This window comes from Peromyscus eremicus, chromosome X (assembly GCF_949786415.1).
Source record: "Peromyscus eremicus chromosome X, PerEre_H2_v1, whole genome shotgun sequence".
In the NCBI taxonomy this organism is placed as follows: Eukaryota; Metazoa; Chordata; class Mammalia; order Rodentia; family Cricetidae; genus Peromyscus; species Peromyscus eremicus.
In genome coordinates this window covers 115,071,048-115,215,226 of record NC_081439.1, presented here as the reverse complement: position 1 = coordinate 115,215,226, position 144,179 = coordinate 115,071,048, and the positions used below count along the sequence as shown (strand labels likewise).

The 144,179-nt window shown below is 41.4% G+C and overlaps 2 protein-coding genes across 3 annotated transcripts; one reads left to right on the top strand and one right to left on the bottom strand.

Annotated features, from left to right (window-relative positions):
- Positions 1-50,791: 50,791 nt before the first annotated feature.
- On the bottom strand, positions 50,792-111,184 carry Slc9a6 (solute carrier family 9 member A6). 2 transcript variants are annotated; one of them, XM_059250078.1, is made up of 17 exons: positions 110,854-111,184; positions 99,519-99,718; positions 96,799-96,876; positions 96,397-96,473; positions 95,981-96,093; positions 90,582-90,687; positions 82,777-82,918; positions 80,242-80,347; positions 79,886-79,974; positions 76,656-76,769; positions 70,081-70,192; positions 68,458-68,611; positions 63,857-63,946; positions 62,738-62,768; positions 59,411-59,490; positions 56,177-56,282; positions 50,792-53,410 (listed from the first exon to the last, which is right to left on the bottom strand). In XM_059250078.1, exons 1-17 carry the CDS (start codon positions 111,179-111,181, stop codon positions 53,138-53,140), a joined length of 2,199 nt encoding a protein of 732 aa, XP_059106061.1. In that variant the 5' UTR covers positions 111,182-111,184; the 3' UTR covers positions 50,792-53,137. The 2 variants fall into 2 exon arrangements, with proteins under 2 accessions (XP_059106061.1, XP_059106060.1); XM_059250077.1 differs by lacking the exon at positions 63,857-63,946.
- An 11,681-nt stretch (positions 111,185-122,865) lies between these two features.
- Mmgt1 (membrane magnesium transporter 1) lies at positions 122,866-134,864 on the top strand. Its single transcript, XM_059251167.1, has 4 exons — positions 122,866-123,230; positions 125,434-125,486; positions 129,388-129,491; positions 131,231-134,864. Exons 1-4 carry the CDS (start codon positions 123,152-123,154, stop codon positions 131,388-131,390), a joined length of 396 nt encoding a protein of 131 aa, XP_059107150.1. The 5' UTR covers positions 122,866-123,151; the 3' UTR covers positions 131,391-134,864.
- The last annotated feature ends 9,315 nt before the right edge of the window (positions 134,865-144,179 follow it).

Below are 144,179 nucleotides of genomic sequence, written 5' to 3'. Positions count from 1 at the left end.
AAGAGCACATACATGTTGTGCACTGTGCACGGTGGTAGAAGCAAACCCTGAACTTTGCAAGTCTACCATCTCAGGTTTTTAATATGATCACTTCATCCATGGCTACTGTACATGGAGGAAAGGGAGAACAAGTCACTGAACCATCAGCAGTGGAAGGAGAAAACCAACTTCTGCAAGTTGTCCTCTGACTTCCATTCATAAACCGTGACACGTGCACGCACATATACAACATATGCAATAAATACAATATTTCAGTGTGACAGAGGGCTGGAAAAGTGGATCAGCAAGTGAAAGCACTCACCACACAAGCCTGATGACACAAGTTCAATCCCCAGACAACACTTAAAGGTAGAAGGAGAGAACCAACTCCCTGAAGCTGTCCTTTGATCTCCACACATGTGCCATGGCATGTGTGAACTCACGCATACACACACACCATATACTCACATGATAAAAATAAATAAAACTTTAACAACATGGGGGAAAATAATATTCAATCCAGAATTCTATTACAATTTCCAATTACAAGACTAACCAAATATGAGGCTAGACATCATTTTAGAAATGCAAGGGACTCAGTGACTTTTAAAATCTTTATTTATATTAAACCAACCTACTTTTATGGAGTATAGAAACAAAGAAGAATCATTTTCCCAATGAGTCTGACTATCCAAACAGTAGCAACATCCTCTGCTTGGTAAGCTAAGATGCTAGTGGCCTTGCCAGAGTAGAAATCTGTGTGCCATCCCACGTGCAATTCCTGATAATCCCATTTTTCTTGCCTGATGGCATTGCAAATTGTCATTGAAATCGACCAGAATATGGGACAGTTTTGGTTTTGTTGCTTGGTTAGGAATTTCTTCATTCTTAAAGTCTCGTGAGAAGACATGGCAAGGAATGGAAGGCATGTAAATGCTAATGAAGAGCAAAGGGGAGGGGGCCCAAGTCTCCTTCTTAGAGGCTACTGGACTAACACAAGAACAGGGAGGAAATGGGAGTCAAGAAAGTGGATCCAATATACTCACTGGAACAGGGTTCAACTCCCAGTGGCCAGCCCCATAACGAAAATGGAGTCCTTCCCCAACCCCATCTGGGGAAACTGGGCAGTGAGCATGATCGGGTACATTATGCAAAATTCCCAAATAATCAATAAAATATCATGTTGGATAGAAAGAAAGAAACTGGATCCCGTCTGAGTGGTGTGGGGAAGGTTCAGAGTGGCAGCTGCATTGCCTGGCTTGGAGAACAAGCAGGCAAGATTAGCATAAAAGCTGGCTGGCTCTGCAAAGGTAATGCTTGAGAAAAAGACGGGGGCTTGCTGGAATATCTAATAGTACAGACAAGTTGTGAAGGAGTTCAGATGTGTGGGTGAGAGACAAGGGAAAAGAAAATAAGACAAAAGATGATTAGTGAATGTGGGACAATACATTATAAGCCAAAAAAAAAAAAAAAAGAATCATTAAATGACTTCCATCCACAATGCATGATACTCACATAGTTGTAACAGAGCAAATGTTTGTATTCTTTCAAAACACAGTGGGGAAAAAAAAAGGCAGTGCAACTAACTAGAATAAGATTCTTAGATTTTCATCTGGCTAATGCTTTTCTAGCATAACAAGAAACTGATAGATGATATCTGAAATGGATGAGTGTAGAAATACCAAGAAAACCCCACTGTAAAGGAATGTGGGCTTAACTAGAAAAAACAGCTAAAAATATTTCAGTGGCTGCTTCTATGGGGCAGAACTAGGGTGTGGTAAGGGTGGGCAGGAAGACTGACGATTTTCATTATATGAATTGTAATTCTGAGTCATTTTTGTGTTATTATATCCTACTGATACATAGCTTTAATTATTAAAAATTAACTCTAGACATACTGAAGACTCTGAACATGCTAACCTGGACAGGGTCAAGATTTAATTAAAGGATGGTGTCATAAACTTGACCGGAAATGAGGGACTGCCTGTGTCTAATTTGGCAAATAAATTCTATTGAATTTGTTCAACTCATTCTCAATTTTAAAAATTTCATATTTATGAAGACCTTTTTTCCATTAAGATTCTCTTTCAAATGTAATTACAGAGTAGGGACGTTGTTTTGTTCACTGCTATATCAACAGCATCTATCTGGGTATCTGTTGAGTGAATACATGAATATATCTTAACACATGTCCACAAAGCCAAACTGCATTCTTTCTGGTTCCTAAGGTGATACATATTTATAAAACGATTGCTTCCTTAGATGGCAAAAGAATAATAGTAACATCACTATTGTCTCTCCTTCTGTCCTCATGAAAAAAAGACAGAATGGGGAGACCTCGTTTTTCTTATGGAAAGCAGGCTTTATATGCCTCCAAAGCACAGATAAGATCTGTAGCACTGGTGTGCATAACCATTAGAAGGACAGTGGCTAGAGCTCAGTTTGCTTTGACAATTCCACTTTGTCTTCAGCAAAGAGACCAAATCAAATCCATAATTGCAAAAGCTGGATCTGAGTACTTTCATACAAGATGTTTTAATAGAATTTGGTGCAGAATCATAATTCTTAGTTGGAATTTGAGAGAGCAATAATTCAAGAGGCAAAGCGCCCACAAAGTAAACTATTAAGTTACACAGCTATCTATAAGAGGTGCCAGAGGATTTTACATCAATATATTAGGAAATAAGAACAAAAACTTGATTTCTTTCTAGCTGAAAACCAGCAGCCATATAATTTAGTCTGCGTGCTCACTGCCTGATTTTTCTTGGAACTCAGCAAGTCAAATTTTCCATACACGTTCAAGTGGTAAAGGACGTGAGCCAGGATAAGTTTAGGTTTTTGTTTTGTTTTTGCAATGCTGGGGATGGAAGCCAGGCCCTTGCATACCTAGGCAAATGTTGTGCCATTGAGCTACACCCATCCCATGGCTAAGCTTTTAATAAACCCAACCATTGAAACTGTTGGTAGAGTTCTTGCCTAGCATGCATGAAGGTCTGGGTTTGATTCCCAGCATGGCACAAATAAGATGGAGTGATACATTCCTGTTATCATAGTACCCAGAATGTGGAAGCAGGAGGATCAGGAGTTCAAGGTCATGCTCAGCTATAAAAGGACTTTAGGGCAAGCCTGGGCTACATGAAATCTTCTTCCCCTACCCCACCCCCAATTAAGTAGTGTTCACTCAGGAACAAGTGCAGGTAGCAAGCGTTTAGTCCTAAATGTAAAAGCTAAGCCAATGTTAAGACCTTTGCTGAGTACTGAGGATATGGAAATGATCCAGACAGACCCAGTCCTTGCACTCATAGAGCTTGTAGTCTGGTAAGAAGAGCCAGACCATAGCCAAGAATACAAAGAGCATTTGGAGTGGTGATTAGAGCTATGGGGATACATAAAGTGGCATATAAGAGTCACTCACTTGTGTGTATGGGGGCGGGTGCTATATAGTTACTGTATGTTTTTTATTGAAATAGCAACCTAGCCTAAGACGTTGGTTGTCTACTGAAGGAGACAATAAATGCAAGTAGACAAATAGAAAACTTCTATTTTAGGATAAGATTTTTTTTTTTAAAGAGAAAGAAAGAAAAGAAACAATGGGGTAGGAGAGACATCTCAGTGGTTACGAACACTGGTTGCTATTGTAGAGGACCTGAGCTCAATTCCCAGTACCCACATGGAAGCTTAAATTGCCTATAACTCTAATCCCAAGAGAAGAGATGTCTTCTTCTGGCCTCCAAGGGTGCTACATGCATTTGGTACATATATATACATTCAGGCAAAACATTCATACACACAAAATACATTTTAAAAAGAAACATAGGGAGGAGGGATTATAGGAGCAAGGAGGGTCAGGATCCTGATGGGAAAAACCACAGAGACAGCTGACCCAAGCTAGTGGGAGCTCATGGACTCTGGACTGAGAGCTGGGGAGCCTGCATGGGACCGAACTAGGCCCTCTGAATGTGGGTGACAGTTGTGTGACTTGATGTGTTTGTGGGTTCCCTGGCAATGGGACCAGGACTTATCCCGGGTACATGAACTGGCTTTTTAGACCCCATTCCCTATGGTGCGATGCCTTACTCAGCTGTGATGCAGGGGGGAGGGGCTTGGTCCGGCCCCAACTTGATATGCCAGCCTGTGTTGACTATCCAAGGGCGGCTTTACCCCCTATGAGGAGGGGATGGGGGTGGGATGAGGGGGAGGAGGGGGGAACAGGAGAAGGAGAGGGAAGGGGAACAGGGCTTGGTATGTAAAATGAAAAAAAAAATACGAAATTAAAATACAAAAAAAGGAAGGTAGGTCTTCTCTGTGAGGTGCCATTTCAGGTGAGGTTTCATGAGTGAAAAGGGACTGCCTGGCCAGTGCTAAGCAAAGAGTCTTCCAAGCAGTGGGAAGAAAAAGTTCTGAAGTCTCAGAAATGGGAAAAGAGAAGACATAAGGAGGCCAATGTGGCCTGTAGAAAGGAGGAGGAGTGAATGGGCAGGGAGGGCAATTGGGAAAGGAGGAGGGAGGAGAAATTGTGGTCCAGACATAATATATGAAAGAAGAATTTAAAAAAGAAAAAAGATCATATTTATATACCATAGGATTCATGTGTTCTAAATGTTCAATTTCATTTATCTTCTTAAAACATTTCACATAAAAACACCTCAAGAGGCTTTGTAATTGGAAGACAAAATTATTTTCTCTGCTTCAAACAAAGTGATGCAGGAGTTGGAGATGTAGCTCAGGGGAAACACACGTGAGGTATGAAATTCAGTCTCCAGGATCAAAGTCTGGAGGGAACAAATAGTGATTCGTGGGGCAATGACATGGTCTCCTATTGGAAAGCTCTACATTTGTTAGCATATTTCATCTAATTGGTAATCTTAAAGATCATATGAAGCCGGGCGGCAGTGGCACACGCCCTTAATCCCAGCACTCGGGAGGCAGAGGCAGGTGGATCTCTGTGAGTTCGAGGCCAGCCTGGTCAACAAAGTGAGTTCCAGGACAGGCTTCAAAGTCACACAGAGAAACTCTGTCTCAAAAAAAAAAAAAAAAAAAAAAAAAAAAAAAAAAAAACAAACAAAAAAAGATCATATTAATTCCATTTTATAAGATGGAGAGCCCAAGAATCAGGGAGGTTGAGTAATTTAGCTGGAGTCAGAAATTTAGCTAGAACTAGAGTTCAAAACTGGAATGTTACCCAACCCATACCCTACAATTGCTTAATATGGGTTGATTTTGCCTGTTTACAGATTGCTGCTTTGGTAATGTGTTCATCTCCCTCAGTTGAAGTCAGAAATGTGAAAGAAGTCCAGGAATCCAAACACTCTCATGGCCCTATTTCAGATTGCTAAACACAGATTAAGTGTAAGTAATACACTCCAGTGCTATAAATGAAGAAATGAGATGTTTGCTTTTTTGTTTTTAGAATAACATACGAAAAATTTTCTTCTCAAATCTTAAAAATGTCATCACATTGGTCCAGAGATCAGTTTCTCAGAACTTTGCTGATTATTGGTTAATGATATATGGCCAAACAGGAATATATAGATAATATCTCACTGGGAAAATGTGAAATATGCAGATATTATTGTAAAACATTGCTATTTCCTCTAAAGCATATTAACAGAAGGATAAGAAGTCCAAAAGATTTGTAAACGCATCCTCTTTGTTTATCCAAGAATTTTGAGCTCCTTGTAAAGCATCCTGCAGAGCCAAGCAAAGAGCTGAACACTCTGGAGTCTGTGGTCCTAGAACAGGACACTTCATGATCTCTCCAGACTATATATAGCGGAGCGTGAGAACTGGAGGGCTCTGGAGGCCCAAAGCTATCTATGTGAACAGTCCATGAACCAAGCACAGTGCTGAGATCATAGTTGATACTCAGTAATTAGAGTCTTAACCTGAATGCAATGGAGTGAGGGAACATGTTCGCATTTTACTTTTCAAAATTCATTTCCACAAGTTAAACAAACAAATCAATAAGCTGGGTGTGTTAGCACACACCTTTCATCCCAGCACTCGGGGGCAGGAGGATCTCTGAGTTCTACACCAGCAGCCTGCTCTACAAATCAAGTTCCAGGACAGCCAGGGCTATACCATGAAACTCTGTTTTGAAAAACCAAAAAGGAAAAAAGAATATGTAGGCAACTATCTTATAACCTAAGGATAAGCAAATCAACAAATTTCTTAGAGAAGATAAGGAAGTACTGACCATAAAATGGAAAAGTAATAAATGAAATGATCAAAATAAAAAAAAAAAATAGGCTAGGCATGATGGCACAAACTTTCTTTAATCCCAGCATCAGGAGGCAGTCAGACCTCTGTGAGTTCAATGCCAGCCAGAGCAACAGAGTGAATCCCTGTCTCAATACATTTTTTTAAAGTATTCCTCATCAAATTAAACCATTAAGAAAATGAACACTGAAAGCAAAGACTGGTAAAGTTATTCACAGTATATAACTAACAATAGTCTAAAGACAAAAACCTCAGTAAAAATGGTCAAAAGAAATACACAAAAGGATGATCCACATTATTAATCACCAGGGAAACACAAGATAAAACAGAAATGAAATGACATTTCATACCCCGTAGAATGGCTGGACTCAAAAAAGACTGTCAGCAGAAAATAATAGCAAAATAAAGAACAGCAAAACTGTGAAGCAATAGGAACCCTCACGCAGTATTGGTGGGATAATAAAATGCTTAACGACTTCAGGAAACTGTTCAATCTAGCCTTAAAAGTTCAACATTTATCTACCTAACAATTCCATTCCTAGTTATTTATCCAAGGTAAACCTTCAATGTATTTGTATTTGTATCTGCAAAGAAACTCATAGAAGAATATTAATTAGTCTTTGTCACACACTCAAAAGTAAGAGATGAGGGACTGAAATATACACATATCAACAGGAGAAATGGCAAATTGTGGTCAATTAATATGATGTGTTAATACTCAGAAGACAAAGGAAGCAACTGATGATACATGCAACAATCTGGATAGATCGTTGTAGCCCACATAGGCCTCTGAGTTGTGATTCCCCTGCCTCAGTCTCCCATGTACTCAGTTTCATGGGCATGTGTCATCAGGTAAAAGGTCAATGATGAATATCAAAAGCAGTGTTGAACAGAGAAAAGCAGCCAGTGTAATATATGATTCCATTTATATGAAGTTCAAGAATAGATAAAACTAACCTGTAGGATAGAAAAAAATCAAATGCCTTATTAGAAAGAGGGGTGACTGCCTCATAGAAAATATGGAAGAACTTTTTTGAGTAATAGGAATGCTTTCTGGCTTGACTGGGGTGTTGTTTATGCAAGGCTATATGAACAAACTATTAATTTTATTATGCATAAAATTAAATTTAATTAATTAAATATAATTTATTTTTGCAGTGCTGGAACTTGAACCCTGTACCTTACACATGCCAGATAATTGTTCTACATCCCTGATTTCTAAACTACAAATTAAATTAAAAAGGCCCCAAAGCCTGAAACAATGACAGAAAGACCTCTGCCTATTAGTCAGGAAAGCCCTAGAAACCCCAAAATGACAGAGGCTGTGTATCATTGCTCTTGGTTGCACCATACTAGACCCAACTGCTGAAGACACCATATACTTTGGTGGTAGCACATAGAGAAATCAATCTGGAACTGACCAGAAAACTGTCTTCCTGCTGGCTAGCTTTCATAGTGCTAGAAGGTGCTACACAGACCACTGGTGGAGAAAACTCACCCATGGTCTTACCCTGCATACTACAAAACTGACTAGCCAGGTAGGATGTGCCTACTAGTGCAACATTGGCATTAATTGTTATGGGGATAACCAATAGTTACCTGATTGAATTTGAGCTCTATTCCACTAGAAGAACATGATGCTCAAGCTATGCCCAGTATGGCACAAAGTCTCCTTCTCTTGCCTGTGGATCAAGATGTAGAACTCTCAGCTCCTTCTCCAGCATCCTGTCTGCCTGCACGCTGCCATATCCCGCCATGATGAAAATGTACTAAACCTCTGAAGCTATAAGCTAAGCCCCAATTAAATGTTTTCCTTTAGAAGAATTGCCATGGTCATGATGCCTCTTCACATCCATAGAAACCCTAACACACATACACACACACACACACACACACACACACACACACACACACACATCACGATCTCCAGCAATTTGTATGAATACTACTACTTAAATAATTAATGAGTTGCAAGCCAAGTTGTAAGCTGTAGGAAGACTATTCCACCAAGGAAAGTGAAGGCAAAGACCAAGATTGGCATGAGCGTGGCTCACACATGACAATTTAGTGAGCAAGGGAAAAGTGGTGGGAGGTAGAATAAAAAGCCATGGTAAGGAGCTTTGATTTTGAGGGTAAAAAAGAAGCCAGTGGAGGCAACCGCTTCCAACACACAGGATGATTTGATTTATATTGTAAAAGGACTGCTCTGTGGAGAATAAACTAGGCATTGGAGGAGGGAGGAGGGAGGAAGCAAAGTGGCCAGTGAGAATGGCTTGGCTTTCTCCCTCTAACTGCTTTCCTCTTCTACTGTAACATTCTCAGTCCTTCTCTGACCTCAAGACTGACTCCTGCAGACAGCACCTCCAAAGCTCATTGCTGACTGCGTTCTGGTCAAAGCCACTCAACATAGGAACCACAGGAGGTTCCAAGGCTGGGGCAGGAATGGGTGGGGCCTCATTACCACCACTCCTGAGTCTACTGCCTTCCCTCATCAAGCAGGTCCTGGTTATGATGGTCTTGTTTCAGTTCATTGTTCCTGGGGTCTCCTGGTCTTCTGCTTGTTTGGTTAGCCTGGCCAGCACCTTGGTTAATAGCTGAGCCATTAAGTACTCTTTGGCTAATCTCTTTCCAATGTGCTCTTTCCTGATAATACACTGAATGACTCAGGTGGTTGGTGCAGGCCAAAAAGTGATGATGGCTTGGACCACAGTGAGAGCACTGGAGGTAGTGAGAAGAGGGGACATTTGAGATACATTGCTGTGGGATGTTCTGTATGGCAAATGTGTTGCTAATTAGTCAATAAATAAATCACTGATTGGCCAGTGGCCAGGCAGGAAGTGTAGGCAGGACAAGGAGGAGAATAAAGCTGGGAAGTGGAAGGCTGAGTCAGAGAGACACTGCCAGCCGCCACGATGAGAAACAGCATGTGAAGATGCTGGTAAGCCACGAGCCATGTGGCAAGGTATAGATTTATAGAAATGGATTAATTTAAGCTATAAGAACAGTTAGCAAGAAGCCTGCCACAGCCATACAGTTTGTAAGCAATATAAGTCTCTGTGCTTACTTGGTTGGGTCTGAGCGGCTGTGGGGCTGGCGGGTGACAGAGATTTGTCCTGACTGTGGGCCAGGCAGGAAAACTCTAGCTACAATACATTATACTTTGGAGGTAGAAATCACAAGAAACCCTTCTAGTTTGGAGGTAGAAAATGAAGGGAAAAGGAATGGAGCCCATTCCCTGGGATTTGGTTAGAAGTGATTGGTGGTAATGTTCACCTACGCAGGAGAGCAAGGGAGATGTAGGCTTGTAGGGGTGATATGGGAGAAATCAAAAATGTATTGGCAAGGCAATTTTGTGTTGTTGATTAGACAGTTAAGTGAAAATGTCATATAGACATGTGACATGGCAGTCTGGAGACCAGTAGAGAAGTGTGGCTAGAGATGGAAACTTGAAAGCCATCAGTGAACCCTGCAACTTAACGCCACGGGGCAGGGTGAGATGGGATAGGCAGAAGGTGTAACTGTCCTGGAGTGAAGATATTCTACAGAGAAACACTTGTGTACCCCCTATTAAAATGGATCCTGATGAATTAGATTTCTATAGAAACCTGCTGAGGCCCTGGGGCCAGCCAAGGAAGGAACACGTCTCTCAGGAAGAGATTTCACACAGTTCTGACAATTGTAAGACAGACTGCGGACCAGGAGCAGAGACACTGACAATGATGGGTTATGCACAGACCCACATCTGACCAGGACTACCTAGTTAGACACCTCTCACCCTCTCTTCAAGCTGAAACGCCATGGCAGTACTTTGAAGATGTACTTTGGGTGTCACCAAACCTCTTTATTTGTTCCTCTTCCCAATGTGGTTATACTGGATAAATCAAATCTCCTTTCTCTGCTCTTCACTATTGTATGTCCCTTTAATTGGCTCATTAGGGATAGTTGGCTGAGCCAAGCTCGTTAGGGATGCTGGAACCCATGCTTATACCCTAAAATTCTGCTAACAAAAGAATGTCAGGAGACAACAGACATGCCAAAGAGGATGGGGGAAAGCCCACAAGACTTTAACCCTGCATCAATATCTACAGACAACTAAGGAATGTTCACAAGTGGGAAAAGTAGTCCTCTCCAGAGAAGAGCACACCAACTGGTTATCCAATACCAAATGGTCAGCCCTGAAAACATACATACGGGTAATGTCATACAGACTGAGCAGGTTATATTCATTCAGAAATATATGCATCTATCTATCTATCTATCTATCTATCTATCTATCTATCTATCTATCTATCTATATGCATATAACAACAATTAATGAAAAAAGAAAAAAGACATGACTTTGAAAGAGCAAGGAGAGGTATTTGGGAGGGTTTGGAGGGAGGGAAAGGAGAGGAGAAATGATATAAATTATAATCTCAAAAGTACGTTGGAAAATCCCCACTGTGTGAGAGACACGGGGCTACCTCCCACTGAGGAGAATGAAATGATCAGATATTCACCATCCTTCACCTGTAGAAGCCAGAAAAGGGCATGTGCTCTATGCTCAGCCAATCTAGGACTTTTGTTTAGGACTTGAAATCAGAATCCAATGTCGCAAAGAAGCAAAAACCAGTTCTGAATTTATCCTTGTCTTAGTTAGATTTTCACTCCTGTGAAGAGACACGATGACCATGGCAACTCTTAAAAGGAAACATTTAATAGGGGGGTCTTTCTTACAGTTTCAGAGGTTCAGTGCATTATCATCATGACAGGGAGCACGGCAGTGTGTAGGCAGATGTGGTGCTGAAGCTGAGAGTCCTACATTGTGTAGACAAAAAGAAGTCCTCAAAGCCAAGCCCCACAGTGACACACTTCCTTCAGCAAGGCCACACCTCCTAATAGTCCCACTCTCTTTGGGGACCATTTTCTTTCAAACCACCACAGTCCTTAGGGCATAGCACCTAGCAGTCACTGGCAGCAGCAACTACCATGGCCTTCACAGCCAGTATCCAAGCTAGCATCCCACCATGGCAGCAGAAAAACTCAAGCAATCTGTTCCTGGGGCATGAACTTGCCTGGGACTCTGGCCCCTGAATTTTCCCCCAGTCACAGGGCATTCATTTTCCAAACCTGGTTCACTGGCATTCCTGGAAACTCTAACTTCCTACCTCTGAGTTTGGTTTTTCCATAGATTCATCATAATTCGTTTCTGCTGATTGAAAAGAACAAGCCTGTTAACATAATCCCTTTACCTTGGGAGGCGTGCAACAAACACCTGCTGAATCAGTGGTCTGTCTGTTTCCAACTTGAAATTGCTCAGTACAAAATCCCACGCATTTCTACCCTGGCTGTCATGGTCTCATAACAAGAGCTCTCTTTCCTTAATTGGCAGATTTTCTTAGAATGTTGGAAGGGCGAGAAACAAGAGGTCAGCAGCTGAAGTAACTGTCATTTCAAATATAACAGGAATGAACACATTGACTCAAGGATGAAGTCAGTTCCCTCCTAAAAAGGCATCTGGGAGCGATTACTCATGGGGAGCGGTTCTTCTTTAGTGCCTCTGGTATTTAATGATGCTCGCTATATCAACTCACCCAACATTTCTCATGTTTTGAAGAGAGGGTATGGAAACCCACAATCTACTGGTGTTAAGATGTGTCTCCACAATAAAGCAAGGACACCTTCTATGCTTTACAAGTAGGATAAAATAGCCTGTATTTTACTCTTCAAAACTTTCTGAGGTAATTCAATTCCCCCACTCTCTGCCCTGGCTTTCAAATGAAAGTGAACTGTTGTCTTTGAAGAGACTTAAAGAAATTATTGAACAGCTGGGGGAAAAAAAGGAGAATGATCCTCCACTGTTTGATTCTACATTTTATTGACTTTTGAGCTGTGTAAGGGGCCATCTGCTGAGGACCCTGAAAATGAATCAACTTTCTATCTATACATGGGCCCAGATCCAAAGAGAAGGCCAGCTCCTCCTCGGCTGTGGTGGAAACCCAGCCCAGGAGGGGGTGGGGTCAGTTGGAGCCCTAGTTGACAAAAAAACAGAGAAGTCAACAAATGGAGAAATAAAGTAATTTTAAAAGGGTCCGTGTGGTAGTGGTTTGAATAAGAATGACCCTCATATGCTCATATATTTGAATGCTTGGTTCCTACTTGGGGGACTGTTGGCAAGGATTGGGAAGTGTGGCCTTGTTGGAGGGAATGTGTCACTGGGGGTGGGCTTTGAGGTTTCAGAAGCCCATGCCGAGCCAGCCTCTTTCTCTCTCTCTTGGCCTGTTGATCAGGATGTAGCTTTCATCTACTGCTCCAGCACCATGCATGCTGCCATGCTCCCCGCCATGACACTGACCAAACTTCTGAAACTGTAAGCAAGAGACTCATGCAGTCAGGATAGGGTTGGCAATGTAGCGACCTGGTAGAGTGTTTATCTAGCATGGTTATCCTTGGCTATAGTGAGTGAGTTCTACACCACCCTGGGATACATGAGACTTTATTTCAAAGGGTGGGGGGATCAATAGTTCTCAAGCCAAATCCTATCAGTTCCTCTTAACAACTCTTCATATCCATACCCCTCCCCTGATTCCCACTTAGTCTTGGCCAGGTCTTTTCCAACTCTCATATGGATATTCTCACCCAGGGATCTTGTTAAAATGTAGGCTCTGGTTGAGCAAGTGCATGTCAGTGCCTGACAGCAAGCACATTACACAAACTCCTGAGTACTCAACGGGCTTCTGGCATTGGCCTAAACTTTGGATGAGGAGGCTCTAGGCTGCCATAATGTTTCTTGCTTCAGTATTTCCAGCAGGTTTCTGGCTGGTCCTCTCGCCTCCAGGCTTTATCACATTTTCAGTTGGTTCTTCCCGGGGAAGAAAGAATGGATGAGTTACAAGCTAATCTTGACTCTATAACATTCCCCTCAACGTTTTTTCTACTTCATGTTCTTCATGACTTCTGACATCCTTCTACTGTGGCTTTAAAGGCCTCTATGGTCTTTCTCGGAGCTCACAGTCTTCGCCTAGCTCAGTCCTGCTGCCTCCACTGGGCCTGTTTCTCCTCGGTCCACCCAGTGAACAAATCAGACTTTGGGTGTTCTCTAGGCAGTCTTCTTTCCTCCCACAGCTTCTGCCATCTGCACAGAGGGAGTGATTCTTCCTCATGCATTCCCACTGTGGCTGGAAACAGCCCTACCATCACCATTTTGTTTCCATCATCATTCCACAGTGCTCCATGAGCTCTTTGGGTGCATATTTTCCTCCCTCCTTCCTACCTGCCTGCCTTTCTTCCTTTCTTCCTTCCTGCCTGCCTGCATTTCTTCCTTCCTTCCTTCCTTCCTTCCTTCCTTCCTTCCTTTCTTCCTTCCTCTAACCCTTCCTCCATCAAATTACTCTTGCCCTCTTACTCTTTCTTTTCTCTCTTCCTCTCTTTCTATAATTCCTCCCTTCCCCTTTCTTTATTATTTTCCCATCCTTCCTCTCTCTTCTCCTCTTATCTTCCTCCTCCTTTCCTTTCATTCTGTCATACCAAACTGTTTAAGATGTATTAATTCTCTCGTCTACAACACTATTTCATCTCCCTGAAATATCCTAATATATTTGTTTCCTTTCCTCCTTCCCTCTCTCCTTCCCTTTTTCTTTCTTCCTTTCATCTTTTCTATCTTGCTTGCTTTCTTTCCCTCTTCTTCCCTTCTATTTTGTCAAGTGAAAGAGTCACTTTACTTTGAATTCTGTGTATCTCTGTGTGGCCATGCACATATGAGTGCTGGTGCCAGATTCCCCTGGAGGTGGTTGTGAGTCACTTGCTGTGGATACTGGGAACCAAACAGTGGTCTTCTGCAAAGACAGTGTAATTTTAACCCCTAAGACTATCACCTTGGCCCCTTTTCTTTTTTAGACAATTTCATTATAGAATTATAGTAGGGCCATCAAAGCAGGCTTCCTTTTATAACCTCCTAAGCCTAGAAGCTCCTACTCATTTTTAAGAATTCAATTTAGCTGTTACTTGCTCCAAAAAGTTTTCATTAATAATTCTTACCTCCTTTCATCCCCCCCACCCCAACACAGATTAAGGTTCCCTAGCACACCCTGTACAAACTCATCATAGTACTATGACACTATATTGTGACTACTCAGCTAGACTGTTCACACATCCATCCACTCATTCACTCAAGAAGTATTTATTGAGCACTTTCTGTTCTGAGCAGCAGAGATAGAGCAGTTCATGAAAGAGACAAAAATCCCATCTTGATCTTGAAGTCTAATGGAGGAGACATATAACATACGTGCTAAATGGTGCCAAAGTCTGCAGGTAAAAATAAAGTAGAGCAAGGCTGTACAGGGCTTGGAGAGGCTGTGCTGCTCAATGGAGTGAGGAAACCCCTCTTGGGTAACATGATACTTTTGGGAAAGATCTGAGTGAATCAAGGGAACAAGTCACACAGGTCTACAAGTGTTCCACACAGAGGAAGCAAATATACCGGCCATGAAAATGTTGCATGGTGAGTGTCTGCAAGAAACAGCCTGGAAGCCAGAAAGGCTGCACTGGAGAGTGTGAGGAACAGAGCAGTGGGAGGTATTGCTGAGCTTTGGAGGATGACAATCACCATCACACATGAAGAACTTGGATAAGGAAAGGCAGGAGCTTTTGTGTGTATGTGTTCAACATACCTCATACAATAAAGTCCAGTACATATCAAAAGCTGGCATTTACTGCACTCTGCCAAGGGCCCATTATCTGTAATGTTCACAATAACCACAACAGGGGAAGTGTGAACCTGAGAGCACGCATAAAGGAAGTTGAGACTGAATGGCTTGCCTAAGGTCAGTCAGGGAGTGAGCCCCGCAGAGAGAGTAAGAGGTGTTTCTGATTGAAAAACTGGAGCGACAGCAGAAATGGCAGTTCAAAGACAGTCTTGAGAAATGCCAAAGCTTTTGGGGGCCTGAAATAAGATGTTCACTTATTTCAGTAGTGAAATAAAAAGGGCACAGCCCACAGCTTAAAAGCTAGAGGTACAAAACTGACAAAGAACCTACTGCTCAGACATGCTCAGCTGGACACGGACTGTCAGAAACACAAGATAGGAACGAGAAGTGGACATCGCTGCCATGACAAACGGGGTGGCTTAAAACCACACACATCTCTCCTGCTGTTTCTGGGGGCCGTGGTTTAACAGTGAAGCTTTCTAGGGGCAAGTCCTTCCTTACCTCCTCCAGCTTCTGTAACCTCTAGAAGTTCCTCATCTTGTGGCTGCATAACTCCAGTCTCTGCTCCATCTCCACGTGGCTTGCTTTTCTCTGTGTCCGCATCTTCTCCACTGTCCATACAAGGATATTATCATTATATGTGGAGAGCACCCAAGATGATAGAGAATATATTCATCCTGAGACCCTTAACTTCATTCCTTTTTGGCTGTTTTGTTTGAGCATATTTCCTACCCTCCTATCCTTAGCACCTCCCCCTCCCATTAGTCTCCTCTGCTGCCCTAGGCAGCTTTTTGTCTACTTTTATGCCATATATATATATATATATATACAATTCTATGCATCCATATAAAATCTAGAACCTACAAATAAAAGCATGCAATATTTGCTTTTCTGAGATGAGCCTGATTCACTTAATGTAATGATGTCTAGTTGTATCTATCTTCCTTTATTATGGCTGAAAAAATCCATCTTTAATATGTACTAATTTTGTCTTATCCATTTCTCTGTTGTTGGACACAAAGGTTGGTTTCGTTAGACCTTTCACTTAATTCTATCTGCAAAATTCCTGCTGTGGTTTGCATCAAATGTATGTCTTGATTTTGACATGGTGTCCATATTAAACATTGCTATTAGATATGGCTATGATGGTGTTTCTAGGTGAGATTAGCCTTTCAGTTAGTGGAGCAAATAAAGCAGGATTGCCTTATCTGTGGGGTCAACCCATGAGCAGAACAGCCAGGAACTGAATCGGCTTTGCACAAGCAGAGTTTCTTATCATTAGCCCTGCACCTGAATCCTTTCCCAGATTATCTAGGATAACCTCCCTTGCTTAAAGGAAACTGACTGTGAATTTTTTATCACAGCTTCAAAATACCTTTATGGAAATGACAAGATCAGTGTTTGATTGACTAACTGGGGACCATGCCTTAACAAAGGACACATAAAAGTGAGCACCACAGTTTAAGTAGCTGCAATAACTTGTTTTGTTTTGTTTTTGAGATAGAGTCTTATGTAGCTCAGGCTGACCTAGAACTCAATATGTAGCAGAGTGTAACCTTACACTTCTGATTTCCTAACCTCTACCTCCTTAGTGCCTAGGATTCCAGACATGTGCCACCCTGCCTGGTTTATATGGTGCTGAGAATTGATCCCAGGACTTTGTGGGTGCTGGGAACACTCTCTATCAACCCAGCCACATCACCAGCTCCATGACCAAAACTTTTGAAAGTGTTTGACAATATATGTTAAAGCAAGACACATATTCTCTATGAACCAGAAAGTATACTTTTAGCTTTATACTTAATATAAATCTCAAAAAGTCATTTAAAAGAATGTTCACTATGTTAGCTATATTAATCTCAAATTGGAAGCAACCAAATTTTCCATCATCAGAAGAACAGATAAGTAAATCATAATAGGTTTATTCAATAGACGATGAATACTTAGCAATGAAAATGAACAAGTGCTATATGCAACAATATGAATTAACAGCCATAGTGAGCTTTAAAAGCCATTCACAAAGAAATATTCTCTATATGATAAAACTTAAAGTTCCAAAACCAGCAAAAATAATTCTATAATGTTAGAAATCAGGATAATGGTTACCTTGGGGTGGGAGTTACTGACTATAGAAAGCATACCAGAGAGCCTTCTGGATGTGGTACTGTGGCAGTTCTTGATCTGAGTGGTGTACACAAACCCCTCTCTCTCTCTCTCTCTCTCTCTCTCTCTCTCTCTCTCTCTCTCTCTCTCTCTCTCTCTCTCTCTCTGTGTGTGTGTGTGTGTGTGTGTGTGTGTGTGTGTAATGGAACACTTAAGACTTTTGAACTTTATATTGTTCTAACAATAAATTTAAAAATACAATTTTAAAAGATTCAAAAAGGCACAAAGAATGAGTTGAAGCCAACAAGATGGTTTTAATGTCTAATAGCCTTAGAGCAGAGCCCGAGCAAGACCTGATTTGGCAGCATGGAGGCTGACTTGGGGGCTTTAGTCAACCACAAGTTTTGTGTGAGTCAGCCATAGCCATGGCAATGACAGCTGCTCATGTAATGCAAGCTGCTTTTGCAGAGGCAAAGTCTCTGTTGTATTTCATCTTGTTGGCTCTAGCCCATCATTCTAAAATCTGTTCCAATCTTGATTGTGTCGTGTAGGACAGAACAGCATTGTAGAAAGAACTAGGAAGATAAAATAAAGTCTTGGAACTGTCTTTATCATGAAGACAGTAATTTTTAATGCTGAACAAGAGTTCAACAAGTTGTTTGCTTTCAAACTAGATTTAGATTTAGAGGCTAGACGCAACACTTTCCAAAAGTTGTTGACAAATTTAAGAGGATCTTGGGGCCAAGAGTTAAGATGGTAATGAGAAAATTAACCCAGCCATATATGGAGAAGCTTGAGACCAAAGAGAGGGGGTGGAAGGACATGGAATGTGTTTTATTTGGAATATTAGAAAGGCTAGTTTATGGAAGGGGACATATTTATTCACTCCTGAGAGCAGAGCTACACCCACAGGTCAGTGTGATGTTAAGGCCAACTGGGGTGATATATTAAGAAACAAAATAGGCTTGGTGATGCAGGCTTATAATCTTACTACTAGGGAGACTGAGACAAAAAGATTACAAGTTTAGAGACCTGGATAGACTACAGAGTGGGTTTAAAGACAACCTGGGCAACTCAGTGAGACCCTGTCTAAAAATGAAAAAAGAATGGGCTGAACAGTAGAGCAGCTGTCTAGCATGTGCAGGCCATATATTCAATCCTCAGAATAGAAAAAAATGGAAGGGGAGGAAGGAAGAAAAGAAGGGAGGGAGAAACAGAGGGAGAGACAGGAAGTCCAAATGGCCAAGGTCCTGCAAAAAAAAAGAGTTGGGCCCCCATGGGAAGAGTTTAAGCAGCTGCTAGACAGCCAGAGAGTAGGAAGTGCTCTAAGGAACCTTGCTGGACAGTGCCTCTCTCAGATGACAAGTGATCAAGAATGGCACCAAGGAGAGGACAATGGGACCTAGACGACAAAATGCAAATATGCTGAGGCCAATTGTGGCAGCTCACGCCTTTAATATCAGCACTCAGGAGGCAGAGCCAGGGCTACCCAGTAAGACCCTGCCTCAAAAACCAAATGCTAAGATTTCTGTCATATTACTGTTATTCACGTGCTCTTAAATGTGGTCAGTGGGCATGTTTGTAAAATATTCTATACTGGGAATTTGCATCACTTGTGCACTTGGTGCCCAAAAAGGCAGAGGAGGGTATTGGATCTCTGAGAACTGGAGTTACAGATGGTTGTGAGCCACCATGTGGATGCTGGGAATTAAAAATCCAAGTCCCCTAGAAGAGCACTCAGCATCCTTATCCACTGAGATCTCTCTCCAGCCCCAGAAAAGTATTTCCTTTTTCTTTCTTTCTTTCTTTTTTTTTTTTGATGTTTTTTTTTTTGACAGTGTCTCTCTGTGTATCCCTGACTGGCCTGGAACTCACTATACAGACCAGGCCAGCCTTGAACTCACAGATCTTTTTGACTCTGCTTCCTGAGTGCTGAGATTAAAGATGTGTGCCACCATGCCTGGCCAGAAATGTCTTTCTTAAAAGCATCCTTTCAAGCATGGTCTTCTGGTCATTCCAACACTGAAGTCCAGCTACGTGGGGGGAAAAACTCATGGCAAATCATGATACTCAGAAAAGTCTGTGACTTTAATGATGTCTAACTTAGAAATGACATCCATCAAAACGATGATGCAGCAAGCATGTTTTGTTCAAACTGACCCTGTCCCAAATGACATGCTTGTTTTGTTCTGTGGCTACAACAAGCCTGTCACAACTATCTACAACTATTAAGTAGAAAAGGTCATTCAATACCTTCTCTTACTAAAGAAGAACACAACTCAAAGCAGACATATTGCATTTGCTGAAATAACAGCAAGAAGCTGCCGAAGCACAGGCTCCAGTCTGCTGCCAGGCAGCAGGGAGGTAATTCCAGTGATGATATGACATGACAAATTGTCTTTGCTGCACACAGTTTCCACTCTAGAAAATAATTCCTCTCCTCCTGCCATCACATGGTTCTTTCCCACTGAGTCATGCGTCAGCTCCCTTATCACTGGAGCCTGAAGGGGCCTGGGGGTCCTCTGTGGATGATGCACCAATTCTGCATGACTAGCAAAGAAATAAGCATCACTTGCTTTTTGGTAGCCTGGAAATTTGGAATGTCATTGTTTGTACCCCATATGTGTGCTTGAATTAAGAGCCCAGAGATGGCATTAGAGGAATCATGTTGTGGCAAAGGCCATTGTGAAGGGAGACAAGAGCAGCTATACTGTGACTCCAGTGTGAGTTTGATTTAGATATTTTCATATAATATATTTGCATTTTGTCCTCTAGGTCCCATTGTCCTCTCCTTGGTGCCATTCTTGATCACTTGTCATCTGAGAGAGGCACTGTCCAGCAAGGTTCCTTAGAGCACTTCCTACTCTGTGGCTGTCCAGCAGCTGCTTAAACTCTTCCCATGGGGGCTCAATTCTTTTTTTGCAGGACCTTGGTCATTTGGGCTCCCTGTCTCTCCCTCTGTTTCTTCCTCCCTTCTTTTCTTCCTTCCTCCCCTTCCATTTTTTTCTGGTACTTACCAGATGTGTGAGCATAGAACTGGTGAGACAAATCAGTGAGTCTTTACTCACTGGCCACCAAGCCTGGTGACCTGAGGTTGATCCCCAGGACCCGCACAGTGGGAAGAGAGAACTGCTTCTGGCTGGCTGCCTGCAGGCCTCCACAGCTGCTCACACCCCACATCGATGAATGAATGAATAAATAAATGTAACAGATATGTGAACTTGGGTGAGGTTCTCTCATCTGGGAGGATAAATAATAACATACATGCCTTTGTAGAGTTGTCCTAAAAACTAAGTTATATCATGCTAAGTGTCCACTCACCCAGTCTGTGCTTGCCAGTTGATACTTGGTATTCCAGTTCCATCACTTAACTAAAATTTCTTGAGTGCCCTTTTTTTTTTTTTTTTTGCCAAATTTACTTTCACCGTTAGAGGTGGAGTAAGAGTCAACAAGAGCACTTTACTGCTATATCCTAAATCTACTGATGACAAAATTGATAAGCAAAAAAAAAATAGGTAATTTGTCACAAGACAGCAATTGCTATGGAGAACTAAACACACAGGAAAATGAGGAGTATTGGTATGGGAGGGTGGTATTGATGGGACATCACCTAACATGGTGTCATGTCAGCAAAGCCTTGAAGGATGTAAAAGCAAGTCAGGGCAAGGAGCCAGGAGGCTATCTGGGGAAAACGTGTTTCAGGCACTGAGAACAGCAACTTAAGAAACTTGAAAGAAGCCAGAGGTGCTTAGAACAACAAGAAGGCAGATGTGGAATATTACAAATGGTTGGAAGAGAACAGGACATGAGGTGTGAGAAGCAAGTGCTGCGTGTATGGTATGTATTATGACAACATTATCACCACCTGCCTCAGACATCCAGACCATCACCCACTTCCAGACAGAAGATGAACTACAGAAGGGGCAAAGGAGAGAGCAGCAGGGGAATGGGAGCAACCAGATGAAGGTGTGGTATGGTGTCACCAGAGGTGCGGAGGCATGTTCACATACGGTATTTTGAACTGCGCATCAGTAGGATTTCCTGATTTGGTAAATGCTTCAATGAGAGGGGAGGAATTAAAGATGACTAAAGTTTTGCTGCTGGAGCAACTGTCATAATCTGAGGTGAAAACTACAGGAAAAGCAGAGTCTAGGAGATCAGCAGCTAGTTTTGAAAGATTACATTTAAGACATCTAGTAGACAGGTATGACAGGAAGTGGGGCAGCAACTCTAGAGTTCAGATAGAGGTTCATGGTGGTGCAATCACTGTGTGGATTGCATATAAAGCCACGCAAGTCAAAGAGATCATGAAAGATTAAGGATAAGGAGGACACAGCAGGGGATGGGGGTTGTTGAGCATGGTGGCGCACACCTTTATTCCAGCACTCCAGAGGCAGAGGCAGGCAGATCTCTGTCAGTTTGAGGCCAGCCTGGTCTACAGAGTGAGTTCCAGGACAGAGCTAGAGCCGTTACAAAAAGAAACTCTTTCTCAAAAAACAAAAACAAAAACAAAACAAACAAAAGCAACAACAACAAAAAATAGGGGACAGGGGCTAAGCTTGTCCTCTGATGTCAGTAAGTCTAAGAGACTTGTTTGACTAAAAAGTCAAGGAGAGCCATGTATGGTGGGTCACGCTTACCTGTAATTACAAAACTGAAGAGGAGGATCACAGTGAACTCAAGGGAAGCCTGGGCTGGTGACTTCCAAGGGGTACACAGTGAGACCTTGTCTCAAACAAACAAACAAAATAAAAGAAAGGTAAGGCTGAGGCTATAGTTAAGCTGGTAGAATGCTTGCCTACCATGCACAAGCCCTGAATCCAGTCCTTAGCACTGCATATCCCAGGACTCCTAGCACTTGGAAGGTGGGTAGGAAGATCAGAAGTTTAGGATCATCTTTGAATCCATAATGAGTGCAAGGCCAAAATAGTATGCATAAGACCCTGTCTCAGAGCTGGGCGGTGGAGGCACACACCTTTAATCCCAGCACTCGGGAGGCAGAGCCAGGCGGATCTCTGTGAGTTGGAGGCCATCCTGGTCTACAGAGCTAGTCCAGGACAGGCTCCAAAGCTACATGGAGAAACCCTTTCTTGAAAAACCAAAAAAAAAAAAAAAAAAAAAAAAAAAAAAAAAAAAAAAGACCCTGTCTCAGAAAGAAAAAAAAAAAAATAGAAGTGGTGGGGGACAAAGGTTGTACCATTCCATTTGGCATCATGAAAGTGAGTGATGGCCTTGATGAGACCTGCTGAAATAGAATAGTGAGGATGACTAGACTGAAATTAAAAAGAACTTATTGGTAACTGTTACAGGATGTTAGGGAAGCAATTCTTACTTTGCAAACTAACCCTGAAGAGTCAGATTTCTCTAGAAACAGCACTACTAAAAAGCCACATTGTAGATTAGGTCATCACACTGTAGACGTATTCCAGCTAATCAATGAAGGATGATCTTGCATAATATCATCACTTTGCCACCACTCCCACCCTACCCGCAGCTGCTAATGTCACACCAAGAATTTATTACAGTGTCATGCTTCCTAATGTGACCACATACCATTCCAATGAGGTGCATTTTAGTAACAAACATGAATATAATGTACTTGGATCACATTCACCCGTTGCCCTCTTTGGTGCCCCTCAGCCTCTGCTGATGGGCCTCTTCCTTTAATAAAATGGTTAGGCAAAAGAAAAAGCAAACCCACTTTCACTAGGCATCTAGAGCCATGTATCAGGAACTACTGGAGACAAAAGAATACATTTAAATGACACCACAGCGGAGATGTTACTTGATAACAGCCTTTGGGAAAATGTATTGGATGAAAAAAAAGTTTGGCTGGACATGGTGGTACACATGTTTATGGTTGACAAAAACAAGAGGATCTCTGTGAGTTCCAGGCCAGCCAGGACTACATAGTAAGATCCTATCTCAAACAACAACAAAATACCAGGTTTTCCAACTAACAAGCTTGAACAGGAAAAATACATATAGAAGAACTTATAAAAGAGATATCCATTAATTGCAACAGATGGATCTTATTGGATCCTAATTTAAACAAAATTGTCTCCAGGTTATGGCTTTATGAAACAATTATGAACTAGAATAGTTACTGGATTTTAAGGTTATATTTTCTAGATAAATACTGAATTGTGGGTATAGTAAACTTATACGTGTAAGATTTGCTTCAAAATAATTTGAGAGGGAAGTGGGTGAGAGGACAGATTAAAAAAAGTCATTATGACTGTATAACTTTTGCAGCTGGCTGATAGCTACACCAGGGTAGATTAAAGTAGTATTCCTGCTCCCTAATATATGTTTTACTTTTGTATGTTTGAAATTTTCCATAGTAAAAGTCTTAAATAGACAATGCAAACAAGGTAAACTATGAATAGTTATTAATTTTTAATGATTAGAATATGAGCTTCTAATATATCATTATAGCAGTGGTCTTCATTTCTACAAACCTCACAGCATCCTAACCAGCATGAAGTTTAAAAGGTAACAGAAGAATCTTAATATATTGCCTTGTATTTCTCCAGTACAACTGGGATTCTGATTATAGCTATCAGGAGTCCTGGTATTTTTATTGAGTTGTGTTTCTAAACAATTCTTGAGGGTTGGCAAGATAGCACAACAGGCAAAGGCACTTTCATGCCACCCAGCATGAAAACCTGAGTTCCATCTCGGAGACCCACATGGTGGAAAGAAAGAATCCATTCCTATGATTATCCACTGACCTCCACATTTGCTTTGTGATATGTGCCTCCACCACAATAATGAATAAATGTAATGCAAAGTGAATACAAAGAATTCTTGAGGTTGGATGCTTTGTTCTCATATTTTGATATTTTTCTTGAACACTAGAACTGAGCTACAGCTCAAGAGAAGACTGTTTGCTATAAAGTTGTAGTTTTAATTTCTACTGCCCTCTAGCACTATATAATCCGTAGTAGCCAGCTTCATTTTCCACGTATGTATGCTACATTAATAAGAGCAAATATGAATATGAATGGGATGAGAGAATGTGGAGGCAATAAATATAGCAAACTTGTATTTTTACATCTTTACCATTTATTTTTAATAGGCTGGATTAAGAGGGAAAACATGGGGCACAGAAAGTATGGAACAGAAAAGAAACAGAAATAAATATAAGCTGTTTTTACCGAATGACCATAACCAATTAGTACAAAGGACGCCCTGAACAAAACACTTTAAAGTTTCAACATGAAGATGTTTTCCTAGCAAGACTGAAAAGTTCAAACTGGAACTTGGAATTTAGGCTGCAGTCCCTGTTTAGGCTGGATCGCTGTTTGGCACAACCTATGCCTTTAACTCTGTCTGAACAGGAGAATTAACCTAGATAGAAGTAGATGAGGCTTTTGGTTTCATGTGTCACATGACTACTGACATTCATGCAGTGCTGGGTGGGGTGGTACTTCTAGTCTGGCTCACTGCTATAGGCTACAATGTCCTTTTCCTTGATATGTCTCAAATGCCTGGTAGCACACTCTACTAAGTCCTGTTGCATGTCCTCCGATATGTCTGAATGATTACTGATTAATGGTGGCAAACGATCATCCATATTAATTACTTTCCTGTTGTGACAAAACATCATGACCAAAAGCAACTTAAGAGTATATTGTAGTTCCATTTGTCTTCAAATCTCCTGATATCATTGTTTTTAACAGCCAAGTAATATTCCACTGTGTAAATGGAATTTATCCATTCTTTTATCCATTTTTTTATCCATTCTTCAGTTGAGGGACATCCAGGTTCTTTCCTGATTCCGGCTATTATGAATAATGCTGCTATGAAAATGGTTGAGCAAGTGTCCTCGTGGTATGGTTGAGCAGCCTTTGGGTATATGCCTAAGAGTGGTATAGCTGGGTCTTGAGGTATATTGGTTCCCAATTTTCTGAGAAACTGCCATATTGATTTCCAAAGTGGCTATACAAATTTACACTACCACCAGTAATGGAGGAGTGTCCCCTTAGCTCTACATCCTCTCCAGCATAAGCTGTTATTTGTGTTTTTGATCTTAGCCATTCTGACAGGTGTAAGATGGAATCTCAGAGTCATTTTGATTTGCATTTCCCTCATGGCTAAGGATGTTGAACATTTCTTTAGGTGTTTCTCTCTCTGCCATTTGAGATTCTTCTATTGAGAAATCTATTTAGGTCTGAACCCCATTTTTTTTTTAATTTTTATTTTGCAATACAATTCAGTTCTACATATCAGCCACGGATTCCCTTGTTCTCCCCCCTCCCGCCCTCACCTTCCCCCCAGCCCATCACCCATTCCCACCTCCTCCAGGGCAAAGCCTTCCCCGCAGACTGAGATCAACCTGGTAGACTCAGTCCAGGTAGGTCCAGTCCCCTCCTCCCAGGCCGAGCCAAGCGACCCTGCATAGGCCCCAGGTTTCAAACAGCCGACTCATTCAATGAGCAAAGGACCAGGTCCCACTGCCTGGATGACTCCCAAACAGATCAGGCCAATCGACTGTCTCACCCACTCAGAGGGCCTGATCCAGTTGGTGACCCCTCAGCCATTGGTTCATATTTCATGTGTTTCCATTCATTTGGCTATTTGTCTCTGTGCTTTATCCAACCTTGGTCTCAACAATTCTTGCTCATATAAACCCTCCTCATTCTCACTAATTGGACTCCCAGAGATCCACCTGGGGCCTAGTCATGGATCTCTGCATCCAGATCCCTCAGTAGTTGGATGAGGTTTCTAGCACGACAATTAGGGTGTTTGGCCATCCCATCACCAGAGTAGGTCAATTCGGACTGTCTCTCGACCATTGCCAGCAGTCTGTTGTGGGGGTATCTTTGTGGATTTCTGTGGGCCTCTCTAGCACTTTGCTTCTTCCTATTCTCATGTGGTCTTCATTTACCATGGTCTCCTATTCCTTGTTCTCCCTCTCTGTTGTTGATCCAGCTGGGATCTCCCGCTCCCCCAAGCTCTCTTTCCCTCAACCCTCGCCCTTCACTACCCCCACTCATGTCCAGGCTGTTCATGTAGATCTCATTCCATTTCTCTGTCATTGGGCGATCCTCGTGTCTTTCTTGGGGTCCTGTTTTCCAGGTAGCCTCCCTGGTGATGTGAGTAGCAGTCCAGTCATCCTTGTTCCACATCTAGTATCCTGCTATGAGTAAGTACATACCATGTTTGTCTTTCTGAGTCTGGGTTACCTCACTCAGGATGATTTTTTCTAGATCCATCCATTTGTCTGCAAACTTCATGATGTCATTGTTTTTCTCTGCTGAGTAGTATTCCATTGTGTATATGTACCACATTTTGTTTATCCATTCTTCAGTTGAAGGGCATCTAGGTTGTTTCCATGTTCTGGCTATTACACACAATGCTGATATGAACATAGCTGAACAAGTGCTCTTGTGGTGTGGTTGAGCATTCCTTGGGTATATGCTGTACCCCATTTTTTAATTGGATTATTTGTTTGTTTGTTTGTTTTGATGTCTAGTTTCTTGAGTTCTTTATATATTTTAGAGATCAGCCCTCTGTCAGATGTGGGGCTGATGAAGACCTTTTTGTATTCTGTAGGCTGCCATTTTGTCTTATTGACAGTGTTCTTTGCCTTACAGAAGCTTTTCAGTTTCATAAGGTCCCATTTATTAATTGTCATAGTGTCTGTATTACTGGTGTTCTATTACTGCTGTCTCCTATGCCAATGCGTTCAAGGTTGTTCCCCACTTTCTCTATCAGGTTCAGTGTATCTGGATTTATGCTGAAGTCTTTGATCCACTTGGATTTGAGTTTTGTGCATTGGCGATAGCTTTGGATCTACTTTCATTCTTCTACACGCCAACATCCAGTTATGCCAGCACCATTTGTTGAAGATGCTTTCTTCTTTCCATTGTATAATTTTGGATTCTTTGTCAAAAATCAGGTGTCTATAGGTGTGTGGATTTGTCTGGGTCTTCGATTAGATTCCACCTATCTGTTTTTATGCCAACCATGCTGTTTTTATTACTATAGCTCTATAATAGAGCTTGAGATAAAGTATGGAAATACCTCTAGACCCAGAAAGACAAACATGGTATGTAGTCACTCATAAGTAGATATTAGCTATAAAGGAAAGGATAACCAGGCTACAATCCACAGACCCAGAGAGGCTAGGTAACAAAGAGGGCCCAAGGGGAGTACACATGGATCTCCCTGGGAAGGGGAAATAGTTGAGATCTCCTGGGTGTACTGGGGGTGGGGTAGGGATGGGAACTTGAGGGATATGGTTAGGAGGTGGGTGGAGGGGGAGAGTACTGAAAGAGATGACTGGAAAGGGGAGGCATTTGGGGGTCAGGTAGAAACCTGATGCAAGGGAAACTCCCATGAATCTATAAGGATGATCCCAGCTAAGACTCCTAACAATAATGGATACAGTAGCCTGAACTGGCCATCTCCTGTGATCAGATTGATGACTATCCCAATTGTCATCAGAGAGCCTTCATCCAGTAACTGATGGAAACATGCAGAGACCCACAGCTAAACATAAGGCCGAGCTCAGGGAATCCTGTGGAAGAGGGGGAGGAAGGATTGTAGGAACCAGAGGGGTCAAGGACATCACAAGAAAACCCACAGAAACAACTAACCTGGGCTCACAGGAACTCAGAGTCTGAACTGACAACCAGGGAGTCTGCATGGGACCGACCTAGGCCCTCTACATATATGAGACAGTTGTATAGCTTGGTCTACCTGTGGGACTCCTAACAGTGGGAGCGGGGGCTGTTCCTAAAGCTTAGGCTGGCTTTTGGGACCCTATTCCTCATACTGGGTTGCCTTGCCTGCCAAAGGGAGGTGCTTAGTCTTACCACAACTTGAGAGGCCATGTTTTGTTGATATCCATGGGAGGCCTGCCCCTTTCTGAATAGAAACAGAGGAGTGGATTGAGGTGGGGGTCAGAGGGGAGGATGGGAGGAGAGAATGGGAGGAGATGAGAGGAGGGAGGGAAAACTCAGTCGGGATGTAAAGTAAATAAATAAATTTAATTTTAAAAAAGAGAGTATATTTGTTGCCTTATGGTTTATATCAGGGAATGCACAGAATGGCAGCAGGGCAGCATGATGGCTGATCACATTTTAATCTGTACACAGGAATTAAAGAGAGGGAGCAGAAGGCAGAATGAGGCTGTAAACGCTCAATACTTGCTCCCCAGTGGCATACCTAGTCCTGCAATTTGCCACCTCCTAAAGGTTCTATAACCTCCCCTAAACAGAGGAGCACCAAGTATTCAATGCCACAAGCCTATAGGGGACAGCTCTCAATCAAATCATCACAGATAGCATAGAGCAGGAGCTGGCCAACGCAACAGTTTCCTGGGAGGTTATGCCCAAGAGAATACAGTCTCGCTACTGAAACCATGGCCCATTTCTAGGATACTCTTTTAAGAGACTTTAGCATAAACAGAAAGAGAAAAAGAAGGCAGCTGCTACACAGCAAAGTGGCCCGAGAGATTCGTGTGCTTGCTGGCAGGAATGATCTAATAGTTCAGATGAAATTAATATTTAGATGAAAAGGAACATTTTTGTGTCATTTCCTTGAGTAGATGAAAGGGTATGGGAATCTAATGAAGAAATGGAGGAATTACTGTTTTGAAAGACATTTCTACCACTGTGATTTATTTAGTAGCAGGAGATTTGAGAATTTCTTTGTATCTTCTGATCACATCTGTTTCCACAATGATACAGAAAATAAGATCACAAGCCAAGAGTGAAGGTTGGGAGGGAAGTATTAGAAATCTGAAGAGAGAGAGAGAGAGGGAGTACACAGGACCTAGTCCTCAAGGAGAGAGGGAGAGTGAATTATGCAAATAGGTTGCTAAGCAACTTGAAGGACCCACTTTTGTGCTCGGCCATCAGGATTTTAAAGTGAGATTATCATTAGGCATTATGGTTTTCTATTTTGTCTGTGTACCATCTCAGCTGCAGGTGTTTCGTTGAAAGCTAGTTGAATTTCAGAGGTTTTTGCCAAGTGAATAGGCCCATGCAAAAATGACAAGGAGTTAGTATGTGTGCAAAGGGAGGGACATGGAATGTAGGCAGTACAGTGAGGTCAGAGGACAGGAAGGAGGTAGGGGACAATGAAAGAGAAGGAGCTTTGCTAGATGGGAAGCCTCGTGTAACCAAAAGAGAATTAGAATAAGAAAGAAAAGGGGGCCATGAATTTGTGAGAGAGTGAAGGGGCACATGGCAGGTTAAAGGGGGGAGTGAATGATGTAATTATACTTTGATTTGAAAACTGCAAATACACTTTAAAATACAGCTGGGATCACTAGTAAGAGTGAGCTGGACAGTAGGAAATGCAGTTTCCTACCTAGCTATGCAAGGAGATATTTTGGACGGTTTAATAAAAATGGTGAAGGACAGGTCTAGGGTATAATCATGAAAGTAAGTGGTTAAAATAGAGCTAAGGGCAGACAAGACACCTGGAGGAGAGAAGGTCAAGAAACTTGGAGGTCATGATGAGAGGATCTTGCTCACAGGTATAATGAATGAGCTTTATCACAAGTATGCTACATCCACAGTAAACAAGTCTGTCTAATTTACATGTCGTCCTCTTTGAAACTCATGTTCAAAATGAATCTGCATCATGAGATATTAGGAGGTGGGAGCAGTGGGGCATGGTAATCCCAGAATGTGGGAGAATGAGGCAGAAGGATCACAAGTTTGAGGCCCGACTTCGCTACAGAGCAAGACTGCCCAACAGCAGCAGCAGCAGCAACAACAGCAACAACAACGAGGCAAGATCTGGTGGATCATTTAAGAGAGTAATAGCACTCTGCTCCCATGATGGATAAGTACAGTCAAAGATGATTGGCTTCATGGGATAGTCGTTTCTCTGCATAGTAGGTCTGTTATTAAAGTCAGCTTGGTAAGACTCTCACACTCTCATACACTCCCTGTTTCTTGCCTGTGCCACCTAGGGACTCTGCCAGCAAGAAGGTCACCGCCACCACCTGTGGCTCCTCAACCTTGGACCAGAGCTAGTAGCTCAAAAAAGCCTCTCTTCTTTAAAACTCCCTCCCTTGGAGGCATTGCATTATTAGTAACAGAAAGTGGACTGGTGCAGGACCCATTATGGGAACTTTAGAAAGTTGAGGAAATAATGCATTGAGGAAAAGGTATTCCTATGTCAAGTAGAGCTGAGAAGCCCTGCGAAAGAGAGTGTTTATAAGCTGTGGAGATCTGATTATGAGCCCTCCATTTCTGTAAAATGTAGTCATTTTTTCCCTTCAGGAGAATAATAAGTGTCATGTGGTATATGAATATAGAAGTCACCTGAGTGATGTGGCCTGCTCATCCACTGAGGAGTTAGTCTTAGTTTCCATGGAAACAGTGTGGAGCAGTAGAGGCGTGATGCAAACCTAAAGCAGCACTCTAACCTCAGACTGTTGCCTTTAGTCGGGCTCCATCACCACGTCTCCATCCATCATTCCATTCTCCAATGGCTCCGGCTAGGCTTCCACACCCTCCTCTCTGCTGAACAAGCTCTAGCCAAGAACACTGTTGAGCTCAGGGAACCTAATTTCACAGTCATTCTGTTGTCTGCATCTGTGTTCAGCACGCCGCTAGCTCCCTCCTCCTTAAAGCACTCGCTTTTCCCAGCTGCTTCCGAGAAACAGCTGCCTTTCTCTTTTCCCACTGGCTGCTTCCGCTTCTGTGCTGGACCTCTAAATGGAGTGATTAGGGGGCCTCAGAGCTCAGCTCTTGATCGGCCTGGTTCTCTTGGGGTTCCCTCTCCAGTTCCATGGCCTCACCTGAAACAGCTCTCAACTCTTTGCTGACTGCTTACCCTTCCTGCATGAGAACCCTCTCCTGGGCTTTCGAGTCCCATATTTCCATCTCCCCCTGGGCATTTCTTCAGATTCTAGGAGTGGGGTGGTGGGGGTGGTGGGGGTGGGTGTGTAGGAACATACTTGCTACAAAGTCTGAAGCCAGTTTCTAGGAGTTGGTTCCCTCCTTTCACCAGAGACTCTGTGAATCAAACCCATGTCATCAGGCCTGCACAGCCAGACTAGGGCCCTTTTTACCCCCACATTTTGACATAGCATACAGATTAAAAGTCAGCATCTGAATGCTGAATGAATGTGTACTGGATGAACTGGATGAGTGAGTCGATGAATGATGAAATCAATTAGTCAAATGTCACCCGTGGAGAAGAGTGATGGTCTTCATATGTGGAAGTAGTAGATCAAGAGAGGAGTCTGGAGTTTAGCAAGGGTCCAAGAGAGGTCATCAGTGGCCTGCTAAGAGCCGCGGCCTGCATTCTTCCAGCATGAATCACGGCTGGCACTCATTAAAGGAGGGCACCGGAGAAAGTTCTTTTTAAACGTTGGCAGGAACGATTTCAGACCCTCGCTATGGGAAGAACACCACAGAGACCCGCAGCACATAGTGGGCTGAAAGGAGGGAGCAGAGGCTGGTACCTTCTCAGAACTTTCGGTGGGTGGTGAAGACTGATTAGTCAGGGACAGGTAAAGACCTGGGACACAGTTTACAGGAATATGCCTAACAAACTCTATGCTATCTGGCTAATGAGAAAGCCTGGGGCAGGACTTAGCTGTGCAGATGTCTGTGGTCATTTGGAATAGTCTCACCTTTTCTGGAGGGCAGTGCAGTATTGGCTAATAGCCCCCACATTCCATCACTGCCTTGCCTCTACCAGTTTGCATCCCATACTCATCTCTCTATTCCACACACCCCACCCCCACAGCATCAACAGCAACAGAGAATCGTCATTCCACCTCCAGAAGCTCTGCCCAGAGGAACTTTTCCAACCTATTAAGCAGAGCTTTCCACTCCTGTGAATACTAAGAAGTGAACCTAAAACCGAGCTCTTGCCAAGACAACCCCTTTCTCTCAGTCTCAAAAGCTTCCCAGCAAAGATGTTTGAAGCCCCCTTGCTTTTCTGAAAACCACAAACTAAAGAAAGGGCTCTTGAGCAAAGAGCCCCCTCCCTGCTCCTCCCTTTAGAGGTAAAACATGCCAGTTTGGAAGTCTCCCAAGGACCAGTGATGCCAGACTTCTTATGAACAAAGCCCAAATTCCTTCACATGCTGCCTGATTGATGGAAGTCCTGTGGGATCTGACCCTTGGAAGACTCACATCCCAAAGGCGCCTGATTATTAAGTACTACCAGAATAGACACAAAGCTCAAATTAAAAAAGCAAACACCCCACATCCCACTTGCATGCTTTTACACATATTGTGGTGGCATGCTACAAAAACAATAGAAGGCATAATTCCTGCCCTTAGAAGGATCCGTGTGGACTGGACCACCATATGTGAAAAGGACACCACTTAATGAAGAACACGTAATGCAAGACAACATGTGACCAACAGGTTCCCTGCATCATCTCTACCAAGGTATTTGATGCTCTCAGCAATCCTTTGGGTACCAAGATATGATGACCCAGCTTCAATACATCATAATCAAATTCCCTTCCCTCACTCAGGACTAAGGACATTAGTTCAAATTTAACCTCTGGTCCCTAGCACAGAAAACCTCAAGACAAAACAGCACCTCCCCTCACTCAACTACCCCCTAAGTCAATGGTTCTCAACCTTCCTAATGCTGTGACCCTTTAATACAGGTTCTTCATGTTGTGGTGACCCCCCAACTATAAAATTACTTTCATTGCTACTTCATAATTGTAATTTTGATACTGTTATGAACCATAACAAATATTTTTTGAAGATAGAGGTTTGCCAAAGGGGCTGTGCCCCACAGGTTAAGAACCACTGCCCGAACTGATTCAGAGCTGGGGCACTGAAAATCCAGAAACATTTGGGAGGAATTTACAGCTGTGGCTCCAGCCCTAAATGTTCATTGCTTCTCAGTCATCCATTTGATCATTCTCAATCATGCAAAAACATCCAATTTAATGGTAAGTATATAAACAAATGTGGATCTGAGCAAGTATTTCCTGGAGTTGGGTATTGGAGATAGCAGTAGAGGAGAAATCAATAAAGCAATGGAAACTTGTCAAATTTAGACATTTGTGGGAAGAGGCATTGCCTTTTTTTGAGGTAGGGTTTCATGTAGCTCAGGATGGTCTCAAACTCACTATATAACCAAGGGTGAGTTTGAATTCCTGATTCCCCTGCCTCCACCTCCCCAGTTCTGTCACAACAGTTCTTTTTTTTGTTTTGTTTTGTTTTGTTTTGTTTTGTTTTTCGAGACAGGGTTTCTCTGTGTAGCTTTGCGCCTTTCCTGGAACTCACTTGGTAGCCCAGGCTGGCCTCGAACTCACAGAGATCCACCTGGCTCTGCCTCCTGAGTGCTGGGATTAAAGGCGTGCGCCACCACCGCCCGGCTTCTGTCACAACAGTTCTTGATGAAAAGGAATGAGGAAAAAAAGTGGAGAAAGAAAGAAAAAAAAAGCAAGTGGCTTAACTGGTTATCATTCTGTCTCAGGACTGGCCACACAATATCCTCTTTGAAAAATGAGATTAAAGAAAATGAGAAAGCAGAACTGTGGAGCAATGGGTAGACATTTCCTGGTTTTCCAAAACCACTAACCTCTATACTCCATCCCCACAGCAGTCCAGGGCACATGGCAGTCCATGAAATGGAAGGGATCACCAAATGCTGGCATGCCCACTGCCTCCAGTCTTGCCCAACAATGCCAGGCCCACCAATAGCATGCCACATGCTTGCTCCTAAGGGACTCTTTCCCATCCCAACCCGGCTGTGAGACATGGAGTAAAGGGTTTCCTCAACTTTAGCCCAGACCATTTTTAGCCAAATGGGTACAGTAGACCAAGCCACAGCACAACCCATGGACAGCAGCTGGAAGGAGACAAGGAAATATAGGACAGATGGTAAAGTCATTTGAAGTAGGGAGTCAGCCCCTAAATAGAGAAGCAAGAGCCACACACTATTTCCTTTGGGGAGAAATGAAATGATCCATATGCTGAAACCATTCATCCAAATCTCAACAGAGGTTTCCAAAGCAGAGTGCCATGATTGGCCTTGCACAGGACATGACTGCCTAGCTTCTGAGGAAGTGGTATGGTTGGCAGCTTTCAGGAGACTACCTTTAGAACCCACAACTAATGCACTGGAGTAGCTTTGCTGCTTGATTTGTGTGGGTTTGTTTAAATGGATAGATGTTGCCCAATAGGCAAATGATCCCACTAGAGTGCCTCTACCTTGGCTCTAGGAGGAAGTGATTTTCTCAGGTGTCCCATATTGGCTCTGAGGAGTAACAATGCCCAGCACACTGACAAGAACATTAGAATAAGGATACACCTCCCAGGAGACTTTTTTTTTTGGAAGCACAGCTCTCATTTACTAGATGTGTATGATCTAATGTCATTTAAAGAACTACAAAAGCTCCAACATGTTTTTCAAACCCACTCCCTACTTTCCTGTACAGTGTGTTTAGGAAGAGGGGAAGGGAATGAGTGGTGGGTCACCAAGTCATGTGATGTGTCTTTGTTCACAAGCTGCTTCGTAAAGGTGGTCGACCTTAGCGGTGCACATCTGTGATTCCCAGAACTCTGGAGGCAGAGACAGCAAGATCAGAAATTCAAGGTCATCTTTGGCTACATAGTGAGTTCCAGACTAGCCTGGGCTACATGAAACTCTGACTCAACTAAACAAACAAATATCCTATAGCAAACTTTTTCTGAAAGAGTCATATGGGAAAGTTTTTGAGCCTTGTGGGCCATACAGGCTCTGGCATATCAACTTGATTCCATGTACAGGTGGTGCAAAAATAACCATAGCCAGTACTGAAGCACATCAGAACAGATGTATGCCAAGTAAATGTTCTTGCAAAATCAGCCAGAACCAGAGTTGCAGGACTGAGTCGTCAAGCCCTAGTTTGCCAACCCCTGCTTTTGTGCAAAGATAACACACATTCTCAGGCTTCTTTCTCAACATCTCAAAAACCTCACTGGAAGGTAGAGGGGCATGCAGAGGTCCCCTGGCTCCCATAAGCACTTTTCTCCAACAATCCTCAGCTGAATCCCATGATGTCATTCGGAAATGCAGTGGGTCGCTGACAGGGTCAGATTACTCAGAGGAAAACAGGATGTTTGACACCTAAAACATTCAGAACAAGCCAGAGCTCATCTCTGGGGGGAAACCCCTCTTATATAATGGGAAACAAGCAGGGAAAGGGAGACTTCAGTAACAGAAGCCTGAAAGGGGCAACCACTCCTAGAGAAGGGATGCTGGGTTGAGCTCAGATGGTGGCCGGTGGCCTGCTGCTCCACAGAGAACATTTCTGCTTGCAGCTGTCACTTCAGTGGACAGATGACTTCATTTCAGTTCCCCCCAAGTAGAGGGACAATAATCTCTCGCTTGGGAGAAATACCATATGGTAGCTGCTTTGAAAAGTTGTAAGAGAAATACAAAGTACTTAGGAGGAAAAACCACTTCCCAACGCATGAAATTTGTGTAGAAAAGGATCAAGCAGCTTCTTTGAAACACCATAGCTTCCTAGAAAACTGAACCTAAAGCAGTGGGATTGGATGACAAGCAGGATATTATCAAGGCAGAGCACCAGGGGGATCTCCTTTCTTGTGTTTACATACCTTTTGTGCAGCTCAAATCCAGAACACTCATTCCCCAAACTCTCCCAAGACCTGCCTCTGCCTCAATCTCAACAGCCACCACTCTATCTTCAAACTCAGGTCTATTAGTTCCCAGACACACTTGCTGTTCTAGAAAGCCTCCTCTGGATGCTTCCTGGCTTCCTCAAAAGTGGTCAGCACCCCTCTTCTGGAACACCTTGGGAATCTTGCTATATTTCTTCAGCTGAATTTGCTATGCTGTTTATTTAACACTGTATCTTATTGCCTCTGCTGGTCTGTGACAGCCTTGCCCTCTGACCTATCCCTGTAAGGATTTTTATGATCTATTTATCATCATCAGCTCCACCTGTAGGTTGGTTTCATGGGATGGTGGAGACTTTGAAAAGGGACAGATACTGTCTCTGTTGCATCCGCTGTTGTAGCTCTGACATATTACCAGACTTGGCATTTAGCAGGCATTCGATGAATATCTGTTGAATGAGTGAGTGAAGGCATGCCATAAGGTATGAGTAAGCTAACCCCTGTGGAATGCCTCACTCAGACCCATTGCCTCTAGGCACACAGTGAGAGCTCTTCATCAACATCTTCAAACACTGTAATCCCAGGAAGCAAGTAAGTTGATGGAGTGACATCTCGCCCACCCCAGCACTTACAGAAACACATCCTTCCACCTACATCCGACTGGAAAGGGTGACAAGCGCCAAAGGAAAGCAACTGTCATCTTTGGTACAGCAATAAGATGTGTGCAGGAGTTGACAGCATTCATGTTCTCTTGAGTATGGCTTGATTAAATAGGAAGACCAGAGAAGCTCACAGAACCAGAAACGTGGATCTGACTGCATGTGTTCATGTCCACGGCTGGAGTTCACCATTCCATAACATATATGCACTTAAAAATATCATGCTGTAAAGAATAAATAAATGTACACCGTTTTATCTTTCAACTTAGACATAAACACAGTTTTTAAAAAGCAGATCTGACCATGCTGCAGAGCAGGGCAAGCCCAGCTTAGGAGATTATACCATATAAGGCTCTCCACACAGCTCCCAGGGGAGCCTGAGATAATTTGGCACCTCTTACCAAAGACCAACTGGATTGCTTTCAGGGCTTTGTTCACAAATAACCTCAAAGTCTGCTGTCTACATTTTCATCTAAACATTTGATGGAAAACCTAATACCACTCGAAGCATCCCAGGCCTCACAGACTCTTGAAAGAAGTACTTCAAAAAGCTAAAAGGCAACCATCATCCAGAATGCTAACTCAAGGCATCTAAAGATCTCCCCATGTTGCAATGTGGGCAGGGTGCTGAATTCAGAGATCCACTGAGATCTGCTTCTCTTCTTGCCAGAGATCAGCAAACACATTCTGCTAAATTTGGGGGTCATGTAGTCTCAGTCACAAAGACTCAACACTATCTTTTTAGTGGAAAAGATTAGATAAAACATGAATGAATGGATTTGTCCCAGTCAAATCTTACTGAGGCACACTGTTATGTGACTAATATTGTACACATGTGACATAAGCATTCTTTTGATTTTTTCCAACCTTTTAAAAATGTGAAAACTATAGCTCTTAGGTAGTATAAAATGGACAGTGGGCCACATTTGACGAGTGGGTTCTAACTGGCTAACTCTGGAGTACACAGTAATGCACAGTAATTGCAAAGCACACAGCCCCAACCATTGGACTCACATAGATTGTTAAAGTTTATTTCTGTCACTTTTAGACTATATGACTGTATTAGTTTGTTTTTCCATTACTAGAACAAAACACCCGAGGCTGTGTAGCCTTATAAAGAGAAGAGGTTTAGTTAGCATCCATTTTCAGAATCTGAAAGTCCAAGGTGGTCTTATTGGTTTGGTTTCTGGTGAGGACCTACTAGAAAATGGCATCCCAACAAGAGTGTGAGAAGGAAGAGGTCACATGGTGAGACAGGAAAACAGAGCAAAGAGAGGGGCCAGGCTTGCTCTTTTAATAATACTTTCAAGGCAACTAACACAGGATCCCTATGCTAGTTGACTTCTCTGTTGCTGTACTAAAACACTGACCAAAACCAATTTGGGGAGGGAAGGGCTTATTTGTCTTGCCCTTCCACATCACAGTCCATCATTCAGGGATGTCTGGGCAGGAACTGAAGCCATGACCACAATGGAAACCGGAGCACTGCTCCCTGGCTCGCTCTCCATGGTTTGCTCAGCTTGCTTTTTAAATACAATTCAGGACCACCTGGCCACGGGCGCCACCACTCGAAGCAGGCTGGGCCCTCCAGGCTCATTTGATGGAGCTAACTTCTCAATCGAGGCCCCTCCTCCCAGGTGACTCTACTTTGTTTCAAATTGAGAAAAACCAACAAGCTCCGAGCTTAACAGTTTCTTGATGAATGAACGGCTAGATGGATAACTCCTGCCCACATCAAGGAACGGTTGCAAGCAGAGTGGTCCCCAGGTGAATATGGTTTGACTACAATTCTGCTACGTTATGATGGTGCCATAGCATAACCCTTACAGCCATTCTATTTTCGACGTCCTGTACCGTAGTCCAAAAATTACATGTGCTCTCCAATGCTTCAGTATCCGAGGCTCCAGCTTCAATGATTTGGCCTAACTGTGAGCTACTACAAGTGGTCTAAACATATTCAAAGCAATCTAAGCCAACCTATGACATTCAGTAGTTTAGGCATTTTTACTCACAACATTTTCAACTTCACAATGTCATCACGATACAGGCCCACCATAAGTCAAAGGAAAGCTCTTTCTGTCCCCATCTCTAGGGTTTACCATGTTGGCAAGTGTTGAATACAAGGGAGCCCTCTGTGAAAGTCTGTCTGGGGAGGCAGAAGGCAGTAGGCCAGCCCTGTCTGCTGGTCTCTTCTTGCCTTCTTCAACTACTTCTCCAGAGGGACGGTAGCCTGCCCACCCCCTGCCTTGCTAAGGGACGGGGCACTTGCATAAACACAAGTTTGGGCCATTTTGGAGCCAAATTTCTATCTGCACATGGAGCCTCACCCCGAGGGTCAAGCTCCAGCTGCTAAGGTAAAAGAGGGGTTAGCCAGTGATTCAAGGCCCCTGTGCTGCACTGGGGGGAGCCATTCCGTTGTAGATCCACAGCATATGGTGTTCATCTACTCTCAAAAAGAGGCTGTAGGGATTCCTGGCATCCTGGTAATTCTTAGTTTCATCCTCTCCAAGGGCCTGGAGGAGGAAAAGTCCATGCAGAAAACATGGAAAGGAAAATCATCCTGAGCTGACTTCAGCAGGCCTTGAGCCACAGAAGGTGCCCCAGGTGGATGAGGGGCTCCAGCAAAGCTGTCCCTGGATAAGGCCACTGCAAGCCCAAGCCAGGCTGATAGGGTGTTGGTTCCCCACCAGGAGAAAGGCAGGGAGATCCAAGTGAGTGCTGTGCTTGGCAGTGCAGGCCTTGTGCGATACTGAGCAAGAGGCTACGGGCTACGTGAGCACTGAAGAGTCCCTTAAAGGCTTCCAGCTTTCCTCCCGAGGAAGGCTTGACTTGGCACACACTACAAATGCTGTCGACCACATCAGAGCTGTTTCACAAAAGCATTCAGAAACTGGAAAATGTTAAGGACATTTGTGGGAACTAAGTTGGAGCCAAACGCAAGCACAACATCATTTCCCCACCCAAGGAGCCACCTTCACAGGCCTTGGAGAAGCTGGAAGGGAGACCAGGGTCCTTGGAGCTTTCTCCGCAGGTCCCCAGAATCCAGGAGTCCTTCAGGAATCTGCATTGCAGAGTTCATTTTGAGCCTTGGGGCCCATGGCCTGCTGTGGGCCAATGGTGTCATGTCTTAGGGTGGCTAGTAGAAGTACTAGTCAACGGCTGCCATTGTCTGGGTGTTCACTGCAGCACACTCACCTCAGCAGGTCACTGGGTCACCACAGGCATTCACAGCGCCTCGCCAAGCCTCCTTTACTTCCCAGCCTGCAAGAGAGGGGTACTAGTGCTTAGTTCATAAAGTTGTGCTGAGACCCCATTAAGGCAATTGTGTGATGCACATAACCCTGTGCCTGGCCCAGGTTAGCTGAGTCAATAATCACTAACTGCTATTGTTACCTGTGAGGCCTAGCCAAAGTTTAGGAGCAAAGGTAAAGCTGATAGTGACTTGAACTGTTTTCCTTTTCCCTCCTCCCTCACCCCCAACTACCTTTGGTTCTTTTTAAAAGATTTTATTAGGATATAACCCACATAATGTAAAATTCACCTTTCTACAGTGTACAATTGAGTGGGGCTCTGTACAAAATAATATATTTCAGTATGGTATTGCATGCATGTGCATCACTGGACTCCTCTCCTGATCACATGCTCACCACCTTCCCTTATCTCTCACTCCCTGTCTTGCTGGTCTGCCTCTGTGGCCCAGACAGTCTCTGTTTGCTCTTACCTTGGTATGCAAGCGCAGAATCTTTCAAATCTTCTCCCAGCCAAGGCAGAGCAGGCAAATAAAGCACTCACGTAGTACGCAGCAGACACTAATTATTCCCAGCTCTGTGTGCTTATCACATCAGCGGCCAAGCAGACCACCTCCTCTTCCTCTGTACTTCCCATCTCCTTGACAACCAGCTTGGGGCTGGCTCCACGCAGGAGGCATGCTATTACAGCAAGGAGTACAGCTCGCACACGGTTGGTGGGAACATAAATTAGCATATGCATGATGGAGAAAAGTGGGGAGGCAGTTCTCAAAAGTTTTGGAATTGACCTACCACATGATCCAGCAAGGTCACTGCTGGGTATGTCAATGCAGAAACCAGAGCTCTCACCTTCAATGGAATGGATATAGTTTATTCTGGAGCTAAATTCTTGAGTGGCCATGACCGAGGAACACAGAATTAGGTTACTACAAATTCCATGGTCCAATGTGGAATCAGTTTTATATTTCTACACAACAAAGAAAGTCATAAGCCAAAGCAAGTTTAAAATACATTGGTGGTTACAGTGAGATGAAGGAAGTTATTCTATAGGCCACATCAAGATGGGGGAAGTTATTCTATAGGCCACATCAAGATGGGGAAGTTATTCTATAGGCCTCATCAAGATGGGGAAGTTATTCTATAGGCCTCATCAAGATGAAGGAAGTTATTCTATAGGCCATATCAAGATGGGGGAAGTTATTCTATAGGCCTCATCAAGATGGGGAAGTTATTCTATAGGCCACATCAAGATGGGGGAAGTTATTCTATAGGCCTCATCAAGATGGGGGAAGTTATTCTATAGGCCTCATCAAGATGGGGGAAGTTATTCTATAGGCCTCAGATGCTGTCTGATGACATTCTTAGCTCTTGAATTGGTGGAAGCTAGTGGTCAGCTAAGTTAATAGATTCTCAAAGGTTTTTGTTTTACAATTTATTTTTATTTTATATGAATTGGTGTTGTGCCTACATGTACCCCTGTGAGGGTATCAGAAGCCCTGGAGTCAAAGTTACAGACAGGTATGCACCACCATATTGGTGCTGGGAAATGAACCTGGGTCTTCTGGAAGAGCAGCCACTAATCTTAACTGCTGAGCTATCTTTCCAGCCGCTGATTCTCAAAGATTTTTATCTTTTAGTCACATGATGTCAGTTGTGACACAGAGCTGGAGAAGGAATAGCTATTTAGGGTGCTAAACCTATCCTGAGATAAGATAATTAGCCTCTAGGCTTGCAACATTCCAACCTCCCCATACAACTGCAGTCTTTGCAGACACAGACAGCTTCTTTCCAGGAATTCTCATGGGAAATTATATACCCAAAGAAAATGAAACAGCAAGCCAACAGACAGCTGCCCTCCCATGCTGATCACAGTGAAGAATCTTTGCTAAATATCTAAAATCTATGACAATGAAGATGTTATTACCTGAAAAATAATGTTATTAATTTAACAATGACAGAAGCCTGGCAAGATTGCGCAGCCGGCAAAGGCCCTTTCCACCAAGCCTGAAGATTTGAGTTTGGTCCCTACACACACAGTAGAAGGACAGAACCAAATCCACAAAGTTGTCCTCTGACCTCCACACTACACTGTGGCACATGCACCACCCCAACATGCAAAATAAAAAAATAAAATATAATAAAAGCTAAAAAAGGAGAGTCTGCAAAAGGCTACATTCGTGATTGTGTTTCTGTGACATTCTAGAAAAAGCAAGAGCTACAGGGACAAAAACAGGTCAGGATGTCAGATGCATGAGGCCAGAGAGAGGGGTTAATTACAAAGGGGCATGGTAGAATGTTCTGGAAAGTTGTAAATGCTCCATATTGTCACTGTGGTGACAGCGACATGTCTGCAGACACAGAACTCTGTGTTGGAGAGGATTACCTCTGTTGTTTGCCAATCCGACTTCAATAAGCCTTTCCAAAGAGTTTCTCTGCCTCATTTCTCCAGTTCTGTTTGCTCTTGGGAAGAAGACAAGCCTAGGAAGATGGAACTTTTGGAGGGGATGGTCCAGAAAGGCAGGTGAAAAACAAACTGATAGGAGAAACTTTCATGGTCCTGCCAGGCTCTTGAAGTTGAGCCACACACAGCTAGGACTGGAGTTCGGGTTTTTGTTCTTTGTTCCTTTTTTTTTTTTATATTTTCACGTCACTGGAGACCAACGTTTATGTGAAAAACATAGCTCCCCTTGTTATTTAATGAGGTGACTTTAGTATGAATTCAAGAACATGATTTACAACTCAAGTGATACCTTTAGGAAACATTTACATCTGTAACACCACCTCATAAAACTTTTTATTGGAATCATTGCTTATATGGTTAAAGCAGACTGTCAAAATATTCCCCCTTGGACCAGACCCAATACTAATTGATAATTTGTCATTACTCTTGACAGTATTGTATCTAAGCTAATCTGATGAGGAATAGGCAAAAGGGAAAACTATCATTATATTCTTTACAAATGCTAGAGTTTTCACTTACAAGAAAAATAACCCAAAGACTTACTCACCTTGGTATTTTCAGTACCTAGAGTGGATAGGCACTCTAAGTCTGTTAAAGAAATGAAGGAGGAAGGGAAGGGAGAGAGACAGAGGGTGCTAATCAAGCCATTGATCGCCTATGAAAGACAGAGGTTTGAATCCAACTACTGGCATGCCTGCCAATGGGCCAGGCAAAGTGTAGTGTAATAAGAGAAAATGGATGGTTCCATCATCACACAGAAAACCCAGTTTTGTCAGTCTGTAACCATTGGCCTACTGTCAACTTGAGGCAGCCATCTTGAAAATGAGATGTGAACCATCTAGAACAGCCAAGAATATAGCATGACCAACTACCCCATACTGTGGTGGAGTTCAGACTCAGGAAGAAAACACTTCAATCTTCTTGATGTCTCCCCTTGGTAGCCTTTTCAGGTTAGGATTGGTAGTCCAAGAATATCTTGAGTGGAGAAATGGGGAGTGGTTTAATTCTTTAGTATCCCTAGGGGATACATATCTAACTGCCATCTATTGGGAAAGGCTAAAATGAGCCAACAAAGTTGTCTTCCTAGGTAAAGGGCTTAGTTTATGAGGTTCTAAATATATATATATATATATATATATATATATATATATATATATATATATATATATATATGTCAGCATATCAGTCCTCAATTTTTAGGTGAAGGAATAAAATCCTGTCTAGAAAGGAATATGGTCATGGTTTAACATAGAAGCAATTTTAAGAAATATCACTCAAGACAAACATTATACATATGTATGTGTGTGTACATGTATGCATGAACACATACATGCACGTGAACACACACACACACACACACACACACACACACACACACACACACACCTACCTCTCTGTAGATCATCTTTTCCTCAAGGTAGTTTTAAAGTGAATTTTCCTAACTGCTCTGGAGGCAACAAAGTTTGGAAACATTGGCGAGTGAGCTGGTGACTCACACCTCAGATGAATTAATAAAATTTGAGAAAACAAAAACCAGATTTTTCCTTCATCTTAATATAAGCCTCTATGTTTTTTTAAATAAGCTATATACTGTCGTTTACTGATTTTCCTCTATTGAGACGCAAAAATCAATTTTTAAAACATTTGAATCCAGGCATGTTTGATGAAATCTCTCCCACCAGTTGCTATTTGGCTTAGTTTCCCTAAAGTGTCAGCTTCAATTCTGATGACTGAAGCTGGTGAATGACACAGGGCATCTGAGCACAGCATACCCCAGGGCTTTGGTCACCCCACTGATGTGCTAGAAACTGTTCCAACAGTCTTTGGGGAAGGTGAAAAGGCAAGGGGTTTCAGCTTGCATCTAAATCTCCACAGAACCAGAAAGGGTCTAGCCAACCAGCTGTGGCTTCCTTTCCACATCCAATATTCATTCTTTGGCCCTTGACCCTCTTGGAAAATACTAAGAACTGCATTCAACAGAACCCACCACATATATTTCATTCTCCTGGCCACAACCAGTGATGGATTCACTAAGATCCAGACTGACACACTTTGAAAAGTTTCCTAATAACACCACCCATCATTCCTGAGAACTTCTGAAGCTCTGTTTCTTCTAAGGAGGGGAATAATTTATTTTTTCCTCCATCCATTGTACTCTGGTTAAATCAATTATTTTTCCCAGGCACCACCCAGAGGAAAAGCTCCAGATGTTCCTAGGTTATAATGGAGAATAGATTACAAATCTTGGTGGTATTCAAGCTTGTATTCTTTCCCAACCTCGTTTGGGGCCCTTGTCCCTTTCTCTTCTTTCGTGTTCCTATTTTAATTTTAATTAACATAATAATTGTACATACTTCTGGGGCAGTGTGATATTTCAATACATGAAAAGAGTATATGGTGATAAAATCAGGGCAAATCATACTTCCATCTCCTTATTTTCTGTGTTGGAGTCTTTAAACTCCTCCTTTGTATATTTGTGAAAACCACATAATGGCCTATGATAAATTAAAGTCACCCTATTGTGCTGCAGAGCACTAAAATGTATTCTTCCTATTTGTGTTTACTATTAGCCGACTTCCTTCTACGTCCCCTTCTCCCATCTTTCTTTGTTTGGTCTCTAATAATCACTATTCTATTCTCTTCTACTTTTAAATTGATGTTTTAAGCTTCCACAATGAGACACAGCATGCAGCACGTGTGTATATGTGTGTGACCCAGAAGCAAATTTGTTTTTACTGGCACATCTCACAATCTCTTGGTTTAAATATTATTTTTTTAAGATTCTAGTTACTGACTTGTCTTCCATCCATTGTGCCCAATCCGATTGCTCAGATCATGGGGATAACACCTCCCCCCCCCCCAACTTAATCATCACATTTGGAAATTGGTCTATTTTTATTTTATGTATGCTTTGTCTGAATGTATGTGTTTCATGTGTGTACCCTCAGAGGCCAGAAGAAAGCATCAGATTCCCAGATACTGGACTTATGGACAGTTGGAGGAGCCATGTGGGTCCTGGGACCTGAACCAGGGTTCTCTGCAAGAGCAACAACCACTGATCCATCTTTCTCTAACTACTGACACATCTCTCCAGCCTCAACTATTTTATTTAGTCTACAACTACTGTTGAGTCTACATATTAAATGCTCCCTGATCTACCTTTCTTCTTTGTCCACAGTGACATTTCTCTAGTCCATACTACCATACACTCTCTCACTGACCAAGCTTTCTATTCATTATTTCTATGTTCATTCTTGCCCTTATCCAAGTAGCCATAGCTACAAGGAGAGTGATCTTTCTAAAACCAGGTTTGATTTGGTCCCCTGTATACTGCCACTTTCAAGGGATGCAGTGGACATGGTGGCTTATGGAAATCCCCTACATCAGCCTGTGACATAGACATGGTAGTGACAGTGAGATTAAAGTCACAGAAGTGGCAGGCCTTCTCCAGTGCACACCGCCATCCTTTCCCAGAGTAGGAATCTATCACCAGGACTTTTCTCCATCATGGCCCTATTGTGCTATATCACAGTTGTCAGTATGACTCCTAATCGTCTCTACCCAACTGTCTAGGACCGGTTCAGTTCTTTCTGTGCCCTAGTCCCATGCACAATGCCTGGCACAAGTTAGACATTCTGAAGGAGACAGTAACAGAAACAATGTTCCTTCCCTCACAGGCTGTCTGTTCACTTCCTATTGCTGCCATAACAAATTCCCACAGCTTAATGGCTTAAAACAACACCCACTTGTCATCTCACAGCTTGGTAGGTCAACAGTCTGACAGGGCTCTCACTGGGCTAACTCCACTGTGTCAGCAGGCTGCTGCATGCTCTGGCTTCCCTTCTTCAAAGCCAGAGCCAGGTGGCAAGTGTCTGGGTTTGTGTCTGTGATCAGCTCTCCTTCTCTGACTATGGTCAGGAACAGTTCATGAATTTTAAGGACCTGTGTAATTCAGTTGGCCCCCATTTGTATAGATCAGAATAACTCCCCACCTCAAGATCATTCCATTGGCAATCTTAATCCCTTACTTCCCTTTGCCACATAAGACACTTCTACATTCACAGGTTCCAGGGATCATGGTGTGGACATTTCCGGTGGGCCATATTCTGCAGCAATGTGAAGGGCCACAATTCCACCTCACAACCTCATTCGAGTGCCTTTCCCACCACGGTGATGCTCTTATTTAGTCCACCACATTCTCCTTTAGTCTCAAACCATGGTTTAAACACCCCGTGTTGTGTTTCCCCTGCCCCTAGCCTGGCTCACGTCTTAGCCCAGATGAGACACTAATGGTCTGTTGAATGCAAGTTAGAATTTAAAATACTGGTTGGCCAAAGTCGTTAAATATCAAACTCCTGGCTCCTCTTAGAAAATGGAACTTTGTTGAGTTTTTCAAAGTGTAAAAAAAAAAAAATTGTGGCACACCCAGGGGGTCTAATTGCCATTATCTTGCCTTCTCACACAAAACCAGCACCGAAATGCGGGTTGGGGGCAACTTTCATTATGTGACAGAAGGTTCCCAGATTTTTCAGATGGAAAACAGCTCATATCATCTGTGCTCGAGCCACATGGGGACACAGCTGTATAGGAGACTCAAATAAACAAGAAAATCAGGCAGCAAAGCCTTGTGACTCTCAAAGCAAGCAAGAATTGACTACCTCTCAAGCAATTTTTGTAAGTAAACACACAGTTCCAACAGAACAGGTGAAATTAAACCTCATTTCCAAGAAGTACTCGCAGTGCTTTCAATATATTTTTTTCCACCAGGACAAAAGAAATGACTTCTACAGCTAAGCTCTATCCCTGGAGAGGAACCCAGTACCTACCCAACAGCACTGGCAGCTGAACATGGAGGGCAGGCTTCCTAAGCTACAACTATAATGTGAACTCATAATTAGAAAAAGACGCTGTTTGGGTTACCAAAATTAAGCAGAAAATAGACTCATGGACTTGAGGCTTCAGCTGTGACAGCAATGGCTAAGGCAGCTCTCAGGCTTCACCGTGGCAGGAACTTGGGATCCCTCCAATGTACTGAACTGGAGATCCTGAAAGGAAGCAGCCCGGAGGATCTGGACAGTCTATGAAGTGTTTTCCATATCATAATCACATAGCACCTCATCAGCAAAACCATACAGAACATCCAACCTCAGTCTGGCTGCTTTAACGTACATCACTTCATCTGATCCCCTAATAGGGCTGGTGGATTTTTACAGCTGAAATCAGTCCACCACCTACCACAGTGCCTGGCATATGGTAATAGCTGAAGAAGCTCACTGAGTCTCTGACCTGTCACCATTTTATAAAGAAGCAGGCTCAGAGATTCAAGTAGCTTTCTGAAAGTGCTCAGTGGCAAGCAGGGCTGGGACTCCGCCCTCCTATTACTTATTCCTTCTCCTATTCTGCTATAGCAATCTTACAACTGAATCACGGACAAGGAGACATTTTTTTTCCCTGTCAACAAACGTGCATTGAGCATCCATTCTAAAGCAGACCTCTGCACTCCTGTTCTCTACCTACATGAGGGGTTTGTTTGTCTGAGACAGGAGGGTCTTACATACCCCAGGCTGGTCTCAAATGTGCTGTGTAGCTAAGGCTGGGCTTTGATTTCTGATCCCACTGATTGCTGACCTTTTTAGCTTCTCCTGCCTGCTTCTTCCACTCAGGCCCTCTCCTCACGCCCTTTACCCTCTTCCTATTTTTTGCTGGCCAATTATCCACCCTCTCATTATTTCATGTATGTGCATTTATGGTTTGCTTTCCCTGAAGGGAATGTAGACTTCCCAAGAGCAGGGTGCCTTTGGCTCAGTCTTCCTGCTGATTGTTAGGAGGGGTTGATGCAGCCACAGAAACTAAACAAGCCAGGGTGGTCTCGGGTTAGGGAAGACAGTAAGAGAATAGGGCTGTTTCTCCTGGGGACACAAAGACTCAGAAAAGACATTATCAGCTCCTCTTTTCAAAGGCCCTTAAGGTGACATACGGGGGGGGGGGGGCGCCGGGGTAGTCTTATGCCGGGTGGAAGGGAGGAGGTTGCATTTTGGTTCAGGGCGCTCATTATGATTAACACTGGAACTAGGATTCTGTCCTTGCAACTGATTCATAAGTGCTGTGGGGGTAGCTCCATTTTGTTTCTTGTTGAATTATATAGCACAGCGTAAGTTTTGTCACTCAACAGACACATGACTAAAGGAATGTCACTTCACTCTGCTTGGAATGGTCCTCATCACTTCACTCGGCTGGCCCTTGACTAACTCTTGAGATCTAAACTTAAACATCACTTTAACAGAAAAGTCAGCCTTAGTTTCTGTATCACCAGATTACAGGGCCCCTGCTATCACCCAAGGGAGGGTTCTTACATTTTTGTCATAGCTTTTGTGACTACTGTATTTGAAGTTATTACTTAAAAATCAATATGCCCCCACTAGAAATCAAGCAGTCCTTCTTACATGAGTGATTCCCAAGTACCCCAAGAGATCATTGACAATGTCTTTATATGGTACTTGGCACAAAGCTGAGACTGCTGTTCAGTTGTTTGCTACTATTCCCACTGTGTGTGGCTCAAAGTATGAGCTCAGATCCCTTGAACAACAAGAAGAGAGAATGAAAAAGCTCCATTAAGTTGGGTAACTGGTCAACATCACACTCAGTAGCCGGGCCCGAGTTTGAACCTAAATCTGTATAACCCTAAAAGCCTGGGCTTTTAAAACACTAGCCCAACTCTTGTGACTACAAAGCCGTTGTTCACGACCATATACTCCGGCATGAAAGATAGGCCCTTGGTGAAAAGGCTAAGAGGCAGTGTAAGGGAATTTAAGGCAGAGCTGCTAATCAGCCAGCTTCACTCAACAGATTGGACAAGACACAGGAAGGACCCTTGGCTAAGGATGTCAGGATATTCCCATCCAGAAACTCATACAAGGCAGGCAACAGGGCAGGAAATGTGGACAACAGGCTTGAAATCTATAACTCTGTGTCTCATCTTCAGGTTGTACTTAGTTTAGTATGGAGCGTGTGCCTGGAATCAGTAGTTAACAAACTGGACTTTTGATGTTAGGTGTGGTGGTACACACCCGTAATCACGTCTCTCAGGAGGCTGAGATAGGAGGTTCATTTGTTTCAAAGCCAGAATGGGCTACACAGTGAATTCAAAGCCAGCTTGACCTTACGGTTAGGTCCTGTCTCAAAAACAAAACAACAGAATCTGGACCTTTGGAGTCAGGCTGAGGCTGGATTTGAGTCATAGCTCCATGGGTTACCAGTCATGCAAACTCTGCACTTCTGTCTGTCTGTCTCAGCTGAAAAGTGAAGGGACACTCATGTTGGAAAACTAAAGCAATAAAAATACCTTGTACACACAGTACATGTACCTAAGAGGGACTCAAAAAATACAACTATTAGTAACATTTCCAGTTTATTTACAAGCCTCATCCTGCACCATCTTGATAAGTACTTCTTGTTGAGAATTTTCCAATTAAGTCAAGAACATCTATCCTTCCACATCCTTATATTCTAGCACTAAATCAGGTTAACAAAGATATTTGCTCAAATCTAATAAAGGGTTTTGTGTGGTGAGAAAAATGAATTGGTTGAAGGCATGAGCCTTAGATGTGGGTGCCTCTCACCTGTGCCCCTTAGTGAGTGAGCAATGAGTAAGGAAGCTGGAACAGACAGCAACACAACATAACTGACAGCATGATTTGTCCCATTAACAAAACTAGACAAAGCTGCTGTTAGCGAACTCTGTGATGGCTCTTCTTGGTTGACAACTTGACCCTATCTGGTATTAACTAAAACCCAGGTAGCTGGGCACACCTGTGGGGGATTTTTTCCTTAATTAAATCATTTGACATGAGAATACCCACTTCTAATTCAGATCTTTGAGATGGGAAGATCCACCTTTAATCTGGGCCACACCTTCTGCTGGCAGCCAGTATAAAAGACATGGAAGAAGGAAGCTCACTTTCTTCTTGGCTGCTTGCTCTCGCTGGCAAGTCCATTCCTTCACTGGCATTAGAGCCCACATTCTTCAGGATTCCGGTGTAGACTGAAGACCAGCTGAGATGTTCAGCCTCATGGACTGAACAACTACTGGACTCTTGGACTTCCATTGGTAGACAGCCATTGTTGGACTAGCTGGACTATAAGCCATCTAATAAATCCTATAAACATACATATATGCATATATATAGCCATTCTAATAAATCTCATATCTATATTACTATATACATGGGATTTATTAGTGTATATATATTTAAGTTGTGGTCAGATGGCTATTCTTGGTTGTCAACCTGACACGTCTGGAATTAATTAGCTAAAATCCACATGGCTGGGCACACCTGTGATGAACTTTTTTTTTTTTTAGTTAAATCATATAAATTCTATAAGTTTTGTTCCTCTAGAGAACCTTGACTAATACAAACTCTAAACCACAAAACATCTCACGTACAGAGAGAGGCATACCTTTAATGTGAAGGACTATTCATGTGGTTGTGCTCTGCAGGTAAACCTAGAACTGCCTTTCTACCTAACCCAATCCACAACTATCCCACCTGCTGTACAATGCAACTATTTTCATGACATTCTCTGCTGTTGCACTAACAGGCTACAAATCAATGTAATGGAACTTGGTGGCTTTGACTAGTTTTTCTTAAATGGTCCAACTGTGACCATAAGCAATTACATTCACCCTTATACATAAGCACCCCAACTCTGCCACCTCATAAGTTAAGTACTGTCAAGTTTCTTTTTAAAACACCAGTCCTCCCCCTTTTTCCAGTATGTATATAGGTAGAAAAATAAATGATGTCAGCATTCTTTATGTCTCTCTAGAATAAGCTGTGACTCAAATAACAGTGAGTAGTTATTTGCAAGGCTATAATTTTTTTAATGACAGATTTTCCTAAAAGAAACCACTATTACATCTTTCCAAGTACTCCAAGGGAAAACAAAAAGCACATAAAGATTAGAAGTCTAGTACTTTAACAGCACACTGCCAAACACAGACTAGGATAAATGCCAAGAGACCTTAAAAAATAACTCTGAAAGATGCAATGTTCAAGTCAATCAAACATGTAGGTTCCACAAACAACAGAAAAACAGGTCCAAGAGAGCAATTCACTCATGCATGATGGTAACTCAGACTGTACTTCATCAAAGTTCATTCAGGTCTTTAATTCCAATAGCTGTCTCAACAGAGATGGTTTTCTCTTTGCATGGGGATGTGTACACAGACGAGAGAGGGAAAAAAATCTTCCAGATGAAGATGTAAGCACAACAGGCCTGGTTCCCCTTTGATAAAGTACTGAAGGCAGATTTAGTGGACTCAAGCATTATCAGTTTCCTTAATGAGAAGTCTTATGCATGCGGAAAGAGACAGGTTACATAATTTGTCATGCTAAGTATTTATAGCCATTTTCATAATGTGAGCTCAGTAACCTGACGGAATAAAAAGAGAGTAGTTAAATTACTATATACCCTTTTACAACTTGAATAACTGTGTGGGTCATTGATGCTGACATTGAAAACCCCCAAATATACATTAAGAAGAAGAAATTATTTAGTGCATGAAGAGCCACACATCATATAAAATGTACACTTCACAGGAGGAGTTCCTGCATAGCAGGAAAGTCACTACCACTACCTAACAAATGGCCATGCCGACAGTCAAGGCTGCCACGAAGGGGACAACATTAGAATTCCCTTAACATCTCAAGGAGTGTTTACAATGGCACAGAACCCTTTGGGAGGGTAAGTGCATGTTTTGTTTGGAAGAGTATTTTTCAGTGGAAAATTTGAACATCACATAAGTAATCAATTTTCTCATTGGGTTAGATTTAAGGCAATTCTCCTCGGACCTGAATCAGAAACAGGTCAGAATCAGCATCAAAAAGTATCCCCTTCCAAGTGTTCAATGTACCTTTAGGTATTTGCAGCACTACAAAATAGAAACCACTCTCATACGATGAGTATGAAGTGAAAAACCATCAAAAAACACCACATGGCAGCTTAGGTGTCTACTAGTAAAAAGGAACACGACAATGAAGACAACTACACCCACTTTACACAAAGCAGAATCCTTTCAAAGACACAGCAGAGCACTGTGTTTCTCTTAACGGCTGCCTTTGGTGCAGTACAGAACAATCACGGGTTCATAAATTAATTTTTAGCATCAACTATCGACTAAAAAGTGACCACTAAACATCGTAAGTTTAAAAATTTTACATTTTGCTCCTGTTTGGCTGCTAAAGAGCAGCGATTTAAATTGATATAAAAACTTCTGATGACAAGGCTTACTATACACACAAAGAACATAATCAAAAATGAAGCAGCAATTACATTTCTTATTTCAACTTATCTGGTATAGAATATTTACATATTTGGGAAGAGAGACCTCCAACACCACCAGCCTATGCCCATGTCCACTTGCTCCAGCGCCCCAAGGCTGTAACAAGTGCCCTGAACTCTATACACCTATACTTTGGCTGAGCCAGCTGGATGCAATTCCTATGGTCTTGGTGTGAAAGAAAAGAAATAAGGTCTTGGAGGTCATTTGTAGCCTTCTTTCTCAGAGCATCAATGTACTGTAGTCAGGAAATCTGTTCTTTCACATCAATGGGGGAAAAACATCCCCCACACTTCAATCCCCAACCTGAATGGGGTGAGATCAAAATGCCATCAGCTCCTTGCACCACAAAGGGCCACCAGAGAAAAGGGAAAGAAAAAAGTCATGACAAAGGCAGCAGCAATCAACAAAAGTTTTCCAACAAAGGAACCTCTCCTTCTTAGGTTCCCCAGGGAATAACAGCTCCCCCTTCTCTCCCTCTTCCCTCCCCTCCCCCGCCACACACAAATTAATTCACATCACAAGAACTTAGTACTCTGGTTAAGTGTCAGATAAATATAAGAGAGGGTCAATCTGTCACTTTTATACTTTAACTGAAACATTAAACTAACAGAACACACAACATTACTGTGAAAATAACTTTCTAAAACAGATCCGGCCAATGTAGTGCAGCCAGCAAAACTTAAGAGGGCAGACTGTTCACAGTCTGCCTTGTACAGGGTATTTGTATTCTTCCTATGCCATATAAATAGCATTTATATAGCTTACACATTCGGAGACATGCACTAGGACTTGTAGGTAGTACACATTTCTTCACAATCACATGTGCAAAGTTTACAAACCATTAAGTGAGTATTAGAACGCTTAGGCTGGACTGTGTCTTGTATCATCTAATGAATTTAGCGCAGGTTCAGAATCATCCATCGGAAGAACCAGGCGTGTTCCACGAATGACTAGTTCGTGGTCCCCAAATGTAAGCTCCCGATCCAAAGCATCTTCAGAATTGTTGCCCATAAATCTCCTTGGGGCACTGGCTGTTGCGGAGTCAGTGTTCACAGTAGAATCCCCATACGTCAAACTGATATCACCATCATTGAGAATAAGATCAGAGTCATCATCTTTCAATTGCTCCTGGTTCTAAATGCAAACAATATAAGGTTTAAGAGTTGTTAAGCAGTGCAAGAAAATCAAAGCCAGGCAAGGTGGTAAGGTAAGCCCAGCTCTTCCTAGAATCATTTCCAGAAGGAGATAATCTGAGCACCTCCTATTAAAAATGCCTCAGTGGTAGCCCACCATACTTGGTATAAAATCTTGAGCCCTAGCCTCGCCTTAACAGACAACGTACTTGTTCCTCTCAGCTTCGTCTCCCATAACCAGCTGCCTCTCCCACTCCAGCAGCCTCTTGCTGTGCAGGACGGACTGCAGAAGTGCCAACTATCCCTCTCTCCAGTCCTTCTCTCACCTCTCACTCATCAGGCATGCTGTCCCTCCTATCCCTTGCAAGTCACTGGTCCCTCATGGCTTTCTCTTGACAGTCTTCTTGGATTTTTCTGCTCTACATTAGGTGTCCATCCTGTGTGCTCCCACAGCATCTGGTCCTTGGCCCTTTGTTTGCAAGTAGCACTCGCTCTTGCACATTATCAGTTTGCCCTCATGGGTCTTAGAGTCTGGGGCCGGGGTTACGATACAACACTAAGTGCTTCTTAGTCCAATCACACAACACATTATGGCATATGGGGACACATGGAAACTCTTGCCACATGGTTGTTTTCCAGGTTCACAAGCTTTTGTTCTAATGGGAAAAAGTTTCCAAAACACTATACCTAATACAGTTCTATAAAATGGGTGAAAGTCAACAATATATAGTTCCATTTGGCAAAGAAAAAAAAAACATGTATGTGGGTAGAGAAATGTCATTCAACATAAGTGCTCCATGATGGGGTTGCTGGTGAATTTTATTTTTGTTTGTGCTTCTGGTATCAAAAATTAACTATTACTAGAAAGTTCCTCAAATGCTCAAAGATTAAAATACAAAAGGCCAATTGAAAAAAAAAAAAACGAGTCCATAGCCACCAATCAGCTGAAATCACTTCCTGTCTAATATTTAACTAGTAACAACAAATCTAGCCAGTGTCTGCCATTTGGTTAAAACAAAGTTTTGTAGCTCCTTTGCATGTCAGTGGGGGCTCTTTAGCACTTCCTGATTAATGTTTTCCTTAAGTTTGAGGTCTGGAAAAAATGTAAAAGGCATATTCTTTTTGATCTAGTAACAGCCCTTTAAAATCAATTCTACATACTTTTAATTTATATCCTTGAACAAATTTATATGTAAAAGTATAATAAATACAGACAGTCACCATAAATGCTGTTTGCAATAGCATAAACAGCACAGGAACACACTCACAGAGAAATGACACCAAGTGCTGAGGAAGGCACACACACACACACACACACACACACACACAGAGAGAGAGAGAGAGGGAGGGAGGGAGGGAGGGAGGGAGGGGGAGGGAGGGAGAGAGAGAGGGAGGGAGGGAGGGAGAGAGAGAGAGACAGAGAGAGAGAGAGAGAGAGAGAGAGAGAGAGAGAGAGAGAGAAAGAGAGAGAGAGAGAGAGGGAGGGAGGGAGAGAGAGGGAGGGAGGGAGTGTGTGAGTGAGTTGTGGACATTTTGGCTGTGGATGATGTACATTATTGGGTCTCTGGAGTCAGAGCCAAGCCTCTTCCTGAAGCAACAAGACTACTATGTAGAGTCATGTGGCACAATGGAAAAGAACAATAATTGTATGCAGAACCTGGGTTACATGGGAGGCAGACAAGGCAGCATGGAGTATTCTCCCCACAGTACTAGCACACTCTGTCAAATGTACAGTGACTGAAAACAAAGCTCCTGGCTGCTACCCTGGCCCAGGTGCCACCTCACACTGCCTGCTGTTCCTTGACCTGCTGTGGAGTCTGCTCTAACAAACTACACAGGAGGACTACACTGCTTCACTACAGTTCCCACTAACTCAGGGTTCTAAACGTCACGTGAAAGCAGCCAAACTGGTGGGCTTGTCATAGAGAAGCACATCCAATGCCATCAAGTGTTTACATTTTAGAATACGGACGAGTTAGCACAACTTTCACTTTCTTCTTGGTTTAATATTTCCCAAACCATCAACCATGATAGTCGATAGGGAAAATCTAGATTCTGTCTAGCTGTGTCTATACCCTCCAGCTATATAGACCAGACATGGATGCATTCCCCTAAAATCCCAAAGTTATAGATGTTAAATCACAGCCCATCTTTTGTATTTAACGGACATCAAAACTGTCCAGCAAAGCACAGTGTGATACGGCATACCATTTCACTCTGATTTCCTTTCTGTTGGAGGAAAAGTTCCATAATATCACATTTTTTTTAGTTGAAATAAATGTCATGAAATCTAAGAAAAATTGTTTGGGAATCCTTTCAACTGAACTGTGATGAGCCTAATGAAGACATGGAAACATCTCACTGCTGAAGTCAGGCCCCATACTGCAAATAAATTAAAGCTGGCATGGAAATAGAATAACATACTAAAATTATCTGCTGTAAGATAAGGAATTAGTCTATTTTCAAAGGGTGTTAGCTCTATTTACACATTTCAGTATATTTTCTACTTGAACAAAATATGCTTAAATTCCCTCTCATAGATTGTATGCCTCAAAGACCAAGAAATTCAAACCAAAATAATACCAGAAGTCTAACCCATAGAACAGCTAAATTGAAGTTGCTAAAGAACTAAATTAGTGCATAAAATCCACTTACTCTGGAGGAAGGTAGTGCATGCCTGTAATACCAGTTTGAGGCCAGCCTGGGCTATACAGCAAGAACCTGCCTCAAGACAACAGCAGTAAGTAAATAAACAAATGCCACTTACTTCATATGCTTGAGGGCTGGTGAGGCACCTGGCGATGGGCCCACAGCAGGCTGGGAGTGTGGTAGTAAGAGGAGGCCCACTGTGCGTCAGCAGGGGCTTCAGGTAGCTGTGCACGCAAGGTTAAGGAAGGGATGTACTCATTTCTGTACATATTTAAGAGAATAGTGAACTTGTGATCACAGTGGTGCTGGGGAGCAAACCCAGGGCCTTGCACGTGCTATGCAAGTGCTCTACTTGCTCCTAAATGACACCTCAGCCTCCATCACTTTAAGATGATCACTGCCACAGCAGGCTGACCTCTTCAGAGGCTGGCAAAGGGCTTGACATCTGCAAGCCCATTCACTGCCATATGACAGCAGTGAGTCAGCAAAGGGAGACCTTTTCACTATCCTGATTTCACAGACAGGACCACTGACATACAGAGCGGTCAGGGATCCACTGCAGTCACACAATTAAGGAAATGGGGACATATCTGCCAGCTGATCCTGGTCTGACTTTTACTCGTGAGCCTGTTGAACGACATCCCATTGCTTTTCTGCTTTTAGGGATTGAAGGACCACAAGCTCATCCTGAGTTTGGTAGTGCAGAAACTAAAAAAGAAAGTAAAGAATGATGTTCACAGGGACGAAGAAATACTGCAGTAGCATACACTAATGAAAATGGCTCTGCTCATTTATTATGGGTTCCAATGGATCCTGAATGCTCTGAGTTGAACTTCTGTATCATGCTGCTTTACTTCCTACAAAGCTCAAAGGAGGTGAAGGAGGAAAGAAAAATGAAATCCCAAGACTTACCAAAAAACAACAACAACAAAACTATGTCTCATGAACTCCTATATCATAGATCCTCATTTTATCAGATTTGGTAATTCATGGTAATTGGAAGAAAAAAGAGGAAAAGACAAGAAAAAGAATGGGGAAATGCCATTGTAAAATGAGAACCTGGGGCATGTAGCTTAGAGATGGAGCACTTGCCAAGCATGTTTAAGGCCCTGGGGTCAATCTCCAGAACACACAAGAGTTATTAGCTCTACATAGTGGTGCATACCGTGATCCCAATGTTTGGAAGGCTCAAGTGGGACGAGTGTGAATTCAAGGGCACACTACACAGCAAATTCACCTCAAAAACAATTTTAAAGGCAAAATTTTGAGGCTAGCAAGATGGCTCAGAGGGTGAAGGCACTTGCCAACAAGTCTGACAACCTGAGTTCCACCCCTAGTATCCACACGGTAGCAGAGAACTGACTCCTGCAGTTTGTCCCCTGATCTCCGTAGCATATTCCTCCCAACACACACACACACACACACACACACACACACACACACACACACACACACACACACATAAATAAATCTTTAAAAGACAACATTCATACATGTCTATATTAATAAATTCTATGTAAAGATTAAAGCTCTCTCTATAAACACACTCTGTCTACACAAAGCCACTATAAACAGAAATGATAAATTCTCAGAATGCTGATATAAAAAATGAGCAAGGCTCTGTCTAGTAGTACTGAATAGGGATTTGTTATATCAATTACCAAACAATGTGCCAAAAGAAAATTCTAAAGATTTCTGTGCCTATTAGAGAAATAAAGAAAAGGCTGGGCATGGGGAAACATGCCTGTATGCCCAGCACTCAGAGGGCAGACACAGAAGGATCATAAGTTTGAGGCTAGTCTGGGATAACTAGGGAGGCTTTGTCAACAACAATAAAAGCAGGACTGAGGCAGACTGCTTCTCTAGTATGCACAATGCCCTAGATTTGAACTCCAGCTCACAGAACATGGTTACCATAGCCTTCTGGATAAATGACACAGATGTCAGTAAAGAGCAAAGACACAAAAAGAATAAATATGATCTATTGAAGTGACAATCATAATCAGGCATACCGAATTCATGCTGGTGGCACTCAGAATCAGTTACTCCTCTGTGGGGCATGTTAGGGAAGAGAACACAGGGCACCTTCTACTGAGCTATAAATACACAAATATTTATATGGACAGTAAGTACACAGGGATAAATGGTCAAAATTCATTAAGCTGTATTCTTAATATTCACATATGTTATATGTCATTGTATTTAAATTATAACTCTATGGTAACAATCTGGCTAAACAGAGGAGCTGAAATCTAGACTGATGAATAATTAATTCTACCAGGGCTCTGGGCATTAAAATGACTAGAGTTTATAGTCTTTGGTGTTTACTCCTACACAATTATATAGGAAAATAAGCTCTTTTTCTAAATTGGAGTCATTTAAATTATTTTGTGAATGTAGAAAATGTACATTTTATTCTAGAAAACTAAAAAATGTTAAATAGGAGGCATGAAAAAGCCTCAAGAGATATGGGAATGGAATATATCCAAGATGCTGGTAATGGAGCCAAAAGTACTGACATAATCTTTAAACAATTTAAAAAACCCAGGCTCTCACTCCCTAATGGGAGCCTTAATGCCACAGATATGCTTGAATTTTTGTATGCGCATGGTAATTTAATTTAAAATACTTGCAAAAAAATGGAGGTGAAAAATCTAGTAAACAGAATATAGTAAGCAGTGGCTTCTAATCATGAGGGCAGGTGTATTTTCCCAAACATACAAAGTTTTATTTTGTTTTTTAAATCACAAAAGCATTCTGAACAGAGAGGATTTGGTCTTTAGAAAGGCCTAGGAAACAAAGATACACTCTCCCCTTACCCAGAGGGGAAGGCGGCTGCTAGAGAAGCGAAGTGTCAAGCACTCTGCATTTCCTTTCAACCTCCCCAAAGACTTCCACCCCAACAAGCACACGGACAAGCAAGGAATACTCTCATAGAATTCTCCAAGTCATCTCAAGGACATCAAATACTAAAGGTTCCTCAATAAATAAATCCATATCTAAACAATTAGCCATGTCATTTAGGCTCTGGGTTCCCTCCATCCAGCCAGTTAGTAGGCTAACTAACCAGTGCCGACTGGTTCCCTGGGTTCCCAAGGAATTCATTGGTGGGAATGGCCTGCTCCACTACACTTATGGAGAGAGGCTGGTTTTATATTCTGCTTCAGCAAGGCAAAACAGCTGTTCTGGGGCTGCAGCTGTAGCTCAGTGGTAAAGTACATGCTTACCATGTACAAGTCGCTGGGTTCATCCCCAGAATTCCCCCAACACACAGACACACTCACATGTGCACACATTCACACATCAAGTTGTTTTATTAAACTGTACTATCATGTTTTATCATTAAGGATACTTATGATCAAAGTTGTACCACATCCGAAAGAGCCAGGCACTCTCTGCTTTGGTAGTTCTCCTTTCATTTTCAGGAACACCCTGCAGACAGATGATACATAAATCAATATCAAAGATGCAGACAGGTTTATTTAGAGTCATTCCTCTGTAGAATCAGAAATAGAGCCTTCATGAAAGATAGTGTCCAACACGGATAACATTAGACGTTCGGTGGCTTATATACTGCCGCTTTGGTATAGGAAACTGAAAGGCTTTTCTAAGCATCTCTATGACTCAGGCAGCTTACTAATTTATGCTTCTATTACCACTTAAAAGTCAATGTGGGGTCAATTAAAGAAAAGAAGGCCATGAATTTGAGAGGGAGAACAAGGAGGGGGTATATGGGAGAAGTTGAAGGGAGGAAAATGAAGTAGGGAAACAATAGAGAATTATATTATAATTTCAAAAATATTATAAAAAATCAATGTGGGGCCTATGGAGATGTCTCTAAGAGAAAAGTACTTGCCATGCGAGCATGAAGACCTAAGTTCAAATCCTCAGAACCCACATGAAGCCAGGCACAGCAACATTTCTCTGTAACTCCAATGCTAATAGAGTGAGATAGGAAGTGAAGACAGGAGAATCTCTGGAAGCTCATAGACCAGCTAGCCTGGTGTACATAGCAATCAACATCAAAGAGATCCTATTCTACTATACCCAAGGCTGCACTCTGACCACCACATGTACTATGGCACGTGCAAACTCATGGGAGTGCACGCACACGCACACACACAAACACATGAACACATACACACAGATTAAAGAAAAGTCAGTAGAGGCTAATTCACCTCCTCAATCTAAAAGATTTGCACTGTCGATGCAGTGGCACTTACAGAAGAAAACATCTCACCCTACATTTGGAGAGCTGTGTCATAGACTTCAAAAATAACTGGTATTTTCAAAGTTGCTACTATGTTCAGAACACGGTGGCAAAATGAAAACAAGGAAATCCTATGGTAGAACTCACTGGCTGGAGGGAGACTAACACAGCAAGCAGGCAGCTTCTGAAATAGCTTACAAAAGTATGCCATGTCTTTATCTGTAATATGGTATGGTCAGTAATTAGACAATTAGGCTAGCTAGCTCTAGTCCTGGCTGACTGACATTAACTAGTTGGGGCAAACCTCCTTCCTTCTCTGAACCTGAATTTCTTCACAATATAACATGCAAGCAATACAGATTCCCCAAGGCCCTTTCCAGAACTAATGTTCCATGGTTCTGTGATTTTCTAAGGACACAGAGTTTAGAGTTTGGGTTTTGTCTCTTTCCTGCCCTCTCAATCTCCAAATAGCTTACTTTGCCCCTCAACATGAATCAACACATACACAAAAAACTATAAAAATATCTGAGAACACTGCATGTGCTCACAAGTACAAAAGAACTTCCGAACTTGCTTTTACATCATTAAGTTTCTCATGCCTTCACTTCTTATTTTCTTGTTTAATTTTTGGTGCTGGGGATGGCCAGGACCTCTTGCAAACTAATTACATATTCTACCAGTGAGCTATACTGCTAGCCCATGGGACTGCCTTATTTTTAAATTTTTGCCTTCACTTTTTAAATTTCATTGTTATTACTACTACTACTTTTCGTATTGTATTATCATTATTATTATTATTACTACTATTATCATTTATTGGGTGTGTTAGAAGTTATTGTCTTCCAGCATGGGTTCCAGGGATTGAACTCAGGACGTCAGACTTGCTCAGCATGCACTTTTACTCATTGAGCCATCTCGTTGGCCCTGCCTTCACTTCTTGTAAAACATCATGTACAGACCTTACCATATAACTACTGCACACCCCTAAGCTCCCTACTGACTCGAATGTTCCTTGAGCCTCATAATGGACTGAGTAAACAATGCAACTGAGATGTCCATGGAGTTTCTAATTTCTTAATTGTACTGATTTTCATCTGTGTGTGTGTGTGTGTGTGTGTGTGTGTGCGCGTGCCACAGATGCAGGCGTCAGTTTGACAACAACTCTGTAGAATCACTTCTTATATTCCATCCTTTTACTAGGGTTCCAGGGATCAGACTCAGGTTGTCAGGCTTTGCCAGCAAGCGCTTTTACCCACTGGGCTATCTTGCTAATATCTGTCCAAAGGGTTCTGAAAGCAATGGAAAAGTATTTCTTTCTGTCTGCCACAACTGATAGTCACCTATCTGGCTCTTTCCCTTATTTCTCCTCTGTGGGGACAGGGGGAACGGGGCTGGTGGAAACATACTTGACTCAGGAGCTGTGTAAATGTAATGTTTTATCACTACTGAGATGTAAGCACCCCTTGGATCTATCCCAGAAGCTTGGCTGGATGAAAAAGTATATAATCTGGTTCGTCCGAGGAATTCTACTTTAAGATTCTGACCACAAAATGGGCAAGTACTTACTATATCATATGCATACACACACACATAGTCATCGCTCAAAATTAGCACTTGGGAAATGAATTGAGTAAATGCTTTCTTTTAAAGCACACCCTGCAGAAAAAATACACCACGGCTTGTTTCAGAAAACAATGGGAATTATGTTTCAAAAGATATTTTCTATCTTCAAAAACCTCACTTGTGATTTCTCATCTAAAGGGTAATATATAACAGAGAATCACTTATTCAGTGTTGCTCAGAAACCATTAAAAAGAGGGTGGAAAATACCAGAAAAGGGTGGTCAGTCTCACGAGGGCAGACAGTTCTGCTGTGCTCAGTCCACAAGTCTGGAGATCATAGGGGCAGCCGAGAAACTGACACACGGAAGGAAGGAAGGAAGGAAGGGAGGGAGGGAGGGCGGGAGGGAGGGAGGGGGGGAGGGAGGAGCTGTGCTGGAAAGGCTGGGGCTTAGGTTAAGAGAGTGTAACCCCCCAAATATGCAGGGGGACCAGCTGGACACTCAGAAGATTCTAGGCAGTTCTCAAGGGCAGCTGCTGCTCATCCAATTGGAAAGTTGCACAGGAACTCCAGGCAGCTGGAGTGGGGCTGACACCAGGGACAAGCCTTCGTGCGCAACCCGAGTGGAAAAAGGCTGCCTGCGCCAGAGCCCTCGCTTCAATGCCCAGGAGCACTTAGAGCCTACTCTCCTCGGTGGGAAAACCCCGGGACAGCCACAGACAGGAAAGCTGTCACCCTTGATAGCCACTTGCTGCCTAAACTATGGTTCTGTTTCATGGAGCAGGGAGAAAAGCCAGAAATGTCAGTTAAAAGCAGAGGCAAACAAAACAGTATCTACAAAGTGGCATGAAGTCTAAGAGAGACTGAACACTGGACAGAAATGCCAGGACAACACAAGCACATATTTACCAAATGGTCTTGGTCTGAATCAACACCAACCCTAAAGGAAAAACACAAAGAGCAAATGAGATTTTGGAAGCCAATAGAAGGTCTACTCATATTGTCAACTATTTTTCTCAACACAGAAGCTCCGGAATGGTTCATGTGCCCTCTTCTCTACAGGCTGGGGTGGACATTTCTGGCACCTGTCCCTTTCTTTAGCAACAGCCTTGGGTCTAAGGCAAGCAGGGCAAATGTTCTATTCCTAAAACCCCACTTACCAGTTTCAGTAAAATAGCATTTCTTCTCTGAATGTTAGTCCACTCTAAGCGGTGAGGGAGAGAAACTGCCTAGTGAGAATGATTAGAACGTTTCAAAAGCAAAGCTGGACCACTGCTCTCATGGAAGCATTGTGAAGATGACAGAAGGGCGTGCAGTTGCAGGGGACTGCAGGGTAATGGATGGACATCAGCCTTGGTTCTTGGTAAGTCTTGTGTACCTACATCAAATTCCTTCTTCGGGCATCCCAGGGAACCACTTCATTAACCAGTTCTGGGTCTCCTCTCTAGTCTCGGAACTTGCCAACTCTGCTCTTTCTCCTGCCCTGCCTGTCAGGTCTCCTCTCCTTGCCATCCCTGCTGTTCCAGCCCTCATTCTGACTCATGGGTTCTGTCGAGTAAGCCTTTCCAGCTGCCAGGCTCTCCCCGAGAGTTAACTCTGGAGAGCAAGGAACTCTCTAGGTCACTGCTTTCACAGAAGCTTCTGAGAACTGCACACAACCCTGAGGGTCATGTCTAAAGTCCTTTGCAGGACATTCCAATCTCTCTACACACTAGTGGCCACCCTTTACTCCAACCTACCCTGCCTCCCTCACTGCCGGTCATTTTCGTCCATGTGCCCTGTAATACCCTAACCATTCTTCTCCCCAGACCCCTGACAGCTCCAAGAGTCAATGCATTCTTTTTACTCATGCCACTCACTCCCGCTCCCTCGGGTTGCATCTTGTGTCCCCTCAGTTTTCTACTCATTTGTCAAGTGCCAAAGTAGCTGCTCTTTGAGACGTTCACACAGAATCACCTCCCCTTTGTGCTTCTGTAGCACTGAGTTCTTTATTAGAAACACACATCACAGTACAGTATAGTTATTTACCTGTCCGTCTCCCCAAAAAGACTGTGAGCTCCTTGAGGGTAAAGGCCATGTCTCAATTCATCTCTGTATCCCCAGAGTCTAGCATAGTACCTGACATACAATAGGTGCTCAAATGTTTATTGATTCGGTTACCAACCACAGACAGCACAGACAACACAGCAGTACAAGAAGCTGTTAGCAACATCTGCAAAGACAACACTCAAAGGAGGAAAGTGATACAAAACTCTATCCAGAAGGCGAGGGAGTCATGGTCCAAGTATTTGAAAACAGGTGGCAATGGCCAGATTCCAAACTCAAACAAAGGTTCATTTTCACTTTGTTAAAAATGGCCAGACACTGTTTACTAGCTTCCCAGTCACAGTGGACTCTCACCACATTTATGCATCTCAAGTGACATCTAGTGGTCTAGATGATAGAACATTCAAACATTCAAATGGCACATTATCCAGAACCAATGTAATAAACATTTACAGAGCACTTATTATTTGCCAGGCACTGCGCTAGGCACAAGGCATAGACATGAATTAAACACGGTCCCTGTCCTCAAGGAGCTCACAGACTAGTGGGGAAACAGACCCAACTACAGCAGACTCACAGAGTTTGCTGTTGAGGCAGGATGGGTTCAGGACTACCCCAGGATAATTTCTAGCTATGTGAGCTCAATCCGGCTATATGGCCCTAAGGACTGTAATTCTGTCACCCCGAAAATTGGGTTAGTATCACCACAAAGTGTTGCTGCAAGGATTAAATGGGAGAATGTACTGAGACACTTCTAAAGTGCTTGATGCATCACTAGCACTAAGTGGTAGGTAGCTCTTCTAGCAATACAGCATTACAAGGATGAATAGGATAACGGCTGTGACAGACCCAACGCTGCACAGCAACTCCAAGGAAAAGGAATGGGGGAGGGGGAGGAGGAAGGGTGGTTTTGTCAATTCCTAAGAATGAAAGAGAATCCCAGGCCAAGCAAAGGCTCAGAGTCAAAGAAATGCAAAGCGTGTGTGCTGGCTAAACCCTAGGGTGCCAAATGTGACTGTCACAAATTATGTGAAAGGATGCAAGCAGATCAATTCACTGGGGATCCACTGCTCCCAAGACAGAAGACATGATCTTCTTACACTGGAAATGAGATCACGTCACTCCTTGCTTTAATATCCTCACGCTTTCCTCTATATCTTCAAATTCAGTCTTCACTATGTACTACACGACTCTACGACAGGAGGGACAAACTACAACATTCATGCACTCCCAGTAGTAAATAAGGTCTGGAGGGAACACAGCCATACTATGGGACTTCATATCACCCGTGACTGCTTGTGACACCAGATCTGGGTGGCCGAGACAGATCACATGACTGGAGAAGTCTAAACTCTTTGCTTCTGGCCCTTCACAGGTAGTTTTCAGAATTCTGACCCTTTAAGGTCTTGTCCACCTTTTTTTTCTACTTACCATTTGATCACTCTCATCATGTAAGCTTTTCTCTGGGTCAAACAGGCCACATCTGCTCCTGCCTTGGGGCCTTTGCTGCTGGATTGCTCTGTTTGGACTGCTCTTCCTGGTTGTCGTTGAACTGGCAGGGTCTTGCCACTCAGACTGAGCTCAAATATAACCTTTCCAAGAGACCTTCCCTGGCTTCTTCATATTATATATCCCACATTCCCAGTCGCCATCACAGCATCTTAATTTCCATCACATTTAGCATCATCTAAAACTGTCATGCTCATTTATTTATGTACTAGGTTTTGTAAAACCACTTTCCCACCAAATGGGAACAGAGATCTTTTCTATCTTTTTACTGCCACTGTCCTTTTGAATAAGGTGGCTTCATTTAAGCACTACTGACATTTGGGGCCAGATAATTCTTTAATTGCAGGTCTAGATGGTAGCCAATTCTGTACCCTGTAGGATGCTAAACAGGGTGCTGGCCTCTGCCTACTAGATAGCAACAGCAGTCCCTTCCTTCTCCTAGTTGTGACTGTCAAAAATGTCTCCAAATATTGTCAACTATCCCCTGAGGAGATAAAATAATCTGCTAAGAACCAGTGAGTTGGAAGTTGAAACAAGGAGTGTCCACCAAACTGTTAGTGCTCAGTAAATATTTACTGAGTGACTGTGTAAAAGGCACACTTGAAATTTTGTGCAAAGAGCTTTGCAGACACTACTAGCTCACCAAATCCTCACAGTTAATTCCAGGAAACAGGCGCCACGCCACAGATGTAGAAACTGAGGCTCTGAATAGTCAAAGGCCTTGCCCAAAATTAAGAAGGCAAGATCAAGAATGTAAAGGTTAAGCTGGTGTGTACACAAATATTCAACAATCCCAACTCATCAGCAATTTCAAAATTACACCACTAAAAAGCTGGAGGAAGAGAAGAGATGCTTAACATATAGCCTTTGCCTTTCTTCTCAAATATAGGTAGGAAAGAAAAAATAACTTTTTAGGCTTTAAATGCCAATAGAAAAATAAACTAATAATAATTACAGTAATAGTAAATGCCATGAAAATAATGACATTTTCTATTTATGTTAATTATTAAGAATTTACTAATAGTTAAAATAGAGAAAATGGAAAATTTGTGATATAACTATTAAGTAAATGTGATAAATAACATTTTAAGCCAATACATGTTTAGAAAAATTAAAGCAACAATGTGAGTTAAAATATAAAAATTAAGAGTATATGTTTCACAACTATTTGACAGGCTAGTCTTCACCACATTCAATAAACTATCCAGTAAGGACTATAAAACTCTATAGCCTCATTTGAGAGTGGAAGGACACGGGAGGGGTTGGAGGGTACCTGGGAGGGACTGGGGGGAGGAAAGTGATATACTTCTATTTCAATTAAAAACGTATTTAAAAATTAACATAAACCTCTGTTCACAAACAGGCCAAAACACTGCAATAGAACAAGAAACCAAGAAGTAGTCTAACACTACAAGGCAGTGGATATAATTAAGCTTCCAATTGTGCTGCAAAGTAGGCAAGATGGGGCCAGCCAGGGAGCTTTCAAATCCAGTGATGTAAAGAAAACTCAGTATGAGTAGGTGGGACTTTCTTTTCTCTTTTGAGGAGGCTGGTAAAGCATAGGAATTTTGTTTGCTCTGTGTAGAGGGCAGTAAAGGGAACAAAACTGATTCTCCGTTGATGAGTATTAGTTCTTCTAAGCTAGCTCACATTTTGTTTTACTCTCCCAGTTACAAGCTTTTGAGAAAAGAAAGGAGTTTACTTCTTTCAAAATTTACCACACTTATTTCTTGATGCACCTTGTCTGAAGGAACTAAGAACAGAGGCTCTCTGTCTGCCATTTAATTATCTGTATGATATTGAACAATTAGCAACCTTTTAAAGCCTATATTTTTTATAAAACAGATATTATGATTAGATAAACATGTTAAACACACTTAACAAAATGCCTGGCACATAGTAGGTGCTTAATAAATGTTAAGTCCTCTTACAAGTAGTATGTAGGATTATGAGAACATTATTGGATGTATAAAAGCATATGTTGCACTATACTATCTACTATACACAGAAATAGCACAAAAATTAGAAGAAAGGGATTTGAATAGTAAAGAGATAGTAAGACATTAATAACATTCACTGTGTAATTAAGGGCTAGCTTGTCTTTGCAATGTTAAAAGGCATAATAGAAAGTAAAAGAAATAGATGACAGATTCTCTATTAGGTGAAACACTGATTTTCCGAATGAGGCCCATATAGCCTGGAAGCTTGGTAGCTTTTAACATCTATGACGTTTCAGCCAAACACAGAACTACAATCTACAAAGGCTTCAGACACAAGCTGCTGTATCCATGGAAACAAATGCAGAAACTCGAGGTACAAGAGAGCGTTCAAACTGAATACATTAAGCAGTACACACTGAAGACCATGACTACATCACTTTGGCCTTGGTAGGTTTGTTAGGTTAAAAATGGTGCTGATCAGAAAGATGAAAAAGAATGATAATGTCTAGGATTAATTAGAATTGGGGTAAAATGGACTCTCACACACTGCCGATGGATTGAATTTGGTAATCTTATCAAAAACCCTAAACACATGCATATCTTATGGATTAATCAATTCCACTTCTGGAAATACATCCTAGAGAAATAATTGAACAAGAGCAGGGTGGCACATTGGCTTCAGAGCATTCATTTGTTAATACTAACAGCAAAACCCTCAGATGGAAATAGCTACAGCCTAAAAACAATATAAAACTACAACAATAGGGATTTGGTTAAATCGGCCAGGATTCATACAGCTATTCAAATAATATGAAGATATTTACCAGGGCAAATGCCCATGCTGTGATACATTTTCTTCTATTATCACATTTTAAAACCAGTTTAGAAGAGCACTTTAGTGTTGCCCTCTTGCTAAAATGCATAGCAAAGGTCTGGGATGCTAACCTTCAGAGTAGTAATAATGCTTTTCAGTTCTTTTTCTTACAGTTTCTTTTTTCTATATTATGCTATGCACTTTTTAAGAAGGAAAAATGAAAATAGATTTGACAAAGCTTAAAATCGTCTCATGACTAAAAATAAAAGTAAACTGAATTAAAATGGAATATGAAAATGAGGTCCTCAGTTCCTACTTACCTTATATGCAAGCATGACAACATGGCAGTAGTGCCACCACCAAATACCCACACAGTAAAAAATACAATCAGAAGTGTGGTGCTGAACATCATTTGTCGTGCGTAAGTGGCAGTGTCACGAATGGCCAAGGCAAATGCCATTGCACCACGAAGGCCTACAGGGAATAGAAGAGAGATTTCTTCAATAGCTCATCGCCAATGTAGACTATAGAAATAAACTCAGAGATATAAAACATAACCTCCTTGGGCGGTGGTGGCGCACGCCTTTAATCCCAGCACTCGAGAGGCAGAGCCAGGCGGATCTCTGTGAGTTCGAGGCCAGCCTGGTCTACAGAGCGAGATCCAGGACAGGCACCAAAACTACACAGAGAAATCCTGTCTCAAAAAACAAAAAACAAAAAACAAAACAAAACAAAAAATACAAACAAACAAAAAACCCATAACCCCAAAACTTGAGAGCATATAGACAAATATGAAATAAATATTTAGCATACATAAAGAATGACTGATAGAGTTAATATATAATACTGACTTCATTGATTGTCTGATTTTTCAGACAGTGTTTTGCTACTCAAATTCACAATCCTCCTGCATCAGTCACCCAAGTGCTGAGATTACATGTATCTGCTACCACATCCAGCATGATCTCTTAACAATTCTTTAAAACTCAGTAATTTATGTACAGTGAACTCAATTTATAATGTTTTGACAATGCATAAAAGGGTGTGACCACTGCTACAAAAGCAGAGCTAAAATTTAACTCTTCCTGTCTAAATTATTTTGTGCCACCGGTTAGCTCAACCTCCTCCTCATCCTGGCCTGCTCTGCATCACTATTATTGTGTTTTTTAAAAGTATCATATCAATGGAATCATGCATGTAAATTTTGAGACTGGCTTCTTTCATTCAACATAACACTTCGGAGACTCATCCATGCCACTATGTGAATAAAAGTTTGTTCTTTTTATCATTCAGTAATTTTCCACAGCAGAACTTCAACAGGTCCTTCTCTGGCCCATTTGTCCATCAAAAGACAGATACATGCCAGGTCTGGTGGTAAAGGTCAGTAATCCCAGATACACAGGAAGCTGAAGCAGTAGTGTCAGAAATAAATTCAAGGCTTGCTTGAACTATATAGTAACTTCAAAGTCAGTCTGAACAACTTAGACCCCATCTTAAAATGGAGAAAGTTTTCTTAGGGGGAGAGGGTGGGGAGATACAGATATAGATGATATAGATATCTTAATGGTAGAGTGTTTGCTTGGCATGCCTGAGACACTAGGCTCAATCTCCAGAATTGAAAAAAGGGAAAACAAGCAAGTTATTTGCAGGGTTGGGCAGTTCCGGGTAGAGCTGCTATAAACATCCACTTGCAGGTTTTTCTGTAAAAATGTATTCGTCGTCTTTAACTTCTTTACTTTGTGTGACATATTTTGAAATCAAAGATTTGGAAGCATAGCGTGAAAAGTTCCCACAGAAGAGAAGGGGAACTGATAAGGAGTTTTCTATTTGAGGATTCAGTTTCAATGTTGCTGACATAAAACCTCAGTCTCAGACTATAGAAGTTAGCATATGTGGTGCAAATGGGAGCTTAGGGGTAGACCAGAGAAGAAATTGAAACTTACCTGCAAACATCATCATGTGTTGAAAATTTGATCCAATCTTACTTCTTCTACCCAAATTAAGTAAGAGAGACAAGGGGTAAATATTGGCAGCTCTTCCCAAGAAAATAGCAATCTAAAATCATTAAGAGGTTAAGGATCGTTTGTTTTACTACTGGTAAGTTAAGCTATACATTCAAGGTGGGAGTAAGTACCCTGTCTATTGACAACACTGTAACAAAGTGTCATCTGCTAGAACGGTCTATCTATACCTACAGAGCAACTGGAATACAGTCAGGATTACTGGGGAACTGCCACTTCATTTTATTCCATTCAAATGAATTTAAATTGAAATAATCAGGGCTGCAGAGATGGCTCAGTGGTTAAGAGCACTAGCTGCTCTTCCATAGGTCCTGAGTTCAATTCCCAGAAACCATATGATAGCTCACAACCATCTATAGTGGGATCTGATGCCCTCTTCTGGCATAAAGTTGTACATGCAGATAGAGCACTCATATACATAAAATAAATCAATAAATAAATCTTAAATTGAAATAATCACATGTGGCTAGTAATTAACAGACTTGATAGTGAATGTCTGGCATGTAGGAAATTCATTAAGTGAAGAAAAAGATGTCTAAAAGAGGACCTTCTTTATTATTAACATCACAGACACATTCATTTCCATTGCAGTGTTGAGAAGAAGAAAAGTCAAGCTGCCTCTTCCTTCCTAAGAATACAAAAAAGGGCAGTTCAGTCGCTTCATGTCCCTGAAATTCCTGCAAAGCCCTGCTGGGGCTCACTAAATGTGTACTTCCAACCTGCACAAAAGGTCAGCTTTCATGTCAGTTCAGGTGGGTCTTAACTAAGAAACAGTTTGGGTGATTTTTTCCCACTCCTTCTCTACAGAAACCTGTACTTTATAATTGCAAATTTACTTCAGGGTTTACAACATCATCCTCACCACATTTCCTGAAATGAATAGAAAGGGAAATGTAATATTAAAAGCAAAGCAGCATGGCTGAAACAGTGCTGATGTAAACACCTTTCAAAGAGAGTACAATTGCTAAGGCCAAAGGGTGCGTGCAAGAATCATATACTCGTTGCTGGGCATAAGAGGTAGAAGCAGGAGGGCAGGAGTTCAAAGTTGGCTTTGGATGAAAAGTGAGTTTGAGGCTAGCCTGGGCTACATGAAACCTCATTCCCACCCCCTAAATAAAACAATGAACAACAACAAAAAAATTCACCAAAAAAGGAGAGAATGAAATGCTTGTTGATGGAGTTGTTTTCCAGGGAAGTGCTAGTTAACAATACTAGCACTGGCATATAGCCATGTACCTTGCAAAACTTCAAGCGAATAGTGCTTACACCATGGTGGTCCTGTACAATAATGGAGCTGAAAGATTCTTATTGCGTAATTACATCTAGCATAAACAGACCTACTATGCTGCCCCTCATATACAAGAACAGCACACACAATTATGTGTAGTACACAGTAGCTGGTAATAAGTGATTACTGGTTTTACATATTTACTATATTATGCTTTCTGTCATTATTTTAGTGTATCCTTTCTACTTACCAAACGAAGAGTTTGGATTGGGGAGATGGCTCAGTAAGTAAAGTCTGACAAGCTTAGGTCAATTCCTGGGACCCACATTGTGGAAGGAGAGAACTGAGTCTTAAAAGTTGTTCTCAGACATCCACACATAACCCATGGCATTTGTAAAGATAAGTCTACTGTGAAATAGCATGCAGCAACAGCCTCATATATCTCATGTTTATCAACTGTTCTAACTGTATGGACAAGCTTCTCTGAATAACTGACTTATATCATGTAGGTTTATGTAAATGTATTCTATGATGCTCCCACAATGACAAAACTGCCTGATGACACACTTCTCCAAATGTATCTCCACCTTTAAGCAGCACATGAGCATCTACATATACTGCAACTGAACAACTAAACAACTGAATGGAAGATGCTAGCAGTCAAGTTCTTTATCCTGGGAATGGAAGTGTACAAACCAAAAGAGAAGACAGTTGACTGGTAATGGTAAGAGCTTACAGTTGGAGACATCAGTACAAACTCATGACAGGAGATGTCGATGGTTACAAACAGAAATATTTATGGATGTGTGTATATGTACATGACTTACTACACACATGGATAACACCTTCCTCTGTCCATGGGCAGGGTCTAGAACAGTGGTTCTCAACCTTCCTAAGGCTGTAGCCGTTAATACAGTTTCTTATGTTGTGGTGACCCCCAACCATAAAATTATTTCACTGCTACTTCATAACTGCAATTTTGCTACTGTTATGAACTGTAATATAAATATGTATTTTCCAATGGTCTTAGGTAACCCGTGAAAGGGTTGTTTGACCCGCAAAGGGGTTGTGACCTATAGGTTGAGAACCACTGGTCTATAAAAAAGAACATCCAGTATCCTAAGTATACCCAAAGCCCAGATCTTGGTTCCCAATACCATCTTCCCAATAAAAGGAACCAGAGCTCCTTGGAGAAATAGATAGTTCTTGGGTATAAAGTGCACAAAATGAACAGAGGTATCTTATACTTCCAGAAAGTAAGAAGTGTTAAAAAACAAAACCCAAGTCCCCAAACCACGATGACAAGGCATCTCAAATGGAAGCAGGGGTCTACCAAACAAGCTTCTAATGGCTAAAGTTGGGACAGTTTGCACAATAAAACTTTAAAAAAAAATGTTGTAAATAATCCAATGTATAAAACAATAAATAAGTATTGTTCAAATAAATGATGCCAGAAATAAATAACTGACAAAACATCAAGTGAGGGAGAACAGATAAATCTCCTATGTAAAGAATTACAAGCAATTTTGTAAACATTTAGTCCTCGGGGAGAGGAACCCTAACTCCACAGTCCCTAAATGTGGGCTGCATGGGGTGACTTCTTTTCTAAGCAGGACAAGATAGAAAAAGATGAGCAACCCTGCAATGGGGAAACCTGGCAGCCATGTGACTAAAACTAACATCACCACATTAACGTGTTAATAAATACGTGTCCTCGACACAATGTCAATGACACTTCATTTCCCTAGTATTCCTCCCAAAATACCTGTTACCCAGTGTGACCTTGGGATAACATGAGACAAATTTCAGTTGAGGAATACTCTACAAAACACCTGGTCAGTACTCTCAAATTGTTCAGGGCTCCCTAAAATTAAGGAACAACTGAGAAACTGTTAGTCAAATGGAAGCCAAAGAAATGTACACAGCAAAAGTAATGTGCTGTCCTGGGTAGGACCTTGATATAGCAACAGCATGCTAGAGGAAGGCCATGAGACTCAGGATGAGCATGAAGTTGGATGAATGGATTGTTACAGGCATGTTCCTTGTGACAAATGTACTATGCTGATGTGAGGTGCTAACAGGGAACTGGGGTGTGAGCTATAGGACAGCTTTCTGTGTTATCTTCATTATTCTTTTCATAAATGTAAAATACACTAAAATTTAAAATGTCTTTGGAAGTAATTCCATTAGAAAAAAGAAAAAGAAAATGTAACAGCAGCAAAAAGGTATGGGAGGCGGCTGCTAGTTTTCAAAAATCTGTACCTAGTCTTTCCTTCTAAGCACAAGACCCTCTTCCCCTTTAGCCCCAATTTTTGAGTACATAGCCACCCAGATAAAGAGTATGATTCTTAGCTTCCCTTGCAGGTAGGTGTTGCCAGCATTGCTATGTGTAAGTGGTGTGTACACTTAAAGATAATTAGGAGGCACAAGGGTGAGACGCCATGGACCACAAGAACTCGGGTAACTCCCTATGCAGAGCAGCACCAAGGCTGCCCAAGTTCATAACAATCCTACAGTCACACAAGCTGAGACTTTTACATAAGAAATAAACTTCTGTCTCATTTCACTCATTTCAACCTGGGTCAATTTGAGTCCTTGTCACACAAAACCAAATATAACCCAGGCTACCAGAGACAGGACAGCTTTGACCTGTTAAGAATCATTTTCTTTCTTTTTTTAAATTACAATTCCCTCTCCCACCCCTTCCCCCACCTCCCCCTCAGCCTACTCCACATTTACTCCTCCAAAAGGGTAAGGGCTCCCATGGGGAGTCAGTAAAGCCTGGTACATTCAGTTGAGGCAGGACCAAGCCCCTCCCTGCTGCATCAAGGTTGAGCAAGATGTCCGACCACAGGTAATGGGCTCCAAAAATCTAGCTCATGCACCAGGGATAGATCTTGATCCCACTGCCAGGGGCCCTCAAACAGACCAAGCTACACAACTGTCACCCACATGCAGAGGGCCTAGTCCAGTCCCATGCAGGTTCCACAGCTATCAGTCTAGAGTCTGTGAGCTCCCCTGCAAAAAGAATCATTTTCATAGATTCTTTATTGATAATCTCAAGTCCTAACAAACTCAGAAACCCTGCAATTATTTAACCTTATTTCTAGGTTAACTACTATAGATTAAACTACTGTGGCTACTCAAAAAATTTCAACTAGTGACAAGCTCTGAAGCGATGTCTTCAGGCTTAGGCTCTCTCTTATTGACAGGACTTTGCTGTTTTGCTGGAAGACTGCAGAATAGCATTTCAATAAAATCTCACTTTCTAACATTGATCTTGTGTGGTTTTCATTTTTTTAATTTACTGCTCTCTCTGTCAGAATCTGGATTCTTAAGTGTTTTTAATGCTTCTTTTGAAAATCACTTATTTAAGTATTCATTTCCCTGACTGCAATCTTTCCTTCCACATCTCAAGTACCCGGTTCTGATGGTCCAGCTCCCTGGGCTCTTCAGTCCAAAGACCACTCTAGTCTTGCCTCTGATGGTCAGCCCCCTTCTTTCTTCACTTCACTTCTTTTCCATGTTGTAGAGACACTCTTCCCAGTCTACATCTATTTTGTTCTTTTCTCTTTCCATCACACTCACTCAACAAAACCACAAACCTCAATGGGCCCAATGTTTCTTTTTGTCCTGTGCTTACCGTTAAGTCTTCCTGGACAGAGTCACATGACACGGAAGATTGGTATCTTGCAAGTATCTATTCCTCAAAGTCAAATGGGTCCCCATTTAATGCTCAGCAATCGGACTGCAATTCTTTGACTGATTTTCTCCTTCAAACTTTCTATCTTCCCCCAAACACTTATCTGTGGAAGCCAGCCTCCAAGATGGTCCCTAATGACCCCTGCCTCCTTTTATACTGTGTGATCCCCACTCACACTGTACCACAGTTGGTCTGTATGACCAGCAGAATATTGCAGAAGTGATGATGAGATTTCCCTTCCAACATTGGTCTATAAAGGGCACCTTTGCTTCCATCCTTAGACTCTTTCAGCTCACTCACTCTGGGAATCCATGCTGAAACTTCCTCTAAGGCTAGGTCCTACAGAAAGATGGTCCTTTCTGTTGACAGCCATATGAGTGAGGTTGTCATGGCTCCTCCAGCCCTAGATCAGTCCTCAGCACCATACCAGCAAACCATATCACTGTAAGGATATGGTGCCAGAATCACTCAGCTAAGATATTCCAGGATTCCTAACCCTCAGATACCATGTGAGGTAAAGAATGGTAAGTTTCCAGACTATTTCTTACACAACAAATAACTTGTACACCTGTCTATCCTACTCTCAGCAGGCAATATCACTTCCTACTTTATAATATAGAAGCCATCAGCTAGGAGCTCCACTTTCTTACCATATCTCCGTCACTAACTGGGGAAGCTGCCCTGCGCAGAGGCCAGTTTCTCTATAAACTCCAGAGTCCACCTGTCCCCATCTTGTCATGAGGATGTCTTTCATGCTCTCAGATTCTTTCTTTCAAGTTGCTTTTACTTTTTATTTATTTTATTACATTTATTATTCATGCCACAAGTGTGGAGGTCAGACGCCAACTTGCAGGCATCTGTTCTCAACTTCCATCCCAAGGGTCCCAAGGAATGAACTAAGATTGTCAGTCATGGTGACAATCATCTCTACTCTCAGAGACACTTTGCCAGCCCCTCAAGTTGGCTTTAACGGTGAAAGTACTCATTTATATGACAGAGAAAAGACGGGAAAGAATATGGCCTCACTCAAGTGTCCTCATCTTTGCCACACTGTCCTGTGCCATAGATGCTAACTCTTCCCCAGATTCAAGCTTGCTCTCTCTCTTTAGTAACTAAGGACAGTTTTTGTTCCTTCTGTTGTGCTGTGCTGGAGACGGAAGTCAGGGTTTCCTAGGGAAGCAGCTTGCTGTCAAGCTACCCCACTACTCCACTTTCAAATTTGATTTTGAGACAGGAGTGTGTTACAATGGCCTGACACTTCAGATCTTCTTCCCACCTTCACAGCGGTTATAGTCAGGTGGCACCATGCCTATCGATGGACAAACACTTTTACCTTTGAGGTTGGCAGAGAGGTAAGAGACTTCTGTCACTCCAATCTGTCACCATTTTTGTGCAATAAATTCAAATAGAAATAGAACGGGAAAAATGATTAGAATGGAATTGGGGAAAACAGCTGATATGCTTACTTGTTTTCTCAGAAAAAAACCCACACATTTAAATATTTTATCAACCACATGAAGATCTCAATTAAAATTGTTTTCAAAACAGACACATGATAAAGGATACAAATGCTCCTACTACAAATGTTGGGTTGAAGACATGGTTCTGGAAGGTGAACAGCGTCAGCCCCATGTAGGAGAAGATGAAATTCTCCGCTAAGAAATTGAGAAGCTCAAACAACTGAAATTAAATTTAAAAGGTTCCAATAAGTAAGTGTCACACTGAAAACGTGAGTAACAGACATTTTAAATATGTAAAGCCCATATACACACCTGAAAGCATGTGACTCAGAGGGGAACACATGTAGAGATGGTGTTTCCAAACCCACAGAAAGAGCTAGAAATGGTGTGCCCTCCTGTCCCCCAGCAGCTCCCTTCTCAGTCCTCATCATTGGCTATTCTTCTCATCCAAACCCCATGTTCCTTTTGAAATGCCCTAGCCTAGCTTCCATCACTTTCTGTACACGATTCTGAAGCCTAAGTGGCAAGCACTTCATGCCCATTTCTCATCTCCACCCAGTGAGTCTCACTTAAAATGAGTTTCAAGATACTTTCCTCTACAAATTACAAAACAGTTCAGCTACTTTTGCCCTGGTGGAGGATCTTGCATGACCACTGTGATATCACTGGGTGCTGTCTGTCACCTTTGCTTTTTCACTAGGTCTTAGCTTCTCAGTTTACGGAAATAGGGCTGCTCTATGACAGTATGAACCTAGCACCCTCCCTGATGCCTGTCAAGGTCTACGCATTCACATCCTTGTTTCCACTGCAGGGGTACAAGAATTTTCCAATAAAGTGAAGGCCCTCCATCAGCTCTACTTTTCCTTGACCTTTCCCAGGAGCCACCTGGCCCACAACAACAGGAAAGATAAAGAATCTGAGCTCGGAGTCGAAATGCCTAGGCTTAAACCACATTTTCCCCTACTTGCTAGCTCTACGGCTTTGAGCAAATTTGTTGGTGTTTTTGTTTTTTGTTGTTGTTTGGATGGGATTCCTGGAACAGAGTTTTACCATGTAGCTTAGGGTGACCTTGAATTCCAGATTATCCTCTTCCATTTCCTAAGTACATGTGTTTATGTGTGTGCTGTGTTGTGTATATGAATGTAGGCACATATATCATAGAATTCATGTGAAGTTCAGGTGTCAATCTCAAGTATTAGTTCTTGCCTTCCACCTTCTCTGAGACAGGGTCTCTCTGTTGTTGTTTTTTTACTGTTTTGGATAGCAGGCTAGCTGACTGTCAGGTTTTTGAGATTTTCTTCTCTCTACTTCCCATCTTCTTTTAGGAACGCTAGGCTTATAGACACTCACGTTATGCATTAAACTTTTACATGTATTCTGGAGATTTAAAAGTCTCCACACTTGCACAGCAAGCTCTTTTACCTACTGAGCCAGCTCCCCAGTTCCTAAGTGTTTTTATTACAGGTATACACCATGCCTGGCTTACTTACTCTTTTTAAAAGCAGAGTTAGAAATGTTTTTTAAAGCAGAGTTGGAAGGTCTGGGGATACAGCTCAGTGGTAGAACACTTGCCCACCAAATAAGAGGCCCTGGGTTCAATCTCCAAAACTGCATAAAAAAGCAGAGTTGGCTTATTACCCCAAATAAGGGCAAACATTAAAATAGGTATATATTTTTCTATGAATGATTTAATATATTCTATATCCTATTTGCTTGCTTAATGGCTGTAAGTACAGTTTCTTTCATTATTACTATAGGCCTGATTACCATACTAAGCAAAGACTCCATGCACACTATCACATTTTAATCTCATGACTCAGGACGAAAGTACTATTATATCGCCATTTTAAGAGTACAAAACTGAAACACAGAGGAATTCTCTAACTTCTTCCTGATCACATAGCCAGAAAACAGTAGAATCAGTGTTGAGGGCCACAGTGGATCCAGAGTCTCAGCTCTAATTCTGAATGCAGGAACTGGCAAACTCCATTAGGTGCCAGAGAGTAAATATTATAGGCTTTGCAGACACAGAGTCTCTGTCACAACTCATCTTGGCCAGTTTAACACAAAAGCTGTATAGGCTATATATACATTAAAAGATGAGTGTGGCTCTGGCTTGAGAAAACTTTAGTAATGTACACTAAAATTGAGTTCCACATAGCTTTCATTATTCAAAAAATACTCTCCTGAGCTTTTCTTAACCATTTCAAATTATAAGAACGTTCTAGTTCACAAAATAGCCAAGACCAAATTTAACCTAAGGACTATGTCTGTTTCTACCAGGCCACCCAAATCCTTCCCATCCTTTAGATGCATCATTTCTACTACAATAACATCCAGTTCCTCCAGCCTCAAACTGTTTACTGTCTTCCCAGATGTTTTGTACAATGTAGAATTCCAAGTCCACGCACTATGATTCCTTCTGGTTATATGTATTTTCTGTATGCAAGTTTCATGTCACCAACAAGCTCTTAGCTTGCTGTTTTTATGCCCTACCTTGCCACCTAAAAAAAGACCACTCCCCTGGCTATTTTACAGCTGTGCATTCAGTGTACTAAATTATTTGACAAAAGGGATTTGTAACCTCCATATAAATGCTCTGGAGGGGGAGCCTAATTTCTTTTGCAGTGTTGGGGAAAGCATGTAGCTTGAGGAGGGGAAGGATTACTATTTTGCTTTACTATTGGTCCTTTCTAGACTCAACTCACCTTTTCTAGCCTTCTGCAAAACTGGAAGTTCCTAGTTCTTACTACCGTCATCTAATATGCCCACATTCCTATTGTAGACATTACAGTTCATTTATTAATTGCTCTTCTACGTCTCCTAAGACAGGAAAACAATATGCCTAATTCCGTCAGGATTCTTTTCAGGTAGCCTGTTCATAGGGTGCCCAGTCAATGACAGCGCGAGGCTCCTGGAAGGAGCAGTAATACAGGGCCTGAATGAAGAGTGCAGGAAGCTTAGTCTCTGTGTAGCTCAGCAGATCCAGATAAGAAGTCAACCTTTTCTACACTGCACAGCAGAAACTCTGATCAAGTCACAGTGGGCCTTCAAATCTTTCCTCTCAGCAGCCGCTGCATTAGGAAGATACTAAGAGAAGGGGAAGCCACTTGACTGCTTTCTGAAGTCCAATCCTAACAGCCTCTGGTTACTCTGCTGACCGACTCTGCCCTAGAAGCTGCTATCCTGCAACCGGCCAGCCCCATCCATTTCTAGAGTCAGGGGAAGAGAACACATTAGTTTGAAATGATCACAAATATTTAAGTTGAAAATTAAAACCTTTTGTTTTGCCAAGAGAAGGAAAACGTTATTCACTGTTTATAAAGTTTCTCTTACCTGCTTCGTTCTATGCTGAGACTCTGTGGACAAATTATTGTACGTATAATGTGCCTGTGTGATTCCACAAAACAATACTGCAACCACACCTGCAAACACAGAAAAGTCCAATTCACAGGAGGGCTCCTAAATTTTATACAAAATCTCCTATTTTACAGAAGTAGATTCCATGCATACATAATGTTGACCTTTTCATTTACTTTGACTTACTTCGTTGGGAGGAATCACTTCCTTGCATTGAACCTCCACCTTGACTCCCAACCAGGAGTGTGTTCAAACACTAAAGGAGTTGGCTCACTAGGAAAGGAGTTCTCTAAGTCACTCCTCATCGGGGCTTACAACGCAAAGTCACCTACCTGTGAAACCCCAGGCTTCAGCCAAAAGGAAGGTGCTCCAGGACATCAAGAAGAACAGACCCGTCTCCAGCAGCTGGAACTCCCTCAACTTGGTGAACTTTGTCACGTAAGACTGTTAAGCTTGGTAACAAGATCTCATAGTAACACACAAATATAACTAGAAAATAATGGTCAATTCAAGGTAGTTGTGAAAGTTCAGGAAGGGTTCTTGAGCCTCTCTAACACAAAAGGCACAAAGTAAAATGGTAAGAAATTCTTAGAATGAAATCTTATGGAGCTGCCCTCCTATCAGTGAGAAAATCTCACAAATTAGATGTTCCTACTGATTTATGAGTATGACATATTCTGCCTGAAAACACATAATAAAAGACAGAGATGAGATCAGCACACTGAAACACAACCATGCCAAAACTCTATTCACTTGTGGCCCAAAGCATGACAGTTTCCATAATTACAATTTGCATTTATAAAAACATGTAACTTCCACAGAGTTTCACATTTATTTGATCTTCTAACTCAACTGCAATACAAAGCATTCATCCCATGATGAAGAAACTGAGGCACTTCACTCCTTTATACTAATCTAAAAAAGTGTATGCTGGGTGATAGTGGAAGAGCCTGTGCCAAGTTATGATAAATCTAGGGCTAGAATCTAGAGTCAATTCATAAACTAGCACCATAACAAATAATAAGATACACTTCCTAGCCCTGAAGATCTTGTAGCAGAGAAGAAACACAGCACTGGCTCCCTTCAACCCCCGTTTTTTTTCCCTTCATGCCTCAGTTCACCAATTAAAAAGCCATGAATGATAACTGGGCATGGTGGCTCACACCTTTAATCCCAGAACTTGGGAAGCAGAGACAGGAGGATCTCTATGAATTCAAAGCCAGCTTGTTCTACAAAGCGAGTTCCAGGACAGCCAGAGCTGTCACACAGAGAAATCCTGTCTCAAAAAACCAAAACAAACAAACAAAAAACTCAGGAATGTACTCTCTTCCAGCATAAAACCAAGAGTATATTCAAAAAGAAGCACACCTGTGTTTTACATGAAAGCATCTTAAAAGATTTATAGTTGGTTGAAACTGGAGAGATGGCTCAATATTAAGGGCACTTGATATTCTTCCAAAAGATCTGAGTTGGGCTGTGAGGGTGGCTTACAACCACCTATAACTCAGCTTTTGGGGAGTCAACATCCTCTGCTGGCTTCTGGGGACACCTGCACACATGTGCCATACACTCACACATACACAGAAATAGAATAAAAAAATAAATTTTCAAAAAGAATTATAGCTAGTCCTACTCAATTTTCCCAACCTTCCACTCTCCTACACTGAGATCCAGGGTTCAAACGTCAAAACCTCTATCATATTTGTGTCTGCAAGGCGGGAGCCATGTTTGTCTTATCTTTGATTCCCAGACTACGGCATCTGGATTGTAGCAAGCAATCAGCAAATGTCTCCTGAATGAATATAAGAATCATTTGCCCTGTATTTCTCCTGGCTATCTAGTGACAGTATTAGGACTACAACTCAGGTCCTTTGGACTCTCAGGCCAGGGCTCTGGATGAACACGTATATGTGCTCACCCAGGAACCACACTTTCTGTTGTCCTGTTAAGCATGGAGAGAAGAGTGACAAAGATGACCAGCAGCAGAGAATACCCAAAGACTTTGGGGAGTCTATTTACTTCACACCAATTAATCTAGAACTTCAAAATCCATCCTCAAAGGGATAGTTGCATCTAGTCAAAGACTCTTGCAGTGACAGTTTAGGGGCAGTTTAGCATTGTGGTACAGGACAGCAATTCTAGCACTAAGTAGGCTAAGGCAGGAAGATCATAAATTTGAGAACAGCCTGGGCTACCATAATAAGATCCAGTCTCAAAAAAGGGAGTAGGGACTACTGAGATGGCTAAGTAGTTAACAATACTGGCTGCCCTTGAAGAGGATCTGGATTTCGCTCCAAGCACCCATACCCTCAGTGGCTCCAGTTTCAAGGGATCCAACATCCTCTTTTGGCCTCTGCAGGCATCATGTATGCACACAGTGTACAGACATACATACAGGCAAAACAGACATATACATAAAATTAAATTAAAAACATAAGGAGGGGGTGAGGGATGGGGGTACAGTTCAGTTGGTAGAAGGCTTGCCTGGCATGCACAAAGCCCTGGGTTTAAGCCTAAACACTGCACAAACTGGGTATGGTGGTATATGCCTATATTCCTAACACTTGGGAGGAAGAGACAGGAGGACCAGAACTTCCAGGCATCTTCAGCTCCATAGGAAATGCAAGGCCAGCCTGAAATACATGAGACCCTGCTCCTCATACACATTTTAAAGCACTGAGCCTATGCAAAACAATGGAATTCATTAAGTGATGTGTAACAAAGATTGCTTCTTGTTTTCAGAAAAACTTCTTGGCTAAAAGATTAGTAACTATAAAAGCAATTCCAGCCATGGAACTAGGAGAACCATGCCTCATTAAACTACCTCAGTAGGTTAAGAAGACAAAAGAAAGAGAATAAAAGGATATTAAAGCTGTCACCACTCCTGTAGCAGCACCCATTGCAAAAGATCCACTGAAGATCCCAAGGAAGATTCCAATAGACTTGAACATGGCTGTGACATCAAAGGTGTGGCTATTGTCTCCAGCTGGTTGGTATGCCACTATTGAGCTATAAAAAAAGACAAGATTGCTCTCAATTCTAGTAGCAACTTTTACTTTTAAAATATTATCCACATCTAGATATAATAGCATACACCTGCAACCTCAGCATTTGAGAGGCTAAGGCAGGAGAAACTCCGGTTCTAGGATAGCCTTGGCTATACAGTGACAAACTGCAACAACAAAAACAAAAACAAAAAATTGGAAGCATTTTCTAGTATAGAACTTCAATGACAAAATCAGAAGAAGAAAGAGACTTCCAACTGCTGTGGGATGTCTTTCTGTACACTGTGAATATGTGTTGCTCTGATTGGTCAATAAATAAAGCTGCATTGGCTTATGGCAAGGCAGCTTAGACGCAGGTGGAAATCCAAGCAGACAGACAGGAACAGAAAAGAGAGGCAGGGAGACGCCATCCTGCCATCCAGGGAGCACCATGTAATGTCACACAGGTAAAGCCATAGAACATGTAGCGACATATAGATTAATAGAAATGGGCTGAGTTTAGTTATAAGAGCTAGTTAGCAAGAAAATTGACCCATAGGCCATGGCCATGCAATTCATAATTGATAATAGCCTCTGTGTATTTACTTGGGTCTGAGCAGCTGCAGGACCAGGCAGGGCACAGGAAAACTTCCAGCTACATCCAACTCTTTGTATGTGAATTACAAAAGGCTACAAAAAAGAATCCTGCAGTATATACAGCTAGCAAGAAAACATAGCTTTCAGGAGCAGACCACTGTAAAGCTCTCTATTTAAAAGCTGTACCAATCCTTTTCCTCTTCATCCTCAATACTGAGCTTTTCTTTCTTTCTTTCTTTCTTTCTTTCTTTCTTTCTTTCTTTCTTTCTTTCTTTCTTTCTTCTTTCTCTCTCTCCCTTTGTGTCTCTCTCCCTTTCTCTCTCTCTCCCTTTTTCTTCCTCTCTCTCTCTCTCTCTCTCTCTCTCTCTCTCTCTCTCTCTCTATCTCTCTCTCTCTTTCTCCCCCTCACCCCTCCCTGTGTGGTGGCACATGCCTTTAATCCCAGAACTCAGGAGGCAGAGCCAGGCAGATCTCTGTGAGTTCAAGGCCAGCCTGGGCTACAGAATGAGTTCCAGGAAAGGCGTAAAGCTACACAGAGAAACCCTGCCTCAAAAAACCGGAGGGGGAAAAAAAAGAATTATCTGTTCTGAGTGCTCCAAAGCCCTAATATACTAATGAAAATAAACAAACCCTATTTGTTTCCTGAAGAGGCATAAGAATAAAAAGAACAGTGCTCAATATTCAACCCCATTGCATATGGTTCCTCTTATGGAAAAATGAAGGATTTTTCGAACTTTTAAAATGCCAGAATGGGCCAAATGCCTAATATGTATTTACTCATTAAAACAGACTTCTTCAGGCAAATGGGCTCAAAAGGTCTTCCAAGGAATTAGGACCCACTCTGGAGGACTTTGGGCATACCTAGCTGGATCCTACACCCTCAACTTAAGAAAGAGTCACTCTGAACCAAGTCAAGCCAGGCAATTAAAATGAACAATCTCTGTTTTGAACTCAAATTCCAAACCTGGTCTGAAAAGAGCTTCTTTTATAACAGTCACCCAAGGAAATAGAAATGACCAAGAAAACCACTTTTACCAGAAGGACTCTGCTAACAGTGTTTGCTGTTACTGAATCACTTCTCACCTCAGTTAATTAAGGTACCAGTTTCATGAAAAGTACAGACTCAAAGACACTATACAAGTCATGTCAAAGAAGTGGAAAAAAAAACACATTCCTAAGAATATAATGAATTCACCTTGAGCTTACTACAATTATTTTCTGGTTCAAGGCTAAAAAGTGTGTTACCTATACCATATATGACAAGTTCTTTTTATATCTCCCAGATTAAACTGTTAAAAACCAAGACCAAAGTATGATTTCCTAATTAGTATCTATTTCATTAAAGCACATCAATTTCTAGTAACAGCATTAAGAAATTTCTAACACTTAATCTGAGTTGAAATTTTTATACATTTGTGTTCAAAAGCTCAAAGTAACTAGATCACTTTGGAACTAAAAGAGTATAAATTGTTTTAATAACTGTGAAATGGCTTTTAATAGCACGATAAGTTTGCATATACACAAAAGGTCACACCATTGTAAGTGTGTGCGGTGGAACACTCTTCGTACACTGTAAATATGTATTACTCTCATTGGTTAAGAAAGAGCTAATTGGCTTATAGCTGGGCAGGAAGAGATTGGGTGTTAGAGCCAGACTAGTAAGATGCTGGGAAAAAGAAGGGCAGAGTCTCAGGAGTTGCCAGCCAGAGGCAGAGGAAGCAGGACATGTACAAAATGAGGTAACAAGTCAAAAACCACGGGGGCTGGAGAGATGGCTCAGTGGTTAAGAGCACTGGCTGTTCTTCCGGAGGTCCTGAGTTCAATTCCCAGCAACCACATGGTGGCTCACAACCATCTATAATGAGATCTGGTGCCCTCTTCTGGCATGCAGGCAGAACACTGTATACATAATAAATAAATAAATCTTTAAAAAAAAAACACATGTGGCAGCAATAAAGGAATAGAAATGGGTTAATTTAAAAGTTTTTTTTTTTTTTTTGGTTTTTCGAGACAGGGTTTCTCTGTGTAGCTTTGCGCCTTTCCTGGGACTCACTTGGTAGTCCAGGCTGGCCTCGAACTCACAGAGATCCGCCTAGCTCTGCCTCCCGAGTGCTGGGATTAAAGGCGTGCGCCACCACCGCCCGGCAATTTAAAATGTTAAGAGCTAGTTAGTAACAAGCCTAAGCAAGCAGCTAAGCACTTATAATTAATAAGTCTCTGTGGTTATTTGGGGAGCTAGCTGGTGAGACAAAACTGACTGGTGGGACAGAAAAACTCCACCTACAAGCGTGATATGACTATGCTATGTAACATTAAAATACATTCTACAGGAAGAAAACCATGCTTCTCTACTGCAACGTAGCAGGAATCTTAAAAGCTCTTATTAATAAAATCAAACCTGAGCCAGGTATTGGGTTGAACACTGGAAGATCAGAGAGACAGAACAAGCCACAGCTAACCTCACCTGGCCAACTTCTCAACCTTCATCCTCTTTGATAATATTTGTTTTCAAAATATTCAATGAAACATAATATGTATGCTCTGCCTCCTGAAGTTGCTCCCTTTGGATTAGTCTAAATTACAGTTTCACACTAATCATTATTTTATTCTTTAATCACTAAAATAAAGAACACATGATGGGCTTGTGTCTTCTGTTTTAGGCAAATGCTGACCTCTGGGTTGAAATCTTGACTCATTTTTTTCCATATCAGGACACATTCCATCTTGTAGCATAAATATTTACATGAATACTTTTCAAAAAATCCTAATATTAATGCAACATATGGTTCAAGGAAAAATCACCCCATCATCTACTGCCTTAACAGATGTGTCTTTTATCCTTCTGTATTTATTTTCTCTTTTTGTCACATGCATAATGTTTTGAATTCTTTATGAGTCATGGTTCCATAAGTACTTTAGTCTGGCTTTGAATTCACTGTGTAGCTGAGGATGACCTTGAATTACTGATCTTTCTGCCTTCACCAGCCAAGTACTGGGAATACAGGTATGTACCACCAGGCCTAGTTTTTATGTAGTACTAGGGATTGAACCCAACACTTTATGTGTGCTAAGCAAGCAGTCTATCAACTGTGCTATATACCAGCCCATGGTTTTGAACTCTACTTCTTCAATGAGCAATGAAACAAGAATTACAAAACCAAAATATTTAAGAATTCAAAATGGTATTAGCAGCATAATTTATTTAACCATTTGCCCATTGCTAGACTTTAAAAGTTGCTTCTAGGGCCTGGGGATAAAGTTCAGTTAACAGAACACTTGCCTAGCATACAAAAGGCATGCAAAAGGCCCTGTTTTTTCATTCCTGTACAACAGAAAATGAAAACAAAAACATAAACTGGACTTTCAAAAACTGCTCCTAATATTTCTTTCTTCAGCAGTATGGAAGAATATCTTTGTGACTTTTATATATTTTGGTCTACGCCTTTGTGCTATTTTCATCAAAACAGAGCATTACTGTAGCTACACGTCTTTTTATGTGCTGATCAAGTGCTTCCAAGACAGCTTCCATTTCTGGAGAGAAATATGGCAATATCGCTCACTTTTTAAAAGGTTATAGCCATTGGTGCTGTGCGATGGTCTTTCTGTACACTGTGAATATGTGCTGTTACTATTGGTTAATAAAGAAGCTGTGGCCGGGCGGTGGTGGCACATGCCTTTAATCCCAGCACTCAGGAGGCAGAGCCAGGTGGATCTCTGTGAGTTCAAGGTCTATAGAGTGAGATCCAGGACAGCCACCAAAACTACACAGAGAAACCCTGTCTCGAAAAACCAAAACAAACAAACAAACGAAGAAGCTGTTTTGGCCTATGGTAAGGCAGGATAAGACAGGTGGGAAATCCGAGAGAGAGAGACAGGGAGAAGAGGGCAGAGTCAGGGCAGACACCATCCAGCTGCCCAAGGAGCAAAATGCCAGCAGACTGGTAATGCCATGGCCCCATGGTAAAATGTAGATTAATAGAAAAGGGTTAATTTAAGATGTTAGAGCTAGCTAGCAATAAGCCTGAACCATAGATCAAACAGTTTGCAATTAATATTAAGCCTCTGACTGGTTATTTGGGTACCAGCAGGCAAGGAGAAAAGCTTCTGGCTACACACTGGCCTATAAATTTTACTTTAAAACATATCTTTGGGATCAACAAGATAGCTCAGTGGGTAAAGGCACTTGCTGCCAAGGCTGATGACCTGAGTTCAATTCCTGGAACCTACATGGTAGAAGGAGAGAACTGGCTCCCACCAAACAGAAACATAAATAAGTTCCAAAATAAACTTTATAAATTTAAAAGGGTTGCCTTAATCTGTTAATTGCTAAACAATTCACTCAGAAAGGCATTCTCTCCATACAAAATTGCCTTATAGAATATAAACAGCAATTACTAAACTAAGGGGATGCAATACAAGTAGAATATACTTAACACCCTTTGAAACACATCAAAGGTGAATGCAAAGTGAGTGTCAATATACCACTGAATACCTCCCTCTAGTAACTTCCCATGGCCAGGCAACACAAGTGCTTTCCTCTCATTTGGGGGCAGGAACTCGTTTGCTCAGCTCCATCGACACATCTATAGCTCACAGCTCCCCTGTTATAATGGTACCTCCCGTGAAGGCTGCAGCAGAGATGGCATGAGTTAACAATTCAGGAAGGTACTAGCTATGTATTATCCTTAAGAGAAAGAAATCATTCAAATTGTTTTCTAGAAGGCTTCATTCACTCACAGAACCCAATTTGAGAAAGGCTGCAATAGGAGGAGTATGGCCCTTTGTAAGAACATCCATGGAAAAGCTTTTTCTTTTGAACATATTTCTTCATCACTAAAACACAAATGTTTTCGATGTATGCGTTTTTCTTAACACTGGTCATATGCTAAAGTTACAGAAATGGGTTACTTCATTGATGGAAAATGTAAGGCACAGAAAACAACAGTTTAAGATAGGAACAGAACAGAACAAAGATTATTTTTGGACTCAACTCATTAGAGCAAAAAGAAAGGAATGCTTATCAGTAGATGATTAAACAGTAAAATAATTGTCTGGAGTAGCACTTAGGACTGAGAGTCTCGTGTACTTATATACACTAGAAGCTTCAATGATCTTTATCATGTCATGTTTCTGAAATACATAAATTAAAATTACACTATCCATCTATTCCTCCTTTTATACAGTATACAACTTTTATTTTGTACCTATCATCATTGAAGGTACTCACATTTAGCATCAGCATCAATATTAGTTATAGCCATTAGGTTTCATTTCTTAATTTAGTTATAAAAAATTCTGGCAACAGATACAGCAAGGAAGGAAGCAACACTTAAACATAGAGCATTCACAGAAAGGGATTTGAACTTTAAAATATTGCTATCCACATCATTGAAGGGGTTAGTGTTTTATTTCTGAAAGGGTAATTTCTCATTGCACAGTAAGGCAACAGTGGTAGTCGGGCTGTGCAAAACAGAATCCGTGACTTATGACTCTTGTATAACTAACAAAGTAGAAGTTAAGGAGAGAAATTAAATTAATGAGAAAATGTAAAGGGCTTTTTCTTCTTCTTGCTCATGGCAAGTTTTAGCATAAGGTGAAGGTAGTTGCCCATATGATTGCATATGTCCTTAGTTAAGAGTGAGTTCCTCAGGGGTACAGAACATCTTCTACCTGCAAACACCTTGTAACAACACGTACAGCAATTTCTATACTTAGATAAAAGGCATTGCTCATTCAACAATTATCATCAAGAAAAGTACATTTAACACATCTAAGATAAGAACATTTCTCAGGTGATTATGGTAAGTAAGAAAAATGAATTGAACTACAATATAGTTTCTCAATTATCAAGCTGGCAAAAATATAAAATCTAGAATAATAGTTTACTGGGGAAGCGCTGAGGAAAGATTGTCTCATATCATGGTGGTTCAAGTATAAAATGATACAATCCTTTGACTGGCAACTTGCCAATATTAAATAAAACTAAAATTGCATTTGTCCTTTAAAGCAACCACAAATCTCAGTCACTTCTGAAATTTAATCTACCATATACCTATGCCTATGCCAATTGAAGAAAGCTCTAGGTTAAACACTGCAGCTTCCTTTGGGAAAGCAAAGGACTGAAAGTTTTTCAAATATCCAGTGGTAAAAGACTGAGGGAGAGAAAAAAGAATTACAATGCCGTTCAGAGAATACCACAAGCTGCAAAGAATAAACAAATCTTTTGATGTGAAAATATAGCTAGAATATACCTATGTATAAGCTACTTCCAAGATAAAAATTGAGTGGCTGGGGATGTAGTTCAATGCTAGGGCACTTACCTAGCACACACAAGGCTACAGGTTCAATCCCCAAAACTGCCAAAAGTTAAAAATAAAAACAGAAATGAGAAGCAAATAAAAATATATCCCTATCTGTGACTGGATTTGAAGAAACAGTGAGACATGAAAGAAACTTTTTTTATTAAACAGTTCTCAGGAGCTAGGAAAACAAGGATTAGCGCATAAGAACAGAATTTCTCTTTTTTTCTTTTCTATTTTTCCTTTTTTGGTTTTTCAAGACAGTTTTTTTGTGTAGCCTTCACTGTTCTAGAACTAGCTCTGTAGACCAGGCTAGCCTTGAACTCAGAGATCCACCTGCTCCTGCCTCCTGAGTGCTGGGATTAAAGCTGTGTGCTACCACTGCCTGGCAAAGAACAGAACTTATATACAAACCTTTTCGTGCAGTTTTGAATTCAAAACTTAAACCTAAGTAAAAATGTATTTGTGTTATAATGTTAAAACAAATAATAAAATTACAGACATTAAAATGACTATTATATAAATGCATGGCAAACAAAAAAGCAGAAGGAACAGTCCTGGATTTTTATAGGAATTATTTTGATATGATGAGAATATATATCAATTTTTCTTTCATTTTTCCATGCATTTTTCCAAGTTATCTATAAAATGAATGTTCCTGCCAGAGCAAGGAAAAAAGACTCATTGTTTCAAATATTTCTAGTCATAATGTACTTTACTCAACAACTGACTTTCAGCAGCTAGTACCCTTGCATGTACCATTCCGAGTATAAAAAGAAAATTGGTACTCACGAGGACAGCACTATGGCAACGGCATCATTGAGGACACTTTCGCCGAAGAGAAGAGCATAGAGTTCAACATCAACTTGAAGTTCATGGAAGATGGCAAGAACAGTCACTAGTAGATAGAAAGAATCAGAGGAATACTGAGACATCACAAACACAGCATATGTCCCTCAACAGCTGTTAGATGGTATTTGGAAATTCATGTTTTCCTTTCTAACATTCTCTTACTGAATTAAAGATTTAGTAATTTTCTGACACTATTTGTTCTTAATTGGCTACATGCAACACCACCTTTCTCAAAAACAGCTGAAAATAATCTTGAAGGACTGAGTTGGCCTACTGTCTTCATGCAAATTTGAAGAGTCTGGTTTTGTACATTTATTTCCTATAAAGAGTATATTCAGAATTTTTATAGACTAAGTAGCACCTAATCTTTAATAAAGAAGAAAATATGAAAAGCATCTCTTTCTGTAAACACCCCTTCTCCCTTGGAGCTTTACAACTCACTTCTACTTAACTTGCAAATTGAAACCATACCAAGTTTAGTAAAGCCCTCAGGAAATGAAAATGCACCTTTAGCTTATTGGTTGGCATAAGATTTATGACCAGAATAACAGCTGCCATATTTAACTGATGAAGAAGCCAACTATCAGGATATTACAGGGTAAGAAGGATAGAAAACACAACACTCCCTTCTTTTGGGGAAGCAATTATATTAGATTTTTAGAAAATCAGATAAGACTGATAAGTTACACTGTAACTTTCATTGCTGGGTCACATATTGCTCACCCATTAAATAAATCCAAGCAGATATGAAAAATTAATACAGCCAGAAACGAGAGCATTTTCAAAGAGGAAACATAAAAACAGAAAGCTTGTGTTTTAAAAGATATAATTTATATTGCAAAACACGAGAGCGGACATATTAACATGCAGATATGTCAAATTTCTACATATACATGCATGAAATTCTGAAAAGCAAAGAAAACCTGGGGGCCAGAAGTGACTCAGTGGTTAAGAACACTGGCTCTTCTTCCAGGGACCTGGAGCTCAATTCCCAGCACCCATGTAGAGGCTCAAAGTAGTCTCTAACTCTAGTTCCAGGGGACCTGACAACTTCTTCTGGCCTCCTCGAACACCAGGCATGCACATGGTACACAGATATTCATGCATCTAAAACACTCATACATGTAAAACAAAGAAAAAAATTAAATCTTTTAAAGAAAAAATTATTTGGGGAGATATTATTTTATTGTTTTATTTTATGTGTGTAGGTGTCTTGTTTGCATGTATGTCTGTGTACCATGTGAGTTCCTGGTACAGATGGAAGCCAGAAGAGGGCATTGGATCCTCCAGAATTAGATAGTTATGAGCCACCATGTTGGTGCTGGGAATTGATCCTGGGTCCTCCAGAAGAACCGTTAATGCTCTTAACTGCTGAGTCATCTCTCCATCCCCAAGAATAGGATGTCATAAAGATTACCCAAAGAGAGAAAAAGGAGAGTGGAAAAATACTGTCAAATTTTGAATAGAGAACCTATGGCTCAAACTTCCAGAAAGATAATGCAAAATAATAGAACTAGAGAAAGTGCCTACATAATCTAGAAAAGAAATCTGTCAAACTTTATATAAACAAAAGATTATTGCTTGAGATAAGTCAGGCAATGCTCCAACTAAAACAAAACCAGAAGGTTGAAGTAATGTTGCCAGCTCGATCGTGAGAAAGGTCAAGATGCCTGCTTCTACTGAAAGACAAAGGCACCCGAGACCACTGGCTTCTTGAAAAACATAAGGGACAGGCTCAGCGCAATCTATAAAGAAGCAATATGATATCAGTTTTTTAAAATGTTAAGCTACAACTAGGTGTGGTAGCTCACCCCTATAATTTCAATACTAGGAAGACTGGGGCAGAAGGATTACCATTAATTGGAGGCCAACTTGGGCTATGAGTATCAGCTCACCTTGAACTACATACAAAAGAAATCAAAACAAAATGTTAAACTAAGGCAAACCTGAGTGGCACAAACTTGTAGTGCCAAATATTCCAGAGGCTGAGGCAGGAAGATGCCAAATTTAAGGAATGCCTGGGCTATAGAGTAAGTTAAAAGCCAACCTTGGGGACTTAGCAAGGCCCTGTATCAAAATTCAAAAATACAGGGGCCGGGGAGATGGCTTGCACCCACATGGAAAGGCACATAACAGGCTTGCCTATTATCCCAGTGCTGGGGAGGGAGAGACAGGCAGATCCTGGAGCTCACTGTCCACCCAGTCTAGACATTGATGAGCTACAGGCTCAGTGAGAGATTCTGTCTCAAAAAAACTAAGGTGGAAAGGGATAGAGGAAAACACTCACACACATGCACACACATATACATATACTCACACAAACACATGCACCACACATATATCCAATACAAAAATAATTAATTAATTAGCACCAAAAGACTGGGGATATAGCTCAGCCATGGAGTTCTTGCCTAGTGTACATCAGTCCCTACATTCTTCTATCTATGCTCAGCACAAAACAAAAAAAAATTAAGCTATACAAATGGCTTTCCGAAATGGCTTTCTGGGAACTCTTTTTGTTTGTTCATTTGGTGTTTTAGTTATACATTTTGAAACAGTCTCACTAGACAGCCCAGGCTGGCCATGAGTCCTTTAAATTCCTGCCTCCACTTCCAAGTGTTGAGATTACAAGCATGTACACCATTGTGCCTAGCGAGCCCTGAGTAATTCTTTTAGAATTATCTCTCATAGCGCATGGAACACATCTTTCTCCTTTCTGTCATTCCCTGTGTTATCAGAGTTAAGGAAGGAATTCAAAGATAACCTTAGGACACTTGCTTCAATTGTGCTCTATGACAATCAAAGAAGATGATTAACTCACAAGGGCAAAAGTTGAAACAGAACAAACCTCTACCAAATTCCAACTAATAGTCAAAGAAAACTTTGACCCCAGGTTCTCAATCTTCAGTCTAGGGGATAGAGACACAGGTCAGTAAGAAAGCACTTGCCTACCATGAGCAAGGCTCCCAACACCAAAGAAGTAAGAGCAAAAAACTTTAGTCTGTTCCTATGCTGGCATTTCTTCCCATTTACTTTTATTACTGCATGTTAATTGTACAAACTAATGGGTTTCACTATGATGTTTTCATATACATAATGTGCATTGATAATATTCATCCCACTACCATTACTTGCCCTCTAATAAGCCAGTTCCTTCTCTCTTTCCAAATAGTTCCTCTTCTACTTACATGGTTTTTCTTTTTCTTTCTTTTTTTAAAAAATATTTTCTTGTTTTCACATCCTAACCAAAGCTTCCCCTCCCTCCCCTCTTCCTAACCCCCACACTTCTCCACCCATGTTTTTTTCTTTTTAAATCTTGTTTTGCATGCGAAAGAAAATATGTGAAATTTGTCTTTTTTAGTCTGGTTTATTTCACTTAACATGATTTCCAGTTCCATCCATTCTTCTGGAAATGACAAAACTGTGTTCTATGAAAAATAAAACTCTATGGTATATGTGTATGCATCTATGTGTATATATCACACTTTATCACTTATTTGTAGATGGCTACCCAGGCTGATTCTATAGCATGCTACTATGAATAGTAAAGCATGGGTATGTAGGTATCATTGCAGTATGCTGATTTATAGTCCTTATACTGAAAGAGTGATATATCTGGATCATATAGTAGTTTTATTTTTAGGTTGTTTATTTTTTAGGAACTCCCATGCTGGTTTTCATAATAGTTAAACTAATTTACATTCCTACCAACAGTGTCTAAGTTTCCCTTTTCTTGAGGCTCTTCCTCTGCAGGCCAAACTATCCTGACACTCACAGTAATCCACCTGCTTCACCTTCTCAAATGCTAAAATTACAGGCATAAGCTACCCCATTCAGCAAGAGTTCTTCCACCCCATCCCACGGCTTCACCAACATATGTTTGTATTTGTTTCCTTGATGACAGACATCTTGATTGAGGTGAGATGGAATCTCTGCAGTTTAGATTTTCATTTTTCAAATGACTAAAAGTGTTGAACATTTTCAAAACGTATTTATTGGCCATTTGTACATTTTTAGGAGTATCTTATCAGTTCATCAAACAACAGAATGATTGGATTACTTATTCCTTTAGTGTTGAGCTTACTGAACTCTTTATAATTTCTGGGTGTTTACCCCGACCATTTCATTCTAAATTTTCTACAAATTCTTCATTTGAATATAGCTGTTAGTTTACCAATATACATTTAAAATTTTTAACTTCATTAGCAATTAAATTTATTAACTAACACAAATTCTTAGAGATTTCACACTGAAATCACAAAGCAGCAAGCTTTGTCAATAATAGAATAATTTCATAGCCATAAGGCCAATTTTATAAAAAAAATTCTTCAATAATATACCAAAGACTACCCTATCAGCATAGCTACCGTATAGCAACCATTTTAAAGCTACTTTTCTTAGTTAGGCATGGTAGCTTATGCCTGCAATCAGAGCATGTGCAATGCTAAGGTAGGAAAGTGTCATGAGTTCGAGGCCAGCCTAGGCTACAGTGAGGGAGGCCCTGTCTTAAAAGAACAAAAACAGTAGAGTGCATGGCAAGGATGCACCTAGCCCTGTGTTTGATCCCCAGTTCTGCATAAAGCAGGCATGATGGCACACTCCAATAATCCCAGTGAGCAGGAAATGAGGACAAGTTGAAGATCAGAAGCTCAAGATTATCCTTGACTACCTAGTGAATTAGAGGCCAGCTTGTCAGTCTGGGATACATGAGACCCTATCTCAACTCAAATAACAAAAAAAAAAAAAAAAAAAAAAACCCAAAAAACTCAATTTTTTTTTACTGTAAAATGCCAACAGCTGAATATAAACAGAAGATTTTTAGAGAAACGGTTGTCTAGAAATGCAAAAGGAAGTATACAACCAATTTTAAAAACTACAACCTAGCTTTTCTTTTGCTATATTCAATCACTAGGGTATAAAGAGCATTTAAATTTCTGAACAAAATATTTAATAGCTCTCATCAGAGCAGCATCAATTTGTGAACCAGTTATAGGCCAATGTAATAAAGTAAAACAGCCAAATATGTGCTTAAACCAAAAGAATTAAGAATTGGCTGGGCAGTGGTGGCGCACGCTTTTAATCCCAGCACTTGGGAGGCAGAGCCAGGTGGATTTCTGTGAGTTTGAGGCCAGCCTGGGCTACCAAGTGAGTTCCAGGAAAGGAGCAAAGCTACATGGAGAAACCCTGTCTCGAAAAAAATCAAAAAATAAAATAAAAAAAAAGAATTGTTTACTCCTCCACAACTGGAAAACAGTGCTAGTGGAGAACCTAATCCTGACTCTCTAGCTCAAAAGAGCATCCACACGTGCTTTGGCTGGAGCTCTATTGCTAAAACGTACCTGGGTCTGTGGCTGAGACAATGGCGCCAAACAGCAAGCAATCTGTAAAGTAAAAATCTCCTGCGAGCTGTCCAGTCACTTTCATCAGAGTTACACAGCCATACATTATGGACCTGTCCAATAAACACATTCCTCTATTATAAAAATGCCAACTACTAAAGAAGTTAGAATAAAGGAAGAACAAGAAAAGGAATCTACTATAGTACTCTGTGATTCATACTGGATTGAATGAACAGGTATTTAAATATGGCTAATACTTTAAGGAAAAGTAAAACAACTTATTACTAATAAGTACCACAAAAGTTCTTAAAACACATTTGAGATTACAGTAATACATAAATCAAATGCAAGTCAAAGGCTGTTCTTTTAGAATTATAATCTGAAGGCTAAAAGACATTTCAAGCTTCAAATCTTACCCAATAACGAAACAAGAAATTGCTGTTCCAAGAAAGGCATATGCTAAGATAGACCCAAGGTTCCGGAAGAAATGTCTCTGACAAAAAAAAAAAAAAAAAAAAGAAGTTATGCTCTGTTAGAATATCTACCAAGTATTGACAAAGAACATTTTTTTCTATTGCACTTTACTATGCTAATATTAAAAGCATCGTTCTCTAGAAGAAGCCAGTCAGAGCAAGCATTCAGGTACTGGTATAAATTTCAACATTTCAAAAAGACAAGGAGAAAAGGAAGGAGAACTTGGAAAACATGACCTGTTTCTGAAGTGCCAAGTACTAAGAAGTGCATAGGAAATTTAAGACCCATCAAAGCACGGGAAAGTTAAGGCTACTCAAAGCAGAGGAAAATGCAAAAGCACTTACCCTTTTCAGACTGTAACCTGCGTAAAATATGATAGGAGGAAGCAGTATGTTGAAAAAGACTTCAGGGTCAAAAGTAACCTGTTAAAATACAGAATTCCTTGAGATTATTTCCTTCAGAAATAAAAGTCATCAAACTAGCAAAAGGAAAAGAGTCGAGGTTAAACTGGTTAACAGTAAGAATGTTCCTATGTCAGCTTCAAAACACTTCCTGTAGGATTTAAATTTGCATTTGTCTGCTGATGAACACTTTTTATTTATTGACCATTTTATTTCTTCTTTTGATAAACTGTTTATTAGCACATTTACTGATTGTATCCAGTAATTTTAGAGACTTTTCTTATGCTTCTTTGCATATCCTAGATTTTAACATCCTGATGTGCACTTGACAAAGATTCTTTTCCCATTCGGTAATATTTCTCTTCACTCTGTGTGTGTGTGTGTGTGTGTGTTTGTGTGTGTGTGTGTGTGTGTGTGTAGAGGGCAACAGGAAAGGGAGACAAATTAGAGACAAATATAATGACACAAAAGATGAAAATGACATAAAACCTATTATTTTATATGCTAACTTAAAAGTAAATATTCTAGACAGGGAATCTAATACTTCCATGTTTTAGGCACATAATAAATTTTGTGTTACAGGATAACTATTGTCCTACTCTATGCTGGAATAATCAGTTATATCATTTCTATGGAAACTATACAAAAATATTACATTAAAATTCTTAGCAGAACACAAATAATACACACCTGTGATCCCTGCATTTTGGGAAGGGTCTGAGGCAGGAGAATTGCTGTGAACTCAAAGTCAGCCTGAATTACTTAGTAATAGACCAGCCAAGGCCACATAGCATTACTCTGTCTCAAAACAAAATAAATTTTAAAAATCTTAAAAAGTGGAAAAAGAGCTGGGAGGTGGGGTGGTGCACGCCTTTAATCCCAGCACTTGGGAGGCAGAGCCAGGTGGATCTCTGTGAGTTCAAGGCCAGCCTGGTCTACAGAGCTAGATCTAGGACAGGCTCCAAAGCTACAGAGAAACACTATCTCAAAAAAAAAGTAGAAAAAGGATAAACGTATTTTTGCTTTATATAAAAGAGACCCAAATTCAGAAACAGAATTCAGGGCTACACTTACTGTTGACAAAAGGAAACTGAGTTGCTACACAGGTGATCTCTTTAAAGCTACACAACATAATACTGTAGTGAGTTAAAACTTTCTATACAAATCAAAATTTCCAGTCCTCACAGCCCACTCATTTTAAAACCTACTTGTTTTAACAACGCAGATGCCCCTTTCTGTTTTGAAGGCTGCAGTAGAATTGATATGAACACAATGCAGCTATACACTTAACCATGCAAAAAAACTTACTTTCCTAGAATTTTTAAGGACTGGACTTTTCCATGGCTGCTAAGTACTCTGGCTGCAAAGTAAACTTTAAGTTTGTAGGAATTTTTAAAACCATAACAGATAGGAACTGTGGTGATTTGAAAGGAAATGGCCCTTTTATGCTTACAAGGAGTGACATTATTAGGAGGTATAGCCTTGCTGAAGTAGGTGTGGCTTTGTTGGAGGAAGTGTGTTACTGGGGGTGGGATTTGAAGTCTGAGATGCTAAAGCCAGGCCCTCCTTTCTTGCTGCCTGCCCATCCTGATGTAGAACTCTCAGCTCCTTCTCCAGCACCATGTCTGCCTGCACATTGCCATGCTTCCCCCATGATGATAATGGACTAAACTTCTGAACTGTAAGCCAGCCCTAAGTAAACGTTTTCCTTTCTAAGAATTGTCATGGTCATGGTGTCTCTTCACAGCAATAGAAACCCTAAGACAGGAACACAATCAAGCAACTATAAAGATCAAGTCCTGCTAACTGAAAGACAGGAGATAAAGGGTGGGTGAACACAGAGCAATGTGTGAAGTGGTACTGAGCAGCTTCAGGGGAGAAATTGAGCGGAACACGGGCAAGCACCCAGGAATCTGGAGAGCTAGTGAGATTGCAACCCAACCTCCCATAGAAAGCATGGTACAATACCTGAAGCTCTTACTAGGGCCCCAGAAGTTGTGCTAGATTATGAATCAAAGAAAGGTTAAATTATGCTTGTCTAGAATACAGGCAAGGCACAAAAGAATTCAATGAAATATTGATGGGACCATGGGAGGAACTAAATGAACTCAATGTATTAATGCATCTGAAAGCAATAGGAACATCTGTAAATTGAAGAAATGCTTATGCATTCTTCTGAACTCAGGTCCTGACCACTGTCAGTTATAAAACCATTATACATACAATGAAAAATAAAGAGAGTTATAGATTTTGGCCTTAATCATGAAAAATAAAACATAGATAGGTCCATCTCCTAACAGCATTATATTTATTAACAGGTTTTATTACATTTTACAATTAATTATTATTTTAAATATTAAAAAATTACATCTAGGCATAGTGGCACACGCTGAGAGAGGTAGGTAGTGCATGCATGTAACTCCAAGGAGGCAGAGACAGTAGGACTGACTGCTACAAGTTCTAGGTCAGCTTGGTCTATGTAGCAAGTTCTATGGCACCACACAAAGTAAAACTCTGCCTCAAAAATAAACAAATAAGTAAGTAAGTAAATAAATAAATAAATAAATAAAACAAAATAGGTCATTCTTTTTTTAAAAATTCATCTAGTTGCTTTTACATACCTTTTTAAAAAAAGCAAACATCCTCTTCAACTAAACACTTACCTTCCTAAGCATTTCATTATCCTGAACATTGTTGAGTTCATGTGAGCTAATCTCTCCTTTCAGCATATACTCATAAAATTTTCCACTGACGTTGACCAGCAAGGTAGTTGGACTTGACTGCACTTCACAGCTCAGGGTCACATTATTCACATCACTGGGAACATGAATGCCATACCGAAGCACAAGGCCCACCAAAAGACCTGGAAATGAAAGGACCACCTCAGCTCTTCTTGCAGACAGAAACTGCTTATCTGTATGCAACACACATCTCTGGATTAAGAACAGAGAACTTCTGATAACAGTCCCTGGAGGATCAGAACCAATTTTTTAGACCAAATGCTATTACAGTTTAAAGTGTTACTGAATTCACATGTCTAAGAGTCCAAGCTTCATGTAATCTGTGGGACAGGAGGGAAAATGTGCCCTAGAGTAACAGCACAGGCCACTACATTTCTAAGTCATCACATACATAACCAATGAGGAAAGTGACTAAATGAGAAAGTATCTTCAAATCATCTGTACACAGATTATGCTCTATGGGGTGTCAGGCTGACAATGCAGTCATACTGGAAAGGTATACTTTTTGAGGCTGACACTTTTGGTGCACACGTATAATCCTAGCACTCAGGAGGCTAAGGAAAGACTGGGTTCAAGACCTGCCTGGGCTACATAGTGCGTTCCTGGACAGCCTGATCTACATGAAACACTATTTCCAAACAAGAAGGAAAAAGCAATATGTTTCTTTAGTGCTACTCCTTGGGTTTAAGCCCAAGACCACAAAAAATGTGTTTTTCTAAAATCCCCATCCATCAATTAACAAGGTAAACATATATGCTCCCTGTGTTTATTCCCAAAGCACACGCACATAGGGGACCAAATAATATATATTTAATAAATGGCAAAGTAAATACACCATTTATAGATTGATTGAATTCTTCTACTACTGAAAGGTCAGAATTAAAATTTAAAATACTCACCTCAGAATCAATAAATGAAAGAAAAGTCCTGATTCTGATCCTATGTGATCAGCATACAGGTTTTACTCCTACACATATTCAGATACACACAATCCTCTGGGTTCTATCAAACTGTACTGATAAACTGCAAGGCTTAATGACAGCTTTACTGAGAAATAGTTCTGATGTTATAAAGCTTATTCTTCTGAATTATACAATTCAGTGGTCTTTACTATATTCACAAATTGTATATTCACAAAGTGTAACTCAATCACCACTAATTCCAGAACATTTTCACTACTCCAAAAATATTAGAATACTCCCTACTCCCCTATCCCCAAACTCTAGCTTTCTGGTCCTTTTTAACTTTTAAAAACTTTGAGTATGTATAGATGTGTACACACATCCATGCATGCACATATATGGACATCTGTGTAGTAGAGGCTAAAGGTTAACATTGGGTGTCTTCCTCAGTCAATGTTCTACTGTTTGAGACAGGGTGTTTCCCTGAGCCTAGACCTCATTGATTTTGGCTAGACTAGGTGGCCAGTGAGCTCCAGGGACCTATTTCTGCCCTCCCTCAGAACTGTGCTTGAAGACACATGTCACCATGCCTGCTTTTACTTGGGTGCCGGGGACCCAAACTCAAGTTCTCATGCTTTCGCAGTAAGTACTTTATGACAAAGCTGTCTCTCTAGCTCCAGCCCTTGGAAGCCAAAGATCTACTTGTTCATCTCTATAGATTTGCCTATAGTGGACAATTCATATAAACAGAATCCTACAATGTATGACCTCTTGTGTCTGGCTTCTTTCACTTAGTATATTTGAACATTCACCTTTGTTGTAGAATACATCAAAACTTCATTTGTATGGCAAATTAATATTTTATTATATGTATATACCTCAACTACACACTGAACCTATACTTCTGGAACTTTCCGTAAGGATAAGAGTCATAGTGCTAACTACACTTTACGTTCCCATGGCCTTTTATTTTGACTAGCCACCCATTCATTTAAGATGTAAATTGCTAAATTATGCTAGATACATCCCCAGGGTTCACAGAGGAAAATACTGTCCATTTCAAAAAGTTTTCAATCCAGTTAGCAAAAAAAAATTAACAATTGTAATGCAACACATATACACATATAGAAGATGGTCTAAATACAGAAGAGATATTTAACCAAATCTAAGGGAGTGGAACATTAGAGGGTTTTACAGTGATGTCACCTAAGTAACTAAATATCATTACCAGGTAGAGGTATAATAGAATATATATCTACTCAAGGACTAACAGAACATGGCTGATAAGGAGAATCACAAGGTGTTTCAGTGTGGCTACATTAGGAGCTGACAAGAGGTGAAGTCCACAAGATCTGCAGGAACTGAATCATAAACAACAAAAGGTGTATGAAGAAGGGGTTTCGGACGTCATTGCCCTGAAGTAAAAAGAAATCACTCAGGAGTTCTGAGTGTGAGCTTGACATTAGTGTTCTATTTTAAAAGGTTGGTCTAGACTTGAGAGGGTCAAAATGGCAGTCTAGGTGAACGCTGCAATCATTAAACAATAAGAGCTTTGGACCTCATCTAAGAGAGTAATGCCAGAAGTGGGGGTGGTTAGAAGATAGCATATTTTAGAAAGCTTTCGTGGCTAAGTAGAACAGGCTAGGGCAAATGAGATGAAAGACTAGAGGAGCCTTAATGGACTGGCAATGAGGTGGTTATACTGGCCTGAGCATCCAGATGGAAAACAAGGCCATTCAATGAAGTGGGAACACACAGAGGGAATGGATTTATAAGGGTGAAAGTCCAAGTTAGTTTTTAAAATACTTTCATTTATATGTGTGCATCTGTCTGTCACATATGCACAGGTGTCCATGGGGCCAGAGGAAGGCGTGGAGTGCCCTGGAGCTGTAGCATCAGCAGTTGTGAGATGCCTGACATGGTGTTGGGAACTAAGGTCCTCTGGAAGAGGAGCAAGTGCTATTAACTGCTGGGTCATCTCTCCAGCCCCCTCAGTTTAGTTTCAAACATGCTGAGTTTCATCTGCCTGTGGAGAATGCACACTGAGTATGTGGGGTCTAGAGCACAAGTACAGAGCCTCAACTTATTGGTCACAGTTGGTAAAGTTTAGGTAGACACATGAGATGATGATGTGAGAGCAAGAACTATGGGAAGAGGACTACAGATATGGGCCGTGGGTCTGATCCATTAACAACTAACACTGAAGGTCCAAAAGGAACCAAGGAACTGATAATGACTCTAAAGGAGGAAAAGCCAAAGGCATAGGAAGAAATAAGTGGTGGCTAAGAATTCAGGAAGAAGCAGAAATATTCTTTTTTTTTTTTGAGGAAATGATGAAAACTATCAAATGCTACAATAATGTTAAATAAGTAAGGAGTGAGAAATCTCCTCTGGGCTTAGCAAGAAGGAAGGTATAGGTTGCCTTGGTAAGGGCAGTTTTAGTGGGGGAGAAGCCTGACCAGGGTAAGAAGAAATGAAACAGAATCAGGGGGATGTATAGAGGATCACTGTTATCACTCAGCCTCTTCAGAGGGTTTCCTCTGGCATCAGATGAGAATTAACACTGAGACCCACAGCTGGACAACGCAAACAAAGAGAGTAAAAGACTTTGGAACATTGAGCATTAAATGGGATGTCTCTATCAAACCTCTCCCTTAAAGGCTCAAGGAGCTAAGCAGAAGAGGAGGCAGAAAGATTGTAAGAGCTGGAGGTGGCAGATGACTCCAGGGAAACAGCATCTTGTATATACAATTAACTGATACTCATATGAACTCACAGAGACTGTGACAGCATGTACAAGTCCTGCACAAGTTCAAACCAGACAGAATCCCAGCACTGGGAAGGAGAAGTGGACACCGAGTCTCACACCGACCAAGAAGCTATTTGCAATTGATCTCTGCTTGCAAAGGAAAAATCAGTTTTCTCCAATGGAGTGTCACTGGGTAGATCAATCACACTCCAGGGCAGGCTCCATGCCCAGGAGTAGTTAACCAACACAAAACAGACTCCATGTTTCATCTGGGGGGTGGGGGGTTGTTTCATTATTTTTTTTATCTTACTGGGTTTTTGTGTATTTGTTTTGATTTTTCCTTTGTTCTTATTCTGAGTGAGCGGGAACATGAAGTGGAGTGAGAGGGGAGGTGGGGAGGATCTTGGAGGAGTTAGGGAAAGGGAAATACGATCAAAATACATTGCGTGAAAAAATTAAGTAAAAAAAACAATAGAAACAGGGATGTAAAGACAGTAGCTGCTAGGAAACAGGGAGGGAGAAAAGATGACAGGCCCTTACAATTAACTCACGAACACCACATGTGCTTGTTAAAGCAAGCAGCAATGATGAACTGCTGAACAGCAAATATCAATTTGAAAAAATATTTTGGCCAATGTTCAGATCTGAAATGAAGATTCACTTTAAAACCCCCCTGTACCTTCTGGATTGGTAGGGTGTATCTCGGTGCAAGAGCAGTATCAAGTGCAAAGCCCTGAGTTTAAACCCCAGCACCACATTAATAAAAAAAAAAAAAAACAGTTGTACAAAAACAACTGGGTGTGGTGGAGCTTACCTGTAAGGCAGAAGGATCTCGAGCCCAGACTAACCTCCACAAGATGAAAGGGGCAGAGCAACGGAATGAGAGGGGAGAGTGAGGGAGAAGGGACAGGGACAGGGGCAGGGAGAGGAGGAAGACTATCATGACTGCTTATCAGCAATCCTTGATAGACATAACCTTGGAGGGAAGAAAGGCTGCATCCATAGAATCCCTTTATGTAGTTCACAGAAACAGCTTTGTTCTCTCGTATCCTAAAAGACTTAGAAACGAGGGGCTCAGTAAAAGTTATCCCTTTGCATTTACACATAAAAACTCACAGTTTAGCTATTATACATATTAACAACAGAAGCATAAATTCTTTCCAATGCAAGGAAGAGTGTCCACTGGTTCCCCTGCATGTCTGAACCCACACTGAAACATCAGGTGCCCCGGCCAAGGCCCAGCACTTGGGCAGATTTAAAACACACACCTTGGAAAATAAAACAACAGCATGGAGAACAATTACTTGTGTTGGAAACAAGACAGATCCTTTCATTACAGCAGATGGAAAACTGGAATTCCTCTGAAAAAAAGTTGACAGATCAACTAAATTCAAGTTGTGTAAAAGGTCAAATCCTAATCATGGAATTGAAACAATTCCTAGTGAAGAGGACAGTCACAAAAGAGTGCTTTGTCTGGGAGATAAAGGAGAAACATCTAGCATCCTACACATATGGCCGCACAGAATATATTGATATTACAAAATGTAAATTAATCACAGGTGACAAGAGATATTTTCATAAAACAGAAGCCTAGCCCTCCCATGCATTCATGATCACTTGTGCTGAAAGCACTCCCAGGTTTAAGGAACTCAGCACCCCCCAGCCCCCTAGTGTCTGCTCCTCTAGAAAATGCAACAAGGCTTTCTCCAGAATTCCAGCCCAGTCACCTGAGAACCCCGGGGCTCAAACATATGGAAGTAGTACCACTGAAGAATGAAGTGTAGCCAAAATGGACAGATATTTCTACACCTCAAGAAGTGGTTGGGGACAGCAAGATGGCGCAACTGCTGAAAGCGTTTGCCACCCAAGGCTACTGACCTGAGTCCAATCACTGGAAAACTGACTCCACGAGGTTATCCTCCTACCTCCAACGTGCACCGTGGCATATGTGTGCCTGCACTCACAAACACAGAATACGAACATACACACTCATCAATAACAAGAAAGTTTCAAAAGAAGTGTTTGTCCTGGAATCCCAGCACTCAAGAGACAGAGGAAGAATTACGGCAAGTTGGAGGCTAGGCAGCGCTATTCAGTGAGACCCTATCTCAAAGGTAAAAGTAAAAAGAGGACCTTGAAAATACAGTTCAATGACAGGATGCTTATCTAGCATGAGTAAAGTCCTGTGTTCAATGTCCAGCGCCTCCTAGCAAAACTGTGCATGCGTTCATAAAAACATTAATAACTTGTTTCAAAAATGCTGCTAGAGAAGGCTGGAGAGGTGGCTCAGTAGTTTAAGAGCATTGGCTTCTCAGGCAGAGGACCCAGGTTTGATTCCTAGCACCTACATTGGCAGCTCACAATCATCTGTAACTCCAACTCCAGGAGATTTGATACTATCTTTAGCCTCTGAGGGCAATGCATGTATGTGTGCACAGACATACATGAAGACAAAACACTCGTATACATAAAAAAAAATCTTTTAAGAGAACACTGTAATTCTGTGGCAATGGCTAATTGAACTTCAAGACAGCAAAGAAAGTTAAAGCTTTTACTGACATCTGTTGTGATTTACCGGCTAAGAAAATGCGGCTATTGGCCGGGCGGTGGTGGCGCACGCCTTTAATCCCAGCACTCGGGAGGCAGAGCCAGGCAGATCTCTGTGAGTTCAAGGCCAGCCTGGGCTACCAAGTGAGTTCCAGGAAAAGGCGCAAAGCTACACAGAGAAACCCTGTCTCGAAAAACCAAAAAAAAAGAAAAAAAAGAAAAGAAAAAAGAAAATGCGGCTATTAAACCAGATAGACTGTTTGAATCCTGACTAAACATATGATATCAAGAAGATCTTAACCTCTCTGAGCCCTAATTTCCTCATCTGTAAAATGAGAAAGATAACAGTACCCATATGACAGAGTTGCTATGAGATTTAAATGAGATGCTACTTAAAAAGTGAATAATACAGACTCTAGCATATTGTAATGCTCAATAAACACTAGCTACTAAGTCATTAGATTGTACACACTTTGGGAGCAGGAAATGTGGCACTGACCTGCCTCTCCCATCATATGCCACATATCACAGACATTTAACAAATGTTTACTGATAGAGCAACAGTTAACCCTATGACTTAACTAAACAAGACTCCCTAAGGCAAAACAAATATTTTTCTGTCATTTGCTTCTTATTTGTAAGCACACTGCAGTGAGTGATCACTTTTCAGACTTAATTAACTACCTCAACAGTTTCAACTAACAGTGACTCACTCTTAAGCTTCTTAAGAAAGCTGGCCCAATGAACCAAACACGTGGGTGCATTGATGCTGTGTTTGCAGGGGATGGGGAGAAGGCTCAGTTGGCAATGTGCTTGCCATGCAAGCCTAAGAGGCTGAATTTGGATCCCAAGGATCCATGTAAAAACTGGGTTACAGCAGAGTGCATCTGTAATCCTGCTGCTACAGAGGTAGACAGGAAGATTCATGGGGTGTGCTGGCCAGCTAGTCTAGGTAAACCCCTGAACTCCAGGTTCAGTGAGAAACCCATCTCAAAAAATAAGGTGGACAGTGACTGAGGAAGCCACCCAATGTTGAGCTCTGGTCTCCACTGTGCACCTCCACATAAGAGTCTGGGTTTTTGTTGTTGTTTTGGTTTGGTTTGTTTGTCTTTTGAGACAGTGTTTCTCTGTGTAGCCCTGGTTATCCTGGAACTCACTCTGTAGACCAGGCCAGCCTGAAACTCATAGCTATCCACCTGCCTCTGCCTCCTGAGTGCTGGGATTAAAGGTGTGTGTGAGCCACCACCGCCTAGCTAAGAATCTGTTTTTAACTAGAGCAATTATTAATCCATATTACAATCTAGAAACTGATCACATAAGTGCCTTAAGTCTGCTTTTTGTTTGTTTGACTGTTTTGAGATAGGGTCTCACTCCACAGCCCAGGATAGCCTCCAACTTGTTAAACTGCTGAGTTTAGTGATCATGGGTGTACAGCACCACACCCAGCTGTGGTTTAAGCTTTTTACCCTTGCTTCTTACAAAGATAAACATGTAGGCATGGTGATGCACGCCTGTCATCCTAGCACTAGTGAGGCAGGGGCAAGACTGCCATGAGTTTAAGACCAGCCTGAGCTACATAGCAAGATCCATCTCTATCAGTCAATCAAAAAACAAACAGCACTTTTCTGAGAGAAGTTACATAGTGAAAACCACATCACAGTTAGATGGCCATCAGGCTGAAGCTTAGATGTACAGAGATTCTCTTTTCACCTAGAAATGAAACTGCAAAGTAAGCCATCTTAGAAATACACAGTAGCACAACAGCTATGATGGATGGTGCAAGAGTCATAAGAAGATAAAATGGCAGTAACTGCGATTAGAAAACTTGAGTTTGCTAGACATTCAAACTACACTGACCAAATCCCACTTCATCTGGAGCTGGATTTTGGAGCTGGGGACCTGTTTATTCCATAGCTCCCATTTCTCAGGAGAAATTGGAACAAGCTATGGAATTCCAAGTCAATCCCAGGTTGACTCCCAGACTAACACTCTTGCACCTTATATTTTTTCAAGTGATGCCCTTGCTGTTCCTTCATAGAATATTACTACTAAGGCACTCTATTCATTTTCATATTAGAAACTTTAGGAAAGGCCATCCATCAACAATCCTTTTTGTCTACTTCAAGCCATGAGTTAAAGGAAGCTAATGACACCAGATAGCAAAGAACAAACATTTCCGAGGTCATTCTAAGTCCCTATTTAATTTGTTTTAATACTGTTTGTGTCTTCTAAAAACTTTTCCGAGCCTCAGAGGACTGCAGCTGCAACAGCAACAGTAACAGGCCAGCTAGCGTTTATTGAGCATTTACTTGGGAGGCAAGTACTAGGCTAAAAACACCTTTTCCTCAGCATTTATTCCCAATACACAGACAAGAATAAGAGAGGAGTGGGGCTTTGCTAAGATTACACATCGTTACTGGTACAGGGAAACAGAAATCTGGGGCTGAATCTCAAGGGCTTTGTAGCTCTAGACCTCAGTCTGTTTTTGCATGGCCCAAGAGCTGAGAACAGGTTTTTTTATTTTTAAAAACTGTAAGATTTAAATTTTAGCCGGGTAGTGGTGGCGCACGCCTTTAATCCCAGCACTCGGGAGGCAGAGCCAGGCGGATCTCTGTGAGTTCGAGGCCAGCCTGGACTACCAAGTGAGTTCCAGGAAAGGCACAAAGCTACACAGAGAAACCCTGTCTCGAAAAAACCAAAAAAAAAAAAAAAAGATTTAAATTTTAAAACATATTTATTGATACTTTATGTGTATGCGTGCTTTGCCTGCATGGATGTTGGTGCAGCATGTGTATGCACTGCCCACAGTCCAGAAATGGGTATCAGATCCCCTGGAACTGGTGTTATAGATGGCTATGAGCCACCATGTGGGGGCTGGGAACCAAACCAGGGTCTCTGCAAGAGCAGCCAGCGCTCTTATCCCATTGATTCATCTCTCTGGGCCCTGTTTTGTTTTGTTTGTTTTACATTTTTTAAGTTTGCAAAGAGAAAAAAACAGATTAAAATGCAATATACATGACCCTTAAAATCAACAATCTTTATTATCTAGCCCTTTAAAAAATGTCAATCCCTGGTCTAAAGCCTTGTACCATCAAGTATTATATAAAACCATCTCTCTCAATAGGAAAGAGATTATCTGAGATCAGTTCCTTATTTTAACACTATATGACTCATTTTGCATTTAATCAAAGTTCAAATGTCATTATATGCTTTTTATGATGTCTTTACACTCCTTAAAGGTCCTACACATCTATAGATTCTGTACATACTATATAATAATAAACTAATTAGTAAATGTTTGTTGAAAATAGTAAACAAGTCACACACATTGTAACACAGAGAAATCAGATAAAATTTACAACTTGTATGACCAATTAGCCTTAAGAGGCACTACAAATGAAATACAATTTTTGGCCAGGTAGTGGTGGCACAAGCCTTTAATCCCAGTACTCCAGAGGCAGAGGCAGGCAGATCTCTGTGAGTTTGAGGCCAGCCTGGTCTACAAAGCGAGTTCCAGTACAGCCAGGCCTGTTACACAGAAAAACCCTGTCTCAAAAAACCAAAAAAAAAAAAAAAGAAAGAAAAAGAAATACATTTTTTGACATCCTAGTAAACAGGGATATTCCTCATGCTTAGAATTTATTACCTTACAAATGAAAAACAAGCCTGAGACCATGCATTTTCTTACGGCACACAACTACCTTTTATTGCTACCCTTGAGATTCGTGCACATTCTAGAAGTCTGGATTTACTGGAAGGGGGTGGGGGCTGCATGGAAAAAATGCCAAACCTTCCTATACCTATCTTCAAGTCTTAGAAACAAACCTCAACAATTCAAGGTGTACCAAATGAAGATAATCTTCACACATGTCCTGCACATTGTTTGTCTACCCTCCTAGGCAGATAGGAGACCGTCAGCAATATCTTCTTTTCCTCCTCACAAGGCTGGAGCATGGCTCAAAATGCTTCTAAGCCCACGGTTTGATTTTCCTTTCTTGCTCTCTTGTTCTCTTGTTCTCTCTTGCTCTCTCTCTCTTGCTCTCTCTCTCTCTCTCTCTCTCTCTCTCTCTCTCTCTCTCTCTCTCTCTGTGTGTGTGTGTGTGTGTGTGTGTGTGTGTGTGTGTGTATCGTCTGCCCCCCCCAACACACGCACAGATAAATAACCTCAAAAGAAAGCACACTGAGACTCAAAACCCAAAATCATTTACACAGCAGTTGGTCGATAACCTCACGGCAACAGCAAGTCAGCCGTATGCATAACCGTGAAGATTCTTAATTACTATTTGGCGGAACTGTTCTCATCATATGGTATGTAACATGCTGCTGGAAGAACCTTAACTCTTACTCGTCCTCACTTTCCTAAGCCTGAATCCTAAGGGTCAAGCCTAGGTCTCCGTATCAGGTATTACAGTACAGTATAATCAATGAGGACGACATTTAAAACGTCCTGAGCCTTCTGTAGCCTACTTCGGGTTTTTGCGTGGGTTCCACCGGAGTAAGGTTATCATTTGCATCTGGAAAGGAGGCATAGCAAAAGCTGGGCAATGAGTAAACGTCGACTCTGGTTCCAAATGAATGCCAGATGCTGGCAGTACAGCTACTACTGCAGCTTCAACGACCCTTAAACAAACTGACACCCCAGAGACATAGATTGCAAGGATGTCTTCCCCTCCCCCCGCCCCAAGCCCCATCCCAGCCACCGCACCGACTCCCGTTCCCATCCTCAACACCCACCCTTACTGGTCCCCAGCTTGGTAGGCAGAGAAGGGGCAGAGGGGTGCAGAGGAAAAAGGGGGTGGGGTCAGAGGCAAAAACAGAGAGGAGAGCCAGAGAAAATGGGGAGGCGAGGCCGAGAACGAGGTAGGAAAAATGGGGGGCGTAGCAGAAATAAAGGGGGGTGAGGCAGAGAAACGGGGGGACGGTTTAAGGCGAGGTGGAAAATGGAATGAGAAGGGGAGCATAATGTGTAGGCCGAGCAGGACTAGGGCAGGAGGAGAAGCAGCCAGCAGGCAGAGAAAGGGGTAGTGCCAGAGAGGGGACAGGGGTCCGAGACACTTGCCATAAATCATAGCAAGGCCGGTTTCGTGCAGGAAGCGGGCCCGGCGGTGCTTGAAGAGCCAGATCGTCAGAATGGTGAGGGTGAGCAGCAGGATGAAGATAAGCAGGTTGGCGCTGTCCTGCCGGTGGCTCTCCTCCGCCTGCTTCTCGGACACGATCTCCTCGTCCATGGCTCTTGTCGTTCCCCCGGAGCCGTCCGAAGCCCCGGCCCAGCCAAAGACGCTCACTGCGAAGAGCAACCAGAGGGGCCGCATAAGAGGACGCGCCCGGGGCCGGCCGACGCCACGGCGAACAGGCGCCAGCCGCCAGCCGCGCCGAGCCACAGCCATGTCTCCCCCCCACCCCCCACCCCCGCCCCTCTCCTCACCCGCAGCCGCCCGCGGTCGGACCACTCCCTGAGGGCTCACGGGAAAGGGGCGGGGCTGCAGCCAAGCTGGCGGAGCAGGCACCGCCCCGCGGGGGCCTCCACTCTTAAAGGGACCGTCACAGCTCCCGCCCGCGCGTTCCCATTCCTTTGCCCATCTGCCCACCTACGGGCACACCTTGAGCTCTGGGTTTGTCCGAGCGTGAAAACACATCGAATCTAACCCACTGTTTTCCTCTGAATAAACATGGGCCCAGTGTAATCAGATGCAGATTGCGCTCCCTTTAGTTTGATTCTATTCTGACAGCTGGGAAGGGGACAGGAATCGATCTTCATAACCCATCTGGATATCGTCCCCCAGTGTCTCTTAACAGGATAAGAAGTTGGCCCCTTGGGAGTGGCCTCAATCTCCAGCTCTGTAACTTAAATCAGAATCCCTTATTCTGTCATTATTGGGGGTAAAAAACATTATAAGAGTTCATAAAAGAACTCACACAAAGGCAAGGATCATGTGTGTACCCGTATAATTGGGTTTTCTTTATCAGTCAAAGCTTGATATATGCCATCTACCGCATCAGGAATGGATACATAACTTCATCAACCTTGCAAAGAATAGTCAACCAAGTTTGTGCTCAGATTTCCCGCCCTTTGGTGGTTTCCCTCTCCTGTTGTTCTTTTGGATTGCTCTTTTAAGGCAAATACTGTAGCAGGAGTCTTAGAAGGTGTTATTAATAAAGTCAAACCTGAGGCCAGTTATTGGGGTGAATGCTGGTAGATCAGAGAAGCAGAACAAGCCACAGCTTCCTCACCTCGCCAGTTCCTCGGCTGATCCTGTTTCCTCAGAATGGAAGCCTCTGTGTCCTCATATCCGAATGGATCTCAGCTGAACTGTTGCTAGAAGCCTAAAAGCTTAACCAGCCAAATGCTTCTAGTTTCTGGTCCTCCCGCCTTATATATCTTTCTGCCTTCTGCCATCACTCCCTGGGATTAAAGGCGTGAGTCAACATGCCTGGCTGTTTCCAGTGTGGCCTTGAACTCACAGAGATCCAGACAGATTTCTGCCTCCAGAAGGCTAGGATTAAAGGTGTGTGTGCCACCATTTTCTGGCCTCTGTATCTAGTGGCTGTTCTGTTCTCTGACCACAGATAAGTTTATTAGAGTGCACAATATTTTGGAGAAACACAGTATCGCCACAAAATGCCACCTGTTCTTTCTCCTTTGACTTCCTACCTGTCATCTCCTGCCCTTCCCCCAGAGTAATTTCTGTGTATTTCTCTGGACCTCACAAGGCAAGATTTTCACAATTCACCTCCACAGTTGAACTGTGTTTGGGAACCTCCCCAAAATAAAAAAAAAAAAAGTCCCCATACTTGTGGGATCACTCCTTAGGTGATTTAGGCTTCTTTTTCTCTAGACTTTCACTTCTACATGGATAAGCTACAAGTCTCAAACACTGGCCTGTCACCATACCTTCAGATCTCTACCTGTTGAGTATATATGGAGCATATCCTGTAAAGGAGCTTACTCTTCCCCTGTGAATATGTATCCACATGACATCATTGGTGCTAACGATCAATCCCAGCCCTACCACTTTATATCAAATGTATCATCCTGAAAGCTTTTCATCTCAGGGCCTCGTATACCCCGACAACAGTGACAAGCAGCCCCAGTGTGAATGCCTCTTCACTAAGGAACTCTTCAAGCTCCGTGAGGAGAGTGAGACTTCAGAGAAAGAAAAACGACTCTGGAGGAATGCTGGTTCTGTCTGACAGGCCGGCCGGGAATTTTTCCCGCAGGAACTGCCCAGTCCCTCCTATCAGTAGCTGGGCCTGTGTGACCTCACAAGGAACTTCATGACCACCTGCCTCCTTCCCCTGGCTCCAGTCTAGCTGCACTTCCCTGTTCACACCATGCTGCGCGTATTACACAGGCAGGAAACCCAGGCCGGAAACCCAGGCCAGGAGCATCCCCTCACCGGGGTGACCCAGGACACCTCCTGTGAGCTGGTTTGTCTCCGCACAAAACCACTTTCAGATGAGTGACTTTAAAATCAAAGTCACAGATTTGTTCCCTCGACCACTGTGAACAAATCTCTTCCAGCCCCAGACTACCACCACAGTTTCCATGGCCCCAGCAACTCAATACTCTCTCCACCTGTAGCCTCTAGGTAGCAGTGCTCCAGGAGGAATTTACACAGCTCTAACTCCACCAGTCAAACCCAGGGGCTTAGGCACCCCTCAGAATGTGCTTCTCTCTCACACACACTGTTCCCACTTCTCATTCCCAGCTCCATTTCTCTTCACTGTTGCCACCCCTGCCAGTCCTGGTCCCAGCTCCCACCTCAGTGGCTCCTCTCATGGTCCTTTATACCCTCCATTTAATTCCTCTGAAGCTGTTTCAAGTGGAGGCAGTTCACTTCATCACAACCTTACTGTCCTATATGCCAGCGTGTGTTTGCACACATGCTCATGGGCATGCACATACACACCATGTATCATGTAGCCTGAAGGAGCTGACACTTTGCTTCCTCCTTATTGTTCAAAGCCCTTACTCCTCCACCCTTCATGGGAAGCTGTGACCTTCTCTTTCCTCGTTTTCGACATCTAACCACTTCCTGGTCACTCCTACACATCCAAAGTACTTGAAAGTCTGGTTTATAGGCTCTCTCTATCTTCCTCTCAGCCACCACCTGTGAGGGACTTCAGTAATCAGATAGGCAATTCAGAGTTCTAGCCTTGCTTCTGTTTTTGTTGAGAAACTCAAAGCATTCTGGGAAGCTCCTGCCCTCCAATGGATTAAATACCACATTCATGTCTTCCCACCCTTCCTCCCCTTCAGCTTCATGTAAAAGGTGTTCCTCCCCCTTTAGAAAACGTATTCCTTGCCAGGCCTGGCAGTGGTGGCACACGCCTTTAATCCCAGCACTCGGGAGGCAGAGGCAGGTGGATCTCTGTGAGTTCGAGGCCAGCCTGGTCTACAGAGAGAGATCCAGGACAGGAACCAAAACTGCACGGAGAAACCCTGTCTCAAAAACAAAACAAAAAAAAAGAAGAAGGAGGAGGAGGAGGAGGAGGAGGAGGAGGAGGAGGAGAAAACATATTCCTCAATCTAGCTCATCCCATCACTTCCTTTCTGCCTCTTCCGGAAGCAACTCTAACTAACCACCACCCACCCCCACGACCCCTTCAGTGACTCCTTTTCTGTCCCCTGCTACTCTGTCAGCATGTTCAGGTATCTGCTGACAGACAGTCCGCCCTTCAAGCTTCCCCATAACTACTGTACCTGTTTCTCCTCTTGCTTGAGAGACAAACTTCTCAAAAGCATTTCTATCTTTCCTGGAATCACATCCCCTAGTGTGGGGATTATAAAAGATCAGAAGACAGCCTTAGGGCCAAAAGAAACCTGCCATCTGCTTTTTATGACTGGAAGCTAAGAACAGTTTTGACATTTTAAAATAATAATTTAAAAAACCCAAATGAGTATTTTGTGATGCGACAATCACCAGAAATCAAAATTGCAGTGCTCATCCATGATGGAGTATTGGAAAAAGTGTTGTCATTTGTTTGCTAACTGTTTATGGCTGTTTTTCTGTAACAGGAGCAGAGTTGGGTAACTTTGAAAGAGGCCTTGGGGCCTGCAAAGGCTAAGGTATTTGTTATCTGAGCCTTTGTTGGAAAAGTGTGACCTCTGCCTTAGTCCCTGTCAATCATTCCCCCACACTCCTATGAGACAGCACTTTCTGAAGCTCTACTCTGCTTTTAATGTTACACCCCTGCTCCAGCTCCTCCAGTGTCCCCACCCACTTTAGTTCTGGCCCCTCAACACGGGACATAATGTTTGGAGGACTGTGGCTCCAGGCTGTTTCTTCACTCTTATAGTCTGCTCTCCCCTGATATATTTTACCCCAGATATTCTGAAGTTCCATGAATGCTTCATATATATATATATATATATATATATATATATATATATATATATATATATATATATCCTATATGCTTTTCATGTGTTCCTTCTGCTTGAATAGACCTACAACCCTATGTGGCTGACAAAACTCAGATTAAAGGTCACCAAATGTTCCAGGATGCCCACAGACTGAGTTAGGGGCTCCTCTTCCTAAAGGTCCTGAACCCCTGAGCAAATCTCTATCCTAGCTTTCATATTCATTTTCTAAGGTCATGAGCACCTCCAAGGCAGGAATTAGATATTACTTTGTCCTGTATCACCAGCACCTAGCACAAAATTTAACCAAAGTACTCTGGGCCTAACAAAGATGATTTGGTGGGTAAAGATATCTGCCAGTAAGCTTGCCTCACACGGTGGAAGGATAAAACTGACCCCTGCAAATTGTCCTGTGTCCTCCACACATGAACCATGGCACACACCCACACACGCATGTACACATAAGCATACAAAAGAAAATGTAAAATATATGCACTAGCACATAGCCTATCAATGCACCAGTAAGAGTCTCTTGAATTTCAATGAGTGCAAAGGAAATCCCCATGTTTGCAGATGGCGTTAAATTTCCATGGAAACATAAACTCAATTCAAGGATAAACTGAAAGAGGGCTTTGCAATACCAGGTACATAGTAAGTACTCAGTAAATACTTGATAACTGAAAAGCACCGATAAGCTTAGTCGTGCTCAGCACAATCTTTAGTTCACTGGAAGTGCCTGATAAACAGTGGGTTAACTAATTCATGTCCTGGGAGAAGGGTGGAGAAGTTTGGTAGAAGTCACATAACGGAAGAGCTATAATGCAACTGAAATGTTTAGCTCATTCATTTCCCCAATCAAAAAATCTCCCCAGTTTAGGTTTGGCAGCAGAAAAGGGAATAAATTACATGCAAAACGATGAGTACTGGGAGGCCAACTAGGAGGTTAGAAAAGTAGCTTCCCACGGTGACACACACCTGTAATTCCAGGCCTCAGAAGGCTGAGGCAGGAGCAACATAATTTTGAGGCCAGCCTGTGTTACACACTGAGCTTCTGCGCCCTCTCTGTATTAGTTCCTTTTCTGTCATTGTGACAAACACCATGACCGAACACAACTTAAAGAAAAGAGAGTTTCTTTTGGCTTATAGTTTCAGAGAGATAACAGCCCACCATGCTGGGGGGGGGGGGCGTAACAGCAAGTGGCAGGCAGGGCAGCAGGAGCAGGGGACCGGGAGCTCTTATCTTCAAATGCAAGCATGAAGCAGACAGGGCACATTGGAAGTTGGGCGGGACTATATAATCTCAATGCCTGCCCCCAATGACATACTCATACTTTTTCCACCAAGGCTGCGCCACCTAAACCACTCCAAACAGCACCACCAACTTGGAACAAGAATTCAAATACCCAGGCCTATGGGGAACATTTCTTATTCAAAGAACCACATTCTCCTACCAAAAAGATAGGGAAAAAATAAAACAGAATTAGTGCCAAAATGTAATAGGACCTTAATTTACTGGGTAAGGTAGGAATAAAAGTGGCAAACTGTTACAATGTAGATGGCTAAGGATGCAGCTCAGTGCATGTGCTCAGCATTTGCAAGGCCCTGGATTCGATCCCTAGCACTGCCAAAAAGGAAAAAAAAAAAACCATGGAAAAAGGACTCCATGGTTTTGAATCTGCATAATTAGAAAACATAGACCTGTTAGCAGGAATAACAGGAAGTCATAAGGCTGAACTTGGCTATGGACAGGCTGGATGCAAGAAATCGGAGGGAACCCAGGCATGCTGACACATGACTATAATCCCAGCACACAGAAGGCTGGGGCAGAAGAATTATTACCAGTCTGAGGCTAACCTGGGTTACGCAACAAGTTCCAGGCCAGCCAGGGATAAATGACAATAAGACCTTGTCCCCCAAATAAAAAGGAAAGTGGTGGGAAATCCACTTGCAGATATTGGAGTAGGCAGTTAGAAACGTAGCTTGACAGTTCAGGAATGATATCAGGACCAGCAATAGGTTTGGGAGTTATATGTTCAGTACTGAAGCTGTGGAAGGTCCTGACTTTTCCCAACAAGAAAGGGAGGGTATCATGAGCTCAGTCCTGAGGCAATATTGAAGTGAATGCCTATATCCAAACAGAATGCCTAAACTCAAACAGAGGTAACAGCTACCCGTTTGAATTCAGTATAAACATGCAAAAGTTTCCACACAATTTATTACCTCATATGATCATCCCAATGTGAAAAAAAGCCAGATTTTTTTCAGTGCCATTAGGGAGGCTCTTTGAAGTGCATGCTCATATTAAGCTCATACAAGTAACCTAGGCTACTTTGTGCAGATGCATCAACAAAGCCCTGGGAGATGTATTCAATCTAGAAATGGTCATAAGAATTAAAATATAAAACAAAGGGTCAGCACTCAAAAGGCAGAGGCAGGCGGGTCTAGGCCAGCCAGAACCACACAGTGAGACCTTGTCTCAAAAAAAAAAAAAAATCAAGGGGAGAAGCAACTGATGCTTTAGGAAAGAGTGATGGGATAATGAATCTCTTTAGTTTGGAAAAATAGAAGGATCAATAACAAATAATAATAACAGGAACTAAGGAGATGGCTCAGTCAGTGGGGGAAGACACTTGCTGCACACTCAGGAAGATCTGAGTTAGGATCCCCAGGACATACATAATGCTAGATTTGATAACACACATCTGTAATCCCAGTATTCCTACAGCAAGAGGGGAGTCAGAGAATGGAGAATCTGGAAGCTCATGGGCTAACTAGTCTGGGGTACACAGCAGCAAACAAGAAGATCCTGTATCAAACAAGGTAGAGAGTGAGGACCAACACCTGGGGTTGTACTTTGACCTGCACTCATCTGTACTCATACACATGAACACACACACACACACACACACACACACACACACACACATTAAAAAGTATCATGAGGATTAAGAGATGGTTCAGCAGGTAAAGAAAGCATCTGCTGGATAATCATGAGGATCTGAGTTTGAGCCCTAAAACTCACATAAAGATGCAAGGAGAGAACCAACTCCACAAACTTGTGCTCTGATCTCCACATCTGTGCCGTGGTGCACATGGCACACAAGAGCCACCCTCCCTCAAGAGCCTACATCCACAGGAATAGTAAAGTAACAATAAATAAAAAATTGAGGCCTGGAGATACGGCTTTGTAGTTACAGAACATACATTGTTCTTCCAGAGAACCTGAGTTCAGTTCCCAACACCCATATCAGGCAGCTAGTTCACAATCACCTGTAACTCCAGCTCTAAGGGGTGACACTGGTCTTCTGGCCTCTGTAGGCACCTGTACTCATGTGCACATAACCACCCACAGATATGCATACATATAAATTGTAAAAATAAATGTTTTTTAAATAATAAAAACGACAGTCAACATTTACTGAGTACTTACAATGTGTGAGATGACTTACACACCTAACAGGCATCATCACACTCAGTCCTGACCATGGCCCCTATGAATGAGCACTGTGGTTATCCTCAAGTTACAGGTGAGGGAACTGAAACACAGAGATGAGCAACTCCTTCAGTCTCCCAGACGTACAGAAGGAAAATCCAGGGTCCAAACCCTACCCCAGTACATGCTCTAGAACTATTGCAGTATAAGTAATTCAGTAAACAAATCTCAAAGCCATGAATCATGTAAATACAATCTTATTAAGATTGGATTCTCAAAATACCAAGGTGTTACTTAGATCATTTGAGATACATGTTTCATTGTTTCTTGTCTGAATTTCTTCCAAGTACACACTATGTCTGTAAGAAGAAAATAAGAGGATGCAACATCAATTTTGAAAATGCTAGTTTCCTAGGGAGAGTCTCAAACTAGGGACCTGGATTCCAGTTCTGGAAGCTAGGGAGCTGCCCGGGGCCACCGGGAGCTGCCTGTAGAGAGGCCTGAGCTCTGGTAAGGGCTATACATCTGCCTGGCTGAAGGGTAAAACGTGTCGAAGGGATCCGCTTTGCCCTGGTTTTTGCTGTTGTTAAAAAAATGTGTGAATTATTTTCTGGCAGATTAGTTACAAGTCTTTAGGGAACCTGAACAAGCACTTTTTGCATGATGAATGTGTTAGGTAAAACCTATATGGATCTGTGGAAGATCTGCCTGTCTGAATGATTCAGTTTCTGCTGTTTTATTGATCTGATTCCTTACCTGAGAAAGAACTATGCAATTCCTTGTTTGCTGATTAAGTCCATGAAGTGGGGAAGATAGAGGGAAAAAGGGAAGGAGGAGGGTGTGGTGGACAGACAGTCAGGGCAGCCAAGCAGGTTAGTTTGTCTAGAAGGCAAAAGAATTCTAGAATATGTTACCAGAGATATTGTTCTAAATATAATTAGCTTAAAGAAACTTCTTTTTTAAAAAAATTATTTAGGAGGGGCTTGGTCCTGCCTCAACTGAATGTACCAGGCTTTGTTGACTCCCCATGGGAGGCCTTACCCTTGTGGAGGAGGGGATGGGGGGTGAGGGGAAATGCTGGGGAGGAGTGAGAGGTGGGGTGAGAGGGGGATCTGTGGTTGGTATGTAAAATGAATAAAAAATTTCTTAAAAAGAGAAAAGTACTCAAAATAAATAAATCACTAAAATAAAATTAAGTTATTAAAAAATTATTTAATTCAGTGTGTGTGTGTGTGTGTGTGTGTGTGTGTGTGTTTGCACATTTGCTCATACTCAATTTTAAGGAATTCATTTTCTCCCCTGCCACCATGTAGGTCCTGGGGGTTTAACTGAGGTCATTAGGCTTGGCAGCAAGTACCCTTACCTGCTAATCCATCTCACCAGCCCTTTCAGTACATACACACACACACACACACACACACACACACACACACACACACACATATATATATATATGTAATAGGAACATATTTGCAGGAAAGGTGTATTTTCACACTAGGTCAGAGTATGGTAGATAAAGGGGAAATATATTTGAGCGACTGAAATGTTCACAAGTAACATATGAAGATATTTAAGAACTTGGCTGGCATGAAGCTAAGGTCCAATGCTGAAACACTTTTCTCTAGTCAACACGTTAACCTGGGAAACATTTCTCTATAAATGCTTTAGCTATTATTATCTTCACTTCCAATAATATCTGTATCATTAATCCACGGCACATGTAGGGAGGGTTTTTGGAGGGGGAAATAATCAAGGCACTTCTGCAGTTACTTAGAATTTTAAATACTGTGTTTTATGCAGTTTGATTTTGTTCTAAGAACTCAGGAAAACAGTGCTATCACTAGTTGCATCTTGTACTCTGGGACTAATTCCAACCCGCAGAACCACGTTTGAGTGGATTCTAGTTACTTATTAGTATGATCCATTTCTCTCTAACTAAGAACACCTTGATCTCCCTTCAGGTTGGACTCTACAGAAAATTGAAATGCCATTCCACAGGCATGGTGGTATATATCTGTAGTCCTGCAGTTTCTGGGGGTACGCAAGGCCAAAGGACTACTTGTGCCCAAGTGTTTGAAGCCAGCTTGGGCATCCTAACACGGCCCTGTTTCAAAACAAACCCCATGAACTTGATTTAACAGTTTATGAGTAGAAAACAGAAAACCAGGTGAATGCATGGAAGAGAGTGAGATGGGGAGAGATGCAAGTGTATCTTAAGTTAACAGAAAGCAAAATGTTTTTTCTAGAGCTCAGTCACTTCTCTGAAGACTAGGAAAATGCATTTGTGGCTTATACAAATACCAGATTTCTCAGTGGGCGTATTTCTCCATAACCCAGAAGTGACCCAGAACTCAGAGACTTTAAGAAAGTGTTCTTAGTGTTACATGCCAGCAACCCCAGTACTGGGTAGGTGGATAAGGCACAACAGTTTCAATTATTATTCCGAGGCCCGCAGAGACTACACAGTGAGAGTCAGTCTCTGTCTCCTCCCTCCCCTCCCCACCTCTCTCCCTCTCAAAACCCTCTAACCTTTTAATAATTTTCTGCTTCAGATAAATTGTTATTAGGTCACCTGGAAAAGTTTTAATGAGCATTATCTAAGCTAAAACAAAATTTTGGTCTGTTTAAAAACTGTATTTTCTATCTTGCAACATCCCAAGCATTGAGAAAAAAGCATTTTCCTGCCAATTAAACAGTGATGAGTTGTTTGTTCGTTCTGATTGTGATGTTTATTGATAGTTCTTCTTTTGTAAGGAATACTTGATATTGCAATTGATGTTGATCAAGCACTGTGTGAAGAGGGCCCACAGAACAGTAATGACTGACATAATGTTTGAGTATGGGATCCAGAACAAAAACAATACAGGTAAGTTTAAGGAAGTATGCTGTTGGCTCTTGGATGTCTTAATTTCCATTTTTTCAGATGCGAAGCAACCCAAGTATATCAAAAGACCACAGAGATCTTTTAAAACCTAATTCAAAGTACTAGAAGGAATCTTTGTAAAGATTTTTTTCAGTGATAAAATCACTTTCAGTTCTTTCCCAACGTTTATTCATCCTTCATTCAACAAATATGCATTTAATTTCTACTATTTGGAACTCAATGTTCTATGCACAGAGAAATCTATCTTCTTGCAGCTCACATTCCAGAATGGGAAGAGAGGCAGCAATCAACAGTAACATAACAAACATGGTAAATAAACGATATAGTTTAGAAGGTGATATACTCTGTTTTGAGTAGATTAAGGAGATCACAAGTGGGGATGCTTCACATTTGAAAAGCATAATAAGGAGCACCAGTAAACAGGTACTGGTGAGTCAACTGAGATGACAGTTCTTTAGAGGTCGATGGGAAAGAACAGTAATTACACTTTACATTTATTTTGTGATACGCAGTTTACAAAGCTGTGCCACTCAGCAGGGGCACTGAAGTAACTTGTATAGAGTTGATGGGGTGAACTACGTTTGGCCATATAAATTTCATGTACCACGGGGTCTACTCACACGCAAATTAATATCCAGCAGTTGGTAGCTGGGAATGCTGACCTGGAGCTAAGGAGTGGTATTTGAGACACAGTTGTTGATTTGAAATCACTATAGTATCTATGCTGGTCTGAAGTGGAAACGAATTAATGAACTTGTCAACAGAGAGCAGAGCAAAAAGAGATCAAGGGAAGACTTCACTTTTGAATGCCTACATTTTAGGAGATGAAGACAAAAACGGAGAAAGGAGGTTATATTTGGATCCTGATCAGATTGTTTTAAACATCCCTTTATTGATTTATTTTTTCCTTAATGCAGGCTAGCATTCTTCACGACAAAACAGTTCCGCTTTGCTACACTCCTTTTTGCGTGGATTTTTCTCAAAGAAAGGTAAAGTACGAAGCTAAATTAATTTTCTGAGCGTTTCCTGCAAGTCAAGCGTTCAGGGCTCCAACCCCGCCCCCCAAGTTATCACCCTCCACACTCCACACTTTATTTGCCTCCTCACGCTAGCTAATTCCCTTGCAACCTTCCTCAGTACCAGTTGTCCGAGGCCAGAAGCATAGGGAAGACTTAATTAAAGCAAAGGACTTGGGTTCGAGAGAAAACCAAATCAACTAACTAGCCAACTTATAAATACAAACTGCTAGGCTTCTGAATCTTGCCCCCACAGCCTTTGCCACCAGCTCCACCCTCTTCTCCTCCTGGGCCTTTCCGTAAGTCCCGCCCCTTCTCCAAGTCCAGCGATTATTTGCTGGCACTTTTCTGCGCCTCCCCATTGGTCTCGCTGGGCCTATTCTTTCACGCCCTCTGCTCAGCTCCGCCCCTTGGAGAGAAGCGGCACTGCGCAGACTCGAAGGAGGCCCTGAGGACCTTTTTCCGTGTCGCTTTCTCCTTCTTCCCAGCATTCCTTTTTCCTCATTCTCACGGCTCACTGAGTTTTGCGCCACCCGGCACTTCGCGCCCAGGGCTTTGGTGACGTCATGTTCCTGCGCCGCGTGGACGCCCGCCGGTGAAAGGAGGAATAGCTGAACCGCCCTTCGCCTCCTTTTGTTGGGCTGCCGCTCCTTCCGAATCATGGCGCCATCGCTGTGGAAAGGACTTGTAGGCGTCGGCCTCTTTGCCCTAGCCCATGCTGCCTTTTCAGCTGCTCAGCGTAAGTGCATGAAGGACGGGGACTTCTCGCGTGCAGGACACCTAGGGCTGTGTGGGGGCGCTCCCCTGAGGAACTGTCGGACCCAGTGCCGGAGGAACAGCGGTTAGAGACCGTATAGTTTGGGGTGACTAAGTAAAGCAGACCCAGTGCCGGAGGAACAGCCGTTAGAGACCGTATAGTTTGGGGTGACTAAGTAAAGCAGTTCAGGGTCCTCGGTGGAAGGCTTAAAATTGGAGGGGTGTGGAACAGCTAGACTGCAGAAAGGTTAGAAGAGGTTGCTGATGTTTGAGAAAGGATTCAGAGCAGGAGTCTGTCTCAGAACTTAAGACACGAGATGTCAGATCCAGCATAAAGCGGATCAGACAAAGTGTGGCATTGAGAACTTTGAATGCTTGTGGCTTCCTGACAGGTCGACAGCATCCTGGGCGCTCTGCTGTCCAGGCAGAGTCTGAGAAGTTAAGTGACCATTTGCCTCAGGGAGGCAGTGTGACACGGGAAAGAGCAGTGGACCGGTAACATTAAAGGGTTGGTCGTTAAAATTTTGCTTAACTGTTAAATCTGTGTGACCTTGGGCAGAAGATAACGTGCTATATGGTGGGTTTTAAATTTTTTCTCAGATCAATGATTGAAGTTACTTCAGCTTTTAGATGCTAGAGGTTCCGCGATGCCATAAGGGAGTTCTTAGGCTAGTGGAGAAATAATTACAAGAAATAATTACAGTAAAATAATATGAATATGCAAAGGTGTGTGTGTGTGTAAATGCTCATGGGGAGTAGTAATTTGGTGGGACCCGCAGAAAGTGTCTTACCCTTGCTGCTCGTCGTGTGGTCAATAGGCCAGCGTCATGGACATCACCTGGGAGCTTGTTAGTAGACGCTCCGGCTCCACCTCAGACCTATGGAATCAGATCTTCATTTTAATAGATCCCTGGGTGATTTACATGCACATTAGTTTGTGAAGCACTGTCCTGGAGGAGATTAGCATACACTGGAGTACTGTGTTATTTTCAAAGTAAGCTTTGGCTCTATTATACAGTCAGGGTGCAAAGAAGGCCCTTGCTTGAAGTCCAACGTCCTCATTTCAACAATGAAGAAATGCCTAGCTAGTGTTAAAGTGCCATGTTAGACTTCATTCAAACAAGAAAGCTAGCTAGAAGTGGGACATTGGAAGGTTAATTCAAAACTACTTTTGATATTGGATTGGTTTTGTTTTTACTCCTGCCATTATAAGTTCTGTGAATTCAAATATGCTGTGTCTGAAACATACCTTTTTAACAGAGTCATACCACATTCACTTAAAACATTTTGGGTATTTTAAGTCTAGAGTATATTATGAAGTATGAATTGTCCTACTTAATCTAGAATTAAGATTTTGGATTTTATATTTTTCACGTGATTCGAATGCCTTGTGGATTTGTAACTGCAGCAAGATCTCTGTAATGCTCATGCTGGCAAAAGTCTGGCATTACCTTTGACACTAGTTGTGTCATGTGAAATTGTGGCATCAGTTCACATCCTCTTTGAGTCTAAGAAACACTCTGCTCACTTTCACATTTTAACACTCTACAATAGAAATACATGTTGGAGTTGCTGAGGATGTCTTAAGTGAGGTACAGTAAATTATAGTAAATAGAAGAGCTGGTGCTATGTATGACTCAGGGTTACTAGTTTCCAAATCTTGATCCTTCAGACCCTTGTTGCCTCCTGAAGTTAAGGCAGCAGCAGAATTAAGTAGCAGCAGGGACAGAAATTGGTGTCCCGAAACTCCAATTACACCACTACACTGAAGAGAAACATTCCCATGCCAGTTTTCACTTTGGCTTCACTGTACAATGGCAGGGTCATTCAGCAATGAAGATGTTTGTAGTCCTGTTGACTGTTAAATAATTATGACTTCTTTGACCACTTAGTGAAAGAAAGTTGGAGAATTTCTAGATTTTCTATACTAATGGATGAAAAATTATGCTTAGTTATTTCAGTTTCATACTTGGCCATCTGTCACTCAGTTAAGGTGATAAAGACAGGCATAAACTAATTCATAAAGATAAGGCTGACTGCATTAGAAGAGGTTTTTGAGGAATCTGGGATTAGCATTACTTTATGTAGCATGTAAATCAGCCACTTCTTTGGTATATTGATTTTCTTGCATTTTAAGAAAGGAAAACAGGCTACAATTTCCTTAATGGTATGTTTCTGGTTTATAGATCGTTCTTATATGCGACTAACAGAAAAGGAAGATGAATCACTACCAATAGATGTAAGTTGGTCGTTTATATTCCATTAAATACGTATTTAAAAATCAACCACTTTGCTTGTGGTAATTTTATGTTATTTTATTTTATTCTTTTCATTTTCAAGCATGATATGACATCTGTTACCTGCTTCTTTTTTTGAGCTAGAGTCTCACTGTGAAGCTCTCGCTGACTTTGAACTTGCTATGTAGATCTAGCTGGTCTCAAACTCACAGAGATCTATCTTCTTCTGCCTCTGCCCCTGCCTCTGCCTCCTGAATGCTAGGACTAAAGACTTGTGTTACCTTGCCCAGATGTTACCTGCTTTTATCACTATAAAATCTAAAGATTTTGAAATCTTAAAGATTTTCTATTAGAACTTTTTATCAGCCGTGGTGGCTCACAGCTATAATCACAGCACTTGGGAGATTGAGCCATGAGGATTGTTGTGAGTTTGAGGTCAACCTGGACTACAGAGTAAGACCCTTTATCAAAACAACAAAAACTAAAGAAGGAGATAGGGGGCCTTTCTAGAGGTTTTTGTATCCACAGTATAAAATGGCCTTTAAAATTGTTATTTGTCTCAAGTTTTTATAAAAATTCCTTTTTAAATATTTTATTACGGCACAAGTGTGTAGGTCAAAAGACAAACAGCAGGAGTCAATTCTCTTTCATCATGTGGGTACCAAGGGAAAAAAATTTCAGGTCATCAGGCTTGGTGGCAAGCATCCTCACCCACTCACCCATTTCACTGGCCCAGTAGTTCCTTTTGAGAATGAAGTTTAAAAACAAGCAATGCTGACAGTACTTACTTACAGACAGGAATCAATGATTATAACCTGAATTAATGCCTAGTTCTCGCTTGACTTATAATTTAGTGTTACCATTAGATTTAAACTTAGAAAAATACTAAGTTCTTTGTAACAGAATTAGACAATAGGTGTGGAAAATATAAACTAATCACACAAAATTAAAACAATAGCAGCAACAGAACTGATCCAATTCCTTGGCAATTTCACATTTACTCGTAATAGTTTAAAGGCTATCAGGGTTTAGGCTTGTTCTTATTTTTCCTATGTATACACAGTGTTGTCTTAGGTACATGTACTTTGTTTTACCTAATTGAAACAGCTTTTGGGAACTGGTGAGATGTCTCAGTGGTGAAGATGTTTCAGTGGGTAAAAGCACTTGCTGTTAAGCCTGATGATCTGGCTTTAATCCCTGGAATCCACATAGTAGGAGAGAACCAACTTCTGCAAGTCTCTGACTTGAATCCTTAACGCTATGGCACCTGTGTTTCCTCCCTATAAATAAATGTGAAATAAACAACAAAATAAGGTTGAAACTAGATCCTTTATAAAAGCATTATGTATGTGTATATGAACTTTAAAAATTGTTTTTGAAATTAAAATATATCATTTCCCCTTTTCCTCCCTCAAACCTTTCCCATGACACTCAAATACCTGGCCTCTATTTCTTAAATTGTGTTACATACATATGTATATATGTATATATTCTTAAATATATAAATACAACTGCTCAGTTCCTATAATGTTACTTGTATGTGTATGATTTAAGGGATGACCATGGGGCCTCAACACTAGACAATTATGCACAGATAACTAAGGAGTGCTGAGAATAGGAGAAATAGTCTTCACCAGGGAAGAGTCCCCAAATTCGTTATCCAATACTAAGTATATATGTAGTCTTGTAGTTAGCTAGCTTTGGTTTTTGTTTTGTTTTGGAGACAGAGGCTGTGTGGCCTAGGCTACCACTGAAATTGTATGTAGCCAAAAATGGCCTTGAAACTCTTGATTCTGCTGCTGCCTTCATCTCCTGAGTGCTGAGATTACAAGTATGTGCCACCACACCTACTTTATAGTTTTCCTTGGACATCATTTTTCTGGGACATATTTTCATGACAATTCATTGATTTACCACATTCTTGCTGTGTTATATGAAACACAATCTCCTTGGGGCTAGGAATGTAATTCAGTACAGTGTTTGCCTGGCATACACAAATCCCTGTGTTTGATCCTCTATACCCAATAAATTGGGCATGGTGGTACACGCCTATAATCCTAGCACTTAGAACGTAGAAACCGGAGGCTCAGAAGTTCAAGGTTTTCCTCAGCAACACTGAGCTGAGACCCTGTTTTGAAAAACAACAAGTTTATCTTAAACTGTTTAGGGGGCCCCCAGGCAGTGGGAATGGGACCCATCCCTAGTGCATGAGCTGGCTTTTTGGAGCCTAGTGCCTATGGTGGGACACTTTGCTCAGCCTTGGTGCAGGGAGGAGGGGCTTGGACCTGTCTCAACTGAATGTACCAGGCTCTGCTGACCCCCCATGGGAGACCTTGCCTTAGAGGAGATGGGAATGGGGGATGGCTTGGGGGGAAGACTGGGGGGTGGGAGGAGGGAGGAGAGGTATGTAAAATGAATAGAAAATCTCTTAATAAAAAATAAAAAATGGGATGGGGATTTAGCTCAGTGGTAGAGCGCTTGCCTAGCAAGCACAAGGCCCTGGGTTCGATCCTCAGCTCCGGGGGGGGAAAAGAAAAAACCAAGACAATCTCTGGTAGATTGGTGGTTGCAATGTAAAGTAACATTTCAGATGTTGTTGGGTTTTAATTTAGACAGTACTAGCTTGTGGTTACTTATGTCTCTAGCTGTTTTTAACTAAAGCTATGGTATATATGGCTGTTAACTTACCCTCCTCTCACCTTTTCTTTTTGGTAGATGTATCCAAACATACATGCATTTTTATATCTACTTAAAATAACTTTCTTAGGATTCTCAATTGGCAAATTTTAAAAATTCATGTAATCATAATTAAGAAAAGAGGCCCATAATCCCATGTTGGTTAATTTCAAACATTAAATTAAGCATTGTTGCTTGCACAACCTGTTTGGAAAGCAGTTTGGTGTTATGTAATAAATCTGAACACACACATACTCTGTACTCAGAATTTCCATTCCTGTGTACCAGGAGACATGTAGAAATATTTATGTTGGCCTTATAAAAATAACAGGAAACACCCCACATTCCCAGCAATAATGAAATAAATCATGGTGTTTTCATATGTTAAGTGCTAAACACAACGAAAAGAATAGACTGCTGCTGTGGGGATGCATCTCACAAAGAATGTTGAGGGAAGACAGCTAGACTCAAAAGAATGTATTTGAGTGCATTTAAATGAGATTCGAAATGAGTAAAAGTAAACCATAATGTGTTTTAGAGGTTCCATAATTGTTCAAAAACAGAAGGAAAATTGTCAAGAACAGCAAGGAACTGATTAATACACAATTCAGTACAATAGTTAACTTTAAGAAGGAAAGAAAGGAAATAATGGGACAGGGACTTGGAAAGTTCTGAGAAGCCAGGTTTGGTGGCATATACCTGTAATTGCTGCATCTGGAAAAGCTAATGCAGGAGGATTGTGAGTTTAATGCCAACTTGGGATATGTAATGAGACCCTGTTTCAAAATGACAAGTGTTGAAAGTTTAGTTGGTTGGCAGGTACGTGATACCTTTTTATTGTTTTTCTTTATACTCTGCTCATATGCTTTGTGCCCTCTCTGATACTAACCAGTACTAAAATAACAAAGAAGAGTTTTAGTTGCTCTTGGAAGCAGACACTATTTGGTACTTGAGTTCTAAGTGGCTTGGTACCAGTTAGTACTTGGTGACTTTGCTCCTCTGAGCGTGTTGCTAAGTTCACTTCCTAAAACATCAAAAGTGTTATTGTACTTAAGAGATTTTATTGTCTGAGTGTAAATCATTTCAAGAAGTGACTCCTTGGCAAGTGGCACTGAGGAATCCTTGTTAGAACTTGCACAGTGCGGGGTGGGGTTGGGGGAAGCAGATTGTCAATTTTTCAAATAGTGTTTATATGCTGTTTGTTAATCTGCATCTTTATACTCACAGATAGTTCTTCAGACACTTCTGGCCTTTGCAGTTACCTGTTATGGCATAGTTCATATCGCAGGGGAGTTCAAAGACATGGATGCCACTTCAGAATTAAAGAATAAGTAAGTTCCTTTCCAGAAGCATTTAACTTCAGAGAGATTTGTTTTCTGTACATGATTTACAGCATGATTTCAGCTACACAAAAGTTGGTTTCATTTTTATCTTTTGATTATGTAGTTTGATTATGTAGGAGTAATGAGGCAAAAGTACTAAGTCAGTATTTGGTGTCACAGGACAAGTTGAAGTTGAAAGCCAGGTATAGGGGCACATGCCTGTAAGCCCAGCACTCTCAAGGATGAAACAGGATTGTGAGTTCCAAGAGAATCTAGGTTAAATAGGAAGACCCTGCTTCAAAACAAAACAAAACCCTAAGAGGAGAAAAGTAAAAACAAGGTATTAGATTGTGGTTCCTGCTAGTGACCTAAAATCACTGGTTCGTTAGAATGTGATAGACAGATGAAAATAGGTACATAGAAAGATAATAGCTCAGAAGCATTAACTAGGTTCCTTCCCTCTTTTTCTCTCCTGTCTCCTCTCTACCTCCTTGTGTCTTCCTTCTTCTTTTTCTTTTATCCTCTTGTCCCAGCTTAGTATTTGGAAGAGTAACTGACTTTTCTGTTTCCTCTGTCATTTGAACCTAAGGAGTACCCTCAGCCCTTTTTCTGTTTTTCTGGATTAATACCATCATTATTCTGCATGTTTCTCCTGTTTTCTGTTTGCTTGCCTGCCTCATATTTTTACTTCAGTTTGTTCAATTCCATTTCTGGGCTTTCCCTACCTTCTTTATCTATAAAAATAGCCCTTTACAATATTTTCAGTAAATATCTCTACACTGGAGGAAGTTACTTCCCCTCCATTTACTTCATTATTTCAATTTATTTTAAGATTATTTTGTATTTATGTATATGTGGCTGCATGAGTTTATGTGCACTATGTGCATGCAGGTGCCCGTGGAGGCCAGAGAGAATTGGATGTACCTGGAACTGGAATTAAAGGAAGTTATGAGTCACCCACCCAGCATGGATGCTGAGAACAAAATCCTGGTGCTCTGTAGGAACAGTATACATTCTGAACCCTTGAGCTAACTCTCCAGCCCACCCCCATTATTTCCATTTGGGTGGTTAAATGGGGCTAACTTTGAGATTTTTTCCATAAAGGGAAGATTCTCTGGTTCTTTTCAGGAAAATAATATTTAAAAGCAAACACTAAAAGCTCATATCTCAGAACATTTATGGACTTTTTTAGATGATACAGATCTCACTGGGAGAGTCTTCGAAGGCAAGAGGCCAGGAAAGAAAAGAGCCAAACCAAATGGCGTCAAGTAGGGGGCAGGAAAATAGTTGAATTTGGCCAATAGTACATACAGAAGGCCAAAAGGAATTTTTCACTGTACTTGAAAAACAAATCCTTGAAATGTCTATGGCTTAGGGCCAAGGGAGAATAATCAGAGGTACAGTTTGTGTGCTAGCATTTGAAAGATGATTTATCATAAGCTACTGTTAAATTTATAGAGATGACTGAAGTTCATCTAGTATTTGTTATCATTGATAGGCATCCTGGAAGGAATGAATGGCTGAAGAAAAAATCTGAAAACTTTATGGTCATTTCCAAGTTTCTTACAGTCTTTGTAGAGTAAAAATATGCAATACAATGTGATTACCATTTGTAGTCTAATCTCAGATTTATTCCTATTTAAAATATAATTCACAGCAAATTCATACTTAATTAGAAGCCTGCTTATTTTCCAAATGTGCTTTTATAAAGGTTTATTTAAAATTGGTGCTTTTTTTTTCTCTTTAAGGACATTTGATACCTTAAGGAATCACCCATCTTTTTATGTATTTAATCATCGTGGCCGAGTACTGTTCCGGCCTTCGGATGCAACAAATTCTTCAAACCTCGATGCATTGTCCTCTAACACGTCATTGAAGTTACGAAAGTTTGACTCACTGCGCCGTTAAGCTTTTTACAAATTAAATAACAGGACAGACACAGAATTGAGTATTGGAGTTTGGGGTGTCAAACACTCCCCCCAACATCAGTATTTATATTGCTATTTCAGAGCTAATTACAATAATCTATGGCCCTTGTTTGTACATTGTTGAAATCAAATGGTGTATAAGTTATCTGTGAAACGAGTCTTTGAAGTTTCGTATAGTGGTTTTTTTTTTTTCATTTGAAACAATTCCCATGTTTTGTAAAAGTCACTGTTTTGAACACATTTCCCAGAAAAATGTTGGGATTTTTGTGATTATTTATTTTCGTAGATTTCTTTTCTTTTGCACTACAGGTTTTAGGAGTCCTGAAAATACCATGTAACACCTGCATTTTGCAACACAAGAGTCAAATGGTCTTCAATTCTTATTAGACCGACTTCTTTAAGAAGACCAAAATGGTGACTTTGCAGTTTTTCTTAGGTTCCCTAAAGAGTGACTCTGCTTTTACGGATACTTGCCAGTTTTTACTTTATCAATGGTTTCTCTCCAGACCCTACTCCCAGATACCTTCTAACATTAGCTGTCTCGTTTCATCACTTCTGAGATTCTGTGTGCAGTGAGCAATTTCTGTGTCAGAAATTCTATCATGACATATATATTTAACAAGTTCATCTTGCTGTGAAACTACTCCTGTTGTTCTGTTGTAAAATTTTCACTGATTATATAATGTAAGACTAGTTGAAAGTAGACCAAAAAGACAATTATGACTTCATTATCTTGCCTGTGTAGAATAGTATTGATTGAGGAAAACTGATTGTCATTAGCCAGTTTCACTCATTCAAAGTCTGTTGACTTATTTATTTCGTACTAAACTGGTAAATTAGTGAAAATAAGGAAATGTCTCACTTAATCTAAAGGCATATGCAAAGAAATTGGGCCAAATATGTTCTAAATATTTGGAGCTAATCTATTTCAATTCTCTTAGAAAATTAAGGTCCTTTAAGAAGTTGCTTCGTAGCTTCTGATTGCAAGCTGGCTTGGAGTTTTCCATCTTCACTATGGTGCTGAAGGTGAGCATAAGGACACAGCATTGAATGTTTTTCAGAAACAGTCATTTTACTCTTAGGAAAATTGGAGGAGCTTTTTTAGCTAGGAAACTAAGAAGCTCAACATTACTTCGTAGAGACTATTGCTTTCCACAAGCATCAGCACATTAATTTTGTTCAATTATATAGGTGTAAAGGGAATAACTCCGGATTTTGATAGGAAACCCACCTGAAGCTTTTTTGTTTGTTTGTTTCAGGCAGGGTCTTGCTATCCAAATGTTCTCACACTTGGTGGCATTTTTTCATTAGGAATGAACCTCAGCCTTTCTACCTGGTAATGCATAGCTTCAAAGGACAAGATTATTTTGTCATTGATTTGTTTTCGTTGTTTTTGTTTTTTGTTTGTAAAGAGGATTTCATATAACCTGAGCTAGCCTCAACCTCACTATGTAGCCAAGGATGATCCTTATGCCTCCACCTCCAGTGCTAAGATTATAGGTGCTGCCACTATACCTGGTTTTCTGGGTCCTGGGGATTGAACCCAGGGCCTTATGCATGCCAAGCAAGCACTCTACAACCTGAGCTACATCCCAGCCCCTTGGCATTGGATTGTGATTCTTTTGTTTTTCCAAGTCTATGTAGCACTGACACTGTTCTCTAATGAGAACAACTCAGAAAGCTACTGATCGCCTACAATAATTTAGAAACAGTCTAAAAATGTGAAGTCAAGCCAGGTGTGGTGGTATGTGCATGTAATCCTAGCACTTAGGAGGATCACCAGTTTGGGGCAAATCTGGGCTATCTTAGTGAATCCCTGTCTTAATTCCAACCCCCCAGAAAAAGTGAATCTAAGAACTAACATGATGATAGTGAAATGAAAATGGCATGCAGGAAGCATGCTGCACATCAAGCCTTTCTCCCATTCTCCTTGACGAGTACTTGATTGAAGAGCCTCTCATTTTCTTCTCTTTGGGGACTGTCTTCCTTCTTAATGTGTTTTCATAATAATGTTAACTGAGAATTAATCTACATGCTTTGTAATTTCATTCTTTTAAAGGGCATAGTTGCCAGATGCGGCTCACGCCTGTAATCCTAACACTCAGGAGGCCAAGGCAGGAAAGTTGTCACACAACTCAAGGCCAGATTGAGATACACTATGAGACCTTACCTTTAAAGAAGTTATACAAATTTAAAAGTATACAATTAAGTAACTTTTAATATAATTGCAAAATTGTGCAACTACATGATAAATCTAGGCCATTTTACTACCCCTAAAGAAGCCCTGTATTCTTTAGTAGTCACCTCTGATTTCCTCCCAGTGTGTCCCACCTAGGTCCTAGGGAACTAATAGTCTACATATGTATAATCTGATCATTTACTAAAAATGAATTCATGCAATATTTAGTCGTTGTGACCAGATTCCTAAATATGGTTTTCTATGTGCAGTGAACACTCACCTTGAGAACCCAGAGCCCAGTACAATGAGAGGAAGTGTTTGAGGGGCTGGGATTGTTAATCTGGTAGAATGCTTGGCTAGCATATGCAAGGCCTTAGGTTCATCCACAGTATCACAGTAAAAAAAGTAGTTGATAGATGAATGGATTTAAAGAGGGAAAGCCAATACCTGACAGACGACTCAGTTAATCTGGTTACATAGAATAGTTTCCCTTCTAGCCGAACATCCATTCTGTAATACTGCTTCTAACATTTATTTAGTTTCTACAATGGATATTAAAATCTATTCTTGCCTACCCAGCCAAGAAAATCCTGCTAAAAATAATGCTAAATTTTTTGGCAAATAATTGACATAGTAAATTTTAGATATGTCCACCTTTGCGGACAGCTTGTATACCTCAGGCCAGGTAAACATCCCAAATTTTTTTTTAAATCGACTTCATTGAATTTCTGCTATCTTCTTGAAATATGGTACTATAAAACTTAATAAGATATGGGTGCATTGTAACAGTGCTAAGTGTGTTCAGTACAGAATATTATTTACAATACTGTGGCGATAGTCCATTACTGCCTAGGGTAGTTCAAAAACAGTGATGTGAGCTAGTGCTAGGTAAGCCTATACTGACATGATTTCAGTGACATTAAAAAGTAGGAGACATACAATCACAGTTCTCCAGAACGCAGGAACACACTTCATAACCAGGGAACTAGCCAAATCCTATGGGCTAATAGCTCAGCTGCAGGGAATAAAGATTGTGAATTGGTGACAAGTATGCACAGTTACTCCCTAATGATTGCTTCCTAAGCACTTGTGGCATACTTTTGAGTGACATGACAGCATCTTCCTGGCTGTACGTGACCTGTTTCCATGATGTATTGAGTACTGTTGTTTGTGAGCCTTGATGCCTGTAACACCAATAAACCCATTTTTGGATATGTTTCCCCTCTCTTTAAATGACCTTGCCCTGTCCAATAAATAAGTGATTGTCTCACCTTGGTTTTGGTATTTGGGTTTTTTGTTTTTAACTTTTAATCTCATTTTTTCAGCTTCTCTGTCTCCAGAAAAACGTGAACTAATATTGTGATATTGTATTTTTTTAGTATGATACTGTTTTCTGAATGCATACTTTAATTATATATGTAAAGTCTTCCTTTAAAAATATTTTTTAGGTTTTTTTTGTTTGTTTGTTTTTTTGAGACAGGGTTTCTCTGTAGCTTTGGAGCCTGTCCTGGACTAGCTCTGTAGCCCAGGCTGGCCTCAAACTCACAAAGATCCACCTGTCTCTGCCTCCCAAGTGCTGGGATTACAGGCGTGCGCCGCCACCACCACCCGGCTCAAGTTTTTGAGATTATAATATAATTACATAATTTTCCCTTTCCTTTACTCCTTCCAACCCCTTCCATGTAGCCCTCACTGTCTTTCAGATTCACAGCCTCTTTTTCCTTAATTAGTTGTTACATGCGTATTTGAGATGGTGTTTCATTTATTTAGCCCTTACTAGCCTCAAACTACCTATATAATCAAGGCTGGACTTGAATTCCTAATTGTCCTGCACCTGCCTCCCAAGTGCTCCAGCTGTGCACCACCATGCCCTGGATATGTAAAGTCTTAATGGACTTTTGCGTTTGCACTCCTAATGTATAATGGCACTTCTAGATAATCAAGTGCCCTGCAGGGTGCAGGAGATGGTCCTTGAGCAGCAACATGTAATCACCACATCACAAATACAGCATACAGTTAAAATGATAGTCAAAAAACCTGGATTGAGCTGAGTATGGCGGCACACACCTTTAATACTGATCTACGAAGTGAGTCCCAAGCTGTCCAGAGCTGTGTAGTGAGATCCTGCCCCCGACCCCACCAAAAAAAACAAAAACAAAAACCATGATTGGAATGCCAGGGAAAAATCAAAAGTTTAATGAAAATCTAAAGGCAAGTCCCATGTATAAAACTTGCCAGTTACCTACAGTAATTTGAAAGTCCATGTAGGATATTTCAAAATAACCTGACAAAGTGTTTTTTTTTAAGAAGGAAAGGAAAATATAATATATGCACATGGAATAAAAGACCAGGTAATATAGAAAGTCAAAAAATATTATATGAAAAATTTTAAATTACAAAAATTAGCTCCTTGTTAGCGAAGCCAGCTTTAGAATGATGAAAAACTTCATTTTGTTAAATAACAGAATATTCTCAAAGATTAGCTAGATGGCTAGAAATGTGCATATGTCACGTTTGTTTTGTGTGATATGTTTGTTCATTGTGTAATTATAAATAGACTTGTCCCCTGTGTTTTGAAAGAAAAAAAGAACTTTTTCTTCCCTCTCTAATATGTATGTTTCCAGAGGTAACCAGCTTTAATTGCCACCCAACATATACTTCATTATTTTACATCAATGGAATTAGACAGTTTATGCTTTTCTATGTTGTTTGTTTCATTTCTTGTGTTTTATACGATCTTTCTGTATCAATATATACAGAAACACCTCGTTATTTTTTCAACTAATATTCCTAACTGGTGAATTTTTAGATTGTTTTCAGTATTTCACTGGGTCATATTGGAGTAAATATATACATGCATTTAATGAGATTAGGCCCACGGGGTTAATTGCTACCATAAATTCCTGGATCAAAGGATGCTTTTCATTTTCAGTTCAGTAGCTACTATCAAATTGACCTTCAGACATCACGGTCCAGTGTCCTTCCACATACAATGTATGAGAGGAAATGTTTACCAGATCAATGCCAATACTGGGTATGAATTGGTTTTTTGATCTTCTGAAATTGAATTATTGGAATCTTATATTTTAATGAAGATTTAATGCATTTTTTTAATTTTTATTTTTTATTTGATTTTTCGAGACCCAGTTTCTCTGTATAACAGCTCTGGCTGTCCTGGATCTCACTCTGTAGACCAAACTGGCCTTGAACTCACAGAGATCTGCCTGCCTCTGTCTCCCAAGTGCTGGCATTAAAGGTGTGCCCCACCACTGCCCAGCCAGTTTGATATATTTTGATAGAAGAGATGGAACACGTTTTCTCATCTTTTGGTTTTCAGTGAACTGTGTGTGTGGTCGTGTTCTGTTTTCAGTTGAGCTTTTTGTAAGTTAAGAAAATTGTTTAGTGATGTTTTCCTGAATTTTGTTTGTTTTGTAGTTAGAGTTATCATTATTTGTGGCTACTGGGAATTTGCTTTGCCTAGAAAGGCTTTTACACTTAAGAATGAATGAATTGAATATACTTCTCTAGCACTTTAAAGGGGTTTTGTTTGTTTGTTTGTTTGTCTGTTTTTTGAGATAAGATCTTTCTATGTTGTATTGGCTGATCTGTACGCATTATGTAGCCCAGGCTGGCCTAGAACTAACCACAATCCTGCCTCAGCTTCCAAAGTGCTCAGATTACAGGTGTGTCCCACCAAAACTGGCCCAAGGGGGTTTTGTTTGTTTGCTTTTATACTTTAAATCTTTTGTTCATTTGGAATTTATTTAGGTGATAGGAATACTTTTTACCCAAGTAGCTAACTGGTTATCCCAACCCCGTTTGTTATTTTCTCCACATTGATTGAAAAGCCATCTTCATACACTGAATGTCCACAGACCCGTCACTGGACTCTGCAGTCTCTAGAGGGGAAAAAGCCACACAAAAATTCTAATTGTTTAAAATTGCTATATATTTCCTTTCTTTTTTTCCTTTTGTTGGCCTGGGGGTCTAGCCCAAATCCTTGAGCATGAGAGAGAAGTGCTCTACCTCGCTGGTCAATGTCCCCAGCTCTATATTCTCATACTTGGCATCTCTAGTCCAAACCTTACTGTTCCTTCTGAGGATTTCCCCTAATTATCTTGACATGCTTCTTTTTCTAGATAACCTCCAGTTATCATTTTGCCCATATCTAACACCATACTGATACTTTTCCTGAATTTTTGTTTTGGAATTTGGAAGCTTGTGAAATGTGAAAGAATAGTGTGATGAGTCTTGAGGGTCTCCATTTAGAGCCATCATTCCTCATTTTCTTGCCACTGTTGTTTATTTCTCCATATGAGCCCGATGCCACTCTCATAACTAAACAAGAACGAACCATTCTCCATCCCAATTTCTCCACACTTCTCTCAAATAGCTTTTATAGCTGCTTCCCCAAGGTTCACAGATTAGCACTCATTAGTGTCCCTTTAGTCTGTCTTTTTGAAAAGTGGCATTTTTCTAAAATCAAATTGGTTCTTTGACCTTTTTTGACACTTGATGACAATGTTATTAGAGTTTAACAGAAAAACAACGGACCAGGCAAGCTGCCAGGAAGAGGGTGGTGTTTAGAGACAGCAGGTGGGTTCGGTGATGAGGACCAGCCAGCAGCACAGGGTCAACATGTTAGCAGCGGAGAGGCAGAAGAGGAGGAGGCTTCTCAGAGAAATGGTGAGGAAGCCCAGAGCGTCTGCAAAGCATTCAAGGCTTTGGCTAGTATCCAAAAGAGACAGAAAGATAAAAAAAAAAGGCAAAACTTCCCGACTGTGGTGGCGTATGCCTTTAATCCCAGCACTCAGCAGGCAGAGGCAGGCAGATCTCTGTGAGTTCGAGGCCAGCCTGGACTACAGAGTGAGTCCCAGGACAGGCAGGGCTGAAACCCTGTCTTGAAAACCAAACAAAAGAGCAAGGTTATGCTTTTCTTGCCTCCGTGCTACATAATGGAAGATTTGCAAGAGACTGAATGGAGGAAGGACTTCTGGGAAGAAGTACATAATCTCATTGAGGGGATAATTACTGCCCCCAAATCCTTAGAATGACTAGGTGAATTATCTTTCCTGGGGCATGGATAGGAAGGTAGACTGATTATTAGAACATTCTCATGCTTTTAGAAAACTTGGAAAGATAATGCAGAGTTCTCATGTGCCCTATAATTGATTTCTTTTGTTACTAACATGTTAGCTTATGACATTTGGTACAATCAACGAACCACTATTAGTGCAAGATATTAACTAAAGTCCATCCTTTATTCAGATTTCTTGGGTTTTGCCTAGTATCTGTTTTGTGTTTCAGAAATCTATCCTCAGGACCATCTTACATTCAGATATCGTGTCCTGGATTCTCTTGGCGGTGACGGCTTCATAGACATTCTTTGATGTCTTGCTACTGGGATTTGTCTGTTATTAGACTGTGATTAAATGTTGGGGTGGGAGAGAAAGACAGCCAAGGTAAACTGTCCCCCTCATCATGTCATGCCAAGGCCATGTATCCATTCATCAAGGTAAGATTTGTCAGGCGTCTCCACTGTAAAACTCCCCCCGCCCCAGTACTTATTAGAAGTCCCTATACGCGGCCACACTTACGAAGTGAGAATTTATGCTATCCTACCTGGAGGAGAGAGTACTTACATACCTGATTCAGATTTCTTCTGTAGAAGTAACTTCTGAAATCAGGACTCGTTTATTTTGTCATTTGTCCGAGTTTGGATTCACAGATATGAGCACTACTTTATTTTGTCATTTATCCGAGTTTGGATTCACAGATATGAGCACTACTTTATTTTGTCATTTATCCGAGTTTGGATTCACAGATATGAGCACTACTTTATTTTGTCATTTATCCGAGTTTGGATTCACAGATATGAGCACTACTTTATTTTGTTGCTGCAAGTGTTTGCGCTGTAAACACTGGGAGCTTCTGTGTCCCTTTGGCATGCCCCCATCGTTGTAGATTTTTATTTTAAGCATTTCTTTGCTTTCTGGCATGACAATACATTATAAGTTCATATTGTCTGTTTCCTTCTCCAGTCCTAGAAATAGCCAATTCTCAAAAATTAGTCTGGTTTCATTGAGTGAAGAATAGTATTAGAAACCAACACCTACCACCCGGCCACTGGATTTGCTCATTCTCACTGGAATTTCACTGCTTCTACATCTTTTCATTTGGATATAACAAGGAAATGTATGTGTGCATATCAACCTGCACACTTACGTGTAAGTGTGACTATTTCTACATATAATGCCTATATTTATGCTTAATGAGCTCATGCTGATTTTTAATACATCACCCTATAGATCATTCTAACTTCTTTTCCTTGGTTATCTGTAAACTCCCACTGTAGCTGAAACCTGACTCCGACCATCTGCTTTTCACTTAACTGAGTTGTTTAACTAATACTTCTTTAAGTTATTTAAGTACATGTAAAGTCATTGCAGGATTGCTAACTCACAGGCCCAGGGAAACAACTTTCCCCTAAAGAGCACAGAGATTACATGTTGGTTGTTTGCCATTAGTGTTAAAGTCTGCTCATTTGCCAAGTGACGTGTTACTTCCCTCTCTTCAGGACATTGACTGATTTATGGTTTAGTTTCTTTTTTTTTTTTTTTTTTGGTGGTGGAGGGTCTAGACAGAGTGCCACTCTATAGACAGGGTAGCATCAAACTCACAGCAATGACCCTGTGTCAGCCACTTCATAAATCTATAATGCAATTAGATTGTTTTATCACAGTGTACATTCTATTTAGGGGTTGCCCTGGCCTCCTAAATAATTGTTTCATTTGTGCACGCTAGGGTTCACTCTTTTCTCATTTGGTATGTGTTCATTTTACTGTGTTTTGTTTTCAGTACTGGAGATTGAACCTGGTCCTTAACATGGGCTAGGCAAGCCAGCCCTCTACCCTTTTTATTTTGAGATAGTATCTCACTAAGTACCCCAGAAGACCCTGAACTTGAGATCCTCCTGCCTCACTTTCCCAAGTATGCTTGAGATTAGATGCCTGTGAGTCCAAGCCCGACAGTATCCACTGTTAGTGTTCTAAAGATGAATGAGTTTTGGCAGGTGCATAATGGTAAGTAAGCACAATTGTGTTATCATATAGAATCATTTCACAGGCTTGAAAAGCCCCGTGCCCCGCCTCTGCTTCCTTCCCCTAAGGCCCTGTATACTCATTTTTCCTGCCATATGGTTGAAATCCTACACTATGTAGCCCTTTTTTTGGACTGACTTCTTTTAGGAATCTGCATTCAGCACTCCTCTCTGTGTCGTGATAACATACTTCTTTTGCTCTCTGAATACTAGACTGTTCTCTGGATGCCCCTGCTTGTTTACTTAGTATCAAGGCACATCTCGGTAGTTTGGCTGGTCTTGAGTCAAGTTGCTGTAAGCATTCCCATGTAGGTTTTCTGTGTGGACATAAAATTTCAAATTAGTTGGGTAAATACCAAGGAGCACAGTTGCTAGATCATATGTTAAGATTATGTTTAGCTTTATAAGATATTGCCAAACTGTCTTTCAAAATGGTTGTACAGTTTTGCAATCTCTGCAGCAGTGAATGCATTCCTGTAGCTTGGCACCTTATCTGTTATTGGGATCGTCTGCTTTTGAATTTGAGCTGTACCGCTAAGTGTCAAGTGACATCTTACCGTTATGGTAAGTTGCAATTCCTTTACATTTTCATGTGCTTATTGGCCATCTCCACTCTTCCTTTGCTTCTTTTCTTTCTTTTTGAAAAATGATTTATTTCTATTTATTTTATGTGCATTGGTGTTTTCCCTGCATGTCTGTCTGTGTGAAGGTGTCGGATCCCCTGGTTATGAGCTGCCATGTGGGTGCTGGGAATTGAACCTGTGTCCTCTGGAACAACAGCCAATGTTCTTAACCACTGAGCCATTGCTCCAGTGCCATCCTTTGTCCATTTTCAAATGGGATTGTTTTTATATTGATCAATTTGAAGGCTTCTGTGTATATATTGAGTGTCCTTTATATATGTGTATTTTGCAAATATTGTTTTTATACTCAGTGGCCTGTTTTTCATTCTGATAATATTATCTGCTACAGAGAAGTTGTAGATTTTAGTACAGTCTAAATTACCAAGTTTCTCTTTCATGGGTCAAGCTTTTGGTAATGAGTTTTAAAGCTTACCTAGATTTTTCTCATGTTTGTGTACAGTGTTAGTTATGTTTTAAAAGTATTGTATATTAATCATACAAAGTGATATATTTCATTATGATATTTTCATAAGTTATGTGCTCTGTCCATATTCAACCCTCCGTTACCTTCTCCCTTCACCAAATGGTCCCCTTATTCTTCCCAAATGGCCCTCCTTCTGCTTTTGTGTCACACACGCGCGCGCACACACACACACACACACACACACACACACACACACACACACTAACAGAGGAAAAAAAGGCTATGGAAGTCCTATCATTTTCTGTCATATGCAGACTCTAGATTTTGTGGAGGTCAGAGAACAACTCAGGCTGGACTCTTTCCTTCCAGCATGGGATCTGAACTCAGGTCATCAGGCTTGCATGCCAAGCATCTTTATCCATGGAGCCATCTCTCCAGCCCTAGTCCTGCTTTTTTTTTTTAAGGTTTTTTTTAATGATTTATTTTCATTTTATGTACATTGGTGTTTTGCTTGCATATGTCCGTGTGAGGGTGTCAGACACCCTGGAACTGGAGCTGTAGACAGCTGTGAGCTGCCATGTGGGTGCTGGGAATTGAACTCAGGACCTCTGGAAGAGCTGCTGCCAATGCTCTTAACCTCTGAGCCATCTCTCCTGCCCTAGTCCTGCTTTAAAGCATAATTCACAAATAAGCATAGAATTCTGAAAAATTTGGGCTTAATTTTCCTAAGATTACTAAAAGTACTGACTTTTCTGCTCTGATTAATATGCATTTTTTTGTGTAGTTAAATGTGTTACCATGTAATATTTGGCCAGTATGAAACAGGAGCATATGAAATGAAACTGAATAAAAGGGACATGTGTTTACATACCATCAACCTTAAAAATGACAGTGTTGACGATGCTACCACAGGAACCTGCAGCACGAATCTTAAAGGTCTTTTTAATAAAGTCAAACCTGAGGCGAGTTATTGGGGTGAATGCTGGAAGATCAGAGAAGCAGAGCAAGCCACAGCCACCTCACCTCACCAGTTCCTCACCTGATCCTGTTTCCTCAGACTGGAAACCTCTGAGTCCTCATCAAAATGGATCTCAGCTGAACTGTTGCTCAAAAGCCTAAAAGCTTAACCAAGCTCTAGTTCCTGCTCCTCATACCTTAAATACCTTTCTGTTTCCTGCCATCACTTCCTGGGATTAAAGGAGTGTGTCAACATGCCTGGCTGTTTCCAGTGTGGCCTTGAACTCACAGAGATCCAGGTGGATCTCTGCCTCTGGAATGCTAGGATTAAAGGCGTGTATGCCACCATTTTCTGGCCTCTATATCTAGTGGCTGTTCTGTTCTCTGACCCCAGATAAGTTTATTAGGGTGCACAATGTTTTGGGGAACACAATACCACCACAGGAACCTTTTTTGTTACGTTAGCATTTTCTGTGTCCTCTTCTCGAAATATTTTCCTATTTTGAAGTCTTAAAGTTTTTTTGTTTTTTTTTTACTTTCTTCTAAAGTCTATTGTTTTTTTCTTTAAGTATATAATCCATTTGGAACTTTAAAAAATATAATGTGAGGGTGCTGGGGAGATGGTTTAGTAAGCAGACATGACCTAAATTCAATCCGTAGACCCTCCACAAAGCCAGATGCAGTAGCAGAAATCTGTAATCCAAGCACTTCTGCAGCTAGGTGGGAGACAGAGCCCGGGGAGGCTCTGGGAGCCTGTGGTCTGGCTAGCGTGGCATATGCAGTGGCAAACAACCAGAGACCCTGGCTAAAACAAGGTAGAAAGTCAAGGGCTGATGCCCAAAGTTGTCCTCTGACCTCTACACATATGCTGTGGCATGCTTATGCCTGCACTTACACACACACACACACACACACACACACATGTTGCGTGTTCATATCATGTCGGTATCACCAGGCAGGACAAGGGGAGAGGAGAATGCTGGGTGGAAGAAGGCTGAGTCAGGAGATGCTGCCAGGCGATGCCGAGATGAGTAGCAAGATGTAAGTTACTGGTAAGCCATGAGCCACGTGGCAAGGTATAGATTAATAGAAATGGCTTAATTTAAGATATAAGAACAGATAGCAAGAAGCCTGCCATGGCCATACAGTTTATAACTAATATACGCATCTGAGTATTTTATAAGTGGGCTGCGGGACTGCGAGGATTGGCGGGACCCAGAGAGAAACATTCTAGCTACACACACACACACACACACACACACACACACACACACACACAGACAGGGTGGGGGGAGAGAAAGATATTAAGAACCCAATCAAATTGCATCATTTACTCAGTTTAGTTTTGTGGTTTTGAGACAAGATCTCACCTCCTAGCCCAGGCTGGCTTTGAATTCTAGATGCTTCTAGCTCTGCCTCCAGAGTGCTATGATTACAGCAGGTGCCACTCCGCCCTGACATTTGCAGTATTTCCCGCCGATTGCTAA

What these genes read in the sequence shown, in the direction of transcription:
- Slc9a6 (XM_059250078.1), bottom strand. Translation starts at nt 111,181, where the DNA reads ATGGCTGTGGCTCGGCGCGGCTGGCGGCTGGCGCCTGTTCGCCGTGGC. An exon ending in GTTGCCATAGTGCTGTCCTC is followed by an intron (nt 82,919 to 90,581) that starts GTGAGTACCAAT and finishes CTTTTTTTATAG; the next exon opens with CTCAATAGTGGCATACCAAC. An exon ending in ATTCAGACCAAGACCATTTG is followed by an intron (nt 59,491 to 62,737) that starts GTAAATATGTGC and finishes ATCTGTCTGCAG; the next exon opens with GGTGTTCCTGAAAATGAAAG.
- Mmgt1 (XM_059251167.1), top strand. Translation starts at nt 123,152, where the DNA reads ATGGCGCCATCGCTGTGGAAAGGACTTGTAGGCGTCGGCCTCTTTGCC. An exon ending in ATGAATCACTACCAATAGAT is followed by an intron (nt 125,487 to 129,387) that starts GTAAGTTGGTCG and finishes TTATACTCACAG; the next exon opens with ATAGTTCTTCAGACACTTCT. An exon ending in ACTTCAGAATTAAAGAATAA is followed by an intron (nt 129,492 to 131,230) that starts GTAAGTTCCTTT and finishes TTTCTCTTTAAG; the next exon opens with GACATTTGATACCTTAAGGA.